Here is a 144,179-nt window from a genome sequence, read left to right as displayed (position 1 = left end):
ATAAAATAGAATGGTGGAGAATAGAATGCAATATAGTTTAAAAAAAGAATGTTCATCACAGAAAGTGGGAAAATGTGCTTTAATGAAAATTGTGTTTTATTTTTTAATTTCTGTGTATGTGTATGCATGTTTGGTTACAATGTAATATATTTCTTACAATAAGTCTCAGTAAAACCACTATGTTAAAAGATGGAAAAAAGAGTCCAAGGAGAAAAATGAGCTAGGAAAATGAATGCATATTTTGTAAAGGCCTCTGCCTTTGGAAAGATGGAAACATGTTGAAGGACAGACTAGCTCACTAACTAGAAGAGTGTTCACGAGAGGAGTGAGATAAGCCTGAAAAAGTAAGATGAGGTGAGAAAAGTGGTGAAGTACAGAGGACTTGAAATCCAAGCCAAAGATTTCAGGTTTTGTTCTCATGTAGAGGAGAGCCATTGAAGATTTTTGGACAGGGGAGTAACAGTGTCAGAGTTACGTACTAGGAAGATTAATCCATCAGTGATAGATTGCAGGAAGTAGGAATTAGACCTGGGCAAGAGACTAGTGGTGTATTATAATACTGACTGAACAAGAGTGATGTTTGTTATTTCAAAAATAAAACATAACTATATGAAAAATACTTTATACATTTGTAAACACTAACATAGGATAAAGCATCATTGCTATTATCCCAAATAGAGATTTGTTTTCTTATAAAGAAATTAAAGTTTAAAAAACCTTCCCCTTTAATTGTGTTCTTTCAAATAAAAAGAATAAAAATTACATGATAGTGACACTATTGCAACACCACATACAAACAGTATAAAAATTGGGAATTAATTTGTAGGCCTTTTTCTGTTTTCTTAATATTAGCATTAGGCTTTCTTTTTCCTAGGCATGCAAAAATTATAACTCAGAGATTTCCTTTGAAGTTACAGCACTCTCATGTTTAGTAAATTACCAATATAGGTAGAATTTATATTACTGATATGTCTAAGAATTACCATAACTCAAGAAAACCCTTGAAAAGGCCAGATTATGTCTATGCCTCATTGTATTTCAGGCCCTAGCATAGTGCCTGATGCATAATAGGTAAGGTTGCCATCTTTGACAAATAAAACTGCAGTATTCCTAGTAAAATTTGAATGTCAGACAAAAAATGCATTTTTTTGGTGCAAATATGTTTTATTTCAGATAAACAACAAATAATTTCTTAGTATGCATATGCCCCAAATATTGCATGGGACCTATTTACCCTAAAAAATTATTTATTATTTTTCTGAAATTCAGGTTTCACTGTGTCATATGTTTTATCTGACTACTCTAATACTAGGTGTCCAGTAATGTTAAATGAATGAGTGAATGCTTATATGTGTATGTGTTTTATTGTGAACAAATATATATAATATAAAATTTACCACTTTAGGCCAGGCGCAGTGGCTCATGTCTGTAATCCCAGCACTTTGGGAGGCTGAGGCAGGCAGATCACTTGAGGCCAGGAGTTCGAGACCAGCCTGGCCAACATGGCAAAACCCTGTGTCTCTTAAAAATACAAAAATTAGCCGGGTGTGGTGGTGTGTGCCTATAATCCCAGCTACTTGGGAGGCTGAGGCAGGAGAATCGCTTGAACCCTGGAGGCAGATGTTGCAGTGAGCCAAGATCTCACCACTGCACTCCAGCCTGGGTGACAGAGGGAAACTCTGTCTCAAACAAAAAAAAAAACAACAAAAAAAGAAAAAAACCACTTTATTCACTTTCCAGTGTACAATTCAATGGCATTTAGTACATTCACATTGTTGTGCAACCATTAGTGTGATCCCTCTCTGGACTTTTTCACCATCCCAAACTGAAACTCTGTACCCATTAAAAAACAGCTCCCCATTCCCTTTGGTCACCACTGTTCTACTTTGATAACCACTATTCTACTTTCTGTCTCTATGATTTTGCCTATTCTAAGTACCTCATATAAGTAGAATCATAGAATATTTGTCCTTTTATGTCTAAATTATTTCATTTGGCACAATGTTTTACCATTCATCCGTGTTTTATCATGTATCTGAATTTTACTCCTTTTTAAGGCTGAATATATGTGTTTTTGTTACAGCATCTTAGTAGAATGTGAGTATAAAGACGCCTCATAATCCTCACATAGTCTTTCAAGCTTTACCCCAATTCCAGCCCTTTGGGGGTTGGAGTTTTGATCCTTATTATTGCCCATTTACAGGCCAACAGCTTTCCACCCCCCTGTAAGGAGTATATAGGGGTCAGAGGGCAGCACTACCTGCAATAGAATCATTGAACAAACACATCCTCTTGTTCTGTCCCTGTGTGATGCTGCCTCTAGCTGTCACAGCTTCCTCATTTCCTAAACACAGGAGCTTATCAGCCCAGTCCTTGCAGAGCCAGCCACCGGAGTCCTCTGGCTTTGCCAAATTTCCTGAACTTCTAGAACACATTGTCTCAACATAGATCCTTCCAAAGCTTTCTTTGCAACTGCTGCCATGTACTGGGGTGATAGTCCATTACAACATATCCAGTAAACAATTGCAGTAAATATATGCTAAGATGAATTGAATTCTTTTGTATTATTTTGAAAAATGTATAGTCATTGACACATCACTGGCCATTTTGAAATCATGTTGGGTAACTGTACATTTAATTCCATGATAAGACTTTTAAAAATCTTTTGAAATATGTTTATATAACAATATTTTTATATAGCTGAGATTTGTTTGATTTTCAGCTCTTAAAGCAATTTTATGCCATTCTCCATATATATGAGATGGTTGCTAGGGAACTATTCAAGGTAAATATCAAGTAATTTGAGTTTGGGCTTCAAAGGGCAAAGATCTAAATTTGAGAGATCAGAGAAAGATAATAGTTTGTTTCTTTTTTTTTTCTTTTTCTTCCCCACTTGAAAATCCAGAGACACATACTAACGTCTCCTTTGTTCCTGTGCAAAATAAGTCAATTATGGCACCCTGTACCTTGCCTGTGATGACACTTGTCACATCTTATGGCGCTTGTTTAACAGTTTACTCCTCTGTGCTATGCTACATACTACATGAGGATTGTTTTGTGTTCCCTCTTGTTCCTTCCTCAATTCCATGTTACAAATCCAGGCCCATAGTAGGCTCTCAAGAAATATTTGCTGTTTAAGTGAATAAACGGGCTAGACGAATGTAATAGTTTATTTGATTTTTCCCAATTTTGCCTCTATTTCTCTTTCTTCTAGAAGTGACAGCTAGGTGTGCAGGTGATCTAATAATGGTGGTCATTTTGTGTAATTCATCCTGACCTCGCCCCAGCAATGATTAGCAAAAGAGTGAAAATATGATCCAAACTTGGGAAAATCAAAAGGAATTTTAGATTTTTTGCTTGTGGAAAAGGGAAAGCTTTCTTTGTCTGGGGTTGCTAAACTAAGGAATTATAAACCCAGAGCTTAGAGGGGCCACTCTGTGAATAAGGCCAACAGAAGAGAACAGAACTGACAGACTGAGGCCTCCTGACAAATTCTGAATTTCTGAATCCAACTCTGCCTGACCTTTTCTATCTTTGCGCATTTCAGTTTCATGAGTTATTGTATTCCCTCTCACTGTTTAAAAGAGTCTGAGTTTTCTGTTACTTGCAAATAAGAGTCTTGCCTGAAGTAGCAAGTTTTAAAGTAGATGGCTGATATGAAAAACAGTAGTAATTATAAGCAAAATTTCTCATTTTCAAAGTAATTTTAACTAACCCTCAAATTTTCCTCTGTGTGTGTGTGTGTGTGTGTGTGTGTGTGTGTGTGCGTGTGTGTGTTAACTGTATAGCAAACATTGTTGGTCTTCTCTCCAGAAAATGTTGCATGGCTTTACACTGTGAATTAGCCATGCATTTTTAGTAGGAGTAACCTTTTCATCTATTTCTGTTCAGGTAAGCACATGGAATCCTTTGGCTACAGTGATTACTTTGAGGATAGGCACATGACCTTAGTTGGTCCAATCAGAGCAAAAATCAGCATTTTATTTTAATGATTGTGGGAAGAAAAACTCTCTCCCGAATGATGTGGTGTGCAGATATATGGCCTGGAATTGCTGCAGCCATTTTGCTACTGACAGGTGAAGCCAGCTGGACCTCCTGGGTCGAGTGGGGACTTGGAGAATTTTTCTGTCTAGCTAGAGGATTATAAATGCACCAATCAGCCCTCTGTGTCTAGGTAAAGGATTGTAAATGCATCAATCAGCACTCTGTAAAAACACACCAATCAGCGCTCTGTGTCTAGCTAAAGGTTTGTAAATGCACCAATCAGCACTCTGTTAAAACTCACCAATCAGTGCTCTGTGTCTAGCTAAAGGATTGTAAACGCACCAGTCACTACTCTGTAAAAACGGACCAATCAGTGTTCTGTAAAATGGACCAATCAGCAGGATGTGGGCAGAGACAAATAAGGGAATAAAAGCTGGCCACCAGAGCCAGCAGCAGTCACACACTCAGGTCCCCTTCCATGCTGTGGAAGCTTTGTTCTTTGGCTCTTCACAGTAAATCTTGCTGCTGCTCACCCTTTGGGTCCGCACTACCTTTATGAGCTGTAACACTCACTGTGAAGGTGTGCAGCTTCACTCCTGAAGTCTGGGAGACCACAAACCCACTGCAAGGAATAAACTCCAGACACACCTGAACATCTGAAGGAACAAACTCCAGACACAATTTTTTTTTTTTTTTGAGACAGAGTCTGGCTCTGTCACCCACGCTGGGGTGCAGTGGCACAATCTCTGCTCACTGCAAGCTCTGCCTCCCGGGTTCACACCATTCTCCTGCCTCAGCCTCCTGAGTAGCTGGGACTGCAGGCGCCTGCCACCACGCCCAGCTAATTTTTTTTTTTTTTTTTTTTTTTTGTATTTTTAGTAGAGACGGGGTTTCACTGTGCTAGCCAGGATGGTCTCGATCTCCTGACCTTGTGATCCACCTGCCTCAGCCTCCCAAAGTGCTGGGATTACAGGCGTGACGGACACACCATCTTTAAGAGCTGTATCACTCACCACAAAGGTCCGCAGCTTCATTCTTGAAGTCAGCGAGACCAAGAACCCACCAGAAGGAACCAATTCCGGACACATTACCAGGAAGAAAATCAGTCTGAGGACCGTCAACACACACAGAAAGATGATGCTTTGAAGCTCAGAGAGAAACAGAGTCTAATTCCTAATCAATTCTACTCTACTTTCATGCATCGATATGTTGTTCTCTTTATTGTTGAAGCCAATTGAATTTAGTTTTCTGCTACTTGGGTTTGAAAGTGTTCTATTACAATGTTTTAATTAAATCTCCGGTCAACTAATAAGACAAGAAAAATTCACAGCAAAATGCCTTATTTTGCTAAAATATCTCTTTTTCAAAACCAAAGAGGCTAGCACAAGGTATGGCACATAGTAGGAGTCCAATAAATGTTGACTGAATTGGAACTAAATGTTTTAAACAATAGCTATTATTTTAAGAAGCTATGCCAGGCTGTGCTAAGGACATATACTTTCCTCATTAAATCTTCAAAGTTGTAGTTTATTATTAATCTTCATTTTATAGAGGAGAAGACTAAGGATTCAATAAATAATTAGTCAAAGGTTCTGATTTAAGAGCACTTACATTTAATTTTTAAACTATTACATGCCATTTATAAAAGGGTTTTATGTTCTGAAGCTTGGCTAAGTAATAACTAACTCACATTTGAACTATGAGAGCTTCGAAGGCCAAAAAGGGCAAATAAATTGACCAAGATTATGCATCATGTTTGACAAAGGGTCCAGATAATTTTACCAAGTAGGAGCTGCTTTCATTTCCCCAAAGTCTTGAGATCACTGAGGAGAAGGAAGTAAAGGGAAAGAATTTACTGTCAAGGAAGTCCCTTAATAAGGTGGTTGGGAAATTTTACTAATTAAATCCCTGTTGCTTTATTCTTGCTCCTCCCCACTGAAGATCCTGGAAAATCATAGAGAAGTAGTTGTGGGGTGATTAGGTGAAAGGAAAAGAGAGCTGGAATGGAAAATGGAATGGGAGGTGTATGAGCCAGTGTTAATAAAACAATAAATAATTAAGAAGACTTCATCTAACATGCAAGTGGAGAACCCTTTCAGGAGGCTCTTGCGATTATGGTGTGTTTTCTGCCAACTTGAATATGATGGATATAGGTTTTGGCTTTTATTCTAATTATATCTAACATTAGTTACTGACTTTCTTTTATGGTTTTACCCACTCTCCTGACACTCATTCCATTGGTTAGGAAAGTAGTAGTCAAAGTGCTAAACATCACTAGAGTATAGAAATAAATGTACTAACTGTGGTAGACAGAACAACAATACCCACTGCCTGTCCAAAGATGTCCCTGTCCTAATCTCTAGAAATTGTGAATATGTTACCTTACATAGCAAAAGGGACTTTGCACATTTTATTATGTTGAGGATCTTGAGATGAGAAGATTATCCTGGATTATGAAGATGAGCTTAATGTAATCACAAGAGTCTGTATAAGAGGAAGGCAGGGGTGTCAGCGAGATAAAGCAGGTGTGAAAGAAAGGAGAACTCGGAGTGAGGTGCTTTAAAGGTGTTGGAAGGAGCCACAAGCCAAAGAATGCAAGTAGAAATGCATTTCTAGCCTTTAGTAGCTACAAGAAGTAAGGAAATGGATTCTATGAAGGCTGCAGAGGAAACACAGCCCTTCCAACAGCTTGATTTTAGCCCTTCAAGACTAATTTTGGCCTTCTGACTTCCAGAACTATAAGATAATAAATTTAGGTTGTTTTTAAGCTACTAAATTTGTAATAAGCCCTTCAGTTTGTGGTAATTTGTTACAGTAGCAAGAGAAAACTAATACGCCAACTAATTTTAATGGATGCTGATCATAAACACTGGCACAGCAGTGATCGTATATACTGGCTGAATAAAGTACTGTCTGCAGGAAAACCAGTCCCTATTCCAGGGATGTGATTCAAGCCTGAGCCAATGAATATAACAAATTCCAATAGCTACAATGATTAGTTCAAAGATGGTTACATGATCCAAGCCATGCAATCAGAGTAAATCTCAAAACTTTTATAGAAGCTACTGAAAAAGAGACTACTTTTTGCCATTGGATGTGAAGTTGGAAGAATATAGGCCAGAATAATCTTCACACACTTAATGAAGGTCCTGTCTCAGAATAAGACTAACACAGAAGAATCAGAACTAAGAGTTAAAGAAGGAAAAGCAGATCTTTTTTTTTTTTTTTTTTTTTTTTGAGATGGAGTCACCCAGGCCGGAGTGCAGTGGCGTGATCTCGGCTCACTGCATGCTCCGCCTCCTGGGTTCCAGTAATTCTCCTGCCTCAGCCTCCCAAGTAGCTGGGACTACAGGCGCCCGCCACCTCGCCCGGCTAATTTTTTGTATTTTTAGTAGAGATGGGGTTTCACCATGTTAGCCAGGATGGTCTTGATCTCCTGACCTCGTGATCCGCCCTATCTTGGCCTCCCAAAGTGCTGGGATTACAGGCGTGAGCCACTGCGCCTGGTCGGAAAAGCAGATCTTAGTGTAACTGTTTAAAGTTGCTTTGCTCAAATTTTTCAATTGTGTTATATCAGTTATCTGTTGCTGTGTAAAAATAACATCAAAACTCGGTGGCTTAATTAGCATTTATTATTGCTCGTGAGTCTATGGGTCTGGGTGGTTCTGCTGATCTGGTCAGGCTGACTCCTTTCGATTAGGCTTGTATGTGGTCACCTGGGGACTGATTAGTGTAGGATGGCTTCATTTACATACCTGGTGGTTAGTTGCCTGTAGGGTGGAGCAAAGACAACCGGTCTTTTGTCATCTAGCAGACCAATGTATGTTTATTCACATGACAATTACAGTATGTATTGGATAGCAGAAATGTACAAGGACTCTTTACTCTTGTACAATGACAATTACTTCTGCCAAATTCTATTGGTCAGAGTAGTCACAAGGAAAACCCAGATTCAAATGCTACTGAAATAGACTGTCTTGATGGAAGGAGCTGCTAAGTCACCTTGGAAAGCATGCGAATACAGAGAGGGATGAAGAATTGGGGATAGTTTTAAAATCAATCTATCACATGGGCCTACAGTGAGTTCTATTCTTAGATGTCTCAATTATAAGAACCAATAAAGTCACTTTTTTATTGAGCTTAGTTTCTTATCTCCCATATCTACCAGAATTCTAACTAATGCAATGATTGACCTATGCAGCCAGATTTAGGGCTCCTAAAGGATGAGTTTCATGTGCACATATATGCCCCTCAAAGTTACTCTTGTTGGTGCTTGGAAATTTTACTATTTTAAACTACCGTAGTTGAGAAAATATCATATCAGGACTGCCCAATAGTAGCAACTAGCCACATGTGACTATTGAATACTGAAATGTGGCTAATTTGTACAACAAATTGGTAATAGTATTTAATTTTTCTTAATTCAAATGTAAATAGTCACATGTAGTATGTGAGCATGCTATAGGTTGAATATTTGTGTCTCCCACAAAATATACATGTTAAATGCTAACTCCCAATGTGATAGTATTTGGAGGTCAGGCCTTTGGAAGGTAATAGTGTTATGAGCTCCTTCACCTCTTCTGAAACGTAAGGACACAATGAGAAGACAGCCATCTATGAATCAGCAAACAGGTCCTCCAGACACCAGATCTGTTGGCACCTTGATCTTGAATTTCTCAGCCTCCAGAACTGTGAGAAATACATTTCTTTTATTTATAAGCCACCCAGTCTACAGTATTTTGTCATAGAAGCTCAAACAGACTAAGACAGAGCACTAGGGAAAACTGACAATATTGGAAAGTAGAAAATAAAAATCACCTGTAACTAGGATAACTATATTGTTTATTGTCCAAACTGATATACTTTTAAGAGTGAAAAGGGCACATTACTTTCAAGAGTGAAAAGGGCACTAATGACAATTACAATGGGACAATAGGTGGAAACAAAAACTGATCCAAACAAATCAGGGTATATGGTCACTGTATAATCCACAATGTGCCTTAATGTAAGCTAAGAGCATAAAATGAGACCAACATAATGTGGTCTGGGGACATATGCTCTCTGATGTCTGTCATACTATAGGGATAGATTTTGTAGTATGTAAAGAAGCAGATGGATGGTGTTGCTTTCAGTCAATTCTTCAAAAATAACTTTTCTCTGGCCAGAGCTTTGAAAGTCGTTGAGTAACAAATTGAAGATTGGCACATCAGGATGTATCTCTATTGAATATTGCAGATTAAAAACAGGCCCATGTGTTTTAACAGTCAGTCAAAGAGATGGTTGAATTTGCATCTTTGGAAGCTTACTTGGAAAGTCTAGCAGGGGAACGCAGCTGCTGGTATACCCTTGACCAAAGAATGGTCCTCCCTCTATGAGGGAGGTCATCCTCTTTGACTGAGCACAGGAAAGATGCACATGAAGGGGATACCCGCCTAGCCAGCCAGATCAGCCCAACCAGCCCAGGTAATCAGTGGGGTAACAGATGTCACAGCCAGAGTGTCGTCACATCCTGCATCTTTTATTAATAGAATTAGCAATGTCTTGCAAAAATAGTTACTATCATTTTAATTCTAGGAAAATAGGAAAAAGTAATCTCTCATTTATGTGAATGATAATCTGCTTACAAAATGAGAAGGTAGTTTAACTGTGACTTAATAATAACAGTGTTTTATTTGTTTCATTACAACATTATAAAAACAATTTTATTTGGAAAATAAAATAGATTTTAAAAGATTAAATGTAATCACTTTAATGTAACATTTCAACCAATATTAACTACTTCCTTTTCTTTCCCTTCTGAACCTGGGTCTTTATATTTAAATAAATATATTTATAGTTAAAGTTAAATATAAACTATTTGTATACTGGTGGACATTATATAGTTGATTCCACTTTTTATCCAAACTGATAATATCTGCCTTTCATTTGGACTGTTCACACTATTTATATATAATGTAAGTATTGCTATAATTGCATTTAAATCCCTCACCTGGCCGGGTGCAGTGGCTCAAGTCTGTAATCCCAGCACTTTGGGAGGCCAAGGCTGGCGGGTCAGGAGGTCAGGAGATCAAGACCATCCTGGCTAACACTGTGAAACCCCGTCTCCACTAAAAATAGAAACAAATTATCTAGGCGTGGTGACGGACGCCTGTAGTCCCAGCTACTTGGGAGGCTGAGGCAGGAGAATGGCGTGAACCCGGGAGGAGGAACTTGCAGTGAGCCAAGATCGCACCACTGCACTCCAGCCTGGGTGACAGAGCGAGATTCTGTCTGAAATAAATAAATAAATAAATAAATAAATAAATAAATCCCTCACCTTAGTTTTTTTCTTTTTTTTTCCTATTTATCTTATCTGCTTCTTCACCTTTTTTTTTTTCCTAAATTTTCTTGCCTTCTGTTGGATTGAGTATTTTTCTGAGAATATTGTAACTTCTTCTTTGGCTTTTGGCTATAATTCTTTATAGGTTTTTTAATATGCACCTTTGACTGATCATAATCTCACTGTAAATAATATTGCATCTCTTCATATATAATTTAAGAACCTTAGGCTGGGGGCAGTGGCTCATTCCTGTAATCCCAGCACTTTGAGAGGCCGAGGTGGGCAGATCACCTGAGGTCAGGAGTTCGAGACCAGCCTGGCCAGTAAGGTGAAACCTCCATCTCTACTAAAAATACAAAAATTAGCCGGGTGTTGTGGTGTGTGCCTGTAATCCCTGCTACTTGGGGGGCTAAGACAGGAGAATCCCTTGAACCTGGGAGGCGGACATTGTGCCACTGCACTCCAGCCTGGGTGACACAGAAAGACTCCATCTCAAAAAAAAAAAGGAACCTTACAACATTATCTTTTCATGGTCCCCTTCCACTCCATGTATTGCTGTCATACGTTTACTTTAACATTGACTAAATTTTTTCACTACACCATTTAAAAAAAAATTTTACTTGGAAAATAAAAGAGATGAAAATATTATATATCATTTATATATAGTATTTTAACCAATACTAGCTACTTTCTTCTGTTTCAACTCATAACAAATAGTTGTTTATTTTTGCTTTAAACAATCAATTATCTTTTGAAGAAATTTAAAAGTGAAAAAGATGTTTTTAAATATACCTTTAGGGCCAGGTGTAGTGGCTCACACCTGTAATCTCAGCACGTTGGGAGGACAAGTTGGGAGGACAAGGTGGGAGAACTGCTTGATGCCAGGAATTCAAGACCAGCCTGGGCAACAAAGCAAGACCCCATCTCTCCAAAAAAAGAAAGAAAGAAAAAGTGAAAATCAAAAAGTTAGCTGAATACAGTGGCACATGCCTGTAGTCCTAGCTACTCAATGGGCTGAGACGGAAGTTATTCCTTGAACCCAAGAATTTGAGGCTGCAGTGAGAGATGGCTGCATCACTGCACTCCAGCCTGGGTGAAAGAACAAGACCCAGTCTCTAAATGATAAAAATGAAAGTGAAAAAAATACATATGTACCTGTGTATTTACTTGTTCCAGCACTCTTCATTCCTTTAAGAAGATTCAGTTTCTCATCTAGTATAATTTTTCTTTTACCTGAAGAACATTTTTATTACAGTGCATATCTGCTGATAAATTTTTCCAGCTTGTATCTGGAAAAAAATACTTTTTTTTCTTCATTTTGGAGATATTTTCTCTGAATATAGAATTCTCATTTGACAGAATTTTATTTTATTTTATTGATTTTTTTGGAGACAAGGTGTCTTTCTTGGTCACTCAGGCTGGAGTACAGTGGCACAATCTCGCTCACCGCAACCTCTGCTTCCCTGGCTCAAGTGATCCTCCCACTTTTTGAAGAGGTGGGGTTTGGCCGTGTTGCTGAGGCTGGTCTGGAACTCCTGGGCTCAAGTGATTCACCCACCTCAGCCTCCCAAAGTGCTGGGTTTACAGAAGTGAGCCATACCCCCTGGCCCGACAGAATTTTTTTTCAGTATTTTAAAGATGTCATTGCATGTCTTCTGGATTATTATTATTTTTTTCTCCTGGTGAGAAGCCTGCGATCATTCTTATCTTTATTTCCTTTGGCTGCTTTTAAGATTTCCTCTTTATCACTGGTTTTCAACAATTTGATTATAATGTGGCTTCATGTGGTTTTCTTTGTGTTTATCAGGCTTAATGTTATTTGAGTTCTGGGATCTGGGTGTACTGTTTTCATCAAATTTGGAAAACTTATAGTCATTATTTTTTAAAATATGATTAGCCCTTTCTTCCAACTCCAGTATTTTAATTATACTGTTTAGACTGTTTAATATTTATCCCATGGGTCATTGAGGCTCTGTTCATTATTTTCAATTTTTTTTCTCATGTCAGTTTGCATAGTTTTACTGATTGCTCTCTCTAAGTCCATCGATCTTTACTTTTGCAGTTTCTAAACTCCACTAAGCTCATCCCAGCAAAATTTTCATATCAGATATTATCTTTCTCAGCTCTAGAAGTTTCATGTTATTTCTTTTAATATCTTAGTCATATATATTATGTAATAATGTTATATACAGTAATCTTTTTATATCTTTTATGTCTGTCCTTCTTATGTTTGTATTTTTATTTAAATCTTTGAGCATATTTATAATTTATTTATTTATTTATTTATTTATTTATTTATTTATTTTTGAGACGGAGTCTCGCTCTGTTGCCCAGGCTGAAGTGTAGTGGCGCAATCTCAGTTCACTACAAGCTCCGTCTCCCAGGTTCATGCCATTCTCCTGCCTCAGCCTCCCGAGTAGCTGGGACTACAGATGCACACTACCAAGTCTGGCTAATTTTTGTTGCATTTTTTAGTAGAGACAGGATTTCACCATGTTAGCCAGGATGGTCTCGATCTCCTGACCTCGTGATCCACCCACCTCAGCCTCCCAAAGTGCTGGGATTACAGGTGTGGGCCACCGCGCCCAGCCTATAATATCTATTTTATTTATTTTTATTTTTATTTTTATTTTTATTTTTATTTTTATTTTTGAGAGAGTCTTGCTTTGTTGTCCAGGCTGGAGTGCAGTGTCGTGATCTTTACTCACTGCAACCTCTACCTCCTGGGTTCAAGAGATTCTCCTGCCTCAGACTCCTAAGTAGTTGGACTACAGGTGTGCACCACCACTTCCAGCTAATTTTTGTATTTTTAGTGGAGACAGGGTTTCACCATGTTGGCCAGTCTGGTCTTGAACTCCTGACCTCAAGTGATCCACCCACCTTGGCCTCACAAAGTGCTGGGATTACAGGTGTTAGCCACCATGCTTGGCCTTATAATATCTGTTTTAAAGTATCTGCTAAAACCTATCATCTGTATAATTTCTGGACATATTCCTACTGATTGATACATCTCTTGCACATGAGTCTCATTTTCTGCTCATTTGCATGTCTTGTAATTTTGGGTTAAGTTCTGGACATTGCAAATGTTGTATGTGTGCATGTTTTTGTTTTTTAGAGTATTGCATTTTGTTTTGTAGACATCTAAGTTACTTTTGGATCAGTTTGATTCTTTCAAGATCTGTTTTGTAGCCTGGTCAGGATGGTAAGATTAGTCCTACCATGAAGCTATGACCTTTCTGGGGTCCCTGCTGAATTTCTAGGGAGTTCAACAAGGACTTTCTACTATGGCTTGCTGGAATTCAAATACCTCCCAACCCTGTGCGAGCAGTGGGATTTTCTCAGTTTACAGTTCCTCAATCATTCTTTAGCAGCCTTATGGAGTTTCACCCTATGCATATGCAGCTCATTATTCACCATCAGACTTAAAGGTAACCCTTTTAGCAGATTTCTGGAGCTCTTTCTGTGCTCTCTTTTCCTTTTAATTTTCAGTACTTCAAATTTCAGGTGACTTAGCCTCACCTAAATTTGATATTTGATATCAAGTCTTCTCTTCTTAACTGTCTCCTCACCTCACCAGAAAATGCCTTCAACACACAAAGCTAGAGAGAACATAGAGCTCATCTCATTTTTTTCCCTTCTCTTAGCCCTGCACTGCTTGTTGCCCAATGTATGAAAACAGTTTGATATGGTTTGGCTCTGTGTCTTCACCCAAATCTCATCTTGAATTGTAATCCCCATAATCCCCACGTGTCGAGGGATGTGGGAGGTGACTGAATCATGGGGGTGGTTTCCCCCATGATGTTCTCGTGGTAGGGAGTGAGTTCTAATGAGATCTGATGGTTTTATAAAGGGTTCTTCCCCTTTCACTCTCTCGTCTCTCTCCTGCCACCATGTGAAGAATGTCCTTGCTTCCCCTTTGCCTTCCACCATGATTGTAAGTTTCCTGAGGCCTCCCCAGCCATGTGGAACTGTAATTCAATTCAACCTCTTTCCTTTATAAATTACCCAGTCTCAGGTATTTCTTTATAGCAGGGTGAAAGCAGAATAACACACAATTTTTTTTTATATTTTCTCAAGTTTTCTGGGTTTTTTTATGTTAACGTTTAGAGGAGGATCCAATCCCAGCTACTTTCTGATGACTAAGGACAGATTAATTGCACATTAGAGCAACAATGTTGTTCATTAGAGTGTGGTCTAGATTCTTGTCTGGGGTCAACTTGTCTTGACTATTTACTGGTAAAGTTTCTGTTTCCCCCTGCATGCAGTGCTGCTGTGTTAGCTAGGAACCCAGATTCTACCACATGGAAGTGGATTCAGTTTGATCTACTCCTGAGAGTTGGAGATAGAGCATAGTGATTTTTGAAGAAAAAATACACAGCAGACTACTCCCTGTGCCTATTATGTTTTCTGTAGCTAAAGGGCCTTGTCCCCAGATGCCTAGACTGTGGTGAACCTTATACTACTAGAGACTCACTCAGGATTTTGGTCATTATTTCTTAACCCAGGTGGTATCAGTTTAATATTCTTTAAAGTATTTGTGAACATTTATGTATGGTATGCATGAAATATTTCACAATAAAAATTAAGAGTTTTGCTTACAGTAAAGTTGAAACTTTAGAATTATGAAGTTCACATTTTGTGTTTTAGCATTTGTGAGGTGAACATATTCCTGTGGACATATTGTGATCAGAAAACAGCAAGCAACCAAGCAAACAAACCAAGAAATAAAAACCTACTTGGCAATGTTCTATCAATCCTAAAAACAAGATGTCTGAGGAAAATTATTAATTGTTATGAGGAACCTGATTAACTATATTTCAGTATTGTAGTACTATTAAAAAGTTGGTCAATCCAGGTGAATAAAATGTAGTTTCTACCCTCAAGGACCTACAAGGTGTGTATGGTAGTAGAGTCAGGGGAATGGGGACAGATCATAGGCTTAAGGAGATAATTAAGAAATAACAAATAAGAATGGGTGATGGAGAGTCACAGGATATTATTAGAGCACAAAGGGAAAGATTTTTAGGTAGAAATGGCTCATTAACTGACTCTAATAAAGTAAACAAATTATTTAGGCAAAGGGCATGGGTGATGTGATGTGATGTAATGCAGTGTGGGAAAGTTGGGAAGGTCATAAACAGACATAAACAAGGGCAGTAAGACAAGAAATGGCATGGTGGGTGCAGAAACTATTGATGTTCTATTTGTCTGGGGCATAAAGTAAGAGACTGGGATTGCCTGGAAATGAGGCTCAACACTATAAGTAGTTTTCATACCATGTTAACAAGCTTGAACTTTACCTACCTTGAAGGGGAATCATTAAAGGACTTTAAGAAAATTGTACTCATAAACACATCCGTGTTTCACATACGGTGGAGTGTGGAGTTAATATGGACAAGAAGAGAGGTTAGAAGAGTCAAAAGATTATTATAGTAATTGAGTTCAGAGATGATGCCTGCCCCTAAACAAAGGTTAACGATAGAAGAGACGGAGTAATTGACGAATCAATGACACAGATGATATACCATCAAGGAACTAGAAGTGGTAGCCAGACTAGAGGAAAGGGGTTTGAATGGTTTATGTATATTATTTCATAGGAAAAGGTCTGCAAGTTAAGAGAGATTATACTTTATGGCTCTGGTTTTCTCAATGAAAGTAGTCTGAAAGTAAGTGGAGTATTTCATAAGATGTGTGCAGATTTAGAGTACTAGTTGAGGGAGAGGAGGCTAAGTACAAATCAAAGAATTGATGGGCGCTGAGGATCCAGCTGAGGTTGGAAAATATGACTTTATTGTGGCAGCATCTAAAAGACTAGGAGATTTCTCACTAGCAGCACTCAATTGTTAGGGTGTAGGGAAGAGGAGATTAAAGCCCTGATTGGGGGTTTTGTTGGACTAAGTTGAGAGGATAAAGTTTCAGAGTTTCTCTTAGTAGTAGTCAAAAGCTTTCTTTAGGTGAGCAAAACCTACTTTTTAAAATGTCTGTCCAGCACTCCTATGACAAGGAGGAAAATTGCATTTATCGGAGTTTCTCTTGGGAAGAACGATGTACACTATTATTTGAAAGAACTATTTCTAGAATAGTTCCCCAAAGGTATGTTGAAGCAATAAATAATATGAAATGATATGCATAGAGGGGGGATTTTGTTTTGATCAACAGAGAGAGGACACAGTACAAAAACAAGAAAAATGGAAGAAAGAGAAGAAGTTTGCAGAAGTCTGACTCCTGTACAATATAACTCCTCATCACCACCCCTAAGTATTTGGGCACATACTTATAAATACCTAATAGAAACTAATTTATCATGTAAACTAGACAAGAAACTAATGCAATGGATATTTCATTGCAAGGGATACAGTTGCAAAATACAGATACAGGAACTGGAGGCACAGTGGATCATGAGAATTTAACCTCTCAGGGGTGAACATTGATGATTCACATTGTTTACCTTCATTGGCAGGAAGGCTCGCACTACAGTATCTCAAGAACAAGATTCAAACTCTTCTCTCCATGTCCTCTGACTGCCTATATGCCTTATACATAGGAAGTCTTCAATAGATAAACTCTATTCTGAGGCATCCCCTCAAGGATGTATAAGAGGAAATGAAGAAAAAAGTGACTGGATTTCTGACCTTTCACTGCCTCTGAATAAACAACTCAAAGCACAGCTCAGTACTGTCATTTTCATATAACAAGGGCATGACATTTTCAAACATCAAAGAACTATGATAGCACATGAAAATTTTCTGAGCAAGACTGGGTAACCAAAAACATACGTGCATTCAGGACTTATTGTACCTTCCTGTGGCTGGGCTAAAAAGTAAAACCACTCTAAAAGCAACCATATACCAAAAGCCATAGGTATCTGTTCCTAAAGGTAAATGCTGGCTCCCAGGTTTCTTCTGGCTGATCCAAAAAAGACATTGTCTGGAAACAGCTTGTCAGGTTGGTCACTATAATGGCTAATGCTGGATTAATCAATAATCAGGTTAAATTTGTGCTTAGTAGGTCAGCAAAGCAGGGCTGCCACATTTTTTCCCCCAGTGAAATGCTTCCAAGTAATCACTATAGGAAAACGTATTGGGCAAGGTTCGGAATTCTTTTGATTTGGGATTATATTGGGAGCTGGAGAGGTAGAAACCATACTTTTATCAGTAATTATATCTTCAAAAATTACTCTGTGACTTCTGAAGATGGGTATTATTGGCAGACATATTGGTGTTGGTTCTTAAACAAAGAGATACCAAATAAATTGAGACAGTCACTGAAGGGGAAAAAGGAAAATGTCTAAGTTCATTTGATGAAGATGCAGACAGAAAATATTTTACAATATTGTCTTACACATTCAGCTATCAAGTCTTAAATAACTCAAACTCTTTAAGCTAACAATATGTTGACTAATAAAAATCCTTAGGGAACTGATTTAATGAATAGATAATAATTATTCATAAAATAATCATAATTAGCATATCAATTGTATGTAAATCTACTACTTCTGAAGTATTATACTTGAGGGTGTTGAAGGTGCTTAGAAACACTTTATAGTCTACATTATTTTAAACCTGCTTATAATTAAATTGTACTGTCTGTAAGCAAAGAATTATTTTTGGCAAAGAAAACTTTATTTAAGTCCAGTTCAACCTCAGATATCCTAAACAATCATGAAATCTGAATACTGCAGTTTTAAAAAAGATTTTATTGTAGCTTTTATATTTTCCTCCTCCTCTTCCTCCTTTTCTTCCTCTTCCTTCTTCCTTTAGTAATATAGGGAAGGAAATCCAGAAGATGTGCCTATATTTGACATGAGTAAAAAAGAGTCCAAAGATAATTTATAAAATTATAAATTATTAACAGTTTATCTTAAAATATACCATAATTGCTCATTTTGCATTCCAAAGCACATGTAACATCAAAGTGGTCAGGCTGGTATCTTCTATTTAGCTATAGCCATGTAACCAATGGGATAGTGTGTTGCTTACTACTGCCAAAACCCAACAAAACTTTTCTATTTTAATGGAAGAAATGAGAAAAGGATAGCTTTTGATGAGATGTAAATAAGCTGTGTCTCTGGTTACTATCAAAATGTATTAATCCATTATATTAACCAAGGTAAAGTTATTATAATATTATTAACATTAATATCAGTGGGAAAATATCCTATTGGCCTACTATTCAAGCTTTGAATCAAAGATAGTTTCCAGGCCATACTAAGCATCCTTAAAAAGTAACTAACAAATATCTTGGAACTTAAATATCCTCTATCCTGTCAATATTAAAGAGAAACTCTAAAACATTATACTGGTTTTTCCCTCCTCTTCTGAGATATCAAGAACCTCAAGTGGCCAATTGTTTTATGAAATAATCCTATAGCTTAAAAAAAGTTAAGATCTCATGTGCCTATTTTGAATCTCTACCTAAATATCTCATATACTGATGTATGTATACATGGTTGTCCTTCTGCTGCTTAAAATCTTCCAGCACCTACCTATTGCATTGCCTTTAGGATGCAATTTACATTTATTAGCATGGCATATACAGACATTTGAGGGACAGATTTCCTATTCATTGTCCAGTCCTTGCCAAAATTCTTTATGCCGTTATTATCTCTCTATCTATAGGCTCCAAGTATTGCATCCTCTCTCATGACTCCCTGTCTTTGCACACGCTGCTTTCTCTATTGGTAATGCCCTTCCCTGCTGTACCTACTGGCAACCTGACGCGTGAATCCACAATCACTGATAAAAGCTGATCACGTGTTCCCAACATTTTTCCAACTCACATTCTGAAAAAATTGCGCAGGGATTCTCTCCTTTGTGCTTCTCCTGGTTATACTGGGGCTATGCTGAATTATAATCATTGATTTTATTTTCTCTTTGCCAGAAGTTGCTTTACTTGAGGTTGAGGACTGTTGTTATCGTTTCATCTATATGACTGTAGGATATCACACAGGGATTGAGACACGGTGGATATTTATTTATTTATTTATTTTTGAGACAGAGTTTCGCTCTTGTTGCCCAGGCGGGAGTGCAATGGCAGGATCTTGGCTCACGGCAACCTCTGCCTCCCAGGTTCAAGCAATTCTCCTGCCTCAGGCTTCTGAGTAGCTGGGATTACAGGCATGCGCCACCACACCCTGCTAATTTTGTATTTTTAGTAGAGACGTGGTTTCTCCATATTCGTCAGGATGGTCTCAAACTCCTGACCTCAGGTGATCCACCCGCCTCGGCCTCCCAAAGTGCTGGGATTACAGGAGTGAGCCACTGTGACTGGCCCAGACATGGTAGATTTTTAATAAGTATATGTTAAATAACTTAATTTTAAAAAATTTTGAAGAACCACAGTTAATATATTTCCATATCTTTACCAGCCTGGATTATTATACCTGTAATCTCATACTGGCTTTGTTTTTTTTTTTAATCTTCCTTAAGTCTCTGCTTAAATGCCACCTTATCAGAATGGCCTTCTCTAAACTCCCCATTAAAAAAAAAAAAAATCACTCGATCCTCACTCTATTACCCTCTTTCTAGCCAGCCTTGCTATCTTTCTATATAACAGTTATCATATCCTGATATATATATATATATATATATTTTTTTTTTCTCCTTGTTTTTTTCTCTGGAAAGTAAGTTCCTTCAGAGCAGTCAGAGTATTTGGTTTCTTATCTGCTGTATCCCTAGTTCTTAAAATAGTGTTTGAAACACAGAAAGTATAAAATTCATTCATTTAACAAATATTTATCGGGAGTCCAGTATTGTTTTAAGTGCTTCTGATACATTGGTGAACAAAGCACTTTGCCTATGTAGTTTACATTGAGTTGCTGGAGTGGAGGAGTGAGGAGGGCAAAAGAAAGATAATAAAAAATAAATATAATAAACAAGGTAATCATGTATTATATTGGAAGACATATGGAAAAAATAAAGTGCAGTGAAGAGGATCAGGTGTACTAAGGAGTCAGATTACACTGTTAAATAGGGTGGTCAAATAAATATTTAGGAATAAATAATATTTATTGAATAAATAAGTATGTATTATATGAATGAATAAATATTTGTTTAATGAATGAATATGTCTCCTATTTGGTCAGCTATTTCATATATATATATATATTCCCTTATCTAGAACAATGCCTGGCACAAAATAAATAACCAATAAATAATTATGGAATGAATGAATTAATAGACTTCATTAAATTTTCAGTAGTAATCATCTCTGTATCCTCAGTGCAGTGGTTGAAATAAGTAATTAGACATTACAATAAGTAATTAGACATACAACATTTATATGTACGTAAAATAGCTGACCAAACAGAATATATACTCATACATACATACATAAACTTGAATTAGTTAAATAACTTTGGCTCACTAACAACAACAACATGAATGAAAATTTTGTGAATAGAAACTTACTTTTGTTTGAACTAGATATTTCAGCTAATGTAAAAATAATTTGGAAATCTATATTCTTAAATAAGGTAACCTGATCATAGGACATCTGTGTTGGAAATAAATTTGTACAATTCCTAGTGATGTCATTCCTTTCACTGAAAAAAAGCTGTGCTATGTTTCACTCAGATAGGGCTTTAGAGGAAGAGCCAAATCTCCTAAACTACCAATCTAGTGTTCTTTCCATTGTATCAGAGCAATTCAAATCCAAATTTTCATTTCTGAGTTGACCTACTAGCCTTGTATAAATTCAACATATGTTATGTCTCTAGGTAAAGTCAATTTGTTTTCTGTATTTCAGTCTCCTAAGCTATAAAAAAGGATAAGGAGGAAAAAATTTGCCATCTGCTTTGTGAGCATATCGCTAGAAATAATAATGTTGCTATGTGAACTTCTAACTCCCAACTTTAGCTCATTTATCTTGAATATCTAATTACTTGTTTCATATATTCAAAGATTTTTATTGGGCTGGTTCAGGCACTGTGCTAAGCACTGAGAATACAGAGATGATTACCACTGGATAATTTGTTTTTTTTTTTCCCAAGACGGAGTCTTGCTCTGTCACCCAGGCTGGAGTGCAGTGGCGCGATCTTGGCTCACTGTAAACTCTGCCTCCCAGATTCAAGCAATTCTCCTGCCTCAGCATCCTGAATAGCTGGGATTATAGGCGCATGCCACCATGCCCAGCTAATTTTTGTATTTTTAGTAGAGACGGGGTTTCACCATGTTGATCAGGCTGGTCTCGAACTCCTGACCTCGTGATCCACCCACCTTGGCCTCCCAAAGTGCTGGGATTACAGGCATGAGCCACCGTACCCGGCCACCACTGGATAATTTAACAAAGCCCACTTATTAATTCATTCCATAATTATTTATTGGCTATTTACTTTGTGCCAGAAATTGTTCTAGATATGGGAAGAGCAGCAAAAAACAGAATATGCAGTCACTGCTCTTACGTAGTATGCGTTTTAAGAGATGGGAGGTGAGACAAATAATAATCAACTAAGCATAGATAGACAATGTAATGTTAGGCTGATTATCCCTAAGAAGAAAACTAAAATACAGAAGGGGATAGTGATGGGATAGTTATGATTTTAAATATAACCATCAGGAAAGGCCTCTCTGAGGGGGTCACTTCTGAGCAATACTTAAATGAAATAAGAGAGAAAACTGCAAAGATGTGGGAGATGGGCATTCAAGGCAAAAAGTAGAGCCGGAGGCTGGTCTGTTTGACAGCATGTTCTAGATATAACAAGGTGGCCTGTATGAGCAGTGTGCTGGAGCCAGCTAGTACTGGCCCGTGAGGACTAATTATGTGCATCTCTTCCCAACTCTGTGTTTATCATATTTGTAGCTTGAAATTGGCCATAGTGGGAGTACTTACATTAAGCAAATCAGCAGAAACAACAAAGCAGTGCTTCTCTGCCAAAGAGCCGTTTCTTAAACTTTTGCCAGCACACCAGTGTTTTTGTTCCAGTGCACTGAAGAAGGGGAGATTAGTAAAGGCAAAATCATCTCGTTAGGATTTAGATCTGACTTCTGTGAGCCCAATTCACATGGTGGAGTCCTGGTCAAATGATTGTGCTTGTTTCCTTATAAATCCTTATAAACTCCCATACCCCAAAACTTGAAGTAAACTTGATAGTTACTGCTTTTCTTATTTGCAAACAATGTCAAAGAAAAAAGTCTTTCTTCCCTATCCTTGAACTTATGTGCCATTTCTACTTTTCAAAAATGTTTAGCCGCCTCCTTTGATCTGTAACTTTGGTTTTATCGTGTTCACAATACCACCATCTAAACCTGAAAGAACATAAAACAGCCTAGAGAAAGGCTAGGAATCAAAAATACTAATACCTCTCAAAGTGAGTAGGACATAATAATGGTTTCATAATACCCAAATAGAAAGATATAGTACTTTCGTGCAGCCCTAAAATACTCAGCATCGTAGAACTGCTATCGTAATTTTTTTAGAACTTCCTGTCAGCTATGAGTGTGATGGTAGTGATGGTAAAGCAAGTAATGCATTGCAAAAAATGTCATATGACATTGTTTTCTTTTTTTTTTTTGAGATGGAGTTTCGCTCTTGTTGCCCATGCTGGAGTGCAATGGTGCCATCTCAGCTCACCGCAACCTCCGCACCACCCCAGGTTCAAGCATTCTCCTGCCTCAGCCTCCCAAGTAGCTGGGACTACAGGTACACACCACCACGCCTGGCTAATTTTGTATTTTTAGTAGAGACGGGGTTTCTCCATGTTGGTCAGTCTGGTCTCAAACTCCCGACCTCAGGTGATCTGCCCGCCTTGGCCTCCCAAAGTGCTAGGATTACAGGTGTGAGCCACTGCACCTGGCTTCATTGTTTTCAATTAATTCACAGTGTATGCAATTACAATTAATGTGTAGAGAGAATCTTATTTTTACTTTTTTATATAAGTGATAGATTTCATTGATTAACTCAGATACTTAAATACAGATAAAAAGAGGTTAAAAGCAAAATAAAAGTTTTATTGGTTATGAATCTGGTTGCAAGTCATAGAAATAACTTGACTGGCTTAAAGAAAAGAGAGAGACACACACAGACAGAGACAGAGACAAAGAGAGAGAGAGACTCAAGGGAAAGATTAGCTTTGGATCTTAGGAAATACTGGAACTAGGAACTGGAAAGCCATTGTAGATATAGTCTCTGTCACTTAGTTTTGTTCTCTCTACATCAGCTTCATTCTTTTATCCCTTCTTTAGATCAGTTGTCTCTCCTCTTAGCCCACATTGTAGAAACTGGCTATCCACTATTTCTGAGTTGACATGTTACCTTTCTAATCAAAAAAGAGGGCCAACAGAGTCTTTTCTCTTATTTCTTAACTTCCGTGTGGAAGAATCTGACTGGCACACTTTGATAAGCAGCCCATTCCTGATCTAATCAGCTATGGCCTAAAAGACTGGGCTCACACAGAACAAATATGGCTGCTGAAAGCCCATCTGTTTGAAGAGGGTCAAGGAATTAGGAAAGAGATTCATACAGAAAAAGGATTTTTTTATGGGCTAAGCCGATACCTCGTAAGTGGCCACATCGAAATCTTTTTTTTTTTTTTTTTTTTTTGAGATGGATTCTCACTCCTCTGTCGCCCAGGCTGGAGTGCAGTGGCACTATCTTGGCTCACTGCAACCTCTGCCTCCCGGGTTCAAGTGATTCTCCTGCCTCAGCCTCCCGAGTAGCTGGGACTACAGGCGCCCGCCACCAGGCCCGGCTAATTTTTGTATCTTTAGTTGAGACGGGATTTTGCCATGTTGGCCAGGCTGGTCTCTAACTCATGAGCTTATGATCCGCCCGCCGCGGCCTCCCAAAGTGCTGGGATTACAGGCGTGAGCCACCGCACCCAGCCCAAAATCTTTCACAGTAAATTCTAGAGTAGAAACAGACTTTAAAAATCACCAAATCCAATCCACTGCCCAGTACAGTGATCTGTCCTGCCATCTCTCTAACAGATGCATTCAGCCTCTGCTTGAACACACATAATAGTAGAGAGCTGACTAAAGCATGAGGCAGCTCATTCCAGTATGAAGCAGTTTTATTGTTAGAAGGTTCATTCTTAAGCTGAGCTGAAATTTGCCTCTCTATAACTTTAATCCATTCTGCTTTGTAGAACAATAAAAACATGCCTAGTTCCTCTTTTTTGTATGTCAGCCCTTTATTTATTACAAGATAACATGTTCTTCACTAGTCTTCCCCATGGTAAACATCTCCAACTCCTTCAAACATTCTTTCTTGGACATGGATCCCCTATCCTTCACTATTTTAGCAGTCAGTTGGCTTTCATTTGTCTAAAAAAAAATTTGTTCTCTAAATGTATAAAGCAGTAAAGGAATACCTTGGCTCATATCAGAGTCAGTCTTCAGAAAGTGGATGATTCAGCAGCTCAGTTACTCATTCATCCTTCAACACATGTTTAGAGAGTGTCTACTATGTGCCAGGCATTTGTACTAGGCACTTGAGAGACATCAAGGACAAAACAAACTGTCGTTCTAGAACTTGTATTCCAGAGGAGGGAGACAGACAGTAAACAATAAATGTAAAACTAAATAAATTATATAGCATATTACCATATAATATATGCTTTGAAAAAAGAATAGAGCAAGAAAAGGGGGGTTAAGATTGTCAGGGAGGAATAGCAAGTGGCTGTATTAAATAGTGTGACCACGATATTTCTCATTGAGAAGGGAAGACTTGAATAAAGACCTATAAATGTGGGAGTTGTCTAGGCGAAGAGGGAAGCAGGGCAGTTTGAGGGAAGAGCAGAGAAAGAGCTTAAACAAAGGCTCTAAGGTAAGACAGTGTCAGGCATGCTTTAGGAATAGCAAAATAGGCCAGTGTATTGGTGAGCAATGAGTGAAGAGATGTTAGAGATGAGGTCATAGAGATGACGGGGCTTATAAACCTTTGTAAGGACCTTGGCTTTTGCTTAGAATGAAAGCAGGTTCCATATCTAGATTCTGAGCAGAGCAGTAACATGATTTTATAATTTTAAATGAATCTCCCTGGTTTTCTCCTATTAAGAATAGATTGTTGGGGCTGGGTGCGGTGGCTCACACCTGTAATCCCAGCACTTTGGGAGGTCGAGGCAGGCAGATTACCTGAGGTCAGAAGTTCGAGACCAGCCTGACCAGTATGGTGAAACCCTGTCTCTACTAAAAATACAAAAATTAGCCAGGCGTGGTTGTGTGTGCCTGTAGTCCCAGCTACTTGGGAGGCTGAGACAGGAGAATTGCTTGAACCCGGGTGGCAGAGGTTGCAGTGAGCTGAGATGGAGCCATTGTACTCCAGCCTGGGTGACAGAGTGAGACTCCATCTCAGGAGAAAAAAAAAAAAAAGAATAGATTGTTGGGACACGAGTTTCTTTCTCTTTCTGTAGGCTTTATGTTTAGGTAAGCAACTTTTGCGTTTTAGTGTGGCTGCCAACATTGATCAGAGCTATATGCTTCCATTGGATACATTTGTGTTCTCATCACACATACATTTCATGCTTGTTGACTCACCTTTGAACCAACTCCTGGATTCAAGGAAATGCTATGCTTTGATTGGTTTTAGTTCTGAATTACCTGAAACTATCACCAAGAAAGGAGAATGATTACTTTGATTGGTTTACCTCTGGAGCTGGGAAAGAGGGTCAAACCTACCCAACTTGCATGGCTACTCCACAACAAGAGCACAGAATGAACACTAAGCTACTGATCAGAATGCCCTCCCTAATCATCCTAGTATAAGGAGAATTGTTTTCTTCATATTTATTCTTACTCAACATAATTTGTGGGCAAAATTTAGTAGAACACGATGAGACTATGACAACCTTAACTGAATGCTTACTTCATTAACAAAACCTAAGATTGTAATTGCTTTGGGTCAATGCCTCATGATTTCTTTACAGGGACTGTTATCAAGCCACACATCTCCTTATATGGAAAGTATTTATGCAGCTTGCTTTTTTTTTTTAATACTGTGAATACGTACAATTTTTATTTGTCAATTAGAAGTAAAAACAAAAGACTAAAGCAATAGGGCCATTGTGTACATCAATGGACTTTCTAGTTGGCAAGTTCCCATTTAAGTTAAGTGAACAGGAGAATTTCTAAAAACCAGAATTAGGAATGGGTGTATAAATCCACAGTAGTATACTGTCCCTCTCTATAAGTTCATTCAATTTTTTAAAGAAAAATTAATCCTTTTTGTTGTTCAGAGCTGTAACATCCTTCTCTAACCACCTTTATAAAACAGTACCCTCACCCAGCGACGATTTCTTTAACCTGTTATATTTCCTTCATAACTCTTACCATCCTCAAAACCATTTAATTTGTCTACTTGCTCATAGTTTATCTCTTCCACTACAATGTAAGGTTCGTGAGAGAAGGGCTTTTTTACTTCTGGTTTACTGTTGTATCCTTAGTGCCTGGAACAGTATCTGGCGTACACTAAGTGCTCAGTAAGTACTGACTGAATTAATGAATTAATTATATAATGGATAAATGAATAGAAATGCTATGGCTAGACCACTACAATCTCAAGAAATAATTCATATACATTATAAAAATGGGAAATAACAAAAGTTGTTTGATGTTATAGAAAATTGAGCATACTTACTAGTTTGCAATTTTTTGTGTGTGTTGTTTTTGTTTTTAACTTTTAAGTTCAGGGTTACAAGTGCAGATTTGTTACATAGGTAAACTTGTATCATGGGGGTTTGTTGTATAGATTATGTCATTACCCAGGTATTAAGCTTGGTACCCATTAGTTATTTTTCCTGACCCTCTCCCTCCTCCTACCCTCCACTCTCCTAAAGGCCCTAGTGTGTGTTGTTCCTCTCTATGTGTTCATATTTTCATTATTTAGCTCCCACTTATAAGTGAGAACATGCAGTATTTGGTTTTCTGTTCCTATGTTAGTTTGCTAAGGATAATTTCCTCCCCCTGCAAAGGACGTGATCTCATTCTTTTTCATGGCTGTATAGTGTTCTACAGTATATATGTACCACATTGTCTTTATCCGGTCTATAGTTGATGGGCATTTAGGTTGACTCTATGTCTTTGCTTTTATGAAGAGAGTAGCTCGATTTTTTAACCTATGAGAGACTTTCCATTTATATTCATTTTATATTCCTTTCAATATCATTTGGAATGCTGATTCTATCTTCCCAATATAAGTTATTTGTCATTTGCAAATTTGGTAAACATACGTCACTGTAAATATTAAATAAGAACAAAATTATATTCCCTTCCCCTTCCTCAAAATGATACTTTATTTCTATAATTGAAAATGGGTATGGGGGTGAGGGGATCATAGTCTGAAGTGACAATCCTTGAACAGAGACATCTGTTACAAAACAATTAAGAGACAACCAAATTGGAACTATTTTCAGCTTCATTTCTTAGTTCTTCATTGCCACTGTAAAGAATTAAAACTACTTTGAAAACTTTAGAAATATTAAAAGATTTTGAAAAGGCTGATGGCTTTCATTTGTTGTAGTTCCTTTCTTTGTGACGTTTTCAAAGAATTTAGTTTTGAAGTGTTATTCATTCCAGGTATGAGCTTAAAACATGTATGTTGACTTAAACTACAGTTTTTTGTTTGTTTGTTTGTTTGTTTTTTCACTTTTGTTGCCCGGGCAGCTGGAGTGCAATGGCACAATCTTGGTTCACTGCAACCTTCACCTCCTGGGTTCAAGTGATTCTCCTGCCTCAGCCTCCCTAGTAGCTGGGATTACAGGTGCCCACCACCACACCCAGCTAATTTTTTGTATTTTTAGTAGAGACAGGGTTTCACTATGTTGGTCAGGCTGGTCTAGAACTCTTGACCTCAGGTGATCCACCTGCCTCAGCCATCCAAAGTGCAGGGATTACAGGCGTGAGCCACCGTGCCTGGCTCAACTACAGTATTTTTATTTGCAAATCACTTTCTTTGTTTTCATCTATGTGGCTGTTTGCATAAGGCCACATACATTATGATGTGGATTGTATAAGATTTTTGTATTTCATAGTTGATAATATTACAAAGCAAAATGATGTTGTTTCCTGGGTATTTAGCATTTTTTCCCATCTTTTACTTTTCTGTGTATTTTTCTTTACTTTTCTCATTTTCTCCCCTAGTTTAGGTCTTTATGTATGATCATTCTAAAAACTGCTGATCCACTCAAACTATTGTGTTCTCTTCCAAGAATAATCTTTATTATGTGCGCAATATAGGAAGGACAGCCAGCTATGCTGAGCTTTTTTCAGTAAACATGGAGATAAGCAGTCACTATTGCTGAATACAAAAGAGGCAATGTTTGTGCTAAAACGGTCCTTTGCTCACTGCCATCTAATTCCTTCTCTTTTTTAATGTAAAATTTATTTTTATCAAAGTAACACATGCCCATAGCTTAAAAAGTAAATAGTTTTGGAAGATTTACATGACATTTTTAAACCAAAAGTATCTGAGACAGGTTTCAATCAATTTAGAAGTTTATTTTGCCAAGGATAAGGACATGTCTATGACAGCCTCAGGAGGTTCTGAGAACATGTGCCCAATGTGGTCAGGCTACAGCTTGGTTTTATATGTTTTAGGGAGACATAAGATATCAATTAATACATGTTCTATCTGAAAAGGCAGGATAATTCAAAGCAGGGGCTTCCAGGTCATAGGTGGATTCAAAGATTTGGTGATTGGCAATTAGTTGAAAGAGTTTATCTAAAGACCTGGAATCAATAGAAGGGAGAGTCTGGTTTAAGATAAGGGCTTGTGGAAACCAGAGTTTTTATTATGCAGATGAAGCTTCCAGGTAGCAGGTTTCAGAGAGAATAGGTTGTGTTAAGATCTCTGTTTTGATGTTAATGCTGGTCAGCTCCTGGATTCTGAAGACAGGAGGGTATAGTGAGGCCACCCATTCCCATCAGGGCCTGAACACGTGTTTTGGCTTAACTTTGGAATGCCATTGGCCAAGAGGAGGAGTCCATTCAGTTGGAGGGGAGGGGCTTCAAATTTTATTTTTGGCTTACAACAAAAACAAAATTCAAAAGTATACTCTTCTTTTTATTTCTCATCCTGTGGTGCGATGCCCCAGAAGCATAAGAGATAGAAGAGTATACTTTTCAATTCTCCCTAATCATCCTGATATTTACCTCCATACTTCTGAAAAATATGTTCATGTGCCATTTTCTCACCTATTAATTCTAGACATATTCTGCTGACTTCCTACTTCTGAAGATGAGAGTTTATAACCCTACCACATACACATATGTGCACATCCGTATTTCTCTTCCTTCTCTGACAAAGTTGTTTCACAATCTTAATTTTATTAGTATTCAGTGCTTAATATTATTATGAAGATGTAATTACTTTTACAAACCAAGCCACAGAGTGTGCTATAATTATATTTCTTTACAACTTTTTCCTTATCCTGTAGTTAATTTAAAACATATTTCATGTGTTTTTGATTAATGCTTTCCCTAAGCTTACCAATAGCACCACAAACATGTACTAAACATATACAGACATATTATATTTTATCTATAAAAGTTCCATATTTTTCTCAGATACGTCTTTCCTTGAGCCTTCTGGTCTCATATTCCATTGTAACCATAGGACTGCTGCATAGCTATTGAAGCTTCTTTCACCAACATACAATTTTCTTCTCTTCTATAGTGGATCTCTGGTTTCCTGGGTTCAACATCTTCTTTCCTGGTGTATTAGCCTCATTAGGAAATACATCTTCCAGACAATTCCAAATTTAAAAAATCCATAGAAAACAAATTTTTGACATTTGGTGTATCTAGATTTATGTTTATTCCATTTTCATATGTTACTGATAGTTTGGAAAGGAATACTTTTTCTCAGTACTGCACTCAGAAGCTTTGTGCTAGTCTGCCTACAAGGGGTGTTGACAAGAGAAAAAAGTATCTTAGTACAGTTTCACCTTGAATTGCTTTAAAATGAGGCTGAGCATATTTGTTTTTACTTTCTTGTAATATGTCATAATCTATTCATATGCTTTACCAATTTTTCTATTTGTTGGCTTTTGATTTTGTATTTGTAGGAACTCCTTATGTATTAAAGAAATCAGTACGCTTCCCTTTTTAAATGGTAGGAATTGCTAATATTTTACACCAAGGCTCACGCTCATGTAGGCAACTTGACAGCCTCTTTTAAAATAAAAAATATACTGTATCTAGTAATTTTTATTTATAGTATTTATCTGGAAGACATATTCACACTTACAGGGAACATCTCAGAAACAAGGATATTCATTGCAGAATTGTGTGTAAATAGCAAGAATGGAGGCAATCTAAATGTTCCTCAATATGATCTAGATAAATAAATCATGATTTACTTATTCAGTGGAATATTATGCAGGTGTATGTAAAGAATGAGGCAGCTCTAAACATACTGATAAGGAAAGATCTCTAAGATGTAAATTTTTAAAGTTGAAAAAATGTTACAGAATAGTGTGCATAATAGTTACCACTTTTGAATCAAAAGAAAAACTATATATATATAATCAATATATGTCTTTGAACATCTCTGAAAAAATATGTAATTAACTGGTAAGATGGTTTGCCTCTGGAACATGGAACTCAGTAGCTGGAGAGCAGGAGTAAAAAGTATATGCTTTTTATCTTTATGACACCCCCTCCAAGTAGACATAGTATAAAGTTTACAAGTACAGTACTGAGAAAAAGCATTCCTTTCCAAACTATCAATAACATGTGAAAATAGAATAAACATATCTCTGAATACACAATATATAAAAAAAAAATGTTTCCTATGGATTTTTTTCTCTGGAACCTTCTGGAAGGTGTATTTCCCAATGAGGGAATATATCAGGAAAGAAGATATGGGATCTAGGAAACCAGAGATCCAATATAGGAGAGAATTACATATTGGTGAAAGAAGCCCCAAGCCAATAGCTATACAGCAGCTTTATTGATATATAATTTACATCCTCTGAAATTTATCAGTATTAAGTGTTTAATTCAATGAATTTTAATATATTTACAGAGTTGTACCATCATCACCACAATCTAGTTTTAAAACATTTCCATCATCCTGAAGCGAAATTTGTGCCCATTTACAGTTATTCCCCATTCCCACTCCCAGCTCTAGGTGACCACTTCACTTTCTATCTCTACATATTTGTTTTTTCTGGAAATGTTGTATGTGATTTCATGTCTTTTGAATTTGTTCTCCTCTATTTTGTGTTTTGATCACTTATTCAAAAGTAAAATACTATCTAATTGATCTTATTATGATTCCTTCTTCTCAAATGAAGAAACTACAGGATGAAAAATGTAAATGATGTCTTTGGTAGTATAAGCAGTCAAGAGGTGGGACTAAGAATAAAATCAGAACATTATGAACCAAATCCTACTTCCTATTTTTATTGCATAAATATTAGGCCTCATTTTGGCTTAGTATACACTGAAATTTAATCATTGTTCACATAAGTGTAAATCTCTGTAAAAGGTCAAAACATTTACCATTCAGATGGGAAAGAACAAATCAATATACTGCAAAAAGATATGGGTATGAAAATAATACTGTACAGGCACTTCACTTTTTATTGCCTTATTTTGTTAGGAATCCATAAACACTAATAGAATCTTGTCATATATTACAAAGGTTGGCCATCTGCTAATGTTGAGATTAATAATCTATCCCATGGTTAACTCATAAAATCATACAAATTTAGATTTGGATAGAGGTTTAGAAATTTATCTACGACATTTTCCCAGATTTATTCCTGTAGATACCAGCCAATCTAATTACTTCAGTGACACGTTTAACCTTTGTGAAAAATCTCTATATGGATTTATTTTTATGAATATTGTTGGCTGTTAAAATCTAAGCTACAAATTTGTGGCCTGTTCCTTCTCAAACGAATAATAGTAATAACAAAAATAATAAGCATGATGATAACACTCTTTGCTAAGTATTTACTGTAAGTAAGTAGTTACTGAGCTAGGGAGGTGCCTTAGATACGTTAAGGTATTTAATTCACAGTCATCTAGGATGAAGGCCCTATTTTTTTCTTTTTTTTTTTTCTTATGAGATGGAGCCTCTCTCTGTTGCCAGGCTGGAGTGCAGTGGCGCGATCTTGGCTAACTGCAACCTCCGACTCCCTGGTTCAAGCGATTCTCCTGCCTCAGCCTCCTGAGTAGCTGGGACTATAGGCATGTTTCACCACGCCCGGCTAATTTTTGTATATTCAGTAGAGGTGGGGTTTCAACATGTTGGCCAGGATGGTCTCAATCTCCTGACCTCGTGATCTGCCCGCCTCGGTCTCCCAAAGCGCTGGGATTACAGACCTAAGTCACCGTGCCAGGTCCAAAGGCCCTATTTTTAATTCTATATTCAGCAAAGGAAAGTTTCCTGGAGAGGTTAATGAACATGCCTAATGTCACACAGGTATTAAACGAAAGAGCTCAAATCTGAATCCAGGCTTTAATCAATATGCTTTTGTGTACACTGTTGCATTAGCCTCATTCCTGACTCATGCTATGCTTTGTCCTCTTGTTTTATTCTTATTTCACTTCATGTCTTAATCTAGTACTTTATGTGCCTTGACTTGTAAATTACCTTGCATTTTTCCAAGAAACTGTTAGCTTAAATAAGCAAGCAGATTAACTATTGTATGTTTGTGGTCTTGTACGGTATTAGGAAAAAAAAATAAAGAAAAATGTGTTTTTGTGAACACTGTAATTTCTTCTGCTGCCTAAGGACAAGCTTCCCTCCTCATAGAATGGTTTGTCTTTGCCAAGATAAAGTGAGAACCAATCAATCAATATCGATCGAGCGAATGTGGGGAATACCGAGAATTAATACCATAGTTCCCGCCCTTTGGTAGCTTGCACATTCAATTGTTGAGTGAAAACACATGTATGAAACCACAAATATGTGAAAAGTGATTATTAGTGGCACTAATAACAGATCCTTTATTTTAAGGTTTAAGGTGAAGTGGTTATTGTAGGAAATTTGATATGTGGTTTTTTTTTTTTTTTTTTTTTTTTGAGACAGAGTTTCGCTCTTGTTGCCCAGGCTGGAGTGCAATGGCGCGATCTTGACTCACTGCAACCTCGGCCTCCCAGGTTTAAGCGATTCTCCTGCCTCAGCCTCCCGAGTAGCTGGGATTACAGACATGCACCACCACCCCGGCTAATTTTGTATTTTTAGAAGAGACGGGGTTTCCCCATGTTGGTCAGGCTGGTCTTGAACTCCCGACCTCAGGTGATCTGCTTGCCTCGGCCTCCCAAAATGCTGGGATTACAGGCGTGAGCCACCGTGCCCGGCCTTTTTTTTTTTTTTTTAACGATTGACAATCCCATAGGCAAATCAAGAATTTGTAAAAATTTGGGTGCTTTGAAGAGTTCTATAGCAAAGTGTTTGGACAAGATGCTCTTTAAGGGTCTATCCAATTTAAAAGTAATATTATTTATGGCCGGGCACGGTGGCTCACGCCTGTAATCCCAGCACTTTGGGAGGCCGAGGAGGGCGGATCACCTGAGGTCAGGAGTTCGAGACCAACCTGACCAACATGGAGAAACCCTGTCTCTACTAAAAATACAAAGTTAGCTGGGCGTGGTGGCGCGTGCCTGTAATCCCAGCTACTCGGGAGGCTGAGGCAGGAGAATCGCTTGAACCAGGGAGGCCGAGGTTGCAGTGAGCCGAGATTGCGCCATTGCACTTCAGCCTGGGCAACAAGAGCGAGACTCGGTCTCAAAAAAAAAAAAATTCTAAAAATTATACACAATATCATTTAGTATATGAAATTCCAATTAGCAAAGGATAAGAGCTTTGCCTGAAGGAGATACAGAAAAACCCAGAGTGAGTATTGAGAGTAACTGGAGGGACACAGGGAGTATTTGTCATTTTTCAGAATTAGAAGTGCATTTGTGCTTGTGTGTGTTGGGGTGGAGGTGAAGGGTGCAGGAGAAGGATGGGTACTGGCAAAGTCGCTACTCACTGAGCAAATTTTCAAGCGGGTGCCTTTCCCAATTTTGTTGAGCCTCTGATAAAAACACGTTGAAGTAAAATGTCCACTATAGTATCAAGTAAAAATTGAGACCGTAAGATATAGCAAAGGGAGTCAATTTGCATAGCCCATTTTAATGCTTCTACTTTCTCTAACCAATCTGAAGACTCAGTTGTTCCCACTCCCATCTCCACTTTCCCTTTCATGCCTCCAAATGTTAAAACTCCAACTATTGTAGCATTTTAACACATGGCTCCATTTGTGTCTATTTCCACCTAGCGTATTGTGAATATTTTCTACAGGCGCACACTAATCACCAACTGAAGTGAGAATCACATTTTCCTCCACTTGGCTTGGTACTACAGGTCTTGAAGCAAAAGCCTGTATTTCAGTCTGAGGAGTTCTACTTGCTTGAGAAAGTACTGTTGTTACCAAGTGGTCTCGTTCAGTGGGGTAAAGATTTTTGTTTTAGAGGCTGGAGCCGGTCTGCAAATAAAAGATGGCTTAGGAGAAAAGCTATCCAATGTTTTTTCGTTGGCCCGCATAGGTTGACGGTAGCCAAGCTGGTATTTGGCTTGGAGTGAAAAGTGGAGGCTGCCTGGGGGCGTCCTGCAGTCAGGGCAGAGAGAGTGTGGAGAGCTGTTGGGAGGTGTCCCACCCACGCCCCCCCAAAGGAGGGGAAACCGGGACGCCGCGGTCTGCAGCAGAACGCCAGGTTCCAGAGGACGGCAGGAGGGCGGAGGGAGAAAGGCGCGCGGAGGCGCGGAGGAGGCGTCGGCTGCGGCGCCCACTCCCCCTAGTCCTAGCGCCCCGCCGCTCGCCTCCCGCTGCCGGGCGCCGGCGCGCTCGGCTCTTTCCGCCGCCGCTGCTGCCGCGCGGTGGCCCGTGCGCCTCGGCACCTTCGGCAATTTCCGTCGGGCCCCAGCCGCCATTTTCTCGCCGCTTGTGTGGCTCGCTGGCTGCGTGGCTCGGTTCTTGTGAGCGAAGCTTTGTCCGGTTCGGCAATGGACGGGTATGTAATCGGGCCGGCGAGAAGGTGTGTGTGAGAGAGGAGTTGGACCGTCCTTCGGCCCGGTCCCGGGCCGGGGAGAAACCCTCCCGCGGCCCCTCCCAGGGCTGGGCTGCCGTTACCCAACCCCCGCCCCATCGCACACACCCCTCCCTTTGCTTCCCCCGGCGAGCTTTGGTCGAGAAAATGAGAAGAAAGCGGGCTTGGAGGCTGGGGAGGCATTGGGGCGATGGCGGGGGTGAGGATCCCGGAGTGGGAGCGGGCACCGGCTTGGCGGCGGGGGATGGGGTGGAAACCCCATAACGTCTCGCCGGTCTGTCCCTGCCCCCTCTAGGAGCCATTTCGATCCGTACCCTGGGACCCGACCCTTGGGTTAGCGGTGCCTGTGAGAGCGAGTGGGATGGGCAGAGACAGGCCTTTGGATTGGGGGAGCCTCTAGGGGAAGAGGAGAGAGGCACCCCATGTGGACCCCAGCCATGAGCAACCTCTCCGGCCTCGCCCGGCCTTCCGTGGTCGGGAGAGATGCCGGTGGCGGGAGCTCCGGGGAAAGCCTAGTGGGAGCCGCTGGGGAAGGGGGGAGGGCGTGCGGCGGCGGGAGGAAGGGGGAGGGCAGATGTCATACTCCTTTGTTTTCATTTGAGTCTGGTAGTGGGGGCGGGAGGGAGGAAAAAATGCCTTTTTGTGGGGACTGAAAACATTCAAGGCTTGGCAAAAGGGCCCAGAAATTAAATCATCTAAAAAACGAAGTGTTTGAAGCCGACATCAGTCACATGGGCAAAGGCCAACAGCAATGGCAGAAACAAGAGCAGATAGTCAACAAAGGGCTATCTCTTTAGCTACTTTGGTCAGTTTCTGGAAAAACGACTATAAAAACCCAGAACCATGCTGCATCTTTGCGAACTTGAGTGAAGACGGAATGCTGAGTGAGGTGAGAGGCAAGACTGTGAAATGGTAGGGACCGATGTCTCATACGCTTCACACCTGAAAAGACTCAGTAATTTAACTCATTGTTAGAAAGGGGGCACGCTTAAGGTCAAAAATACAGCAGTATGCAGCTCTTTTGGGAGTGTAAACATAGTATCATTTAACAAGTACATTTATCAAAATCAGTGAGTATTTGAAGAATCAAAAATTTGGTTAAGCGCCTAGAGTTTGGTGTGTTTTAAAAGGTACTAAAAACAAGATTTTATAAAAGTTAACACAGTCTTACAGAATTCAAATCATCCTAGATGTTACCTAAAGATTATTTTCCAGATGAAACAGATCCAGAGAAGTTCAGTATTCCCCCCAGATCAACACGGAAATTGATGTCAAAACTTGCACTAGAATTCATGTTTCCTGATTCCTGGTTCCTGTGGAGACTACTAAAGAGTTTAAGCGTTAAATTATTAATCTCAGTATACTGGCATTGTAGAAATGGCATAGTGTTTTGGGTTTTGTTCTTTTTGGCTATTGAATGTGTTGTTAAAAAATACCACAAGTTGTCTCACATTTGAAAGTTACTTTTAGAAAACCAGGTTGGTAACAGTACAGGTAAGTCACTGATCATCTGTGGTATTTTTTTTCCCCATCTGTGTGTGAGTGGCTGGAAGATTTATGAATGATGGACTATCCTAAAAAGTTTTAGAGCCAAAGAGCGAGTGATTAGAAGAATAACAGGAAGTTGAAACTACTTATTTTTTCTTTGCAGAATCGTCACTGAGGTTGCAGTTGGCGTGAAGGTAGGAAAATACTATGTTTGAAACTGGGATTGTTGGATCTATTATCATAATTACTGGAAAATTTCAGCTTTTGCTTTTGAAAACTATAACGTAGCTAACAAAACCCAAGTGTAAAATGTTTCCTTTCATTTGTAAAGTTGGACCATATAAACAGTTTGTAATCACCATAAGTTTTTCTAGAACTGTCAGTCTGTAAGAATAACCTTTTAAAGTAAGTATGAATGATCAAGAAATTGAAAATGCTTTCACACATGGCTTCTTGTAATATAAAACGATACCCCAATTTTCTGAGGGGAAATAATGATTTTAAATGGATGGTAAGTGGTTTGACCTATATCTTATAATTTTGTTAATCTAAGTTTTTTGTTTTTTGTTACTTTTTGTCATGAAAATGAATATATTTTGGTTAATAATAAAGCACATTAGAAATGAATTATACTGATCCTTAAAAAGGAAGTTGTTGAGGCAGTTAGCTTCAAATTTGAATTAGAAGTTAAGAGCTGGTTTGTCTATTAAAGAAAGTCTTTATGGTAGAGATCCTTTGGAATCCTTCCTTTTTGGCTAAGAAAACTACTCATCGTTTAAACTTTAGTTCTAATGCTTAACATTTTCTTGAGTACTTGCAACTTTTAATGTCATGATGTATTGTAATTTTTTTTTTTTTTTTTTTTTTTTTTTTGAGACGGAGCCTCACTCTGTTGCCCAGGCTGGATGCAGTGGCACGATCTTGGCCCACTGCGACCTCTGCCTCCTGGGTTCAAGCAGTTCTCCTGCCTCAGCCTCCTGAGTAGCTGGGATTACAGGTGCGCACCACCACGCCCAGCTAATTTGTATTTTTAGTAGAAATGGCATTTCACCCTGTTGGTCAGGCTGGTCTCAAACTCCTGACCTCATGATCTGCCTGCCTCTTATGATCTGCCTGCCTTGACCTCCCAAAGTGCTGGGATTACAAGTGTGAGCCACCGTGCCCGGCCTGTATTGTCATTTTTCATTTGCAAGCCTCTCTGTCCTGAGAGGCTATCTGCTTAGTCCAGTGATGCTGACTGTTCAAACAGTTTTTCGAATTCTTAAAATTGTATCCATAATGGGGGGGAGGGGGAAGGGATAGCATTGGGAGATATAGGGGGGAGGGGGGAGGGATAGCTTTAGGAGATATACCTAATGCTAAATGACAAGTTAATGGGTGCAGCACACCAACATGGCACATGTATACATATGTAACAAACCTGCACGTTGTACTCATGTACCCTAAAACTTAAAGTATAATAATAATAATAATAATAATAATAATTGTATCCATAATGATGTGATGTTCTTTCAAATACTTTTGGGGATGGTACTGTGTTTTCTTGCTTATTTTCTGTCCTCTTACCTATAGTGAAATAGATATTTGCCCATTCTTTAGGCTTGTTTCTTGAGTTCATTTTGTACAGACTAAAGGAGGAATAATACGCTCTTTTTGGTGATAGTATTTTCCAAGTTGAGTTAGTCATGGGATTTAAAATCAGGAATAGCTAAAGAGTGCAAAATGGTAGATGTTGTAGGTTCCATCCAAACAGATTTCTGTAAATTTTGTAAAAGAATAAATGATACAAGTGTGAGTTGTCGACTGTTAGTGGAAAAGGAGAGGAGTTTGTAGACAAGGCTCAGAATGAGTAGACAGGAAAAAACTGAGGAGACTTGGAATAGGATGTCCAGGTGTAATGTATTGGTTACACCGGTTTTTTTTTTTTTTTTTTTTTTGAGACGGAGTCTCACTCTTAGCCCAGGTGGAGTGCAGTGGCAGGATCCTGGCTCACTACAAGCTCCGCCTTCCGGGTTCACTCCATTCTTCTGCCTCAGCCTCCCGAGTAGCTGGGACTACAGGCGCCCACCACCACGCCCGGCTAATTTTTTGTATTTTTAGTAGAGACCGGGTTTCACCGTGTTAGCCAGGATGGTCTTGATCTCCTGACCTTGTGGTTACACCAGTTTTTTGTTAGTTGTTTGAGGAGAACACTTTAGAAGATGATAAAAAAAATTGCAAATCGTTTTTAAAAATCCATTGTTTAATATAAAAGTCTGAATAATTAAAGTTAATTTAATTTTCTGGAATAATGGTTAAGAATTTTTGCTTTGGTGTCAGGCCTGTGTACAAGTAATTAAGTGTTCTTTAAAACTTAAAACATTTGTGAATTTGCTTTAAAGACACTGATGCATGTGCATATTTAAAAAAATTCAGGTCGGGCGCGGTGGGTCACGCCTGTAATCCCAGCACTTTGGGAGGCCGAGGCGGGCGGATCACGAGTTTAGGAGATTGAGACCATCCTGGCTAACACGGTGAAACCCTGTCTTTACTAAAAATACAAAAAATTAGCCGGGTGTGGTGACGGGTGCCTGTAGTCCCAGCTACTCGGGAGGCTGAGGCAGGAGAATGGCATGAACCTGCGAGGCAGAGGTTGCAGTAAGCGGAGATTGCACCACTGCACTCCAGCCTGGGCGACAGAGACAGACTCTATCTCAAAAAAAAAAAATAATAATAATTCAAACTGCTTCACAGCTTTTTTTGCTATTTCTTAGGTGTAGGTAATTGTGTTAAAATTTTGTGCCTTTTTTCTTGAAATTATTAATTTATATATTAGCACACATATAAACATCTTTATTTACGTGATTGAATTCAAACTTGTTTTGGCCCACATCTTGCCTTTTTTTTTTTTTTTTTTTGAGTCGGAGTCTCCCTCTGTCATCAGGCTGGAGTGCAGTGGCATGATCTCGGCTTACTGCAACCTCTGCCTCCTGGGTTCAGGCAATTCTCCTGCCTCAGCCTCCCTAGTAGCTGGGACTACAGGCACACGCCGCCATGCCAGACTAATTTTTTTTTTTTTTCGAGACGGAGTCTCGCCCGGTCTCCCAGGCTGGAGTGCAGTGGCGCGATCTCTGCTCACTGCAACCTCTACCTCCTGGGTTCACACCATTCTCCTGTCTCAGCCTCCCAAGTAGCTGGGACTACAGGCGCCTGCCACCACACCTGGCTTCTTTTTTGTATATTCAGTAGAGACAGAGTTTCACCATGTTAGCCAGGATAGTCTCGATCTCCTGACCTCGTGATCTGCCTGCCTCGGCCTCCCAAAGTGCTGGGATTACAAGCGTGAGCCACCGCGCCTAGCCAAAACGCCAGACTAATTTTTGTATTTTTAGTAGAGACAGGGTTTCACCATTTTGGCCAGGATGGTCTTGATCTCTTGACTCCATCATCCGCCCGCCTTGACTTCCCAAAGTGTTGGGATTACAGGCTTGAGCCACCGCGTCCGGCCCATATCTTGCCTTTAAAAAAAATAGCTTTATTGAGATATAATTTGACATAAAATAAACTACCCATATTAAATATACAATGTTTTATCTCATATATACCCTTGTGAAACCACCACAATCAAGATAATGAACATCTATCACTCCCTACAGTATCATCTTGCGCCTTTATAGTCCCTCCTTTCTGCTTTTCTTTCCCCAAGGAACCACTGATCTGCTTTCTGTCACTATAGATTAGTTCACACTTTTTAGAATTTTAGATAAATGTAATCATATGGTATGTACATTTTTGGTCTGGGTTAGTCCACTCAGAATAATTATTTTGAAATTCACCCATGTTGTGTTTCAATAGTCCATTCTCTTTTATTGCTTAGTAATAGTACACTTTATGGCTATACAGCAATTTGTTAATCCATTCAAGTCTTGAGGGACATTTGTATTGTTTTCCGTTTTGAGCTAATAAAAATATAGTTGTGAACATTACTGTACAAGTCTTTGTATGGACATATGCTTTCATTTCTCTTGGTGGGGCAGGCTATGATTGGAAAGTCTGGATCATGTGATAGGCATATGTTTAACTTTTTAAGGAACTGCAAACTTTTTAAAAGTAGTTGTACCATCTTACATTGCCATCAGCACGGTATGAAATTTCCAGTCCTTCCACATCCTCTTTAATGCCTGTTATCTTCTCTTTTTGATTATAGATATTGTAGTGTATATGAAGTGATATTTCACTGTGGATTTAATTTGCATTCCTCTAATATCTATGATGTTGGACATCTTTTCGTGTGCTTTTTGTCAGCTGTTATCTTTGGTGAAGTGTCTGTTTATATCTTTAGCCCAATTTTTTATTTGGTTATTTATTTTAAATTGAGTTTTGAGAGGTGTTCATTGTGGTTACAAGTCCTTTATCAGCTATATGGCCTGCAAATATTTTCTGCCACTCATCTTCTTATTCTCGCATTGTCTTTTGAAGAGCAACAGTTATTAATTCTGATGGACTCCAGTTTACCAATTTTTTCTTTTATGGATTGTAGTTTTGGGGTCTTGTCTGAGCCATTTTTGCCTGACTGTAAGCCATGAAGATTTTTTTCCTTCTGTTTGTTAATAATAATAATAATTTTTTTTTAGAGACAGGACCTGACTCTGTCACCCCAGCTGGAGTGCAGTGGTGCAATCGTAGCTCATGATAACCTTGAACTCCTGGACACAAGGGCTCCTGCTTCAGCCTCCCAAGTAGCTAGGACTATAGGCACACAGCACCATGCCCAGCTAATTTTTAAATTTTTTATAGACCCGGGGTCTCTCTGTTTTGCCCAGGCTGGTGTTGAACTCCTGGCCTCAAGTGATCCTTGTGCCTCAGCCTTCCAAAGTGTTGGGATTAAAGGCATGAGCCACTACACTTGGCCACCTTTGTTTTCTAATAGAAGTTTTATACTTTGGTTTAACATTTGGGTCTCTTTCATTTTGACTTAATATTTTGAATATGGTACAAAGTGTGGGTCAGAAGTATTTGGTTTTGCATGGGGATATCCAGTGTTTACAGCATCATTTGTTGAAAAGACTATCCTTTCTCCATTCACTTGGCTTTGCAGCTTCATGAAAAATCAGTTATCTCTGTATGTGTGATTTTATGTCTGTACTCTACTTTTTTGTATTGACCCATTTTCCTTTATCTAGATGCTGGAAACATACTGTCTTAATCATTGTAGCTTTATATTGAGTCTTGAAACCACTTACTTAGTCTTGGCCCTCCAACTCTGTTCTTTTTCAAAGTTGTTTTTAACTCTTCTGAGTCCTTTGTATTTTCATATGAGTCAGTTCTTACAAAAACTGCTTGGATTTTACTGGATTTGACTTGAATCTGTAGAGCAAATTTGGGGAAGATTGGCATCATGACTACAATTGATGTCTCTATTAGGTCTTTAATTTCTTTAAGCATTGTTTTTTTTTTCAGTGCACACGTTTTGTGCATTGTTTGATTAGATTTACCCATAAGTATTTTATGTATTTTGAAGTACTGTAAATGATATTTTAAAAACTTAATTTCCAATTGTTTGCTAGTGTATAGAAATGATTATGGCATATTGCTCATATGTTCTGAACCTTTGCTAAACTCATTTAGTAGATCTAATAGTTTTTTTTATATATTTCATCAGGTTTGCTTGAGAGGGAGTCTCAGTCACCCAGGCTGGAGTGCAGTGACGTGATCTTGGCTCACTGCAACCTGCACCTCCTGGGTCAAGCAATTCTCCTGCCTCAGCCTCATAAGTAGCTGGGACTGCAGGTGCACACCACCACGCCCAGCTAATTTTTGCATTTTCAGTTGAGGCAGGGTTTCACCATGTTGGCCAGGCTGGTCTGGAACTCCTGACCTCAAGTGATACACTTACCTAGGCCTCCCAAAGTGTTAAGATTACAGGCGTGAGCCACCACCCCCAGCCTATGCCATTAAATTTTCTACATAGACAATTTATACCCAATTGTTTTTAAATAGTTTTCTTCCTTTTCTATCTGGATGCCATTTTTTGTCTCCTTTTTTTGTCTATGGTATCCAGTACAATGTTTAATAGAAGTGTTGAGAGAATATCTTTTCCTTGCTCCTGATATTAGGGTGAGAACTCTAAAATTTCTTCCTTAACTGATACAGTTCACTAGTGAAGCCATGTGGGGCCAGATGTTTGTTTTGTCGGGAGGTTTTAAACTACATATTCAACTTATTTAATAGCTATAGGGCTATTCAGTTTGTTTAGTTCTTCTTGAGTGAACTTTGGTAATTTGTATCTTCTGTAGAACTAGTCCATTTCCTTTAAGTTGCTGAATGTATTTGTGTAGAGTTGTTCATGATACTACTATTTTTTTTTTTTTTTTTTTGAGACGGAGCGTCGCTCTGTCACCCGGGCTGGAGTGCAGTGGCACCATCTCGGCTCAGTGCAACCTCTACGTCCCGGGTTCACGCGGTTCTCCTGCCTCAGCATCCCAAGTAGCTGGGATCACAGGCACACACCACCACACCTGGCTAATTTTTTGTATTTTTAGTAGAGACGGGGTTTCACTATGTTGGCCAGGTTGGTCTCGAACTCCTGACTTGTGATCCGCCCGCCCTGCCTCACGAAGTGCTGGGATTACAGGCGTGAGCCACTGCGCCCAGCCATGATACTGCATTTTTACACTTTTGATATCTGTTGAATCCTTAGTGATGTCAGCTCTCTCATTCCCAATAGGGATAATTTGTGTCATCTTTTTTCCTTGTCTGTCTGGATTGAAGTTTATTGATTTTATTAATCTCCAAAATACCAGCTTTTGGTTTGAGTTTTCTCTGCTGTTTTTCTGTTTTCTATTTTATTGATTTCTGCTATTTTTATTTTGTTTTGCTTTGTGGTTAGTTTGATCTTCATTTTCTACTTAGTTAACATTGAAGTTAATGTCATTAACTTGGTACTTTTACTTATATAGGGATTTATTGCTGTATGTTTCCCTTTTAAGTACCGCTTTCACGGCATTCCTCAAATTTTGACACGTATATTTTTATTCACTTCAAAATACTTTTTTAAATATTTCTTTGACCCATGGGTTATTGGAAAGTATGTTATTTATGTTAATTTCCAAATATTTGGAGTTTTCCATATATCTTTCTGTTACGTATTCATAATTTTAGTTTTATTCTGGCCAGAGAACATATTTTCTAAGACTTGGATCTTTGTAAACATGGAGACTTGTTTTGTGGTCCAAATATATATGTTGTTAAGTATTCACTGAATACTCTGATGATTCTCTGCAGATTTGGAGAAATCTCTGTGCAGCTCTTTTCTCTGGTACTTTGACCTGTATGTAAACTCTAGTTACTTTGGTCTTCTCAGGCTCTTGGCTCTTTCACAATTAAAGTAGTCTTTGAGGCTCAGCCTGCTTTCCTCATAGCTGTGCTATGGCCTGGACACTCAAGGGAGTATAAGCTGAGGCAAACATGGACTCATTTGTTTTCTAACTTTCAGGGATTATTGTCCATCATTGCCTGATGTCCAGTGTCTTGAAAAGCAATTGTTCTGTATATTTGCTTGATTGTTTGGTGGTGTTTCGGCAAGGCAAATCTGGGTCATGTTATTCTGTCTTGACTGGAAGTAGAAGTCCACTGTTTTTTTTAATTACATAATATGGTCTCAGCAGTTGTAGATCTACCTCATTCTTTGTTAATGACAATGGAGGATACTCATGTGGCTGCACCACAGTGTAGTTACTGGACATACCACAATTTAGTTTCCTACATTGATGGACATTTAGGTTTGATTCCAGTTTGTTGTTATAACGTGTGGACATATTTAGAATAGAAGTAAAAATGCTGTGTCAAATGAAATTTATACTTAAAGAGTTACTGAAAACCACAATGCCAGAACACTCATTTGTTTTTCACAAGTGTGTATGGGAGTGCCTATTTTTCCATACCCTTGGCAATTCTAGGTTTTATCAAAATTTAAGAATACTAGCTTATTTTACACTAAAAATTATTTTGTAATTTATATTCTGAAATGGGTGAGGTTTTTCAAATTTGGCTATTTATATTTCATTTTCTGTGAACTGCCTGTTTGTGTACTGGACCTAGTTTAATGGTCATCTTTATCTTATCACAGTTCTTTGTGTAAAAAAATTGATTTCATATGCATTGTAGATATTTTTTCTTTGAGGTTTTTTTTTGCTTTTTTGATATTCTTTGTATAGTTTTAGGCATATATATATATATATTTGAATTAAGTGATTTCACTGTTTAAAGTCCATTTGATGTGTAAACATTTTTAGCCTCAGCTTCTTCACCTTTAAAATTAGGATTTTAATAGTTCCACAAACTAGGTCTAATGTTAATGTATTTACATTTAGAATATCCAAGTTTTTATGGCTTTAGGATACAAATGAAATCTCATTTTCCATTATTTTATAAATTTGCTGTATTCAGCTTTTCTTGATTTTAGACTTTTTTTTGTTAGCTCAGTGAGACTATTAAGAAAGAATATTTGTGAGTTTGTAATAGGAGATTTGTTGCATTTCTTTAAAATGGCTTTTTATATTCTTCGTAATTTGTAATATCAGGGCTGTCATTTCTGTACTCTTAACCATTTTGCCAATGTGAAATCCTTGCAAAGTAATCGGCCTATTACTTGGGAAGACAGAATTGTATGAAATGACTGTAGAATAATTCAGGATGGTCCCCAATACAGTAAAATGTTAACTTTTTAGATGTAGATTTTAAGTATGGTGAAATTTGTAGCAGTGTTCTTTAGTAAGTTAACTATTAATATATCAAGACCTATAACTGGACAACTAATAAATAACCTGTTTCTTAAAATGTTAGCTTTTTCTAAATATTCTGAAAGTACTGGTTGTAAATTGCTGAACTCACAATTTAAATTATGATATGACTATTGAATTCATCATCATTGGCTTGCATAGAAAATTACAATCAAATAATGCTAAATGTAACTTTTTTGGTAATAGTTGTGTGTAACTGGTTGTTCATTATAGATGTGTTATTCAAAACTTTGGGTTTTTAGGTTTTGACTTTCCTTAAAATACTTTCCTTAAATGCTACTTAATGCTTTCTCTAGGGTATTTTTATTAGAATTTCAATTAACAGATATTTTGATGTCTGCGAAATGACAGTACTATGTTAGAAATTGATGTATTGGCTCCTTGAGGGCAGTGACCCTATTTGTTATGTTTGTTCCTCAATCATTAATAGTACACATATTAAATAGTGCATATACACTTAATACTTAATAACTCTTAGAAGTGTCATAGGCTTTAATATGCTCATACTCTAATGAGCCATTTATCAATAAAAAGATAAATACCAAGACTATGTCTTTTAGGACTTTAGTTAGAGAAATAAGGACTCAAGGTTTTAATTAAGTGCTATATGGCTACAGTAGGAAAGATTGGTTTGGGTTGGTAGGCTCAGAATAGTGGTCTGTGACCTAGCTAGATTGGGAGATAGGAGAAAGAGTGGAGAGCAACAGGCGTTGAGAGAATGACGTAACCAAAGTTGTGTCTATAGGTTGGCATAAATTTACAGCCATTGATCAGTGAGTTGAATAGTTTGGCCTTTATGGCTAACAGCTTGTATATGGATATGAGAGAAAAGATAGAATGGCAGATAGGTTATATAGAAGACCTCAATTACAGGTAGTGAAATTTGTACTTCATCTGGTAGGCATTATTCTATATACCTGTAATTTTCCACATAAAAGTAGCTCATTATTCTGCTTTCTTTCTTTCTTTCTTTCTTTTTTTTTTTTTGCTATAGCAAATTTATTGTAACAACACAAAGTATTATCTTATAGTTTTGTAGGTGAGAAATCTGACACAGGTGGGCTAAAATCAAGGTGTTAGCAGGGCTGTGTTCCTTTTTGCAGGATCTGGGGGGAATTTGTTTCCTTGACATAACTCGGCTGTTAGCTTCATCTTCAAAGAAGGAATGGCAAAGAAGACTCTGTCTCACATCACATCACTCCGACACATTCTTGTGCCTCCGTTTCCCACTTACAGGGACCTTGTGATTACAATGGGCCCAACTACATAATAGAGGATAAATGTTTAAATTACAAATTAATGAAGTGGCAACTGAAACAAGTTTTAACCTATTCTCAAGAAAGGGCTTTGCTGGAATGGTGGCTCACACCTGTAATCCCAGAACTTAGGGAGGCTGAGGCAGGCAGATCACTTGAGCCCAGGAGTTTGAGACCAGCCTGGTCCTCATAGCAAGACCCCATCTCTACAAAAACTTTTAAAAATTAGATAGATCTGGTGGCATGGGCCTGTAGTCCCAGCTACTTGGGAGGCTGAGACAAGAGGATCACCTGAGCCCAGGCGGCAGTGAGCTATGATTTTATCACTACACTCCAGCCTGGGCGAGAGGAGATCCAGTCTCAAAAAAAAAGGAAAAGGGCTTTCCTGAGGGTCAAATGAAGTACAGTTGACCCTTGAACAACATGATTTTGAATTACACAGGTCCACTTATGCATAGATCCACTTATACAGAATTTTCTTCTCCTTCTTCCACCCAAGACAGAAAGACCAACTCGTCCTCTTCCTCCTTAGCCTACTTAGCGTGAAGACAGTCAGGATGAAGACCTTTATTATGACTGATCTCCAAAAAGATTGGCTTCAATATTTCATGGAGTGCTATGAATTAGAATCCTGAGTCTCTATATTGTTAATTATTTTAGTCTCTTGGTCTACGTGTGTTCCTAAACTGTAGTAGCTTTCTTAATTTAGTTCTAGGCATACTACATTAGGGGATAAGGTGGTTAAGTGATATTTTCACTTTAAAAGTAATAAGGTGTCACAGAAAGTTATCACGAGATTTTTTTGAGCAGTACTTCTTTTTTAAAACTATTATAATGAATTTTAGACACAATAGTATCATGAACCATTGTGTATCTATCATTCAGTCCCCAAAACCATTAGCAACCCATAGCTAAAATGATGATATCCACACTCTGCTTTTCCACTTCTGTTATTTTGAGATAAATTTCAGATATTCATATTGTTTTATCTGTAAAGGCTTCAGTGTATATCTTTAAAGAATAGGGACTCTCCTCTCTTTTCTTTTTAAAATATAATCAAAAGACTGTTAGGACACACACACAAAGTTACCTCATATTATAAAATGTCAAATTTGTATTAAAATTTCCAATTGTCTCATAAAAGTCATAGTATTTTTATAGGGTTTTTTTTTTTTTTAGTGGGGGAAGGAGTCACGATAAAATAAGATCAGCAAATTTAACAGGTTGTTATTACCTCTTAAATATCTTTTAATGTACAAGTTCTCCGTTCCTGTTTTTTGTTTTTTTTTTAAGTTGCATTTCATTTGTTGAAGAAAACTGGTTATTGGTCTTACACAGTTGCCTATAGACTACATTTACTGATTGCGTTATGATTTTGTAATTTAGTATGTTCTCCATATTTCCAGTAAATTGGTAGTTAGATCTAGAGACTTGCTCAGGGTCTCTATTTTTTTGGTAATATTTTTAAGTGGTGGGTTTTTATTTCTGTTAGACATGGTTTCTGACTTTTCGTGTATGTCATGTTTTTCCCAGGAACATTTCTTATACTTTACCTTGTTTGTGCTAGGCATAGTCTGTGCTCAATAATTGTCTCCTTTTTTTTTTTTTTTTTTTCCTGTTTTTTGAGAGACAGAGTCTTGCCCTGTTGCCCAGGCTGGAGTGCAGTTGCCCAATCTCAGCTCAGTGCAACCTCTGCCTCCCGGGTTCAAGTGATTCTCCTGCCTCAGCTTCCCAAGTAGCTGGAACTACAGGCGCCTGCCACTACACCTGGCTAATTTTTGTGTTTTTAGTAGGGATGGGGTTTCACCACGTTGGCCAGGCTGACTTCGAACTCCTGACCTCAAGTGATCTGCCCACCTTGGCTTCCCAAAGTGCTGGGATTATAGGCATGAGCCACTGTGCCTGGCCAATAAGTGTCTCTTAATCAGTATTCTTAAAGGATATCTAAAAAGAAATGTAACTTAAAATTCACATAATAGTAATACTATACAGTGTTAACATTTAATGTAAGTTGGAACTATTGATGGTGGACAAGAATGTTTTCTTGTCAAGAACATACGATTTAGAATGAAAAGATGAGGGTTTGACTTTTATAGCATTGAACAGGTTAACCTCTGAGCTTCAGTTTTATACATTTTTAAATGGTTTCAGTTGTACCTACTTCCAAAATTATTTTGAATGTTAGATGAGATGAGGAAAAGACTTATGCTGAAAGGATGAGAATGGTTGTTGTTGTAGTTCTTTAATCTGTAAATCTACATTTGGAAGGAACACTTTTATGGAAATCAAATACAGTAAATTAATTTCTAAGAGATCCTGGAGTTCAGGTTAAAAATAGCCTCAGACAGCACTAAATATCTTTATTAGTGAACAAAAAAATAAAAATAACTTAGAATTTAGCACAGAGAAGCAAAGAGATGAAAATAGGAGAAGGGTTAAAAATGTGTTGGAAAGGAAGAGAAGTTCTAACAAACATCTAATTAGAGTTCCAGAAATAAATTAAAGATTGCAGAAAGGCAAAATTTGAAATGCTAAAGGCTGATAATTTTTCAGAATTGGTGGGCTATATGAGTTCTTAGATTTAGGAGGCACAAGAAAACCTGGACACATAACAGTAAAAGAGCAGAGCACCAAAGACATAGAGATCTTTAAAGCAGCCAGAGAAAATCAGATTCCCTAAAGAATAAGAACTAGAAAGTCCCAATATGCTTCATCAGCATGGGCATCCAGAAGATAGTGGAATAATATTTTCAATGTGTTGAGTGAAAATAGCTGCCCACCTGTTATTTTATAGCCAGCCAAATTATCATATAAGGGGAAGAACAAAATAAAGACACTTTTTGAAACACGTCATTCTGCCTCCAAAAAAGCAATTTAGGAAATGTATCAACAGACCCACTGAAGGAATTTCTGGAGTTTGTACTTCAGGAAGAAAGCCAATGACACCAGAAAGGAAGTCTGATATAGAAGTGAGGCTAATCAAGAAATTGGTAGGTCTGTGAGTAAATCTAATTACTGACCATATAAGAATGTAATAGCAGTGATTGATAAGGGGTTTAAAAATAGAATTAAAAATATTAAATCATAACAATATGTGAGAGAGTGGTAGAGACACTGGAGTTTGAGTTCTGATGATCTAGTATTGATTGGAGCTGTGTTGTCAGTTACAGTAGCTACTAGTCATTTGTTACTGAGCACTTGACATGTATGTAGTTTAAGTTGATCTTCTACTTAATTGAAAAATACACACTTCTGAGCCTTAGTCTGGAAGAAGAATGTAAAATATCCCAAGTTTTCATATTGGTTACATGTACAGCTGATAATATTTTGGCATTTTGGGTTAAATGAAATACATTATGTGTGTTGCCTTTTCCTCTTTTTTCCTTTCCTTTTTTTAAGATAGGGTCTTGCTCTGTCCACCAGGCTGGAGTGCCGTGGCATGATCATGGCAGCCTCAACCTCCTGGGCTCCAGTGACCCTCCCACCTCAGCCTCCCAAGTAGCTGGGACTACAGTTGTGTGCCACCACACCTGGCTAATTTTTGAGTTTTTTTTTTTTGTAGAGACAGCGTCTCGCTATATCGCCTAGGCTGGTCTCAAATTCCTGGGCTCAAGTGATCCTTCTGCTTTAGCCTTGCAAAGTGCTGGGATTACAGGACTGAGTCTGGCCACCTTTTTCTTTCTTTCTTTCTTTCTTTTTTTTTTTTTTTTTAGACGGAGTCTCCCTTTGTTGCCCAGGCTGGAGTACAGTGGCTCTATCTCTGCTTCCTGGAAGCTCTGCCTCCTGGGTTCACGCCATTCTCCTGCCTCAGCCTCCCGAGTAGCTGGGACTACAGGCGCCTGCCACCACACCCGGCTAATTTTTTGTATTTTTAGTAGAGACGGGTTTTACCATGGTCTCGATCTCCTGACCTGATCTGCCCACCCCGGCCTCCCAAAGTGCTGGGATTACAGGCGTGAGCCACTGCGACCGGCCCACTTTTTCTTTTTACTTTTAAAAATGTGGCTAACAGAAATTTATGAGATTATATTTATGGTTCATACTACGTTTCTTTTGGACAGTGCCAGAGTGAATCAGATAAGCTTGCATTTTAAAATCCTAAGGGTAAATGCAATAGAGATAGAACGCAAATAATTGGGGAGGGGGGTTGACTGAAATTAAAGATGTATAATCCAAAAGAAGGCAAAAAAAAGGAAAGACACAAAGTGAGCTTATATGTTAATAGCGTGGAAAGGTTCTATGAAGGGTTGTTTAGAGCCTTTAAAGGTAGAATTTTCTTGTCTGGTTGCAGGAAAGAGTGGCATTGTTTTTGTTCACTTTTAAAGCTACAAAAACAAGTAATGATGAGGAAAATTGGGACATGTTGAGGAAGTAAGTAATTTTTTGGAATGTAGGTTGAGTTAGAGTAGCAGAAGACAAAATTTAAAAAGTAGTTTTTGACAGTAATATGGAGAGCTTTGAGTGCAAAGGATTTGCAGTGAGGACCTTTGAAAATTGAACCTGCTTTCTCCTATCAGTATTTATGTTTAAATAAACTTGATTCTTTGTGAGTATTGTTATATATGTTTTCATAACTACTGTTGTAGTAACGTTTCTTTTTTTTACTAGCTTGCTTTCATGCCACGCTGTTGATTAAATATTTATGGGCCATTTTAAGGCTTCTAATCTTCATTTGTGATGAACTTTTGAGGAAGAGTTAGGTTTTGTAAGTGTTGAACTCCAATAAACACAGTTCCACTTTCCTTAACTTCTCAGAAAGATACTTTGCTATTTGATACAGATAGTTGTCTAGGCAAGCTATTAGCAGGGTTTCAGGTAAGACATATGTGTTTGCTATTTGTTTTAAGCAAACTCTTCCCTCATTTATTCAAATTGTAGCAAACATCTACTACACCCATTTCCAGTTCTTTGTTTTAATAGTTCAACTATTATAAAAAGGAGTGGTATATATGTATAAACTCTTGCTTGGCTTTGGTTTGATTGAGTTAATAAGGTGAGTTTTTTTTGTTTGTTTGTTTTGAGATGGAGTCTCGCTCTGTTGCCCAGGCTGGAGTGCAGTGGTGGGATCTCGGCTCACTGCAGGCCATTCTCCTGCCTCAGCCTCCCGAGTAGCTGGGACTGCAGGTGCCTGCCACCACACCTGGCTAATTTTTTGTATTTTTAGTAGAGATGGGGTTTCACCGTGTTAGCCAGGATGGTCTCGATCTCCTGACCTCGTGATCCGCCCGCCTCGGAAATACTTTGCATTGTTGGATTGATTGGGTTTGAGCCCCTGTTGTACTTAAGTGATTATGAACAAGTCTTTTATAATCTGAATTTCCCTTTACTAGTTTGTAATATTGAGGATAATAATTCCTAACTTGCATGATTGTTGTGAAGATTAAATAAGACAATGATATTGGTAGGAGCTCTTTATAATCTTTCTCTCTTATGTACAATTCAAATATATGTCGGTTTAAATACCAAAATACCACTTTAAAAAATCTGGGCTGAAATGGACACTTCTAATGTAGGAGTAGTGCTTTAGAAAATAATGCTTTGTTTCGTATTCTTTTCCTAGTATTTTATGTCTAGTAACTCATAAGGAAAAAATGATCAGATAAGTATATTTTTTAGATGCTGATTACAGCATTATTTAAATAGTAGAAATAACAACTGTTCAGTGATAAGACAATGAATAAATTCTGTTCATAAACATTACAAATGTTTTTTAAATATTTTTCATATGTGTGAAAAGTAGGATTAAAAATAACTTTGACAAATGCATACAATTTATATGTGTCCCCAAAAGCTGGAGGGCAGTGTACCAAAATAGAGTAGTTTTCTCCAGGTTGATGGGATTAGTTTTTTGTAATTCTTTATATATTTTCTCTATATTCCACATTTTAAGTATTTTATGATAAAGTTATTAATATTGATAAAGTTATTAATATTGCTTAATTGATTAAACCCTGATATTTTCTTGTTTCTTTAAAAAACGTTGCATAACTTGATATAAATCTTTTTAATTGTACAAAAAACACATAAAATTTACTATCTTAACCATTTTTAAGTGTACACTTAAATTGTTTAATTATTCTTGTACGTACTTAATAATATTACATTGCAAAACCCATCTCCAGAACTTTTTGGAGAACTGAAACTCTATACTGATTTTAAAACTCCCTCTTTTGTCCTTCCGCTGGTAACCAGCATTCTATTTTCTGTGTCTATGAATTTGACTACTTTAAATACCTCACATAAGTGGAATTATACAGTATAGGTTAAGCATCCCTAATCTGAAAATCCAAAGTCTGAATGCTACAAAATCTGAAACTGGTGTGTTTTTTTTTTTGAGACGGAGTCTTACTCTGTCGCCCAGGCTGGAGTGCAGTGGCGCGATCTCTGCTCACTGCAAGCTCCACCACCCGGGTTCACGCCATCTTCCTGAGTAGCTGGGACTACAGGCGCCCGCCACCACGCCCGGCTAATTTTTTGTATATATATATATATTTTTTTTTTTAGTAGAGACGGGGTTTCACTGTAGCCAGGATGGACTCTATCTCCCGACCTCGTGATCCGCCTGCCTCGGCCTCCCAAAGTGCTGGGATTACAGGCCTGAGCCACCGCGCCCGGCCAATCTGAAACTTTTTGAGCACTTACTTGATGCTCAAAGGAAGTGCTTAGTGGAGCATTTTGGATTTTAGATTTTCAGATTAGGAATGCTCAGGTTGTGTTTGTCCTTTTGTGACTGGCTTATATTCACTTAATATAATGTCCTCAGGGTCCATCCATTTTGTAGCATGTGACAAGATTTCCTCCCTTTTTAAGGCTACATAGCATTCCATTGTGGTACACAAAAGTTCATTTGAAGCCCCCTGTGTCATAACTCAGACTTCCATAACAAAATACCATAGACTGAGTGACTTAAAAAACAGAAATTTATTTTCTCACAGTTCTGGAAACTGGGAAGTCCAAGATCAAGGTACCAGCAAGGCAACTTTCCTTCTGAGGCCACTTCTCTTGAAGTGAGGCCACCATTTTACTTTGTGTGCCTCACATGACCTTTTCTTTGTGAGCACACTTTGGGGGAGTGGGTGGCAGAAGCTCTCTGGTGTTTCTTCTCATAAAGGCATTAATTCCATCATGAAGGCCTTACTCTCATGATCTCATGAAATCCTCCAGTTAACTCCTAAAGGCCCTGTTTCAAAATTGCATCACATTTGGGGTTAGGACTTCAGCATGTGATTTTTGGGGAAACATAAGCATTCAGTTGATAATACCCTGCATATAGTTGACCCATACTTCTCCACTCCAGGTAATTACTATACTAAATTTGATGTTTACCATTCCCATAAATTTCTCATTTACTACATGTTTATGTATTTTTATCTTAAGCAATATATGGTTTTGCATGTTTAAACTATAGATGTACTATCATGCTGTATGTATTCTGTAATTTGCTTTTCTTGTTCAGTGTTATTTTTGTTTTTTAAGTTTATATATATATAATTTTCATTGCCATATATTATATGATATATGAATATATCATCTTGACAAATGAGTTAATATTTGACGAGATTGATTTGTCAAATATTTTAAATTTTTTTCCATCACAAACTGCTACTGTAAGCATTAATATGCATATTCTAACGTGTTAATATTAGAGTTTCTCATAGATTGTGTCTTTTCAAATCGATTGAATATTAACATATTGCTTTCATAGGTAATTATATTAATTATACTGTTAGCGCTGCATGTAGATTCTTGTTTCTGTACATTCTTTGAAAATCGGCATTGTTGGACTTTTTAATTTTGCTGATCAAATGTACATGGGAAGGATATCTTGTGGTTTTAATTTGCATTCCCTATTAATGCAAAAAAAAACCAACATTGATTCCTGGGAGTTTTTATATACTGTGCAGACTAATTGTTTTGTTATTTTTTTTGGTTGGTTTGTTTTGTTTTGTTTCGTTTTTGTTTTTGTTTTGAGAGACAGAGTCTCACTATGTCATCCAGGCTGGAGTGCAGTGGCTCGGTCACAGTCACTGCAGTCTTGACATCCCAGGCTCTAGCAATTCTCTCACCTTTGTTTCCTGAGTAGCTGGGACTACAGGAATACATCACTATGCCCAGCTAATTTTTCAATTTTTTTGTAGAGATGGAGTCTCACTGTATTACCCAGGTTTGTTGCGAACTCCCAGGCTCAAGCAGTTCTCCCGCATTGGCCTCCTAAAGTGCTGAGATTACAGGCGTGAGTCGCTGTGCCTGGCCTGTTTTGTTAGTTACATGTCCTACAGATAACTCTCTCCTCTCGCTGACCTGTTTTTTTTACACTGATGAATAGTTGTAAATTTTAATGGGACATTTATGTTTTTCTTTTAAAAAAACATTTAACCTAAGGCCTTACGTATAGGCTTGTGTATTTTATTTTGAAAGTTTTAAAATTTTGATTTTCACATTTATGGCGTTAATCTACCTGGAATTTATTCTTTGTGTAGCGTATGTTACAGGTTTAATTATTTTTTCTATATGGATAGCAAGTTTAGTATGTACTTGATTGAATAGCTCAGCTTTTCTCCAATGATCTGCTTTCCCAGCTCTTCAGGTTTCCGTATATTCACAGAACCATTTCTGTGCTATGTCTTGTAGCAGTACAACAGTGTCTTAATTACTTATGGCATCAGCATTAAGTTTTGGAATCTTGTACAGTGAGTGTCAAAACTTTGTTTTTCAAAATTGTCTTGGTGTTTTCTTCACTGCATTTATTTTAAGATCATTTGGCTAAGTTCTGTGAAGGCTCTTTGGGTCTTATTTATACTTGCCTTAAGTTTAGTAGTTAATTGGGAGAACATTATAGCTGCATTATCAAAATAAAATGGCAATTTTTTTTGAGCTGAAAGGCAGAGAACTATAACATTTCTTTGAAGAATTTTCCACTTTCTTCTTCATGGTATTTTCCCTAAGAGACATGCTTAATGCAGAAAATATGTTAAAAGGATTTTAAACAGCTTATATGTAAGGGATGAGGGAACAGGGATACTTGGACTAATATTTCAATATTTCTAAAATTATTGGTTTATTGAGTACGTTCCTAGAAAACTGTTTTATTGAAAGCTTCAAATTTCTCAGAATTGTATAGCATTTTTGAATTCTCTCTTTTGTTACTAATATCAAGCACCTGTGTTTTCTCCTATTTCTTGATTTGTCTTGTCACAGAATTTATTTTACTGGTCTTTTCAAAGAACCAACCTTTTTACTTGTTTTCTTTTTTGTTGGGGGCAGTGGAGGGATTCACTTTAATTTGATCCTGAACTCCTTTATTTTCTTGTTTTAAAATGCATTCAAGGTTAAAGGTAATCAGCTGATAGCTTTGGCCTTTTTTTTTTTTTTTTTTTTACTTTTAGAGTTCTCTTTTTATTGTAAACTTCATTATAAAGGTTTTAAGCTACACAAAAGTAGAGGGAATGGTATATAATACACTTTTTTTCTGTTGGATAATATTAATGCAAATCTCAGATCATTTCATATAATCTGCAGATATATCAGAATGTGTGTCTCTCTATTAAATGTGACATTGGTGCCATTATAAAGTTTAAAATAATTTCTTAATGTCATCTCATCTCCAGTATTCAGAATACTTTTTTTTCATTATTTTATTTTTCTTGCCTTTTCTCTTTTGTTGTTGTTAGATAAACTGAGTCATCTGTACAATTTCCACTTTCTGGCTGGGCATGGTGGCTCACGCCTGTAATCCCAGCACTTCGGGAGGCTGAGGCGGGCAGATCACGAGGTCAGGAGATCAAGACCATTTTGGCTAACACAGTGAAAACCTGTCTCTACTAAAAATACGAAAAAATTAGCCAGGCGTGGTGGGGGGCACCTGTAGTCCCAGCTACTCGGAAGGCTGAGGCAGGAGAATGGTGTGAACCCGGGAGGTGGAGCTTGCAGTGGCGCCACTGGACTCCAGCCTGGGTGACAGAGCAAGACTCCGTCTTAAAAAAAAAAAAATTCCACTTTCTAGATTCTGCTGATTGTACCGCTATGTTGTCATTTCATATGTTCTTCATGTAAATAAGTTTACCTGAAATACAGGGGGTTGATCAGACTCTGGTGTAATTTTTACCAAGAATATTTTGCAGATGTACTCTATGTAATTCCTGTTGTATGTCAGCTTGCTCCATCTATTACAGAGCGCATCATCCTTTCACCTAATAGATTTTAGTAGCTAATGATTGCATAATTTTATTAGGTATTGCAAAAGTGGCGCTATTCTTTTTTTCTGCGTATATTAGAATTCTTAAGAATTATATCCATCAACTGTTTGGTCATACGTAAGTACCCTTTTTATACGAAAAGCAGGAGAGAATTTGACTTCTTAAGTTTTCTGATGAGTTGTTACCCTAAAACCTCCAGTATAATCAATATGAGTTCCTTTTTGTTGCTGTTAGTATCATCGCAACAGCAAAGAGTTTAATAACATTTATTTTCTAGTGTATTGCAGTAATCATTCTTCTTTTTTTTAATTTCTAAGCTGTTTTATTAAATGAAAAGAGAACAATGCTAAGTAGCTTGTATGGTGTGTGTGTGTGTGTGTGGGTTTTTTTTTTTTTTTGTATGAATGTTAAAAACACGGTGGCTCAAGCCTGTAATCCCAGCATTTTGGGAGGCCAAGGTGGTTGGATCACAAGGTCAGGAGCTTGAGACCAGCCTGGCTCTACTAAAAATAAAATGTGGTGAGACCCCGTCTCTACTAAAAATACAAAAATTAGCCCTTTGTTGTTGCACGCGCCTATAGTCCCAGCTACTCGGGAGGCTGAGGCAGAAAAATTGCTTGAACCTGGGGAGGCTGAGGCAGAAAAATTACTTGAACCTGGGAGACAGAGGTTGCAGCGAGCCGAGATTGCGCCACTGCACTCCAGCCTGGGCAACAGACTGAGATTCCATCTCAAAAACAAAACCGTGTATATATGTAAGTTTGAGGAAAAGAGTTGTATGAAAATTCAGGATAATTAATAAAAGTAAACGAGAACTTCTTTATATATATATATATATTTTTAATTTTCTCAGTTAATGTTTGAATTTTTTTAACGTAGAAAATGTCAATGGGGTTATCTGGGGAGAAAGATTGTAGTCCATGAGTCCCCCTGTTGTATATATACCTGTATTAAAATATGCAATAAATGCTATTTTAAAAAATGTCTTATTACATAGAAAAGAAGACCAGAATACTAGCTCTCCACGTCTTATGTCTTGATCAGTGAAGATTAGCTAGCAAAACAACCATAACTTAGGGATAGCTTTATTTGTGGGAAGTGTCATTTAGTATGTCATGTATTAAAAATCATTTGTAGTCTTTCAGAGAGCATCTTATCTTTCTTGTAGGTGATAGTATTGGCTATCTATGTAGTGTCTTAAGTTCTTTAAATTATCCTTATTCTTACTTTTTGTGTACATTGTTTATAAAATAATGTGATCATCTTAATCTATCATTTTGATTATGGTTTGATCATTCTTTTACTATTTCCGCTTGTTAGTAAAGCCTTTATACTTATTAAATTATGATAAAAATGATTATTATAACATGCCTGGTTTTACGTAAATATCTTATTTAAACGTTCTGATTGTTATTCTTTCTTATTCAGGTTTCTTATTGTCATGTTTTATGTCTGTTTTCAGGTGTAATTGTCCTCTCACAAATGTATCCCATTTTGGGTGACAAAATACCTGATCACCTTATCCTTATAGTTTTCTCCCTAGAATCTTTTTTGTTATATTAATCAAAGTTTATTTGTGAGAATGTTATGAAATATAAGAAAATGAACATCATGAACCTACCACTCAAATAAAAAAACTTGAATGTTACCAATACTATTGTATATTCCATATGCAGCAATATTGCTTTTTTTTTTTTTTTTTTAGAGTCTTGCTCTGATACCCACGCTGGAGTGCAGTGGTGTCATCTTGGCTCACTGCAAGCTCCGCCTCCCTGGTTCACCCCATTCTCCTGCCTCAGCCTCCCGAGTAGCTGGGACTACAGGCACCCGCCACCACACCTGGCTAATTTTTTGAATTTTTAGTAGAGACGGGGTTTCACCCTGTTAGCCAGGATGGTTTTGATCTCATGACCTCGTGATCCGTCTGCCTCGGCCTCCCAAAGTGCTGGGATTATAGGTGTGAGCTACTGCGCCCAGCCCAATATTGCTTTTTAATCCCCCTTCTTACCCTGTCATGGGTAGGTGGCTGCCACAACTTTTGCCTTATTTTTTCAATATAGATTTTTCATGTAAATGACAAAAATATATTTAGTTTTTTTTTAGTTTATGGAAATGGTATGCCCATATAATGTTTTCCATGTCTTGTGTTTTAATTCAATAATGATTCTAATAAGCCGTATTTTTTGGATAGTTTTATAATACTCATTGCTGTGATATACTCTTTTGTGAAAATACCCATTTTATCTTTTATTGGACATTTGGGTTGATGGACATTTGAATATTTAAAGATTTTGACTTAGGCCGGGTGTGGTGGCTCAAGCTTGTAATCCCAGCACTTTGGGAGGCCAGGGCGGGCAGATCACAAGGTCAGGAGTTCGAGACCAGCCTGGCCAACATAGTGAAACCCCCATCTCTACTAAAAATACCATAATTAGCGGGGTATGGTGGTGGGTGCCTGTAGTCCCAGCTACTCAGGAGGCTGAGACAGGAGAATCGCTTGAACCCAGGAGGCGGAGGTTGCAGTGAGCTGAGACCGCGCCATTACACTCCAGCCTGTGTGACAGACTGAGACTCCATCTCAAAAACAAAACAAAAACAACAACAACAAAAAAAGATTTTGACTTTAAGAACAATACTGCTGTGAACTTCTTTGTACTTGTTTCCTGGTGCATTTATGCAAGCGTTTTTGAGAGGGTATATTTAAAGGTATAGGTATATATTACTAGTGTGTAAAATAAACTTTATGAGACAGTACTAGATTATTTTCCAGTGTATTGTTCCTATTTATGTTCTCACCAGTAGTGCGTAGGAGTTCTTGCTGTTTCAGATCCCCACCAGCACTTGGCTAGGTATTTAATTTCTTAATTTTTAACAATTTGGTGTGTAGTATATTCTCTGGTCTTCCTTTGTCTTTCCCTGATTATTAATGAGGTCTTACATCTTTTTTCCCCCCATATTTATGGCCATGGATGTTTCTCTTTTGTGAAATTCTATTAAATGCCTATTTGTGTTTTTTGCTTGATAAAATGTGAGCTTATTATTTAACTGATTTTGTAGTTTTAAAAAATTGCTGGGGGCGATGGCTTGCGTCTGTAATCTCAGCTTTTTGGGAGGCTGAAGGAGGAGGATTGCTTGTGGGGCCCAGGAGTTTGAGGCTGCAGTGAGCTATGATCGTTCCATTGCACTCTAGCTTGGTGACAGAGCAAGACTTTGTCTGAAAAAAAAAAAAAAAAAAAAAAAAAAAAGTGTGTGTTTTACAGTTACTGACTGTCTTTTGGTTATTTGTGTTGCTGGTGTCTTTTCCCAGTTTGTAGCTTGCCTTGTCACTTCTTTATGCTGTCTTGTCTGTCTCCCTCCCTCCCTCCCTCCCTCCCTCCCTTCCTTCCTTCCTACTTTACTTTAGATTCAGGGTTACATGTGCAGGTTTGTTACATGGGTATATGGCATGAAGCTGAGGTTTGCAATACAAGTGATCCTGTCAGCCAGAGAGTGAGCTCAGTACCCAACAGTTAGATTTACAATCCTTTCTCCCTCCCCCCACCACTAGTTCCCAGTGCATATTGTTGCGGATTAATACAGATTCTTAATGTATAGAGTTTTAATGTGGCCACAAATTCCCTTTGCATCTTAGATAAAAATAATTTATATGATCCCATTCTTTACACATTCCAAATTTTCCTTTGCTCTTTTGGACATCTTCCATGTTGATTGCTGGAAGTCTTGAAGGCAATCCCTAATAACAGTTTTTAGCTTTTCAACTGTTGCTGTGATACGGTTTCTTATAGAGATTTTTGTAGTAGAATTTATCAGTATTTTCTTTCATGTTCAGTTTTCTTGTGTCTTAATTTAAAAATCCTTACATACTCAGAGTTCATAAAGATACTATATTCTGAAATTTTAAAAAATTTTGCTTTTTATATTTATCAGAAAATTATTTTTGTGTATTGTATTTAGTAGGGATCTGGTTTCATTTTTTTGCCCGTATTAAGATAGTCAATTAAATTGAAATCTCTGTAATGACTTTTTCATATTACAGGTATATATATCGTAAGGCAAAGGCTGAAAAAACTATCATAACAAAATGCAGAATATGGTGGCATAAATAAAAGAGTATTTTTGTTTCTTTTTCTGTCATAGCAAAAGTCCTGTTGGTATAAGAAAGTGGTATCAGTCTGCTCCATAAGGTTATTCACTGGGCCAAGTTTCTTTCATATTGTTGCTTCACTGATCCCTAGGCTTTTGTTCTTGGCTATGTGGTCTGTTGATGTGTGATTGTGCTCTTCTCCTTGTTTAAAAAAAAAGTTTTCCCTGTATTTGTGTATTTCATTGTCTTTTTTAAAAAAAGTCAGCTTTTGATTTTACTGATCCTCTTCATTGTACCATTGTTTTCTCTATTTTTATTGGTTGCGTGAGTCAGGGCTTTTGCAAGTCTTTAATAGGTAGGTGGTATTCAGTCCACTTCTTCATCATCTTGGTGGCACCTCTGTTTAAGGAGACCAGGAATACTCACCTGGGTACGTACCTTTCTTCCTCTCTGATAATCTATTTTTCCTCAGGAACTTAATATTTGTGTCCTTGCCCTGTGTCTTTCTGTCATGGTTCCCTAGGCTGCCATCTCCACAGGAGAAAATGTTTGGTTAGTTCTCAGTCCCAAACCATAGCAGAGCCCAGAGACTCTTGTCACCCTCAGCCTTCAGTCCTTGGTTGCCTTCTTCGCAGACCTGGCAGCTCTTCCACCTGAAAGTGATACATGGTATTAATAGTTGGACTAGACTATTATGATAAACAGAGTATCTAATAACCATGAGAATAAAAAACAAGAAATTTGTAACATTGAAATGAGTGCTAAATGGCCTTTAATCTGTACTTGCTTTTGCACATTTTTTTTTTAAGTGGTTTCTTTCTCTGACGTGTAGAGTGTATCTTCCTATTTCTGAATTTTCTTGTTTCTATGGGATGTTAGTTTCTCTTGAAATGGTCATTGATATTACTCAGGAAGAAAAGTTTCTGTGGTCAGATTTAATAAGAGATATCTATGCTAGTCTTAACATTTAATTTCTTTTAGTTGAATCTAAAATTGATATCATTCTTAGATGAATTAAAAATTTTTTAAAGAGCATGTATTCTTTAGTATTTTGATTCTAAGTACCACTAATTTGATTTGTTTCAACAGTCATTAATGTGGGGCAGTCATCAATCACTACCTTTGATCATTTATTTCATATACATTGTAAGTTAAATGACCAGGCTGAAATAATTCAGATGAAATTATTCTGTCAGTTAATGTGGTAATGTTAACATTTATCAGTAGTGCTGAATCACTTCTTTTGGGCATAATAGTGGTAAGCTTTTTGCTCAATGCAAAGACAGGCATAATTGCTTTTTTTAAATAAAAATGTAATTTGTAAAAATACTCCAGTAATTTTTGTAAAATCTCAAAATTGCAAATAATTTGACGTTATTCTCAGTAATGAAGGCTGTTAAATCTCCTCTCTTAACGGCAGGTATGAAATCATTTGAGGAAGAAAAAAGTTCATAAATACAAACTTAAAAAAAAATGGAAAGACTTTTCCATGCAAAAAGATGCATTGCAGGAAGGAGGAAGAGTGTCCTTCATAGCACACCACAAGTCAGTATTAGAGGCTTGCTTTTCTACTTGAGTAGACCCAAGATTCCCCACCTATCGTCTTCCAAAGTTACTTGTGATCCACTGCAATCACAAGTTTTACAGTGTTATACTCTAGGTGTATGGAAGGATTTGAATTCACAAATAGTCAAACATCAGAAGAATAAGCTGATAATAATACATTTGAAAAGAGGTCAAGTATATTTTTGAAAACTAGGAGAGTTAAAGTGTTTTTGTGAACTAAGGAACAAATAAGGCATTGACAATATTTTACTTGATTAGGAATTTTGTTCAGGTGAGTAAAACTTTAAGCTTAAGTTTTGTTTTTGTTTGTTACTGTTAGAATATCTGATCTGGACTTCTGTGGATTTATGGAAGGGCTGGCTTTATTTCTCTATCCTGTGGGAGGGGCAAACTTTGATTTTGTATGCGGAGTAACTTGACCTTCAGTTTTTTTGGTCTGAGAACAAAGGCCAAAAAATATGTAACAGTTAATAACGTAATTCACTTACTTAGTCAATAAATATGTGGGGACATTGTACTTGGTTGACACTTGGGAATATTCTAGTGAGCACTACTGATGTGAGCCAGGCACTTTGCCTGGTAATCACTGTTCGTGTATAATTTAATCCTAAGGGCTGTGATGTAGATGTTATCCCTGTTTTACAAATAAAGAACTTCAGGCTTAGAATGATTAAGTACTGTTACCTAACTGATAAGTGGAAGCTGAGCTCCAGAGCACCCTTTCTTAATACAGTATTTTCTACTTGTCATGAAAACATGAAGAAAGCTAGGAAACATTTTCTGTGTTGATAATGAGCCAATAATGTGTATCAGTGGTTCTTAAACTTTAGCATGCATCAGAAACACTTGGGGATTTTTTTTTTTAAACCTGGGTTTTTAGATCCCACCCTCAGAGTTTCTTATTCAGTAGGTCTGGGATTGGACCTGAGAACATACACTGTCAGTAAGCTTCCAGGTCTAATCTTAGGATTAGGGACCACACTTTGAGAATCATTAGAGTATTCAATTAGATCTTAGGGACTACACTGTGAGAATCAGTAATGTATACAATTCTGCTCATCATGTTCTTATAAAACTATGCCATGCCAGATCTTCCATATCTTGATTAGAAATTGGTTAAGAAATTAGGCTTGGTGTAAATACAGTATCAATGTGGCTTGAAACTGGTTGTATTTTTCTGTTTTTTTTTTTCTTTGTGCATTTGATGCTAATAAGTAGAAAGCTCTTAAAATATTTAAGGGAGACAACCTATGGATATCTGTTTACTGTTCTCATATTTGTTGTAATACAGTTTATTCATTATGAGTTTAAATACAAATTAGTGTAAAGCTTATGGTTAATTTGGATTTTTTGGACTTTCTGAAATGCTTTGATAATTCATTGCCTCCTTTGCACATTTTTTTCATTTTGATGGTTGCATTTAACTTCTTTGTACTGATTTTTTAAATCAGCCAGTATTAATTTAACCTATTTTAAATACTAATATCCATGTATGTAAATATCCATAACTAAGGCAAAACAGTTGATTTTAGCTAGTTTAAATATTAGTCCATTCATATTTTTGTAAATACATAACATTTTCAAAATAGCTAAAATGTCACTGGCTGGTTTGAACAACTGTGCAGTTACCGAAGAGATGAATGTATAACCTTTTCTGTAAAGAATTTTAAGACATGACCTTATTTTTTTGCAGAAAGAAATCTCTTCATTCCAAAGATTTTGCCTTTGCTTTCAGTGTTCTAGCCACTGAAGTATATACCTGTTTAATTTTAATAATGATGATGATATTGATATCTAACTCACCAGAATGAAGTTCTAATTTTCTAAAGACCTGAATTATCTGGATGAATAAAGGACCATTGGGATGGAGGATTTATAGAACGTTTCTGAGAAAGTCTAGCTGTTGTGGCTTTGGTTTGTTTGTAAACAATTGAGATAGCTTTCCAAAGCTTTTGCTTATAGAATCTAATCACTTTTTCTATTTATTGTCTTTTGGGCTTAAAGAAGGGAAGGGAACACTGTTGCCTTTGTGAGAATGGGAGAGGGATAGATGGGAGAGTAGAAGGATGAAGTTAATTTTTTATTATAGGGATTAACATTTTTAACTATTCCCAATAGTGTAACATTTGACATTTAAGTGAAAGGCTTTTAGATTAATATTTTTAAATTTAAAGATGTCTTATGCTAATTTGTTTTTGTTTTCATAGAGAGGATCTGACGAACTACTCTCAGGCAGTGTTCTCAGTAGTCCGAACTCTAATATGAGCAGCATGGTAGTTACAGGTAAGTGTTACTCTCTTAGCAGTCTGTCATTTGCCATTTTAGGGGGCAGAATGTTAAAACTCAAATTTAACCCTGTTATACCAGGAAAGCCTTTCTTTTTAAATGCGTATTGAAACATTTTAGAGTAAATTTTACTAAAGTATATATGAGCCGAGTGAAAAAAAAAAAAACCTGAAGCTGGTAACTTTGGTGAACAAGTTACTCTTAAATTTGATTGCTTTTCATTTTTGAACCACAAATGTAATTCTGTCTCACATTATAGCCCCTTCATCTGCCCCTCTGGTATTTTTATTTTGTTTTTATTTTTTGTGTTTGTGTGTCATATAATATTTTTACTTTAAGTATTTATGCCACAAACCCTAAAACCCAAATTTTAAGTAAAAACCGAAGAATTCAGCTACATAGTTGTTTAAAACCATTGCAACCATAGTTGCTATGGTTTTAACTAATTTTTTGCTGAGACAGTATTTTAATTCTGAGTTGATCCTTTTATGTTGTCTGCCTGCATATTTAAGATGATTTGTTTTAATCTTCAAAGTTAGAGTTTAAAAAAATTGTATATGTCTGAAATAATGTTGTTTGTAGCATCTGTCAGTAAAACAATATAGACCAAATTTTAGACCTTAGTTTTATGGCTGATGGGCCAAATTTTTTTTTGTATTTTGTTTAGTTTTGCTTGAATTGACGTGTTCTCATCTGAATGGGCCAAATTTTGAATTTGACTATTATTATTATCAAATGAATTTACCTCACAACTCCACATTTTACATTATTTACCTGAAACCAAAGTTCCTTTTTCTGTATTTTAACTTTGAATTATTTGCTTGAAGAACAAATTATATTTGGCAATAAAAGGATCATGAAAGACTAGAAGACATTTTGATTTCCCTTAGGTAGCTGTGCTTAATGTATACATACATCTTGACACACACAAACACAAACACACATCTCTGACAATTCAGTTAACTAAAAATTATAAGGACTTAACAGATAATAGTCATGATGTGAAGATAAATTTGTCAACAGGTCATTATCATTGATTTTGCTATGTAATGATTACAAAGCAAAATCACTGGGCCTTGATTTTGATAGTCAAAGTACCATGTACACATAATTGAACAAATAGGCAGAAGTGTGTAACTCTGGTTTGTCGGTTTCTCTCTTTGTTTTTACAATGCATACTGTGATCGATAATGGGAAATTAATTTGGAATTAATTTCCAAATATTTAGGGCTAGTGACAGAGTAACTAGTAGCAGCCTTGGCCCCTTTTTCAGTCTCCCCCCAAAACCAAAAAGTATGTAACTGAATAAAATACGTGAAACAACTGTTGTTTGGAAGTGATGAGCAGACAGTATAAGATCATCCTTGAGAGAAGGGGTACACGTGAGGTAAGTATCATGAACACTCTGGCTTTCTGTCTTGGACTATTTTACTGCTCTAAACCACAGAGAAGTAGAGAGCCCAGAGTATACAGGTCTCACTGAGCTGAAGAGACCAAGAGTGGGTGTCAGGGCTGCCCAATCATTTGGAATTTATGGAGAAGTCCTGGAGAAAAGAGAGCTGTCTAGGGGTTTAGGAATAGAGCAGGGGGCAGAATTTAGTATGGTCATTTCACTTCATTCACAGTTTTGGATAATGACTGGGTTACATGTGTGCAGGTTGAGGCTTTGCCAGGTCTATCAGAAATTGTCTGCTCTGGGGCTAAATGGTGATTCCATAGGTTGCACGGTACTCTGAAACATTGGAGTTCTGAGAAGTCAGAATGCAGACATCTTGCAGGGTACTTCAAACACTCCATTTAGACTACAGAAAGCCTGGACCTGAATAGAAAGGATCACACCCTATAGGAAGTGCCATCTATAAGACTGAGATAAAAACCAGAAACCTAGCCCGATAGGAAGTGAAGGATTCACCAGTTAATCTAACCAGTAACTGATGAAGGATTAATCAGTAATTTAGTTGCCTTCCAAAACAAAACAACACCCCCAAGAAAGACATGATATAGTTGTCCTGCAACTATCTTCCATGATATCTAGTATACCATCAAAAATTACAAGTGATGTGCAGAAGCAGGAAAGTAACCCATGAAATATAAAGAACACATTTAATAGGAACAGATTCCAAAATGACCTAGAGTTAGAATTAGCAGACAAGGACAATAAGTATTTTAAGCTGTAAAGGAAAAGATTGAAATAATGAGTGATGGAGGAGTGTGTTGAAGAGATAAAAAACTATAAAGAAAGCATGTAGAAATATTCTAATTGAAAAATACAGTTTTTGAAATAGTTGGGACTAATTCACTGGTTGGAACTAATAGCAGATTGGAGACAATAGAAGAAATGTTAGTGAACTTGAATACTGTTGAATACAGTGATTAAATCTGTCAGGGAGGAGAAAGTATACCTAATGGACAATGAAGCAGTCTGACATGTAAGTTGAATTTCAGAGTGAGAATGTGGGGGAATAAAACATGTATCTGTTTGAGATAGTAATGACTGAGAACTTCTAAAATTTGAATAAAATATATCAACTTACATTCCTAAGAAGCTCAGGTAAACTCCTCATGTAGGCTAAATAAAAAGAACCACACTTAGACACATAGTAGTCAAAATATTGAAAACTAGAAATGAAGAGCAAAGCTAAACAGCTGCGAAAAAAACGTCTAACAGGAGACCAACACCTTGTATTAAAGGGGGGAAAAAAAGCGAATTTCTTTAGACTGAATGGCATAACTTGGCTCTACAGGGGATAAGAGGAGTACTGGGAATGGTTAATATGTGTATAAATTTTAAAAGGGCTCTCTCTTTTCCTATCAGTTTCTTTGAAAGCCTTTATGTAAACAACAACTTTGTATTATGGGGTTTATTATGTAAATGGATGTTTATATGACAGCAGTTAGTACAAAGTGAAGATAAATGGAATTCTTCAGTGGTAAGGTTCTTATATTTTACCTGAAGTGATACAGTGTTAACTCTAACATAAAAAGATTCCGTTAAGGTTGCATATCAAAATTCTAAGTGTAATCTCATTTAAAAAGATATAAAGAAGTATAACGAAAAGCCAATAGAGGAAAAATTGGAGCATTGACTACCAGTTTTCAAGAATTACTGCAAAGCTACGGTAATTAAAAATAGCATCATAATAACATAAAGATAAATAGGTCAGTGAGACAGAGCAGAGAGTTCAGAAGTTAACTCACACAATTATGGATAACTGATTTTTGACAAAGGTGCAAAGTCAATTCAGTGGAGAAAAAGTAGACTTCCAACAAAGGGTGCTATAGCAGTTGGAGCTATCCGTATGCAAAAAAATGATCTTGGATCTGTATCTCACACTGCATATGAAAATTAACTCCAAATGGATCATGGCCTAATGTAAAACCAAAAATTATAAAATCTCTAGAAAAAAATACAGAAAATCTTTGTGACTTTGGATTAAGCAGAAATGTATTTGATATGACCCTAAAAGCACAATCTATTAAAAAATGGAATTTGACATCAGAATTAAAATCTTCTGCCATTCAAAAGAAACTGCTAGGGAATGAAAAGACAAGCCATAAACTGGAAGAACATCATAACAAAGCATATAGCTGATAAAGGACTTCTATCCAGAATATTAAAAGATTCAGTATATGTAAAATCAGCAGTCAAGCAACAAACTACTCAATGAATTGGCCAAAATATTTGAACAGGTAGTACAGCACAAAAGATATACAGATGGTAAGTAAGCACGTGAAAAAGCTGGTCAGCATCATTAGTTATTAGGGAAATGAAAATTAAAACTACAGTGAGATAATATTACAAACCTATTAATAGTGACTAAAATTAAAAAGAGTGCCATCTTGGAAAGCATGAGTTGGGAAAAATGTGGAAGAATGTTAATATTCACAATACTGCTGATGGGAATGTAAAATCGTAGTACTTTGGAAAACAATCTGGTAGTTTCTCCATGATCCAGGTTATTTGTCTCCTAAGCATTTACCCAAGAGAAAAGAAGGCATCTATTCATTAAAAAACTCTCATGTTAATGTTCATAGCCATTTTATTTGTAATCACCAAAATGTGAAACAAACATTCATCAACAGATGAACTAATAAGTAGATTCCTGTTTTGGCATCATATGCTTTTCCATACAGTGGAATAAAACAGCCATGTAGAATGAGCTATTGATAGACAAAACAGCAATAATGAATCTCCAAACAATTATGTTATGTAAAAGATGGGAGAAAAAAAGACTACATCCTGTATGATTCCATTTATATAAAACTCTGGGAAATGCAAACTAATCTAAAGCAAATTCATGGTTCTTAGGAGTTTAAGAGTGGGAAAGGACAGGCAGGAGGGGTGGCAAAGGGACACAGGAAAACTCGGGGGTGATGGACATATAAATTATTGTGATGGTGGTTTTATGGATGTATGTAAATGTCAAAACTTGTCAAATTTTATAATTTAAATACATGTACACATCCTAGAATGGCCGAACTTCAGAACATTGATAACACCAAATGCTGGCAAGGATGTGGAGCAACAGGAACTCTCACTTACTGCTCAGTGGAATGCAGAGTGGTACAGCCACTTTGGAAGATAATTTGGCAATTTCTTAGAAAACTATACAGCCGGGCACAGTGGCTCACGCCTGTAATCCCAGCACTTTGGGAAGCCAAGGCAGGCGGATCACCTGAGGTCGGAAGTTCAAAACCAGCCTGGCCAACATGGAGAAACCCGATCTCTACTAAAAAATACAAAATTAGCCAGGCGTGGTGGTGCATGCCTGTAATCCCAGCCACTCAGGAGGCTGAAGCGGGAGAATTACTTGAACCCAGGAGGTGGAGGTTGCAGTGAGCCAGGATCACGCCATTTCACTCCAACCTGGGCAACAAGAGCGAGACTCCATCTCAAATATACTTTCATTGTATGATCCAGCAGTTGTGCTCACTGGTATTTGCCTAAAGGAGTTGAAAACTTAGTCTGCGCAGAAAGTAGCACATGGATGTTTATAGCACCTTTCTTTATAGTTGCCAGAACTTCATAGCAACCAAGAAGTCCTTTAGGAGGTGAATGGCCAAATAAACTGTGGTGTATATTCAGACAGTATAATGTTAATCAGCACTAAATGGAAATGAGCTATCAAGCCATGGAGAACCTTCAGTGTACATTACTAAATAAAAGAAGCCACTCTGAAAATTCTGCATACCATATGATTCCAACTATATGACATTCTGGAAAAAGCAAAATTATGGAGACAGTAAAAATCAGTGGTTGCTAGGGTTTAGGGGTTGAGGGAGGGATGAATTGGTGGCGTACAGAGGATTTTAGGGCACTGAAAATATTCTGCATGATACTATAATGATAGATACATGTCATACATTTTTCCAAACCCATAGAATGTAAGACACTTGGAGTGAACCTGGAGGTAACTACAGACTTTGAGTGATTATAATGTGTCAGTGTAGGTTCATCAGTTGTAACAATGTGCCATCTGGTGGGAGGTGTTGATAAAGGGGAGGCTATTTGGGGCAGGAGGCAGGGAAATCTCTCTGCTTTCCTCTCCATTTTGCTGTGTACCTAAACTTACTCTGAAAAATGTCATTGAAAATTTACTCATGCGCTTGCATTGCATTTCTTTTGGATATTACTGGTCTAAGTAGTCCAGTTAAAAGACAAAGATTGTCAGACTTGATTAAAAAGCAAGGCCTAACTACACTGTCAATACGAGGGTCAGGTAGAAATATCAAGATGCAGGTTGAAAGTAAAAAGATGGAAAATGATACTCTGTGCAAACAGTAAGCACAAGAAAGTTGATATGATTATATTACTAGACAGAGAAAAATTTAAGACAAATATTACCAGATATAAAAAAGCATATTTCACAATGTTGAAGGGTCAGTTTATCAGAAAACATTTCTTAATTTGTATGCCAATAATAACAACTTAAAGTATATTAAGAAAAACATCACAGAACTAAGTAGAGAAACAGAAATCCACAATCATAGCCTGGTTTTTTAAAACATAATTTATGGTAATTGATAGGATAGTACCGTCCTAGCCCCCAAATAAAAAGATACATAATTTGAAAAGTGCTATCATGTTGGCTTAACTAACATTTATAAAACTATACCCAGTAACTGTAAAATAACTTCAAGTGTACATAGAACATTCACAATGGTAGACCTTATATTGGATTATAAAATAACTCAATGAATTTCAAATGATTGACAGCTAATGTAGTATCTGACTGACTATAGTGGAATTAAATTAGAAATCAAAAATAGACATCTAGGAAAGTACCAAATATTAGAAATTATACAATCGTGAACAATACATGGATTATAGAAGTGTTACCACAAGGACATATTTTTGACTGAATGAAAATATATCAAAATTTGTTGGATACTACCCAAGGGTATGTATGGTGAAAAGTATGTCTTCAAATACCTATATTACAAAAAAAGGTTTAAAACTCCCAATTTAAGACTGACCAAGGAAAAAGACATAAATTACCAATACTGGAAATCAAGATCGAGATAATCACTTTCAGAGAAAGTGGATATATGCAGAGTATAATAGTATAACATAAATAATATAAAGTGGAGATAGCACTTTCAATAAAAGCAGAGATATATAGAATATAATAGGAAAATAAGTCAATATTACTAATGTTGTTAAGGCTAACAAATTCAGCAACTTAGATGAAAAGTTTCTTGACAAATGCAAAACTGACAAGTATATAGCTTAACAGCTATATACTACTGTATTATACAAATTGGAATTTATAATTAAAAAAATCTTTCCACAAAGATTACTCTAGTCATAGATGGTTTCACTATTGAATTTTATGAAATTTTAAAGGAATACTAGCTGTCTTTGAAAATGGAGGAGGGAATACTACCCTGTTCACTTTATGAAACCACTATAACTGACAGCAAAACCTGACAAGGGTAATATATCAAGATTTCAGACTAGTATTTCTCATTAACCTCAATGCATATATTCTTAAGAAAATGTTGGTAAATCACCTCTGGTAGAATATGAGAGACAATTCTGAGACTTATCATAAGCAGGATTGTAAGGTTTGTTTAACATTTGAAAATGAACTCAGTGTAATTTGTCACAATGATAGAATGAAGAAAGAAGAATTTCTCTCAGAAAACTAGGAAGAGAAGGAGCTTTTACAATGTAAATAAGGGGTATCTACTAAGAACCTACAACAAATTTCATACTTAATGGAGAAATATTGAATGTTTTCTTCTTAAAAACAGAAATGAAGCAAGGATGTCTGTTTTCTCAATTTTTCCCCTTAGCTTTCTGCTTACATTAAGGCAGGTGAAATAAAAGACATAAAGATTGTAAAGGAAGAAAGAAAACTGTCTTATTCACCATTCAACATGCTTTTTAAAGAAGACCTGAAGGACTCTACAACAGATTTGGTAGAACTAATAAGTGAATTTAGAATAATTATAGGATACAAGTTCTATGTACAGAAATAGTCTCCTTATACTTGCAGCAAATTCTTAGAAAATGAAATTTTAAAAAATCTGTTTATAAAAGTATCAGACAAAATATCAGGAAAAAAATTTGACAAAAGATATGTAAGACATCTACACCAATATGAAACACTGCTAAGAGAAGTTTTAAAAAGACTTACATGAAGATGTAGACCATGTTCATGAATTAGAAGGCTCAATATGTTAACATGCCAGTTCTCCCTAAATTGGGATGGCATTGAATCTATAAAGACTTATAAATTGAGAGTACATTCTAAAATTTATGTGGAAATAAAAAGGAGCTAGGACAATTAAAACCATTTTGAAAAAGTAAATTTTGCCACAGTTCTCAAGACTCAACTACAAACCTGTAGTTAATCCAAAACAGTTTACTACTAGCATAGTTAGTGACACAGAATAGCGTTCAGGGAATAACTCATGCATTAAAGTTGCCTTGATCACTCAGTGAAGAAAGAGAAGGGTGTGCTAGAACAGATGTGCTAGAACAGCTGAATATACATACAAAAAAGCAAAAGAAACTTAAACCCTACATCATTCTGTATAAAACAATGAGATTAATTATATAAAAACTAATATATAGAGTTTTTAGGAAAAAGCATAGGATATACTTGCAACTTTGGGATAAATGAAGATTTCTTAAAATAGAAAAATCTTAAAGGAATATATAAACTTGACTCCATCAAAATGGGAAATTTCTGCTTAATCAGAAGACATTGTTAAGACACTGAAAAGACAAGGCACAGACTTGGAGAATATAATATTTGTGTATCAATACATACATATGACTGTATTAGTCCATTTTCATGCTGCTGATAAAGACGTACCCGAGACTGGGCGGGCAATTTATGAAAGAAACCAGTTTAATGAATTTACAATTCTATGTGACTGGGGAAGCCTCATAATCATGGTGGAAGGCAAGGAGGAGCAAGTCACATCTTACGTAGATGGCAACAGGCAAAGAAAAGAGAGCTTGTGCAGGGAAACTCTCCCCTTTTTAAAACCGTGAGACTTACTTCACTGTCACGAGAACAGCATTGGAAAGACCTGCCCCCATGATTCAGTTAACTCCCACCAGGTCCCTCCCACAACACATGGGAATTCAAGAGGAGATGTGGGTGGGGACACAGCCAAACCATATCAATGACAAAGGACTTGTATCCCAAAGGACTTGTAAAAAAAAAAAAAAAACTCCTCCAATCAATAAATATGAGCAGGCCAATTTTTTTTTAAGTGGCAAAAGAAGTGACATTATAAGGATGGGTAACAAGCACATGAAAAGATAATGTTAGTCATCAGGTGATCACAAGTCAAAACCATTAGAGATAGAATTTACACCAACTAGAATGGCTAAAATTAAATAGATTGGCAACACCGAATGTTGATGAAGATGTGGAACTGTCTTTAATTACTGCTGAGTATATAACATAGTTGGGAAAATAGTTTGCTTTTTTTTTTTTTTTTTTTTGAGACAGAGTCTTGCTCTGTCACCAGGCTGGAATGCAGTGGCATGATCTCAGCTTACTGCAACCTCCGCCTCCTGGGTTCAAGTGATTCTCCTGCCTCAGCCTCCCGAGTAGCTGGAAGTACAGGTGCACGCCACCACACCCGGCTAATTTTTTGTATTTTTAGTAGAGACTGGGTTTCGCCATGTTGGCCAGGATGGTCTTGCTCTCTTGACGTTGTGATCCGCCCACGTCGGCCTCCCAGAGTGCTGGGATTACAGGCCTGAGCCACTGCGTCTGACCTAGTTTGCTATTTTCTTACGGAGTTAAACATTAACCTACTTTATGGTCCATAACTTCTACTTTTAGTTTTTTACCCAGTAAGAACCTGTTTGCTGTAAAACTTGTATGTGTATCAAAAACTTTACTGATAATGGTCCCAAACTTGAAATAACCCAAATGTTTATCAACAGGAAAATGGATAAATTGTGGTATAATCATATAGTATATTACTACTTACTAATAACAAAAGAATGGTTAGTAGTACATGCGAAAACATGGGTGAATAGTAAGCATTGTATGAAGCAAAAGAAACCAGACAGACCTGAAAGAGTACGTAGTGTGATTCCATTTCTTGAAAGTTTAAGAGCAGATCATTAATTTTTTGTTTAGAAACCAGAATGTTGGAGATTAACAGAAAGGGAAAACGGTGGCATTTTCTGGTGTGATGGAAACGTCCTATGTTAATAAACTAAGTTGCAAAACAAATCCAAAATTTGTTTGAAGCAGTAGATTATCTCTGAGAACTCTGAATTTCCAGTAGTTGTGTCATGCTGTAATGAGAAATATGAGATTGGGAATGACTAGGTGAGTCCATGTAGCAGGGGCCTAGATGTGGGATTTGGGGTGTGTGTGTGTGTGTGTGTGTGTGTGTGTGTGTATAGCTTGGACTTTAACAGATTTACATTTTAGAAAGAATTTTTGTTCCATTTGTATTTCACAGGTAGGATCAGTATTGTATAGAGGGGAGAATAATTTTAAAACATTACGGTAGTTCATTCCAAAGATACCAAGGTCCTGAATTTTAGGGTCTTGGAAGGATAATATGCAGGAAATGATAAAACGAGTTATCTGGAAGAAGACAAGTTTGGAATAATATTAAAGAGTTTTGTCTTAGAATCACTGGGTTGGTAGAAGATGATGCCATTAACAAAGGGGGGAAAGTAGGAAAAGGAGACTCGTTTTTGGTGGGAAAAAAGAATAATCTGCTACTGTTCTGTTTTTTTAACTGTGCTTTAGAGATGATATATAATGTACTTCATGACCAAGGAATCAATCTAATCTTTTTGTAATGATGGCATAAAATTCCTTTAAGCCTTGTTTTAATACAAGAAGTCAGTTTATTTAACCTCCATGTACAGAGGAAATACTGAGTTTTAAGATTTTTCTATTTTTTTTCTGACAAAGATGAAAGTCTGCATATATTCTAAGAGACACCAATTTGAATACTGTTGCTTATAAGAGCAAATAGCATAAAAGACCTTTAAAAATTGGTGATTATATTTGCCTGGAAAAATACTCCATGTAATTCAGATGACTCAAAAGGACGTTGGTAGACAATGTTACAAGGACACTTTTATGGTTATCAGATATAGTACAGGATTTCATTTTTATGTTCCAGCTTCCAGCTTTATCTAAAATATTTCTTGTAATAGATTTTACTGTAGAATTGTTTCCTAAGGCATCTGTCTCAACAGCCTTTCCCTTATCTGTGCAGACTTTTCTTTCTCTGTACTTGTTGAATAGGTGCTTTTTGTTGAAGAAAAAATTAATTTTACAGGTGAAAAAATTTCATGTTATTAGAAACTTAATCTCAGGTAAATAAATGTTTAATAAATTGATACAGTAAGGACATTTTCTAATGAATTGGTTCCTTCAAGAGATATTAAAGTGAAATATTTCAAAAATACAACTGTTCCTAAGTAGCATTAGAATTTGATTTTGTTAAATTTGTAACTATTTAGCAGTGACTGTGAGGCTTGACAATTCTAAGGTACAGTCTCTATAATTTTCTAGTGATTTCTTTGTAGCTACGGAACTGGAATATCCCTTTAGGTATACATATTTCTGCCAATGCTGATTGTTACTCTGTAATAGCAGGATTTTCTGAAAATTATTGCTAAACATGACATTTTGCTCTACCTGAAAGCAGTTAAACCATTCCATAGAGTCTGGAACATTTTACTTAGAACTCTTTTAAGATTTTCATTTTAACTTTTACAGACATATTTTTGAGGTGATGTCATTCTTTTTGCTATAATGTTTTGAAAGTATTCCAGTAGATTATTTCATAGTTTTACTATTTATAAAGGTTTTAACAACTCATCTTCTTGCATATAAAGGTAGTGAGAGCCTTATTTCATAGTGTTACTATTTATGAGGGTTTTAACAACTTATCTTCTTGTATATAAAGGTAGTGAGAGCCTTCTCTAGGTGCCTTCTGTGTTTTTCCAGCTCATGCCTAATATGCTTTTGACAAGTACGCCACACAACTACTTGGAAATACAAGAGTTAATAGTTACCTTTTACGGAAACCTAGTGAGGCTTTTTGTGTGGTGGCTGTTGCAGAAACAGCCAACAGAATAGCAGAAGTACCACCTATCTGCATCTACCTGCTTTTTTTCTCTTTAACTCTTCTTTGGAATTTGTTTCTCATACAGGAAAGAGTAGCAGCATTCATTTTTTTTTCCTAGCTTAGAGTCTTTTTATTTTGTTTTTTGTTTTTCTAAAGCTAGAAAACACTGCTTTGCCTTGAAGTCTAAAACTGCTTAGAATTAAAACTGCTTTGCCTCTCAGTTTCATATTTGATAAAGAGAGTTAGGAAAACTTTCATAAATGTGTGTCTCTGAAAGACTTGGAGAATGAAGATGTACCTAAGTTTTGTCACTGGTTTTCATTGGACAGAAGTATAAGGTTTTGCTGTGTTGTATTTTATATTTGTACACAGTTGAAAGTATAACGGTGAATGAGTAGGACTAAAATAATTTACAAATTATATGAGAAAGTAGGCCAGGTGCTGTGGCTCATGCCTGTATTTCAGCACTTTGGGAGGCTGAGGCAGGTGGATCACTTGAGGCCAGGAGTTCGAGACCAGCCTGGCCAACATGATGAAACCCCATCTCTACTGAAAATACAAAAATTAGCTGGGTGTGGTGGTGCACACCTGAATTCCCAGCTACATGGGAGGCTGTGGCACGAGAATCACTTAAACCTGGGAAGTGGAGGTTGTAGTCAACCAAGATCACGCCACTGCACTCCAGCCTGGCAATACAGCAAGACTCTGTCTCAGATAGATAGATAGATAGATAGATAGATAGATAGATAGATAGATAGATAGATACTGTGAAACCCAGTGCTAGAGTGTTTATATTTAATAAGTAAAGATAGGTAGAGTATCGGAACAAAAACAGCATGGGAAACTAACAGTTTTGGGGAATGAATGAGTAATCAGGATTCAAAGCAAGTATCAAATGAGTCAGGGGAAATTAGAAAAGTAGAAATTGAAGTTTTTAGGGGTGCTATTAGAGAAATTCAGTGAGGAAGAGAAGGTTCACAGTTCCTTGTTGACTGATGGATGTGGTGATTTAACAAATTACCCATGATCTTGCCGACACCCATTTATGTAAAAATTGCAGGTAAAAGCTAGTGGAGAACAAAGGTCAGTCAGCAGGAGAAAAGTGATGTACTGATCAGAGGTGAAGATGCTGGCTTTAGAATTGAGGTGAAAAACTGGTTTTGAGTTTAGAAGAGAAGTATTCAAGTAGAAACCATTTTAAAATTTTATTTGCTTTGAATCCGTGATTACATGAATATCTTCCCTAAGCAAGAGGCTTTGAAAGAGTTTAATATATGGAAAATGGTGTGCTTAAAGATTTTTACATTCATATACAATGAATACAATTTATATGCATAAATAAAAGCATTACCTCATGCCTTCTTAACTGAACATAAACATTTGAATTATTACTGGTTTTACACGCCCAAACAAAAGTTCTGGGTTTACTGGAGGAATGGAAGGGAAAGATCTCTTTCATTCCCCCAGTAAACCTTTCCCATTCAGGATCATGGGAAGATGCTGAAGAATTGTAGAACTGTAACACAGGCAGACCTAATGCTTCATAAGCTAATGTTTCCATTTTTGGACCCTTTTTCGGTGTTGCTGGAGTGTTTTTATATTTGAAAATAGGCTTTGTTATATTATTAAAGGAGCCCCCATTCCCAGTTTCACATTCTCATAGTATCATTTATTTAAAATGAAGACTTTTATAATATTTGGCACTAAGATATGAATACTTAGTAGTCACCCCATGGAAGCTATTAACTGAGGGAGTGTCAGGTAGTGTAAATGTTGATAGTTTACTACAGTAACTGGCTTGGTCTTTGGGAGAAGAGGACAGATCTTTTTTAGGCAACCTGTATGTAATGTAATGTTTGTTTCTGAGATCCTACTATGGTGTAGTTGTTGAAGAGCACAGACTATGGAATCATGCTCCCTGAGTTTAATCCTTTCTCTACTACTTCCTGTCTATACCACTTAGTAACTATCTAATCTTGGGCGTTTAACTAATTGTTACCTGTAAATGGGGTTGATAGGTCATAATGATAGCAATCTGAGAGTTGTAAATTGCCTGGCATGTAGTTAATTAGCAGTGAATATTAAATATTGATGCAAAATAAAATTACATCTTTTCTATATTTTTTCCAAGAAGTCAAGATCTTTGTCTTATCCTTTGATTCTCAGAAGTTTCCTACGTTCTTTCTGTGTTATTCAGCTATTTTACTTTTGCTTAATATCCACTATCCAGAAAACATCCAACACAAATCCAAAGTAAATTATTTAATTTCCTTAGTAATAGATTTAGGCAGGCTTTTGCCTTTTGGGAATTATTTTTGGAAAATCATTTGAAAGGGGAAGCCTTTTTTCTCCTTATGGGTACAGTGATAGGTAGTATCTTTATTGGTCTTTTTTTTTTCCTTGTCTTTCTCCCAGAAGGATAAGGACAGACCAAATTAGGAGAAACTGAAATTTGCTTTTTTGAGTATCCTGATACCATAACTATAACACATGGGGCTTTAGGTTGGATTGTGAAGTATTTGTTCTCGTTATTCAAACAAACTAATGAACAAGAACAAATTATCAAGTTTCTGTACTCAGATTGCTTTGTCAAAAAAAGGTCTTAGTCCTGTATCAGAATTATAAGTGTTCCTTGTTGACTGATGCCGGTTGTTGTGTGTGCCCATTATGTGTTTTAAAGCATATGTGTATTTTTTGGATTCTGTGCTTTAGCTTACATTTTCAATTAACGGGCCTAGAGATGATTTTGTTAGATAAGATACTACAAAATGCAAAGTTCAGCCTCTTCCTTTTGACAAATTCAGGTGCCCTGTGCGCACACAAATCTTTGTCAGTAGTGAAAGGACATGTGATAGCTTCCTGTAGTTTTTTCATATTTCTGGAGTGGTGAGGAGCTACCCAGACAAGATTTTCAGGGTAATATATTCAGAAGCCAGAGCTTACTCTTCTGTACAAAGACAACCTAAGGGGATTTTTAAATGCATTGGCTTGCCGTTCAAGTATATAAACCTAAGTGAAACTCCTAGAGTAAAATATGACTTAAGTATAGCTTGAGTCCATATATTATCTCTTAGAGATACCTTCTCTGATCATCCAATAAAGTCATTACTACTATCAATCTTCCAGTCCTAGACAAAGTAACTTTTAAGCACATCACTGTTTTACCTCACAGCACATACCGTAGAAAGTATCTGGTTCAGGTACTAGTTAGTCCAGCTCCCTACTATAAGGTATCAGGAATCATATAATCATCTTGTTCACTCTCTGTACCCTCAGAACGTAAAACATTGCTAGACACATCCCTGAATACCCAGTAAATGTTTAAGGAATTAATGAGTGAATTAATTTTGAAGATACTTTGGAGACCAAGATAATCTGACAGTCTTATAGATGTTGTTGAACATACACAAACACATTATATAGTTTATAGGTTGTGTTGAATGTTTTAGGAAATACCATAAATTACCTAAAGTTTTATACAAAATGGAGTATACATGTATATTTCTGAATGTGTCAAGATCCTTCATTTTAGCTAAGTCTCAGAAATATCCTTGAGATCCTAAAAGACTAAGAACCATTGATCTGGTGTAGTAGATATACTGCAAGTCCTTCAAACAACTGTATTTAAATATTACCTATTTTATAGGCATTTTGAATAATATTTTTATTTTTTGGTGAAGTTTTGGAATGAAGACAGTTAACTAATTTGTTGATTGAATTATGTTACTTTAAATCTCACGATAACAGAATAAGGTAACTAAGTTCATGAGTGATTTAGAGTATATTGATGTTAATAGTCACAAAATATTAGGTAGTTTAGACGGTAATAGTAATATATCAGGAGAGGCTCATTGTAGATAAGCCATAATATGGATTGACTGCATTATCATTTTTATAAACTTTACATTCTTTGATCCCACCTTCAAGTACATTTTTCAAATCAAACAATTTATAATTTCTCAGGTAAAATTATAATCTTCCTAATTTTGGTCAAACCAGTTTTTTCACTTTTTAAAAATGTTCATATTAGTTCATTATAAGATGATTAAATTACAAGATACAGTCATAAATCTTGGGGATAGTGATGAGGATACTCTCGGAGAAATGCATTGTTAGGTAATTTTGTCACTGCATAAATGTCATAGAGTACATTTGCACAAACCTGCTACACATGTAGGCTATATGGTATATGTAGCCTTTTGCTCCTAGGCAACAAACTTGACAGCATGTTACTGTTCTGAATACTGGAGGCAGTTGTAACACAGTAATAAGTATTGATGTATCTAAACAGAAAAGGTACAATAAAAATATGGTATTATAATCTTATGGGACCACCATTGTATATGTGGCCTGTCAATGACCAAAAGGTAGTTATGTGGCACATGACTGTGATTGTATTCTTTAGTCATTGGACAGTTTCTTTATGAGATTACATTTTAATGTTGCTTATTAATAATTACTCTTTATAATACTGTTAAGAAACATTAACAGCAATCTTAAATAGTTGATAATTTCATTTAATAATAATAGGTGGATATGATTTTATTCCTTTGAAAGGCTGGCATTTGAATTTTCAAGAATTATTTAAGTATTCTCAGCTATGTTTTTAAGTTCTTTTTGGAAATTTGTAGTTTTTTTACACAAATAGGAAAATTCATACATTCTTTTATTGTTGATATATAAGGACTGTTTTTTAATGTCTTTCAGCCAATGGTAATGATAGTAAAAAATTTAAAGGAGAAGATAAAATGGATGGTGCTCCTTCTCGTGTACTTCATATTCGAAAATTACCTGGGGAAGTAACAGAAACTGAAGTTATTGCTTTAGGCTTACCTTTTGGTAAGGTGACCAACATCCTTATGCTGAAAGGAAAAAATCAGGTACACTTCTTTCAGGGTTTATGAAATGTTAAACCCCAAACTATCCAGCAGGTGTGAATTAATTGTAAAAGGGAGAAAATAGTAGGTTATTTTTCTTAAAGAACAGAAGTCTTATTCTCACTTTTTCGAGTAGATGTCTGTGGGAAACTAATGCTAGGTAGCCAAAGTGAATGAATCACTATAGTTTTTAAACTTTGTCTTTTGAATTGACTTTAGGGCTCTAATTGAATAATTGTTATGAAATTGTGGAAAATACAAATGAAGTATTTCTTTTACTGTGGCTCTGTTCTTTGATATCAGAAATCAGTAGGGGTACTAGTCGCATCTTTCCTTAAGCTTTATGAGAATATGAAATTTTATTTAAAAATGTTAAATGATACCATTTAGAAGAGTTTATGAAATTTAACACTCCCTTTTATATACTTGAGGTTAATCTGACATTTAATTTGTAATTTTGTTCTTTGTCTCTATATAATTATACTGCTTTTAAAATGACTTGGAAATCTTACATTCTCTAGGGTAGAAGTGGTAAAATTCTGATGCTAGAAAATGTTTACATTTTCTCTAGCATTTGTTGCAAGAATAGATTTGTGGGTGTGAAAAATCATAGGTGGAAGGCAGAAGCAGCGTGTACTCGGTTTTCTTCTGAGGTTAGCTTTAACTGTATACCTAAACTTCAACAAGAGATTTCTAATTCTACTTATTAGAACATTTAAAAGTAACCTGAAGGATTGTATTCTAGATAATTGATTAAAATCATCTGAATAGATTGCTTAGATATTAATTTTATTTGAATTTATAGTATTAAAAATTGTGCTACTTAAATTTTCAGGCATTTTTGGAACTAGCAACCGAGGAAGCAGCTATTACTATGGTTAATTACTATTCTGCTGTGACACCTCATCTTCGTAACCAACCAATATATATCCAGTACTCGAATCACAAAGAACTGAAGACAGATAATACATTAAACCAAGTAAGTATGTGTAGGTACATAAATAAAATGGCCTAGAACATATTATGAATCTCATAAACATTAATAGGAAGGAAATGTTTACCTGTTCGGATGTTCCTTATAGGCATTTTCTTGTTATTTTTAAGGTATTTTCATGCAGAATGTTTCTAAGTATTAAATACTATGTCATTTTGAATTCCTTTAACCCCCTGGTCAAATGTTCTTTTTCTTGTTGCAAGTTAAAATTTTTGTGTAGAAACTTATCGGGTAGGATTTATTATTAGCATAAACTGTTTATACAACTCTCCTGCTTAGAATTTAAGGTAAGAAGTTCAGTGCCTTTGGTTATTTGATTTTTTTTTATAGGTCTTAATTTCTTACGGAAAATTTTTTTTTGAAGATGTGTTAATGGTTTTCCTGGAAAAGAAATCTTAAGGATGAAGAATATGTGAATGTATTGATGTTTTAAAAATGTAATATAGAAGATATTGTTTAAAATTAATGTATTCAAAAATAGCATTAGAATGTTTTCTGACCTACATTATAAGACTGCTGTAATGATCTAAAACTTTAGCTGTTTTAATATAGTTTTAAAACTAATGATATCTTTCTCTGTCAGTAAAATACAAACTTTTTCTTAATAAAAATGTAATGGAAAACTGTGCCTCATAGATTTTTGTCACTTTACAAAGTGACAAAATCATTTTGTTAGTTTATGGAAAATAAGCTTGTAAAACTTTTTACCTAAAAGATAGGACTGAAATTTCAGCTGTTTTTTTAATTTGATGATGAGTTTTTAATTTCTTTTGAAAAAGAATGTATGCTTCTAATAATTTATCAAGAGGAAGAATACCAAAAGAAAATATCTGCTCTTCTTTCTTTTTACTTAGATTTTTTTGCATTTTTAACTTATTTTTAACAAATAATTGTTTATACTTATGGTGTACAATGTGATGTTTTAATACATATATATTATGGAATGATCAAATCTGGCTGGTTAACATATTCATCTCTTCCAGTACTTACAATTTCTTTATGGTAAGAACATTTAAAATTCCTTTAGCTATTTTGAAGTATACAGTGGAATGTGGAAAAACTGTTTTTCCTCTGCTCACACCACAACAATCAACACAGAAGGCTTCTGTGGCCTCAAATGTGGGGGAATTTTTTTCCACGCCAAGCAAGCAGTCAGGTCTGCAGTGTTCTCCAACTTAGCTCAGTTTCAATACTGTCTGCCGGGAGATAGCATCAGATCCCACAGGTTGAGGGCTCAGTCCCACAAGATCTCCTGAGACACCAGCAAGTCAGGCCTCTGGAACTTCTGATTGACCAGCTTCAAGTTGGGGTTCCCACAACCCCCTTTTTGGATTTCATTAATTTGCTAGAGCAGCACACAGAACTCAAGGAAACATTTACTGAGATTTACTAGTTTATTATATAGGATATTAAAAAGGATCATAAGCCTCTAATCATGCCTTGATCTTTCAGGTGACCAGTCCCCATCTTAAAGTGGGGCTGCCAGCCATCAGTCAACTCATTAGCATACAAAATATATCATTTTGGAGATTTATTAGGAATTTAGAGTTGTATGCCAGGAAATGGGGTTGAGGACCAAATGTCTATTTTACAATGTCACAATACAATATTATGCATTACAGTAGTTGCCATGCTGTGCGGTAGATCACCAGAACCTATTCTTCCTGTCTGAAACTTTGTACTTTGACCATCATCACCCCTTCCCTGTTCACTCCTCCCTCCCCCAGCCTCTGGTGACTATTTTTCTACTCTCTACTAATGTGAGTTCAGCTTTTTTAGATTACATATGTAAGTGAGATAATGTGGTATTTGTCTTTCTTTGTTTGACTTATTCACTTAGCACACACAGTGTCCTCTTAAAATGACATTTAATATCCCATTTCTAGTTCGTTATTATTTAAGTAATTTGCAAGTACATTCTCATTTTAAAAGATTAAATGAAAGGAACATGTAAAGAATAAAGTTGGGGGCTGGGCTTAGGGGCTTATACTGGTAATCCCAGCACTTTGGGAGGCTGAGGCGGGTGGATTACCTGAGGTCAGGAGTTCAAGACCCGCCTGACCAACATGGTGAAACCCTGAGTCTACTAAAAATACAAAAAAAAAAAAAAAAAATTAGCCAGGCATGGTGCCAGGTGCCTGTAATCCCAGCTACTCAGAGGCTGAGGCAAGAGAGAATTGCTTGAACCCGGGGGGGTGGAGCTTGCAGTGATCCCAGATGTGTCACTGCACTCCAGCCTGGGTGACAGAGCGAGACTCTTAATCTCAAAAAAAAAAAAAAAAAAAAAAAGAATAAAGCTGAGGCCTACACATGGATGGATGTGGAGGGAGGGGCACTTAGGATGACTAGTGGAAGCCCCATTGAGAGGGGATATTTGAATAACGAACTTCAAAGTGGTTAGGGAATAAGCCACTTATTCCAGACAGAAGGAATAATCAATGCAAAGTTCCTTCTGTTGAAAAAAATGCTTTTATAATTTTATTTTTCATTTTCTAAAGCCCTTCAGTCTCCTTTGGTCATCTTTTTTTTGTAGTTGGTTATGCCTTAAGACAACAGTACTTTGAGGATACTAGTTACAGTATTTAAAAAATACGTCACTATATGCTGAGTTATTTTTTCAGTGTTAGCATTTATGTTTATCTTGTTCTCATTCTCTTCATCCCCCCTTTGTTGTCTTTTCGTGTTTCAGAATGGACAATTAGATTTTGTTAAAGTTGTATGCTTTCCTCTAGGATAAAGTAATGAAGAGTGTCTACTAAGCTGTTACCCCCATTCCCCCCAAATACCAAAGAGGCTCTTATTCTGGGTCAACAAAACTCCCTTTAGAATTTCTGGTACCAGGCTGGGCGTGGTGGCTCACACTTGTAATCCCAGCACTTTGGGAGGCTGAGGTGGGCGGATCACGAGGTCAGGAGATCGAGACCATGGTGAAACCCCGTCTTTACTAAAAATACGAAAATTAGCTGGGCGTGGTGGTGGGCGCCTGTAGTCCCAGCTACTCGGGAGGCTGAGGCAGAAGAATGGTGCAGACCCAGGAGGCAGAGCTTGCAGTGAGCCGAGATCGCGCCACTGCACTTCAGCCTGGGCGACAGAACGAGACTCTGTCTCAAAAAAAAAAAAAAAAAAAAAAAAAAGAATTCCTGGTACCAAAGCAGGTACCAAAGCAGGGCACTTTGGCTCATGCCTGTAATCCCAGCACTTTGAGAAGCTGAGGTAAATTCAGGGCAGCAGTGAACTGGTCACACCACTGCACTCCAGCCTCAGCAACAAAGCGAGACACAGTCTCTTAAAAAAAAAAAAAGGAAGAAATTCTGGTTCCTTTAAGGGAGATTTGTTGTTGTTTTCTTCTTTTAATGGTGAGGGTACAAGTTGTTCACAGGAGGGAGAAGAGAAATTTAGCTCTTTTGTTAATGAACTAGACTTTCTGTTCGTCTGTTTTTCACCCACTCCCTCCTCCTGTGAACCTGCCAATTTCTGATTTGGTTCCTGTGGCTGCTACCAGTATAACACCTGTTTGCTCTGTGTTCACTGTGTCTCCAGTCCATTTAGTTCCATTCATTTTCTGTGTTCCAGGAATTTGATAAAATTATTCTCAGCTAATGATAACCTTCCCTCCCTTCAGTGTTTGTTTATTTTATATTCATTCACTTCTAGGCATTTTAATAGAGTTTCATAATAGAAGACATGCAAATGAGTATGCATTAACCATGAATTCTTCCACATCCCTTCATGAAATCACCAGGTCCTATTAGTTCACACTTTTTAATTATCTGCCTGGTTTTCTCCATCTTTCCTGCTACTTGTATTGCTCAAACACACTCACCTGTTGGCTATATTACTACGACAGTTCTCTTTATAAACTACTTTCTTTTTCTTTTCCCTTCTGGAATTTTTTTCTCGCTAGTACAGCCAGTACGTATCTTTCTCAAATGCACATATCTAAGTTACTCCCATGCAGTAGGTCCTGTTCATGCTCAGGCTAAAGGCCCTTTCTGAGCTTACTACTTTTTGTCTTGTCTTATGACTACTCCCACCCTATTTGCTTATGCTTCTGTCCCAAAAGTAATGGTGCATCCTGTAACCTGGCATGTTTTCTCTTGATGTCAGTCGTTTGCTGCCATTATGTCACTGCTCTCATGCATGGAATATTGTGGGTTGGCCTGCCTTTTGCACCACCCTTCCTCCACCTCACACTTCACATGGCCAGTGTTAAATATCTTGAGGTCTCCCTTTAGCTATTTCTTCTCCTAAAAGCTATCCCCTGATAAGCAAAGAGTAGATTAGGTTTGGATTGAGAGTGTTAACTCCGAATGAGATACTGCTATGCACATAACCAGAGTGGCTAAAATTAAAAGGATAGGTAATAAAATACTGGTGACAACCATTTTTGAAAACTCGAAATATCTACTAAAGTTGAGCATATAGCTATTCTTTGACGTAGTAAACTCGCTCCTAGTTAACATACCTGAGAACATGTACATAGGTATGTTAAAAGATATGTACAAGAAAGTTCATGGAACACTGTATGTAATAGCCCAAAAAAACTATAAATCATCCAAATGTTCAACAGCAGCAGAATATGTTGTGGTGTATTCATTTAGTGGAATATTGTATAGTAATAAAAATGAACAAGCTACTGCTGCCTGCAAAACATGGGTAGTGTACATCATAATTATTGGAAGAAGCCAAACCAAAGTAGAATACATCTGATATGATTCCATTTATGTAACTTGGAGGAAGCGTGAGTATGGCTTCTAGAGTGTTGATAATATGCTGTTTTTTATCTGGGTAATTATTTCACAGAGATGTCCAATTTGTGGTATTTTATGGAGCTTTATACTTAGGTTTTGTGTCCTTTTGTGTGTGTGTGTAATATTTTGATAAGAAGTTTTATTAAAATCTAGGTTTGCAAGCCAACACTGCTCCATGAATTATAAGAAAAAATATATGAAGTCATTACAAATGAAATCATAAAGCAATGTATGAAGTAATTTGTTACTGATGTGAGAGAACATGATTGTTAAGCCATAAAAGGAAGATAGAGAACAATGAATAGTATTAAAAGTATGAATAGTATTGAATAAAAATATGAATAGTATTGAAAAAAATACGGACTAAGTATAATATTTATATATGCTTGTAGATGTAGCTAGTATCTCTGGAAGGATATCAAAGATAATGCTGTGAGGGGTTGGTAGGGGAAAATAGACTGGGTGACAGAGTTGCAGGGGAATTTTTAATCTTTAATACCACTTTTATACCATGATCATGGATTCCTATTTTAGAAAACATTTTATTATTTGAAGCAGATGTTAGTGTTTTTCTAAGTTGTGGTAGTCTATGCTTGTTATTATAGATAAATACAGTAAGAACATGTTCACTAATGAAGAAGATAATATTGCAATGAGCTACTTAAAATATTTAAATATATTTAAACGTTTGAATAGATACTGCTCTATAAATCTAATTTTACCAATTTACAATTATTTTTTCAATAATAGTATCAAGATGTCTACTAAAATAATCTATCACATTTCAAAATGTTGAGTTTTAATTAGTAAGTCATTTTGGCTAATACATAAATTTATAGATAAAATTAAGTAGCATTTAAATGATAGTTTAGATATATATCTGGACTCTCAAGCCGTGTGATCTGTGGTTATATAATATTTTAGTAAAATGACTTTTCTTGTTTATTCTCCTGAGTGTCCTAATTCTTTTATATTCTCTTTCATTAACCTGTTGATATAGATTTTTCAAACTGTAAACCTATGTATAGGTATTTGTGGTATTTGTCATTGTTATATTTTAGAACTATTTGCCTTTGTATGTTTTTTGACCACAGATAAGGTAGAAAGAAATTATTTCCTTATCATAGACTGTCATAATAATAACAGGAAAGGGATAATAGTAATAAAAAAGGCAGTCTTTTGGAGCATTTAACATAATATTTGATTGACAGATTTCCTACAAATACTGTGTTTATTCAATTTTATGGGTATATTTTTTCGCATTTTAAAATCTCAGAAATTTGATGTGTCCTGCAATAGTCTATCTTCCATAGTTCAATTGGCAACATCTTATTAGTCATACATAAAACAATAGTGCATTTTATAATTAATGGTGTATTTGATACCATAAAATGTATGGGAAATATTCTTCATATTATATCTTGAAGTTTACCTGAGAATTTTGTGGTTTTGGACTAGACTACACGTTGGTTTCTATTCTAAAAATTTTGGTGTCAGAAGTTAAGTGTAGTATGAAAAATGTATTTTCTGAATGTTCCTATTTTAAGATTGTATTAGAAATAATAAGCTTTATGGGAGTTCTTTTGGATAATTCAGTAACCCCCTTGTTGAGATTTACAATGTACCTGTTTTATGGAGTGATTAATGTTAAAGTTTTATTGTTCTCTAAATTTCTGTTTAAAACATTTTCTGATGGTACATGTGTTTCTAAAACTACATCATGTTCTTTTGAGAATAAATTACATATCATACCTTTGCTTGTTCAACATTGATCCCAAAGCCTGGATAATTTTTTTGAATGAAATACTAGTAGAATATTTGATTTATTAAACAGGTAGTACCTGGCTCATGGCAGGTGCTTAAAAATATTTGTTGAGTGGCCATTTAATTTTGTTTAATCTGTGTAAGTTCTAGGAACAAAGTGAACTAGTAGTATAACAGGTAGCAAAGTATGTGACAATAATGGGTATGTTTCTAAACTACATAATCTTAATTTCCAGCGTGCTCAAGCAGTTCTTCAAGCTGTGACAGCTGTCCAGACAGCAAATACTCCTCTTAGTGGCACCACAGTTAGCGAGAGTGCAGTGACTCCAGCCCAGAGTCCAGTACTTAGAATAATTATTGACAACATGTACTACCCTGTAACACTTGATGTTCTTCACCAAGTAAGTTTAATCTGCATAATTACCTATAAATTAGAGAAATAATAATATAGTAAATAAGTAATGTTTTGATTTTAATGTTTTAACAGATATTTTCTAAGTTTGGTGCTGTATTGAAGATAATCACATTTACAAAAAATAACCAGTTTCAAGCTTTGCTCCAGTATGGTGATCCAGTAAATGCTCAACAAGCAAAACTAGTAAGTCTTTCTTTTGAGATGGTGATTTTTTTTTATTGAAATGTATATGTAGAAAAATATATATATATGTATGTATACTTAATGATATCTTGTAGCATTACAGATAGTAGAAATTGATGGCATTAATATTAAGAAACCTTAATATTTGTCATAAAAGAGAAATTTATTTTTAGGAAAATCATAGTTGTAGTTAACCATAATGTGGGTTTCTATTATTTTACTTTTTTTTTTTTTAATTTAAGGACAAAAGTTTGTACTCTTAAGAAAAAAGCAGGACTATATTGTGAATGTGCACCAGCATAAGATTTGAAGTGGCTTTTGCTGGGAATTTCAAAGTAATTAGTTTTCAAAAGAGTTTGGCTGAAATATACAGATGTGGCTCAAATGCTATGATAGGCTCTCAGTTTATTTAAAACTATATATTCTCTTTAATGTCTTTTTTTTTTTAAAGGTTTTATGAATAGGTTTCTAGTCACTTTTTATTCATATCATTTATCTTTTTTGTCATTGTTACATATGGAGGATGTAAGGTCATTGAGAGATGTAAAATTTCCCGTCAAGGCTGCCACTGAAAACTGCATACCACATCTTTGCTTCCAAGTACCTTAATCTTCTGTTTGTATATCTTAAATCTACTTTTGCTCTGTCTCTTTAACTTTTTGTGCCATAGTATCTCATTATTATTACTATTCCATTATTAAGCCATTAAAAATTCATTATTAAGCCATTATTATGAAACCATTTAATAAGCTTACATTTATCTTAACTGGTTTTCTTCCTTTCATTCATTCTTTTACTTTCAGATTAATTATTGTCACTAATACTTAAATGCTTCCTCCAGATCAAGATTACTTCTGTGGAGCCCAGACCATTTTTTACAATTGTTTCATTGCATTTCCATCCACACAACCTCATTTTGGGAGCAAAATTAGTTGTAGGTAGCAGAAAGGCTATACAAGTAATAATAGCATAATTGTAATAGTTTACCAAGTGCTGTAGTCTCATTTTTTCTGACCACTACTCTATATTGTCAACAAAACAGGGTTTTCCCCTGCGTTACAAGAGGATGCTAAGATTTAAAGAGGTGAATTACTTACAGTGAACACCACCTATAAGGTAGACATTTTTTCAGTCTTAGCCTTTCTCTCCAGTATGCTGCTTCTCACTGGTTCTCGGGTATAATCTAATCTTACTGTGCTTTCCGCTTCAGGCATAGGTTAATAATTAGAATTCTTTTTTTTTTTTCCAAAAAATGATTATCCTCCTTTCACATGCCCTGGCTACCAAAATCAATGTGGTATGAGGTTTTATGAATAGGAGACAATCTAGAAGTCATGGTTTCTGTGACATTTTTCACAACTTCAAACATTTAAATATAGTCTACATTTTTCTTGGTGTGGAATATTTTCCTTGCTCTTCTGACCCCAAAGAAAAGTATTTGTTAGAGGACCAATTAAATGAAATTTGAGTGGGGATTATACTGTGTTTGAGCTATAATTCTTATGGGGAAAATTGTTTATATGTGTATCTTGTCTGAAGTAATACATAGTTACATTAAATCTCATAAAAGTACCTCAATTGTGTCAACTGTTTGAAATTTTTGTTTAATCTTCTGTGAACAGATGCTAAGCATCCAACTATGATATTGATGTTTGTGCACAGGTATGCACTCAGGTCTTCTTGACAAAGATCTAAAGTTATAATTCTAAGAGAGTAGATAATTGTTTTACTAAGTACTTATTCTGGTATCAGAACTCACACTTCACTTATTACAGAAGGAAAAAGAAATTTGTTTCCTAAACTTGCTTTGCCCCATTACCTTGTAATCTAGACCCTTTGGTAAAATTTGCATTTTTGATAACTACAGTAATGTTCATTTTACTTGCCTGCATCTGGGCTCTACTTAGAGAATATCACACAATATTACATAATCTGACAATTGGTACCGGTTTAAATCCATCAACATCAACTACAAATAAGCCCTCTACTCTACTTTAAAAATCTCTTCCCATTTATTCAGTCAACAGTTTTTCTGTTTTTCACAATGCCTATGTCAGATAGAAATTTTCCCTTCTACCATGTCTCTTCTCACTCTCACTTGCTTGAAGAGGAAAATCACATGGAAGCTTCATCAGCTTTTCTTGCAAAATCTGCTAATACTCACACTTGTCTTTCTCTTTTAATAAAAGGCATAGATGTTTAGTTATCTAAGACCAATAAACACCAAAGCCTATCGTCTTCTGCCTCTCAAGAGACTGCACTATCTGTCGTCCCCTTTCTCATTTATTTCTCTCTATATTGGCCACTTTGCACCAGTTTCAAGCATTCTCAGCTTCTTTCATTTTAAATGAATTTACCTTCAACTTTCAATCCATCCATCTATAACTCTACATACTTTCTATCACCCTGCCTCCCCTCTCCCTTTTCACTCATAACCAGACTTCTTAAATAGGCTATCTTTGTTGTTTATTATCTCCTCATTTCTCTACTTACTATTATTTGGTTTTAGCACTGTTGACCCAAATTGCTCTTCCTCAGCGTCACCAGTGATTAGTAGAGTAGCTAAATGCTAGTGATATGATTTAGTCCTTGTCTTACTTAATACCTAGATAATATTTGGCACTGTGCACCATTGTCTTAAAATTCTCTTTCTTCCTGGTCTCTGATACTTCTCACCTGGATTTATCCTACCTCTCTATTTCTTCCTTGTCTTGTAACTCCCCTTCTACCTGGGAGGCCTCACCTGCTGTCACAGCTCCATTAAACCTCTGTGATTCAGACAGAGTTCACATCACATTTTCTAGCTCAGACCTCTCCTAAGAGACCCACACTAAGAACCTGGTGGACTAATGAATATCTTCAAACAGTGTGTTCAATCTAGCTCCTGTTTTTGGTGTCCGCTGTGTTAGTAAAGTGCAAGATACCAACTTCAGTCTCATTAACAAGCCAGTAAACATGGTATTTTTCCCCTTCCTTCCAACCTGTCATCAGATATTATTGATTATACCTCCTAAATTTTTGTTGAATCTGGCCTTTTTTCTCCAACTCTTGCTACCACTGCAGTCTAAGCCAGTGTTATTCAAGATGCTGATCTCTCAAGGTAGTAGTGTGTGTCAAACTGAAATCAGCATACTTCTAGCAACAGTATGCTTAATGTCAATATTGGCATAAATTTTGACACAGACTTCTTATATTCATGCAGAGTAGCCTGGGCTTCTGGACCGTCAATCATAATTTAAGTAGCATTGATGTAGTAATAATTCTCTTTCATATCTCCACTTCCTTGGCCTTCTGACTGAACTCACCATTTTGACATCTTCCCCTACCTCCATTATTTTTCCACAGAGTACTAAGAATCATCTCAACGTCAAGTCATATTGCTTCTAATCACAATACCCTTTAGTGACTTTTTTGTCCTTGCAATAAAGTCCACAGTCCTTATCATGGCTTATAAGACTCTAAATCAGTCCTCAGCTTGCCTCTCCATTCTCCTCTCATGCCTTTTTAGCTATATTGGACTTCTTTAAATAGCTTGCATATACTGTATTTTCTCTGATGTCTCGATCTTACAGATTGCTGTTCCATTTGCTAATACTATTTTTTCTCTTCATCTCTTTATGCCCAAGTTCTGCTTCTCTTTGTCTTTCAAGTATCAGTTTAGAAGCCTCTTCCTGAGATAAGTCTTCTGTAACATTTCAACTAGATTAGATCCCTTCCTTTCTTAGTTCTCAGTATCACACATAAAATTTATAATTTGTTAAATGTGTATATTTTCTGTCGGACTGTAAGTTCTGAGTACCATGTCTGCTTTGCTTTCTGCTGTATTTATTAAACATTGACATTCAGGGTGAAAATCAGAAGTCATAGTAACAATCTTAATTATCAATAAAAAGTATTTTATGCGATCCTCATATTTATTAAAGAAAACACCTTAATACCTTTCAGAAAATCTTGTTTATGTATTGGAAAGTAGTGTATTAGGCAAAGATGCGTCTTCTCTTGGCTTTCTAATTCAGCTTTTATAATGTTGAGGAATATAATTACTTGATGCATAAAAATATCAATCTTTTTAATAGTATAATAAGACATATAATGTAATCTCCTTTTCACCTGGGATTTAAAAATTGTTTTTACATAGTCCTTACATTATAACACACATAAGTAGGAAATGGTTCTTTTTGGTTTTTGTTATTAGAAACAGCTTTTCAGAAACATGTCTTTATTAGGAATATCTTTAGTTGACACTGGACAGTATATTGTGTCTTCTGGAAGTCCTGTTTATATGATCATTTTATTTTAACATATAAGTGGGTTGTTTCTTATTCTTTATTTCTTCCAGGAGATTCCATTTCATCACTAACTGATAATAAAAATAAATATGAGATAAAACATTTGCAGCAGTAAGATTATGTCATTCATTTCCTTCTCACAGAGTACACATTGCTTTATGCAGATTCTTTGAGAGACCTAATGGAATTATCCTTTCCTAATTTCTTGGGCAAAGATTCTCCTTGACATCTGCTTAATTTACAATCTGTATATTTTACATTCATATTAATGGAGAATTTATGATGAAATCAGTGGTTGTAGGATGCTTTAGGAAAATCCTGCATAATCTACCAGGGTGGGGTTATTTGATATTGGTAAATAATTAGTCTGAAGTATTACATTAGTATTATAAGCTTAATTTTGTGTTGTTGATTTTGATAATTTTTCATGACTTGCCAAATATTAAAAAGTAGATATTTAAAGAATTTGGAAGTTAAGGTTTCTCTCAGTGTGTGTTAAATCTGATCCCCAACAATCTCTTCAAAAAAGTAAGTTATAAATAGTAAACAATGAGAAAAATGGAAATAGTTTTATTTTGGCTTTTCATGTTTTCAGTCCATATGCAGTGTTTCATTGTGCTGCTTTAATTATGCTTTCTGTGCCTAATATCTTTCCTGTGTTTTGATTTCCATGTTTTAGCCATAAACTTTAAATTTACATGAAAACTTTTTTTTCTGATTGTTTTTGCTTACTGTCTAAACCTTCACTGTGAGTAGGCACATTTGGAAGGTCTTTCTGCAAATTATCTTGAGCTTTTAATGTCAGAAATCTTTGCTCCAACAAGATCACCACATTCCTGATTGCTGAACCACAGGACTGGTTTGTGTGCTACTACTATTTCTTGGGATTTTGCAAATACATGAGCTTGAAGTGAGCTTGCATATATTTTTTAAATTTGATTTTACTCCCTTTCTTATTTGTGGTCACCTCCTTTAACCAACTATTTAAAATACCTGGATTTTTGCTCTCATACACCCTCAGCTCCTATTTCTTTCCTCTTTTGCCAACAGATCATTAATTTACATCTTGTTTGCTTATTTCTCTAGCTCTTGTACCTTAGGTATACTTCTGCATCTTCCACCTACATGAAGTTTTTGTTTTTGTTTTTAATGTTCAGAGGGAAAATTTCAAAGGGTCCTGGAGGGCTTTCTAACAATTGGCATATTCATTGTTAGATAATTTGGCAGTCGGACCTCAGTATTGCTGGGAAAGAATCCAACTCCTAAAAAACTTAGTGTATGTTTAGTAATTTTGTATCAGCACTTTTAGCATTAACCTAGATACTGTGACTCAAACCCAGCTCTTTCTCATAAGGTATCATTTTCTCTTTGATAACATTGAAGTAGTCACCTAAGAGTGAATTTTGCTACTTATCTTTTGATATTTATCTATTGTGTAGAAACATCAGTTCTATTACTTATCTCACATTTTCCCTATAGGAATGCTACATTAGTAAATGAATACCTATCTTCAGTGCTTTCTTCACCTTTACACCAGGGTATTCAATTAATAGTTATGTTATTCTGGCTGATAAAGTTGATTGATACATGGCTTCCACTTCTATGTGATGATAGGTACCTTGCCTAACCCAAATGTAATTCAAATCCTGATGTGTATGAACTCTCTTTCAGTTTTTACCAGTGCTGTATTGAAGTGGATGAATCTGTGTTGAATTATTTTCTAGGTTAGTTTTTAGCTAGGTAGATTAGTCCATAAAAAAATTCGTATATTAAGAGAAAAGGTTTTATATTCCCAGAGGTGAGAATATTTGAATTAAAAGCTTTATATACTTAAGCAACTGTAGAGGTTTACTTTTTCCATAACACGACATGTTTATTCTTCTAATGAAAAGTTAACAGTATGTTCACCTGTTCTCTAGTTTGTTTCCAGCTTATATCCAGCTGAACTAGAAATGGTGATTATATAGGAGCAGAAAAAGTACAAGATAATCATAGCGGTAACATAGTCCTTTATAATTCATGATGTATTTTCACATATGTTGTCTTTAATTTACTCCTCTTAATAACCCTGTGAAGAAGCATGACAGCCATTGTCATCATTCCTGTTTTCCCGATTAAGAAATTGAGATTCAGAGAGGTCAAATAACTTGCTTAAGATGACCTAAAAGAGTCTAGGCTTTTAATTAATCCTAGACCTGGCACTCGTCAGTTTCAGAACTTTTCGGGAATGACATTGGATTTGCTAATTTCATCAAGATAATCTGATTGGGGGTGAACATTTCAGGTTAAGGAAATGTTTTTTTAAAAGAAAAAAACTAGTTTTTTTCTTTTTTGCCTCATTTTATGGGAATTGCTATTATGTGTTAGGATAATTTGGTTTGAAGCAACTTTGTACAATGTGGCATCAAATAGCAGTTACCTTCTAAAACTGTACTGAATCATATAAGTACTGCCATCCAGCAATAAATGTATGTATAATAAAATTAACCTTATTGAGCAGAGTAGTGTGGTACTACTTTGGTAGGACTTGCTGTTTGTGATCCTTATTAGTTTTTTTAAAACTAACCTATTTGCAATTTTTAAAAATTAAAAGTATTAGCATGGATGCTTAGCTGGTTGTATTTTAGGTTGAAGTAGCATTTTCTATTTAAGGAAGATAATATTTGGGGGAAACTAATACATGGACAGCTGGAACAGCAAAATTTGATATATGAAATTTGAATCCTTTTCCTGGTAGCTTTTAAGTTCGAGTTTTTGTTGTTGAGTTTTATTACTAAAATTATACTTTCACTAATTTTTATTTTTTGTTTAAGATTGCTGATATGCTTTATTCACTTTTACAGGCCCTAGATGGTCAGAATATTTATAATGCCTGCTGTACCCTAAGGATTGATTTTTCCAAACTTGTGAATTTGAATGTAAAATACAACAATGATAAAAGTAGGGATTATACTCGACCTGATCTTCCATCTGGGGATGGACAACCTGCATTGGACCCAGCTATTGCTGCAGCATTTGCCAAGGAGACATCCCTCTTAGGTATGATTTTTATTGTCTTAACCACTTTTCTCCCATTTTGCCAAATGGAAAAGTACCAGTAAGTATAATGAATCCCCCCATTTTGGACCTTACCAAATTGTGTTAGGTTTCGTGAGTTTTCTTTTTCTCAAGTGAGAAGGCATATGAATACTGTTAAGAAAAACCCAAAGTATTCTTTATAAGTCTAATTAAAATTATATGTTAGTTTTGTTCCTTTTAATACCTTCAGCTTCTCTTCCATGCCACTCTCCCAGAACAAAAGAAGAAAAGCTCTAATGAAGAAATACTGTTGAATTCTTAATGCCATATTTACACTTTAAACTTGATGTCACTATGCCTGAGTCTAGGCCTAAAGTTCTTGTGCGTGTTTTTCAGTGCTGATCTGATTGTTTTAATTTAGCATTGCATGGAAACAGTGAAATGTTAAGAGACAAAACATACATAATGGGTGGAGACATATGGGATTTTTTTTGAAGCATATTGTAGTGGCCTTTTAAAAAAACAATTTAAACTAGAAGAAATTTTCTGTAAAATTAATTTTGCTATTTCTTTGCATTTTGTCTTAATCATTTATATTTTACTTTGTACCACAATGGACTTGAGCCACCTAATAAAAATACAGTGCAAACATATGCAACTTATAGTTGATAGAGTGAAATCAAGATGAAGAAAAAAATAAAGGAAAATCTTACTTTGTAAGTAAAATGTGCAAAGTGATTTATAAGTTAAGATGGAATTTTAGAGTTTCCTTTTATTTGATGTATTTCTTGATTTCTAGTATTGGTAAGATTATCTTTAAGTCATGATTTTTATGTATATGGAACTCAAAATTGATAGTTGACAAACTAGCTTTTACAATTTAGTTTATGTCTGTCATTTCAAAAAGAAAAAATAGTATAATTAAGTAGTTATTGGAAATATTTACTTCCCAATATATAACAGTCATGCCATCAGTTTGTGAATATGAAATCTGTAAGTGGTATATATGTAGAGAGAGATACTCTAAGGCAGTTGGTATTTGATTCTGGTAACTAATCAGAATTAACTACCTGTTAATTCTGGCAGCTGCAAACAAATCTGACCCTTTATTCGAATTTTCTGGTATATCCTAGCAGAAGTCATAGTGTTTATTATGACTGTAGTAGATGCTTTAGGTCACTTACACTCTTTCCTGACAGAATCTCTACCTCTGTGTGTGTCTAGCTTAATTCGTAATTCAAGTTAATAAGATTGAGTATTTCACAGTGTGCAGTTTTTAAAGGCAAAGTCAGGAATGAAAGAGTGAAACATGGTTTTTGCTTATAATTATTACTATAGATTATTAAACTCTTTACTGATAGACATTGTTTTAGAAAGAATCAAAATTTATTGAGTAGCTTCTAGGTCATATTCATTCAGCTAGGCACTTGGCAGATACATTACTTTGTTAAAATAGATGATCTCATCAAGATTTTACATATAGTTTCTAAGAAGTTGAAAAATTCACATGCAACTCATCAAAGAAACAATTTAAAGATAAAATACCAAGAAACTCCAGCTAAAGATAAAATACCAAGAAACTCCAGCTAGTATTAACAATGGACTACAATAATCACTTCTTTGGACCCTACTGAGGTGTGTGTATTTGCCCATCTGGATATACTTAGATGTGCTTGGATCCTGGGTGGGAGGCTTGGTTAGAAGTCACCTGGATTCTTCTAGGGAATTTATCACCATTTTTCTTGTGATCTTATGACCTTGCTGAAACTTTTAAAACAATAATAAAGTCATTTTTTTTCTCTTTGAGATGGAATCTCACTCTGTCGCCCGTGTCAGAGTGTGGTGGCGCAGTCTCGGCTCACTGCAACTTCCGCCTCCCGGGTTCAAGCGATTCTCCCGCCTCAGCCTCCTGAGCATCTGGGACTACAGGCGTGTACCACCACTCCTGGCTAACTTTTGTCTTTTTTCGTAGAGATGAGATTTCACCATGTTGGCCAGGATGGTCTGGAACTCCTGATCTCAGGTGATCTGCCCGCCTCAGCCTCCCAAAGTGCTGAGATTACAGGTGTGAGCCACCATGCCTGGCCGCTTTTTTTCATTTTTTGAGCGTACATTTTTACATTAAAGGCGTGTAAATTAAGTTGCTCCCTTCGCCAAAAAATTGTCTAGTGTCTTTTTCCACTTCTGTGTTGAATTTTTTAGTATAACGCATTTTTGTTTCTTCATCTCTGCCTCATAAGAAAAAGGAAAAAGTGTTTAGCCTTTCCTAAGTGACTTCTTTTTTTTATCTGTTTTAATGTTTTTGCATCTTGTTATAACTGGGCTTTTTAACTATACTCAAAAATAGGTTAAAAGTAGGTGAGTTAAAGGTTTTAAAAATCAGATAATGGACCCTGGTTTTGATAATTCACAAGAGATAACCATTTATTTTCATATTTTTTATGTAAATACATGTTTCTTTACAAAATTAAAATTGCTCTGTATTTGCATATTTGCATTATGTTTTATTGTAATTGACATTTTACTTAGAATTTGTTTTAAAAGATAGCTTTAATACCTGCGTAGCATGTTCATGGGTATGCCATACCTTTGAAAGTGGACATGTAGGCTATTCCATACTTTTTATTAAAACACCCTTGTACTTTTTTGCCTCTCAAATTATTTTCTTAGACTAGATTCCTAGAATTAGAATTATTGGGTCAAAGAAAATGTTAAAGCGTATTTACTTTATTTGCAAATTTCTTCATCTAAAGGTGATATTAACTTAAACTAACATTAATTATATATGAGGCTGGGTGTCCTACTTTTTCCCCTGCCAGCATACTATTTTTTAATTTCACAAGATTAATTTGATAGGCAAATGTCTGTTATTTTAATTTCTGTTAAGATTTAGTTTACAATCTTTAAATGTTTATTTGATAGTCACAATTCGCTAAATTGCTTGCCTGCATTCTTTCTGTTAGGATGTATGGTAATTCTTATAAAATGCATAGTAAGGATATTAATATGCATATTTTGGATGAGCCAAGCCTTCAGCTTTATTCACTTATGTTAGGTCAGTTTTTGGAAAAGTATTTTTCAATAATCTATCTTTTTAAATAATTGATCTCAATCCCAAAGTATTCATTTGTAGGACATGAAGACACAATTTTCTTCTTCATACGTTTGGTGAATATTTTGATCTCAGTTTCCACTTTTCTTTTTGCTTTTTAAACATTGTTTACGGTGATATCCAATATTGCATGAGTGAGGTCATGCCTTTTAGAATAATAACTGAATCTTTCTTCTAATTATTTAATCAGATGACTTCAGCAAACTAATATTGGTGGGATTAACTTCCTGCTCAGTCTTCCAGTAACAGTACTTGTTCAAAATGAAATAATTGATAGAGTATTTATTTCAAAAATTTTGTAAGAACACAAATATAAGGTGATACTCTTTTGCTAAAATTTGTGGGGGGCTTCACTTTACCTTGTATGATTTTTATATTAGATCTAGCTACTTGACTGAATTTAATTACTTTAGAATCAGTACTATAAATTTTAATTGATTTATTTTACACAGTAATTTTTTAAGACTAACATTTATGTCTGGCTTTTCTGTTTCCTTTAATGCTAGGTATCACAGTGTCTCAGAAAATGTAATTTGTTCAAAGAAAGGAGACTGAGTGCTTTGTAATGAGTTTAAAATCTGACATCTAAAATACATAATCACAAATGTGGCCAACTATTAGTCATTCACATATTCTGTTTCAAAGAACACAGTGATCAAAAATCCTTCAGATTATAAATTGAGACATCATTATAATGGATCATTTTATCATGTTAAGAGGTGTAGTTAATTTATTAAGGGGTAGATCACTTTTAGAAAAATTGCTGGAAGTAATTTTTCATGATCATGTTATCTACATTCTAAAAATTAGGAGAGAGAGTGTGTACAAAGAGTATTTATTTTAGAGCTTTCCTTGTATTTCAAATTGAATAACAGGCATTCTCATCATAAAGTTTTTAAAAGAAAGGCAAAGCAGACTTTCTGTAGGAAATCACTGACGTTAAAATAGTTATAATTGTGAACAGATACAACATTTATTCATGAAGGTAAACATGTAGGTCTTATAGAACATTGTTTCTCAAAATTTTGCTGCACGTTGAAGTCACCAGATTCTACCCCAGGCTGAGAATAGTTAAAGAGTGGGTCACAGGCATTCCTGTGTTTTTAGGATCTCAAGATGGTTTTACTATGTAGCAAGAGTTGAGAATTACTGCTACAGAAAAGAGCTTGTAACTTAATGTCATTTAAATCTATTTTGGTACAGTTCTGCTGGCACAATTTTAATTAGCTGTTAAACTGAATTTATAATTTTCTATATGTTTGTGATACATAAAACTAACTGCAAAACTTACTTTGATTTTCTTTCTTTGTTACATTTGTATGGGTTATTCATTTGGTAATATTTATTAATTTATTATTAGAGATTTCAGCTATATGCTAATATAATGAATCCCATACACCTGTCATCTTGGTTCAATAGCGCTGACACTTAGTTTTATCTATTCAGTTTTTCTTTTGTGTTCTAAAGCAAATCCTTGACATTGTGACATGTCTTCTCAAATATTACCATAGTATCTCTAAAATAATTACATTTTCTTACCAAACCGTAATATGATTATTACACTTACCAGAATTGACAATGATTTCTTAATGTCCTCAAATACCCAGCTTACATTAAAATTTCCCCAATTATTTTGAAAATGCTTTTAAAGTTTGATTTGTTCAGAACAAGGTCCTATGGAGGGCCGCACATAGTATTTGGTTGTTATATCTCATTAGTCTGTTTCAGTCTGTAATAGTCCTCTCCCTCTCTCTACTCCCAGTCTCTCGTTCATTTACTTATGAAGTGATGTTTCCTTTTAGAAAGTTTCACAGATTAGACTAGTCTGGCTGTTTCTTTAGAGTGTCATGTTAACTTGTTCCTCTATCTGCTGCGTTTCTTATATAAACTTAAAGTTAGTTCCAAAGGCTTGATAAGATTTAGAGCCTTTCTTTTTTTTTTTGAAGTGTTTCTTGTGCTTCCTATTGTGTCTCAGTAGGAGACATCTAATATCTGGTTGCCCCACTTTTAGTGATTTTAATGATGCTTTAGGACTGATTGTGGATTTGGGTGTTGACATTCTGATCCTTTCGTTACTTTTTTTTCTAATGATTTTAGTATCCAATAATGGTTGCTGCCTTAATTAATTTCACTAGTGGGTTGCAAATATTGCTTTTTCTCCCCTAATTCACATATTCCTTCTCTACATTAATTAGCTGAAAATCTTTATAAAGTAGAATTTTCCTTCATCAACTAGAATTATCAACCTTGTAATTCAATTTGTGCAGGACAATTAGTTAAATTCTTGCATTTGTTTGCTAATTTTAAGTTGGTGCCCAGCTTTTGTTTTCAGGTAAGTACTTAAACCAGCTTATGAACAGGTACAGTATAGATTCTTCCCACTGTCTGCTTTAAACTTTTGAAACTGTCAGTTGTTTGCAGGTTCTGGTAGCCCAGAGTGGTTTGAAATGGTGACCTTAGCCCAGATGTATGTAATTATTTAATTTGGCCTTGACCAGTGGCCCAAAAAAGGAAGGGGGTGGGGTGGATAAAGGACTAAACAAAATTAATTAAAATTTAGAAATTTTTCTCTCAGAAGGAATTCATGCCCATAAAACAAAGACCAGGATACATTCATATTTTCTCGGTAAATACCAATAGATTATAAGTCACTTTTCTCGTATACATAATTGTGAAAAAAAAACCATCCAGGTATGCGTGTTATTTATTCATTGAGAGGATATACATCTCTCAGGTGTTTTTTGTCGTATGTGTACTTTTGTGTAGCCTGCCTGTTTATTCTTTTTGAATAGGATGATATGTACAATTAAAAAAAAATCTTTTGTGAAATGTGGTTTTCTTAAATACATTATTGCATTTCATACACAGTGATGAAGGGAAAAACTACAAAGCTAGACAGATTGTAAATTAGTATTGCAGTAGTGAGGTAATAGAGCAATACCCAAATGTTTTCTTAAAATATATGTAGGTGATGCCTGTGTTCTTTACTTTTGTGTGTGTGTATGTGTTTTTAAACAAGATTCATTGTAGTCTTTTAGATATAATTTAATAAATTTAGGCTGTTCAGGGTTTCAGTATCCTACAAAGAAGAATGCTGCTTCTAAGTTTTTGGGTTTCTTGAACCAGAACTTAGAAAGAACAAAAATATGGCATGATATTTTCATGGTTTAGTAAGGCTACTTTTAGTTAATTATTGTGATGTAGGCCATTAAGTAGACTTTTCTAAAACGAAACCCCAGAGGAGAGGGGTTTTGAAGATACATATATACTGGTTTCTAATAACTAATCTTTTTGGATCATTGGTATTGGTAGAAGGGATTCGCTATGTTTTCTGCCACCATTGGATCTCTGTATAAAGTTTGGCTCCACTATCAAAATGCTTAGATAGATCCCTTTGCAATAGTTGCCACCCTAGGAATAGCTCAAAAATTATTAACTTAATACTGGTTACTTAGATTCCACCTCTGTTGCTTGGAGTTGTGTTTTTTTTTTTTTTTTTTTTTTTTTTTTTTTTTTGAGATAGAGTCTGGCTCTGTCACCCAGGCTGGAGTGCAGTGGCATGCAATCTCGGCTCACTGCAAGCTCTGCCTCCTGGGTTCACGCCATTCTCCTGCCTCAGCCTCCCAAGTAGCTGGGACTACAGGCGCCCGCCACCACGCCCAGCTAATTTCTTCGTATTTTTTTAGTAGAGATGGGGTTTTACTGTGTTAGCCAGGATGGTCTTGATCTCCTGACCTCCTGATCCTCCTGCCTCGGCCTCCCAAAGTGCTGGGATTATGGGCATGAGCCACCGTGCCTAGCCTGCTTAGAGTTTTTTATGTAATTATTTTGTGATGCAAACATTTAAAATACTGTAGCTTAGAATGAAATTGTCTCAATCCTAGGAGCCAAAAGTTTGATGAATATGAATACTAATATTAACCATTTTTGTGTTCTGTGTCAGGCACTGTTCTTAGCCCTTTACAAGTAAGTTAATACATCATCTCTAAATGTAGTTACCATTATCGATCCCATTTTATAGATTTGGAAAGTAGGGTACAAAGAACAGTTTGCTCAGATTCCTTTAACTTTTGAGTGGCCGAGCCCTAGCACTGAAAGCCAGGTAGTCTGGTTCCAAAGTCCGTACTCCTAACTAATAAATAGTGGAATAAAATTAGATTAGCTTGACATTTTAGCCTGTCGTCTTCTCACCTGTAGAATAGTTATCAAGAATAGTAATATACATATAGTAAAAATTTAAGTCCCATCATTTTAGCTTGCTTTTTTTTTTTACATACTAAGATTTTTTTGTTACCAAGTCCATTAAGTATTTAGCCTGATTATCTTATTGATTAAAATACCAAAAATGTGTATTGTTCATGCATTGATTCAAAATTGGGTACAAAACAGGAGTAGATATGTAACATGCAAATAATAAATTGAACTTATATTTTTATCTTTTTGACAACACGTTAAAATTTATGTCAATCTTATTTTTTCAAAATCCTTTTCTATATTTTATTAAGACTAATTATAGCAAATAATAGCCATAAAATTAAACCAAAAAACTCATCTACTGCAGACATATTTGAAAGCTATCCCCCAAGAAAGACCAAAGTAATCACACATACCTAAACATGCTAGTATTTCCCAGAAATATTAAAAATACATAGATTTTGAAGCACATTGCTGAATGCCATAGTAACACCAAACTAAAAAATACATGTAAATTAAAAATTAATATTTTATTTTCAACATAAGTCAGAAATACTTGGTTAGAGGTCACATGATAATACCTGTCCTAACTGTCCCATAACTTCGGCTTTCTCATTTCATGTGTTTTAATATCTAAGAAGTAAAAAATAGTTGGAGCATGTCTCTGTATATGTGCAATTTTAAATTATGTTGACTTCTTTGGATTATTGAACTGTCCTCTGCTTTGCTGTAGCTGAATTTTTAAAATGTTAATTTTGAAGTCTTAAAATGTGTCTTTTGGAAAAAACATTGGAAGAGCTAAAGTAGATAGAGTTGTTCATTTAAATTGTTTATTTTTTATTTTATTTTATTTTTTTAGTTGGAGTACTGGCTCTGTTGCCTGGGCTGGAGTGCAGTGGCGCGATCTCTGCTCACTGCAAGCTCCGCCTCCCGGGTTCACGCCATTCTGCCGCCTCAGCCTCCTGAGTAGCTGGGGCTACAGGCGCCCTCCACCACACCCGGCTAATTTTTTTTGTAGTTTTAGTAGAGACGGGCTTTCACCGTGTTAGCCAGGATGGTCTCAATCTCCTGACCTCGTGATCTGCCCACCTTGGTCTCCCAAAGTGCTGGGATTACAGTCATGAGCCACCGTGCCTGGCCTCATTTAAAATTTTTTAACACTGGGTAAAATTTTTATTTTTGAGTCACAAATTAATTTGAAGCTGTGTCTTTTAGAGAGCTTATTCAACTCTTAATTCCATTATAAATAATATTTGAATGAATGTGTTTTACATCTGGAATGATTTTTATCATCTGAGTAAAGGAAATATGTTTGATGGTAGTTGGGAACTTTGAAGGTATTACGGGCTACAGATGAGAAAAAAATGTTACTACGTCATTTCGTGTTTACATACTGACCAGCATTTTCAATGAAATAAGCTTATTACTATAGGACTATAAAATGTTTTTCAAAGGTTTAACTGTCCAGGGCAGATACTTAAGACTATCTGATCATCCATTAAAAACTTCTCACATAGTCTTGCTTAAATGGATCCATTATGTTTACCCATTATATTGTTCTCAGCTGTAGTTTTAAGAAATTTATTTCATTTGTTAATACTTACTTTCCATTACCTTCCCCTTTTCTGTGACAATCTGTTGATACTTGAAGACCTCTCTTGTATTCATCTTAGGGTTAATATTTTTAAGGCCAAACAGCCTAAATTCTATGGTAATCAACTCCAGCCTTGCGTAATGAAATCTTCTGCATAAAGATAGGTTTAAATCAAATCAGATTGCAGATTTTATTGAAGAAATTGTGTTTTTAAGAGTTGACAAATATATATTGTATGGCTAAAACAAAGAAAATACTCCTGTTGCTTCTGCATTTAGTAGAAGAAAAACTATATATGTTTGTGACCAAAGTATAAAATATGATTCTTTCCAGGGAGGTAAAGGTTATGCAGAAGATTTTCACTAGCAGCTCTAAAAGGCTACCGTCAAATAATTGCCATGAACATTTCATAGCCCTAGAAGGATGTTGGCTCATTTCAGTGTCATCCTGGTTTATTCTTTATTGTATTATTCAGCAGTCATTTTAACACTATGCTAGACACTTTAGGGATTCAGAAGAGTAACAGGGTTTCTGTTCTCATGAAGCTTATCAGAGACAGAAAACATACGAGTTAGATCTAATTGGAGGCAAACTGAAATATATAGTGGAGTTAGTGTGGTTATCAGCACACAAATGAGTGATCCATCAACAAAAGGAGAAATTGGGAGGGTTTTATGGGCCAAAAACAGCATGATTAAATGTGATAGAGTATATGTCATGTTTTAGGAGTGATGAACATTCAGTTATGTGTGACGAATAGGATAATTGAAAAAATATGAAAGGCTATGATGCCAGAAAGTATTATGGGACAAGATCTTAAAACCAGTGTTACCCAGGGAGTATGAATTTTATATGGGAATTCTTAAACTCCTTTATGACTGGAAGATGAGCATCAGAGTGTCTGCGACCATTTGATGATATTATATACCAAGTTTTAGATGTTTGGCTTTTTTCAGGTTATCAAAGCGGGGGATGAGTTAAGAACCATTGCTGTGAAGGATTCATCAACTATTTTTAGGCAGTTGGGTAAAAATGACCAATTTAGTTTTAAGAAACTGACTGTGGCTCCAGAGTATGTTGGAGAAGTGAAAATGGAGACTAGAAATAACAGGTGGGAGACTATTAGTCTAATTAAGATGTAATTATAAATCTAAGCTAGGAACGTAAAATGAGAATGCAAACTAAGAAATATGGGGAAAATTATATGGAAAAGTAATAGGACTTGGCATCTTATTGATGTGATTGATTATGAGAAAAATGAAGCATGTGGAGGAGTCCACTGGACAGTAGGAAATTCAGCCTAAGACTTGGGTAAGAGTTCTGTGGAGTTGTGAATTCAGAGGCCAGAGATGTGATATTTAAAATTTTGGTTTAAGATTTCCCAGGTATAAGAAAGCAAGAGGATTAAAGCATTGTAATTAAACTTTAAGCAGTGCATATTTATGTTATAGATAAGATAAACAAGAAATTTAGGGATCAAATAAATAGGATTAAAATTAGTAGTGATCATTCAGTACAGTAGTTACGTACTGTTATTCACAAGAGTATATAAATCAAATTACAAGGAATTAAGGATATAAACGTGATAAGAAAGTATGCACTGTACTCTTTGCGGAAGTTTGCCATAGAAAGGAAGAAGAAATAGGATGGTAGATCAGAAGTAAAGCAGGACCCAGTGGGGGGAGTGTTTGCTGTGAGGCAGTATGTATAATCATTTAAAACATGGGTTTGGAGTCCTCTCAGGTTCCATGTTTGTAATGGACATAATGATAATAATCCCTTTCATTTAAGGCTGTTGTGAGGATTAAATGTGTTAATGTGCAAATAACTTTACACAGTGCCTGGTATATAATAAATGCTTGCTACCTATTAACTAGTATTTGTTTCTAAGGCTAGTTTAAGTCCTAGAATTGATTGCAAGGATTAGATCAGGAGTATAGTGGACATGTTGGGATTTAAATATTTAAATATAGAGATGCTTTTTAGGACCATTGTTAGAACCAGAAGAGATTTTTTATCAAGTTCACACAGAAATGTAGGTGCATTGGCTGGGCATGGTGGCTCACACCTGCAATCCCAGCACTTGGGAAGGCTGAGGCAGAAGAACTGCTTGAGGCCAACATTTTGAGACCAGCCTGGGCAACATATTAAGACCCCGTCTCCACCAAAAAAAAAAAAAAAAGAAGTAGGTGCAGAGCTGGAAGCAGAACCGAAATCATCAGTGTTACAGTCATTATTCTTTCCTGTCACCATTATATGTCTTTATGAAGCAAGGGAGAAAGAAGAACAGATGAAAGAAGTGAGGATTTTGAAGTTGGTTGAAAGATTTGATTGAATTCTGATCTAAAAATTATAAGGCACTTGTTTAACAAGTTGAAAGTAGGAAAGTAGACTTAAGACTCTACTAGATTTGGGGAAACTCTCAAAAATGGACTGGAAATTCAGCTAAAAGTGGATAACAAAATATTTCTAGAATTAGCATTTGTGGGGTGTGTGTGTTTTCACTCTAGTATTTGTCAAGCTCAGATGAAAGCATAGACAGAATGTAAGACTGGATTTATCTAAGTCTGGAATTGTGTAACATTAAAGGAATAGTAGCAAATGAGCAGAGTGTTGGCTCAAGCCTAAGCTTGAGCCTAAGCTTGACTCTATGGTAAAGTCAAGTCAAGGGAGAATAGAAAGGGGGTCACCATAAAGGTCAAAAGTGGGTTTAGTGGTTGTGTGGGAATAGGCGGATCAAGAAAAGAATGAAGTTAGGAAAGGAGATATAAGTGTTGAATGACCATTACAAAAAGAGACAGAGGAAAGAAAAATGAAGATGTATCAAAAGAAGTTGCTAATATGGATGGCAAAGTAGATGTTTTTAAGAAATCATGAGACCAGAGTCTTGGAAAAGTCATAGGATGATGCAGGGAATGGAGAAGAGGGAAATAAAGCCAGGTGCTGAAGTCTTTATCTAATGGGAGGAGATGTTCCAGTAATCCAATGGCTATTTTGATGGGAAAGAGTGTGGTATGATTGGGTGGCATTGACATCGGAAGCCATCCTCGTTGATGGTGGTGGAACAGCAGTTTGAAAGTAACATTGTGCGGTGAGGTAGAGTGGCGCATGATGCATCCTTATTCTTCCTTTGGAGAAAAGTTGAGGGAGACCAAAAATGACTTTTTGAGGGGATTGTAGAAGTTTCATTAGAAGAAAAGTAAGTTTTTAATTAAAAAGTTAATCTGAGGAACAGGTAGAATAAAAGTGTAGTTGTTAGTGGTAGAAGAGAATGGATTCCATAGGGCAAAATAAGAACTCAAGGGAAGGTTGGTGGAAGAGGAAGAGGATTGAATTGTTTCAAGAAAGAATAGCAGTTGTCATCCTTATGAAAAGTAAAATTTTTATTTTCAAATCAGGAAATAAAACGTAAAATGTGCCTTCCAGACCCCTTGGTGGTATACATGGGAGATTGGTTCTAGGACACACACAGTCCCATCCCCCACCCTCTGACCCCATACACCCCCTGGATACTCAAATCCACTGGTGCTCAAGTTCCTTGTATAAAATGGTATAGTGTTTGCATATGACCTATACACAACCTCTTATGTATACTTTAAATCATCTCTAGATTACTTATATTACCCAGTACAATATAAATGTTATGTAAATGGTTGTTATACTGTATTGTTTAGGGAATAATGACAAGAACAACTTTCTATACATTTGCAGTACACCATTGTTTTCCCCCCAAATATTTTTGATCCAAGGTTGGTTGAATCGGAACCCAGAGATACAGAGGGCTGACTATACTTTAAGAATTAGAATTAGCTGGGTGTGGTGGTGGGTGCCTGTAGTCCCAGCTACTCGGGAGGCTGACGCAGGAGAAAGGCGTGAACCCGGGAGGTGGAGCTTGCAGTGAGCCGAGATCGTGCCACTGCACTCCAGCCTGGGCGACAGAGCGAGACTCTGTCTCTAAAAAAAAAAAAAAAAAAAAAAAAAGAATTAGAAGGGGCTGTCAGGCGTGGTGGCTCATGCCTATAATCCCAGTCATGCCTGTAATCCCAGCACTTTGGGAGGCTAAGGTGGGCATATCACTTGAGGTCATGAGTTCAAAACCAGCCTGGCCAACATGGTGAAACACTGTCTCTACTAAAAATACAAATATTAGCCAGGTGTGGTGGTGGGCGCCTGTAATCTTAGCTACTCAGGAGGCTGAGTCAGGAGAATTGCTTGAACCCAGGAGGTGGAGGTTGCAGTGAGCTGAGATCATGCCATTGCACTCCAGCCTGTGTGACAGAGTGAAACTCCATCTCAAAAATACAAAAATAATTAGGGCTTTAGAGTCCCACCACTAATGCTCTTCTGTTTAGTAGTACACAAGACGAATAACTACGAGATGTTATGAACAGGGAAAAGAAGTAAGACCAAAAGAAATCATAAATTACTTTGGATGGAACTTTTAGAATGGCAGATGGAGGGATAAATTTGACATTGTTCAAAATCATAGAGTAAACTCTCTAAAGTAAGGGGAACCTAAGGAGACAAGATGATTAAATGTAATAGGAGATACTGGAACAACAAAAAAGGGACATTAGATGCAATTTGAGGAAATCTGATAAAGAATCGACTTTTGTTAATTTATCGATATTGGTTGATTAATTGCAAGAACTAATAAATTGTAATACCATACTAATGTATGATGCTAATAATGGGGGAACTGCGGTTTCCAGGTTATATAAGAACTCTGTAATGTCTTAAATTTGTTTGTAAATCTAAACCTTTTAAAATAGCTAAAAATTATAGATACAATTTCTAAATGATTTAATTAACAAAACCAGTTTAATTCTTCAGTTGAAATGAGCAAGATTAGGGATACCTGTGTGTTTCAGTGTAATATCTGAAAGGAAAAGAATAGATACATAATTTATATCACTTCTCTCTGGACTTAGGGTCTCTTGTCATATACATGACTGGGCATCCATCAGCTTCAGTGGAGGAAAGGTTAGGAATAATAGTGTCAGAACTAACATGAGAATTTTAGGAGATTACTGAGTCACTCAAAATGTCTGGGTGACCCAGCTGATGAGGGCCATTTCACATGAAAAAGATTCCTGCAACATCTTCTTTTCTTTAGCACATGATCGTTTATGAAGCTCTTTTACATTGTTTTATCTTTATAGCAATCCTCAGAATAGATCAAGCTTTTTTTTTTTTTTTTTTTTTTTTTTTTTGAGATGGAGTCTCGCTCTGTCGCCCAGGCTGGAGTGCAATGGCGCGATCTCGGCTCACTGCAAACTCCGCCTCCCGGGTTCGTGCCATTCTTCTGCCTCAGCCTCCTGAGTAGCTGGGACTACAGGCGCCTGCCACCACGCCCAGCTAATTTTTTTGTATGTTTAGTAGAGACGGGGTTTCATAGTGTTAGCCAGGATGGTCTCGATCTCCTGACCTTGTGATAGATCAAGTATTTTTATCCCTCCTCATCAACATGTGTAAACAGTTTTTCCCCCACATATCTGCTGCCTTAGCTAAAGATGCAAATCATTAAAGTTGAAATTATAATTTATGTAGCTAAAAGTAATCTGTTAGAGCCAGTGTATACAATATGTGTAATATGCTTTCTATAACTTTCTCAAAGGGCCCGTGGTAAGTTTATTGTTTTCTTATTTAGCTGGGAGTTAAGAACAGAACTGTTTTCTAGAATGTATTAATTATATAAATAGTGCATCATGAAATATTTTGTAGGTGTTTATATTTTTATTGCAGCAGACAGCATTTAGATTAAACCTAAAAATACCTGATTGACAAAGTAGTTTTTCAGACAAAAGTATATTGAGGGAAATTGGAGAATCTTCAGAGGCTTTAAAAGTCCAGGAAAATCTTAGACTAAATCACTCCAGTGATTTAGAACTGTGTAAAGATAGCCTAAGTAGTTTTTCTAAGTTATCAGCCGCGGGAAGGAAATAATGAAAGAGAAATACATACGAGTGGCATTAAGGACAGGTGGTGGCTTCTTTTACCTATTAAAGCATTCTTACACCATACTGTGAACTGTGTAAAAGGAAGGATCATTGGACATAATAGATTATCTGACAAGGTGGCCCGGAATGGTGGAAGTAAATCGACAAGTGAGGACACTGAATTAGCATTCAGACAGTGGGGACCTCACACCTTGTATTCTCTTTTTTGGTAAGATTTTTATTACCTCCTTAGAAAGAGGTAAATTCATCTATTTTGAGCCCAAATTTTTCTGTCTAGAAGATTGGTAGTCTTATTTTTACTAAAGTACAAGATTATTTAGTAAAAGGTAGCATTCTCTGGCTTTTTTTTTTTTTTTTTAATGTTTCAGATCTGTCACACTAAAAAGGGCTTTAGGCCAGGTGTTGTGGCTCACACCTGTAATCCCAGCACTTTGAGAGGTCAAGGTGGGAGGATTGCTTGAGGCCAGGAGTTTGAGACCAGCCTGAGCAACATAGTGAGATCTCAGTCTCTACTAAAAATAAAATAAATTAGCCATGCCTGGTGGCATGTGCCTGTAGTCCCAGCTACTTAGTAGGCTGAGGTGGGAGGATTGCCTGAGCCCAGAAGATAGAAACAGCAGTGAGCCATGATCATGCCACTGCACTCTAGCCTGGGTGACAGAGCAAACCTTGTCTCAAAAAATAAAGGGTGGGGAAGCTTTAGCCTAGACTTTTAATTCTCAATTACCATTATAAATTTATTTTAATTATTAACTAATTACTTTAATTCTCAATTACTATTTTTCCATGAAAAGGCTTGATGTTCTAAACAGTATTATACCACCAAGTTATCTCTACTGGAAAACCCAGATTTCAAGAAAAAAAAAATGTATTTTGAAAACAATTATGTCTTAAATATTTAAAATTCTTTTAAACATGTTTTTAACCATCTTTAAATTTTTTTGGTAAGTGATTTTCATTAGATTGTTAAAATGTATAGTGGCACGGTAGGGTTGTATCTCAAGATATGAAGCAGTTTTTCATAAAAATAAAGTATTAACCTTAGGCTGGTATGTTTAGATCAATACTGTATTTAAATAGATTGATAATTTTTTATATATTTTATGAATTTATACTTTTTCCTGAGATTTCAAGAGGGAAAAATGAGTAGGAGATGACTGAGAGCTTAAAGTTTGGGAGTGTCAATTAACTCAGCATTCTTTTAAAAAATATGTGTCATATATTACAGCATTTTCTTTTATTTGAAGTGAGTAAATGTATCTTTTTAAATTCCTTAGTAATTTTTGAGCACTCCATATGTATAAAGCATGTGAATATTTGGTAGCATTTTACAAATGTCCAGAGATTTGCAAGAGTTCCTGAGATCTTCATAGGGGGCCCACAAAGTTTAGTATTACTTTTCACGGTAATACTAAAGTGTATTTTGCCTCTTTTTACTTTTTCTCTTAATAGCATACAGCGGTAACTGAAGGCTAATAGTATGTGTGTTTATGTGCTTTAAAAAGTTCGTGGTTTTGGCCAAGCGCAGTGGCTCAGACCTGTAATCCCAGCACTTTGGGAGGCTGAGGCAGGTGGATCACCTGAGGTCAGGAGTTCAAGACCAAAACCAGCCTGGCCAACGTGGTGAAACCCCATCTCTACTAAAAATACAAAAATTAGCCAGGCATGGTAGTGGGTGCCTGTAGTCTCAGCTACTCGAGATGCTGAGGCAGGAGAATCACTTGAAGCTGGGAGGTGGAGGTTGCAGTGAGCCAAAATCTCGCCATTACACTCCAGCCTGGGGGACAAGAGCAAGACTCCATCTCAAAAAAAAAAAAAAAAAAAAAAGTTATTGGTTTTAATTTCGGAAATGACAACCATTAATAGAACCCACATTAACAAAAACTCCTTGTGATTCTCCATAGTTTTAAGACTATAAAGGGACCAAAAAGTTTGAGAACTTTTTCACTGTGGGATACAAAGTTTAAGACAATTATAGTTAAATAAGCAGGAGAAACAGAGTATTTTAATGAACAGTAGATGGTTATAAGAGTCAAGAGATGTACAGAGAAAATGCTAGTGATTGGAGTTTTTAGATTATTTTAATTTTGGTAACTAATTATAATTCCTCAGTTAAGATTTTTTGGCTTAGTGGGCCCTTAGAATTACTTCTTCCTGTTAGAATTAAAAGTGAAACCAGAAATTAAAGTGATTTAATTTTTTTATTGTGGCAAAGATCTAGTCCAAGTATCTTTGATGGACTTTTTGAAAACAGACTTTTTATTGTTAAAAAGGGAATTTGAGGCTTGGTACCGAACTTCTTCTGCATGCCATATTGAAGTTGGTGGTTTTTTGTTTGTTTGCCATCAGTGGGATCTCATACAGACTATGGAATTTAATAGAATTTTTAAGATACTGTTTTTCCTAAAAGGTAGCTAACTAAAGGCAGGAAAATAGAATGATGTAACAATATAATGACTACATCTGGAGTTTCTGCTACTAATAAATAATTGTATTGTCAACTTTAGTCGAATATTCTGTGCATTCAGTCAGAGCTATCTGAAAATACTGACGAATACTATTACAATATGGGGAGGTCACTTCTCAAGACTGCAAGAAAAAAAATTGTTGTGTGTAGGAATGCTTGCCTAGGAATTAGGAATGTATACTTGACAACAAGTGAACGTATCCATTGAATGTTAAATGAGAACAACTTATGGGGAGGATAGTGAGAGGTATAGTATTTAACATGGAAAAGTTAGTAATATAGTAGAATATTTGGTTGAAAAGATCCACATTGGTGTATTCAAAGACACACTGAAGACTATTGTGCATTAGTAAGTATTAAACATGAGAATTCTTAATTTTAAAATTGGACCCTAATTTCTGAGATTTACTTTAAGAATAAAAGGGGATGAAACGAGGTTGGCCATGAGTTGATCATTGTTAAAGTTGGGTGATGGCTACATAGAGATGCATTATTTTAGTCACTTTTACTTTTGTATATGTTGGAAATCTTCCAAAACAAAATGTATAGCCATAAAAAAAAGGGAGCAAAGTAAGAAAAAAAGGAGAGCCTAAAAAAAAAGGTACAGGCAAAAAGCTGTGAAAAGAAACTCATCAAGAGCAAGAGTATTAAATGAGAAACATATGCCACTGACAGAGTTCTCAGAAGAGATAAAGGCTGAATTAAAAAGAGATGGAGGGGAAAGTTTTATAAGTCAAAAACTTAGGTTAAGGATTGTGAATATTAAAGAGCACTTCAGACTGCCAATGAAAGGTCATAGTAGTTTCTATAAAGTAAAAAGATCAAAAACTTGACTTAAAAGAGTAAGATCTCTAAAACCAAAGGTAACAGCAGATTCTTACGAAATGCACCAGAAAGCTGGAAAGAAAGAAGAAATAAAATGTGAACTTATAGAACAAGAGTGGTAAGGGCCTGTTCTACCCAGGTATGTTATGAAATCAAATTCATTTAGTTTGGGTGTTTGTTCCTTTATGTTGGGAAGATAAAAAAGAACATATAATTCGTTTCTTGAGTGAACCAGTATTTATGAGAAATAAGCTGGGTGTGTAAGAATTTAAGGGATGAAAGTATTCCAAGTTGATTGGTAATTGAAAAGTAGATGAACGGTGCTAACACAAAAGGGAATTCTGTCTAGAATAAATGAAAATATGGTGACTTAAAGATAGTAGGACAGCAATAAGACTGGAAATTAGAACAATAAAATAAGAAGGAAATGATAACATAGATTGGGAAAGGATAGGAAAATACTGAAACAAAATCTGTGTTGTATAGTGATGGTTTCTTGTTCTTTCAACCAGGAGAGTGTTGTGTTGAAGGAACTTGTATTCATTTTAATTACTTGAGTGTATAATTAAGAAGGCAAGCACATTTTGCTAAGATTTTCTTTATTTGCATGAATTAAATAATGATGTTCAGAGTGATTTGTCTCTAGGAGCTGAAAGACTACTACCTTTGTTTCATAAGCTGTAATTATTTGATTTCAAGTGTGAGTTTATGAAGAAGATAGCACTTGCGGAAAAAAATGAATTACCATTATGTCGAAAGTGATACTTTTTTACATTTGGCCTTTTACTGTAAATCGTGGAAGTGAATTTTCCAAGCCTGTGACTTGGAATTATATTCTTCATGCTTTGTTTGCTTTTCCAGAGGAAATAGAGTATTATATATTTGATATTTTAACATAATACAGGTATGTACTTTAGTTCAAATAATTGTTTTGTTGGAATCAATTATTTTTCTTTACACATCAGCAAACAATTTTTCTAAACACTATAAAAATTAACTTTCAGGAACCATTTGGAATGGTCAGCCGTAAGCCATGCAGCCATCGTGCTTAAATTGGTTTTTGTAAACGACTTGTGTGTGTTTCGTAAAATATGCTTTATTTTAAAATTAGGGCTTCCTGTTGCAGCTGTTCCAGGAGCTCTGAGTCCTTTGGCCATTCCAAATGCTGCTGCAGCAGCTGCTGCAGCTGCTGCTGGCCGAGTGGGTATGCCTGGAGTCTCAGCTGGTGGCAATACAGTCCTGTTGGTTAGCAATTTAAATGAAGAGGTTAGTAAAATAATCTCTAATGTTTATTCTTTAACTCCATTTCATTTGTGAAAGTTTTTCATGTTTATTTCATTTTGCACTTGCCTTTCTTTTTATGTACATTCATTAGTCAAAGTATTTTCTGTATGTTTCTACTTCTGAATAAAATCTACGTATGGTTTAGGTAATACTTTATTTCCTTAAACAGTCATGTCTCTTTATATCTATATCTATATATGTATATTTTTTAACCTAACCTATTTTTCCTAAGAAAAATATGGTGAAGTACTGTAGTTTGGCTTATCTTTTTGTTGTTCTCAAAGGCAAATGTGATCTAATTTGCAAATTTAACTGTAAAACAATTTTGCTCTTTGCCTTTTCTAATTATTTGCTTGTTCATTTCATGCTTATATGTCATTGCATTTTTTTTAAATCTTATTTTATGTGAACTACTCTAATACATTTTTCTTTGAAGGTTCTTCCAAAGATCTTGACGAGGCACTCTTCCCGTCTTTCTTAGTAATTTTTTCTTTGCAGTTATTAGTCATTGTCTTCTAAAAATATTTTTTAACTTTATTCCCCCACCCCTTCCTTCCTTACCACCCCCCCCCCCACCCAGTTAAATAAAATTTATTGCTAAGTTATTTTCTTTAGTTGTACATTTTATGTCTGGTATATTTTATTTTGAATGCTATGAAAGCTGGTATGAAATGTGGGAAGCTCAGTGTATCAGTTTATGATGTCTAATTTGAATATTTGTTTCATTTTTAATTGGCCTCTGTTAATATGAACATTAGCTTATTTTATCCATTTAATACTATTATCATTCACAGTTCTGCATGCTAAAATGTTTGAATCAGAGTGCCTTTGTTTTTATTTTAAGACTTTTGCCTGCATTTCATAACCAGCCATGCTTATGCAGTTAAAGTTCAAAGTTTAAAATTCCTATGCATGCTTTCCTTCCCCATGTTGAGATGAAATGCTGTAATTTACTCTTTGATATAGATGTACTTTACCCATATTTGTCTTGGATGACTACATTTTACTCAGTTTTTCTTGTACAGTACATAAACCAACCATTTTCTGACCAAATTCCTGCATTTCCTATGTACTGACCTATATTTTATTTTGTTTTTGTTCCCCAATTCCTTATTTTTTTCTTCTGCATTGCTGTTTCCCTTCCCCATTTCATCCTTTTCCCTGTGTGTTCACCTTCCCTTTCCTTGTCTTTTCCCAAATGCCCATTCCCTTCCCTGTCTTATCCTTTATTTTCCTTGTCCTTGTCTTCATTCCCTGTCTCCATTCCCTATGTTCATGCTTCTGTGCTTGAACAAATGTTCCTCGGACCAACTTGCCCCAATTAACCGCCTTGAACCATGATCCATGACCACCTCACCATTCTGCGGGAACCACCCTTCGTTATGGATGATCTGTTCATCTCCGCTCTTCCTCGACTCTTCTCTCTTCTTGTCTTACGCTGCTTGCTCTTCTCTCCTTCTAAAGATGGTTACGCCCCAAAGTCTGTTTACCCTCTTCGGTATGTTATTGTTAGCACTATACTTTTATTATTGATTTGATTTTTGTTTCACCTTAATTCTTATTTGTAGCTAGCACTTTGGCTTAAAGTTGAATAGTAAATCTTTTGCTATTTTTCTTTGCTATTTAAAACTCTCCATAGACACAAAATTTGTTTTAATGCATGCTAATTTATTTTGCATGGTCTTTAATTTAATATCATTCACATAGCTTTGAGGGTTTATCAAAAATTATTCTTTTCAAAATTCACTGTTCAAAATCTTGATCTTCTTTATTCATTTGTGAGAATGATGAGATTGAGTGATCATGTTGATGTCTGAATGTTTCATTGATATGTCAGAAAGATAATCTTTAGGTGACTTCCACATAAAATTAATTCCATTTTTGGATTACCTCTCTGTGGCTCCAAAAAAGGTGTTTATGGAGATGTGCAGCGTGTGAAGATTTTGTACAATAAGAAAGACAGCGCTCTAATACAGATGGCTGACGGAAACCAATCACAACTTGGTAAGATTAAACTATGTTTTATCTATACATCTTCACTTCTGCTTTCAAATGCATAATGTGAATCTGCGAATAAAAATAAACTCCTTTACATCAGTAAGAAATTATTTTAATGGCCAGGGCTCAAAATGTCATTTTAATGTGAATAGTTGTATGTGACGAACATATTTGTATTTTTCTGCTATCCTCCTACTGTTTTTCAAATGCACTCATAATAGGAAGAGATTTTAGCTTCAAAATTGTAATAATAGTTTCACATGAGAATTATATCATTTATATTGAAGATTCATAGTGATTTTTATTCTAGCTACTCCTTGTTAATAGAGGCTAACTGTTCATACAGTCCATAGAATCCTTCTTAATGCCATGTTATTTTAATTCTTCTAAAGTCTTGCGATACCAGGTTCTTAGAAGATGAAAAGCTTGTGCTAAAAACACTGTTGTTAATCCCTTTGGGAATCTTAAAAGGCACTTTAGTCAGGTTACACTTTATATCATTACTTAAATAAGTAATTGATTATTTTAATTAAACTTATGTTGTTTGACTTCATACATACTTGAATACATAAATCTAGAACACACCTGCACATTCACACCAGTGATTGACTGTAAATGCCAGGATGTTCTTACATTTCTGTTCATTGAGATTCAGGGATAATGGTGCCTCAGACTGATTGTATTCACATTGTTAATTTGTAAATTTGCCATTTTTGATGTAAGGACGAGTGTATTTTTGCTCAGAGATGAACAACTTGCTATACTAGACCAATTTTGGCCTTTGACATCACATAGAAAATTTTGAATTTCAAACACATAATAGGTTTGAATTTTAGTGTTTCTTGGCAATAGTCTTAGCAACTCAGATGAGGTATAAAACTATCCATCTGGCTGTCCATTTTTAAAATGGTGGTATGTGTTTTAAAGAGATATGAAAGTGCTGATTATGTCAAGATACTTAGTACATATTTTCCTCTTTCTCTGTGTGCACTTCTGTACTCTGGTTGGAATAGTCATTGCTGTTGTTTTCATATATGTTGTAAGTAGCACTTAACAGTACTTCATAATAGGAGTATTCTCAAATATGTCATTTTTTTCCCTAATTGTTTGAGGTATGGGTGGCATTGTGTCATTTAAATAAGGGATGCATAGTCTTTATGGTTGGTAATTACCTGTGGTAGAATTACCTCAGATCTTCCAGATAGTTTTTGTTTTATGTAAAGACTGTTTTATGTAATATTTTAATTTTTTGCCATACTTGTAGTCTGCTTGGGCTGCTGTAACCAAAATACCATAGACTGAGTAGATGAAACAACAAAAATGTATTTCTTCAAAGTTTTGAGAAATAAAACTTTGGGGTCTAGAAGTCCCAGATGAAACTGCTAGCAGATTGTTTCTGGTGAGGTCTCTCTTGGCTTGCAGCCAACCATCTTCCCCATGTGTCCTCATGTGGCCTTTCCACTGTGCAAGCACGTTAAGAGTCTCTTCCCCTTGTAAGGCTCCTAGTCCTGTTGAATCAGGGCTTTACCCTTAATGACCACATTTAACCTTAATTACCTCCTTAAAGGTCCTGTTTTTAAGTACAGTTACATTGGGGGTTAGGACTTCAACATATAAATTTGGGGAGGACACAATTCAGTTAATAGTACTTAAATTTGTAAATCATTTATCCCAAATTTTATAAGATATTGTCACTAAAGTTTTGACTTGCTAGTAGGGCTTATAATTTTTGGACTATCTGTAGTGGTAAATAATTCATCATTTCTCATTGCTGCTAGGTAGATTTTGCTTTCTTGAACTGTGTGACCATAAAAGTATGTACTGACACCATCATTTCCTTTAAAACACACACACACAAACACACACACACACACACTCCCACACAAAACTCTATGGTGTACTATTTAGTATGGTGTACTAAAAAGATTATCAAACTTGGTATTTAAAAAGTTAGCTATATACTTTTTACAAGAGACATGTAAAGCAGAAGAATATGAAAGATTGAAAGGAAAAGGATGTAAAGAGATACTAATATACTGGACAGATAGTAAGCAAGACAAAACTTAAATACCTTTATTAAGACAGAATTGATAAAGGATTTAGTTCACTAGAAAGATATAACAGTTTATGTATATGTGTGCCTAGTGAAATAGCCTCAAAATATATAAATAATAAGTAGATAAAACTACAGGTAGACTTGAGCAAATCTATTATAGTGGTGGATTTCAATTCACTTTTCTGAATTACATGTCAAACTGACCAAAAAAAGACAAAATCAACAAAGATACAAATGATACAATACAATTACCTTAACAGAATTATGTGTCTAAGTTATGCATCCAACACAGTTTTTAAACGCATATGGAACATTTTTGAAAAATCAGTCACATACTAAACCATAAAGCAAGCTTCAGCTAATTTCAAAGAGTATCATACAGACCTCATTCTCCATTGCACAAGTAAGTTAGAATTAATAACAAAAAGATGCATATAAAATCTGTATCCTGAGATTTAAAAATAAGTCTCAGTATTGCATGAGTCAGAAGTTTGTTTGTTTGTTTGTTTTTGAGCCAGTGTCTTGCTCTGTCCCCCAGGGTGGAGTGCAGTGGTGCTATTGTGGCTCACTGCAGCCTCGACCTCCCAGGCTTAAGCAGTCCTTGCACTTAAGCCTCCGAAGTAGCTAGGACTAAAAGCATGCACCACCTGCCCGGCTAATTTATTATTATTATTATTTTTTGTAGAGATGAGTTCTCACTGTGTTGCCCAGACAGAAGTTATTTTAATGGGAATATAAAATACTTAAAATTAAGCGATAAAGTACTACATACAAATTAGATATATGTGGTACAGTGAAAGAGAAGTCTTGACGGGAAGTTTTAACTTTAAGAATAACAGTGTTACCCCCAGGGAAGGAGATATTAAAGACAAGACTGGAAATCAATGGTATAAAAGACAGTTGAGAGAAAAAAACATGCCACAAGTTGGATTCTTTGAAAAGACTAAAAAAATAGACAAACATCTAAAGATTGATTAAAAAATGAGAGTGGTAACACAAAAAAATTTTTTTGAATTATAAAGGGGAGAAGCATTGATAAAGCTCCAGTTTCCACATCATATAAACACCACTATGTCTGTAAATTTCTTGAGGTCTTTTAAAATTTTTATTATTCGTTAATAATCTCTTTCATAGATGGATTAAGGGAAAGGTAAAAAATTATATTAAATCAAAAATGTCATTTCAATTGTGAAACATTGACTTTTTCCTTCTTTATTATTGCCTTGTCGATTTATGCCACATTTCTTGGAATAGGAGACTTCAAGTGTAAGATTCACATTGTTTAAAATTTTATTCATTTAAAATTAGTAATTCAGGTAATTTCCTTCTGCTCTGTTTACTCCTTGTGTACTTTCAGTTTTTGACAAAGCTTTTGTTTTCTTTTTTACTTAAAAATTTTGGTATTCTAATTATCATCCCCCTTCCCCTTTAGATCACTTCAGATCCTATTGTCGGCAATCAGCTGGCTAGAACTCTCTTGTTACCTGGCTACTTCCTGAGGTAGCTGTTTGGTTATTTAGCTTTATTTTAATCCCATTCCTCTATCACTCATCTGTTCTGTATGCAATTACTATGCCTGGGACTTATTTTCTTATTCTTTCCCTCCATTATCTCAAAGCTCTGCTGTTTGTGCTGTCTTTTTATTTAGACAGCTTTTTTTCTGACAACCTGAAGTCTACTTATTTATATCACTTAATTTCTCAAACTCACACTTAATAACACATTTTGTCTGAGGTAGTTTATCTAAACAAAAGTTTGTTCACTTAAAATAGTTATAGAACTTTAAAATTTTATAATTCAGTGGGTTTTATTGTAAAAGGATTTTATGTACTGTCACTGTAGATAATTGGTTTTACAGGTGTAAGCGTAAATTTGCAAGTATATGAAATTAAGTATGTGAAATGCAGTGTGAGAAACAAATGAGAAAATTCAGACTTGTGAGAAGATTGTTTTGTTTTTTTTCTGTGCTTAGCCTTCGTGAAAAATCTGAGAAAACTTAAAATATATAACACTGGAGTGACAATCAGGAAGAGTGGACTCTTTTTTTTTAATTTTTTAAAACAAATTAGGGAAGTAAGTTCAATGGCTAGTGGTTATCATAATAAGAAAAATTTAAGGAAGTTATAGGTAAAATAAGAATTTTACTTTTGTTTCTTTTCTGAATGGTACCTCATATTTTGACAGCATTATCCTTTTCAGATCTGTTTTATATTTAATTGGTTTATTATACATGTAAGTATGATTAGATACATGGATTTAACCAGTTCTTTGTATCTTCTGTGTCAAAATGTATACTGTAGTAGTATACTGTTTATATTAGAAACTCTTTGAAAGTGGATGTTCTATTCTTAATTTCCTGATCTTCCACATTGTCTTTATCTGTAACTCTACTGTTTTTTGTTTGTTTTTGTTTTTGTTTTGAGACAGAGTCTCGCTCTGTCACCCAGGCTGGAGTGCACTGTGGCACCATCTCAGCTCACTGTAACCTCCGCCTCCTGGGTACAAGCAATTCTGCCTCAGCCTCCTGAGTAACTGGGACCACAGGCACGAGCCACCACGCCCAGCTAATTTTTGTATTTTTAGTAGAGATGGGGTGTCACCATATTGGCCAGGCTGGTCTCGAACTCCTAGACCTTGTGATCCGCCCACCTCAGCCTCCCAAAGTGTTGGGATTACAGGCGTGAGCCAACGCGCCCGGCATCTACTGTTAATACTTTAATGTTTTTATCTAGTTGATTGTAGTCATTTAGACCTTCAGTTTAGCCAAAGTGCATGACATATTAGAAATGGTCTTTTTTAGTTATTTTGACTGGTGAATAAAACATATAACTTTCTAGCATCAGACCAGTTCATTTAGTTTAAAAATGATCCAGCAGCTATGTCAAGAAATAGTCATGTAATGTTCTGTTTTCACACACTGCACTATGTTCTGGGGTAGAGACAAAGGTTTGGATTTTGGAATATTTGCATTATACCAATTGAGCTTCCCAAATCTGAAATGTTCCAATGAGCATTTCCCTTGAGCATCATGTTGGCCCTCAGTTTTGGATTTTGGAACATTTCAGATTTCAGATTTCTGCATTAAGGATACTCAACCTGTACAGACTGGGAAAGGTATAAGCCATGTTAAAGAATGAGTTTCAACTTTGTCCTTAAGGGTTTTAAGCAGGTATTGACGTGATCAGATTTGTAATTTATGAAGGTCATGAAGCTGCTGTATAGAAAATGGATTGGAAAAAAATATCCAACAGGAAGACAAATATGAGACTGAGTTATCCAGATAAAAAATAATGTCAGCGAGAAGTAGAGAAACAGATCATGAATTTGAGGGACAATTAGGAGGAAGGCTATCACAATATTTAGCAATTAGGATGTGTAACAGAAGGGAGAAAAAGAGCTAGGGATGCTTATTAAGTTTCTTTCTTGTGTAGCTCACTATACGATTTGTTAGCAGGATTGTTGAGGAAGATAGATATTCATAATCTGGATTTTCATTCTATGAAAGTAGCTGGCTTTTTTGCCAGAATGCCTTGTCTAGTTCAAATGAAAATGTACTTAAGTCTTATCACCAGTGGCCAGGGTAAATTGGTGATTTATTTTAAAATCATAAGAAAATTCAGATTTTTAAACTGTTACGTTAAAAGAATTATGTTTGTTTTGAGCTTTGTTATTGTTTGTTAATAGACATGCTTTCTTTTTATAGCCATGAATCATCTTAATGGACAGAAAATGTATGGAAAAATTATTCGTGTTACTCTGTCTAAACATCAGACTGTACAGCTACCTCGAGAGGGACTTGATGATCAAGGGCTAACAAAAGATTTTGGTAATTCCCCATTGCATCGTTTTAAGAAACCTGGATCCAAAAATTTTCAAAACATTTTTCCTCCTTCTGCCACCCTTCACCTATCTAATATCCCGTAAGTATATAAGCTAGAGTGTATTGAGATACATTCTATTTTGATAAAATATGAAATTTATTATTAATCTTCACTTTTTCTTCCCATTCAATTTTCCTAGTCCATCAGTAGCAGAAGAGGATCTACGAACACTGTTCGCTAACACTGGGGGCACTGTGAAAGCATTTAAGTTTTTTCAGTAAGCAAGCTTCCTTATCTTTAAATTAGTGACCTGATAAAATTTTTCTTTAAGTAGTTTTTGTTCTTTTCGTTTATAGAAATTTTTGATTCCGGAATGGCCAAAATTCAAGTATTTAATAAGCCCTTTCTAATTTGTATGAAGTATCTAATTTTATAATTTTGTTTCAGAAGAGATCACAAAATGGCTCTTCTTCAGATGGCAACAGTGGAAGAAGCTATTCAGGCCTTGATTGATCTTCATAATTATAACCTTGGAGAAAACCATCATCTGAGAGTGTCTTTCTCCAAGTCAACAATTTAAAAATGGGAAGATGAAGATTGGGGGTGAATCACATTGTTCAATGTCATCACCTATTTGACTGTTCAGAAAAGTGGGGACCAGAGTTTGATTTTTTTTGTTTTTGTTTTTTTGGGGTTTCTTTTTTTTTCCATGCTGTTATCATTCCTTGGTTATAAAATGAAATGGCATATGTAAAGGCAGAGTTGTTAACTGCTATATTTCATCTGTTCTATAGGGAAGCCATTTTGTCTGTTTAAAATTTCAGTTTAATTTTGCTTTTTTTTTTTTTTTTTCCTTTCAACTTAGTTGACATATGTGCCTTAAAAAGGAAAACTAGTGTTGCTATTGTGCATTTACTAGAAAAAAGGAATTGGTTGTTTAGGGCACACTGTTATATGGGAATTAAAATATGTTTAGGCAGGGGTGTGTAAAAAGGTTAAGTTTTTGTTTCTCCTGCTTGGAACTTATTTTGAATTACTGGCTTGTCACCTTTTTTTCTATTTAATCAAATAAGATACATGATATTGAAAGAATAAAGCAGCATTTTTAGTTTTTACTACCTTAGGCTTTATTGCTTTGAAAACAACATTGGCCTTTTGTATCTCACAATTCTGGTCTAGATTCAGTTATGAATGTAGGCATTAGTTAAAATTAACAAGATGCAGAGTATTAATTTCTTAAGACAACAAAGTGATTTCTGTAAGTTTGAGCCCTATGTGGAAAGCATTGTGGAATCTTAACCTTTTTGTACACACTCTTGTGGGACGTATCATATAAATGTCAGCACTAAGTAATGTCTTGTTTGTGGCTGAATATTTTTCGTAGATGTTTTTGAAGTTGACATGACTTACATGCATTTAAATATATATTGCCATCCTTAGTTTGTAATTAAGATTTGGAATATGGTTGTGGATTTCTGAGCATGTGCAGACTGGTCTAGCTAGTTCAGGAACTGGTGCATGTATTTTTCAAAGATAAAGAAAGTGTACTGCGAAAATATGCAGGAAGATTAATTTTGTGGCAGTTTTCTAAAACTGACAACCAGGTGGGACCAAAGTTTATGTGCCTTTAGTCTTAATTTACCTTGCATTGTAATATTCAGTTTTAATAAATCTTCAAAATATTTTGTATTTAGGAATAGATCTGACTTTAATAAAAACATGGCTCAGAATCTACAGGTCAAATTAATTTGAACAGTTCTTGTCAATCCGAATTGTTGATTCTGTTTAAATGACCAATACTTTTTGAAATTGATGTACTTAGTTTCAAGATTCATAGATTCTGTTATCTATGTAGACAGAATGGTCATGTATATTTTCTATTAGTTGAGTTTTTACATCTTTAGAAATGTAAAATTCAGTATAGTTTGAAAGCGGCACAATTAAAAATTAATTTTCTAACAAAGTTGGGAGGTTTGATGGTTGTTTAATTTCATTTTGTGTGTACTCTGCTTACCCCTGTAGCATGCTCAATAAACACTTCTGTAGCTCTATATTCACCTTTTCTGTCTTTCTCTGCTGCCTTTTCTCTCTCCTCTTCTTTGTTTTCACTCCACTGTGCTTCTGAATTCATGTTTATTCTCTGCCAGGGTGGGAAAGGAGTAATAATATTACAATTCTATGGCTTTATACCATAAATAAATCTAGATGCTGTGAAAATATACCAGCTGGTTTTTTTTAATTTAAAAGATGGTAACTGCTTTTCAGGAGGACACATATTAAACATTTCCCACCCTGTTATAATCTACTGCTTTAAAGACATAACTTTTATTGTAGCTTGTTAATTCTATCTCTTTTGTTCTTGTTGTTTTTTTTTTTCCAGTAGATTTATGCACTAATAGATCTTTTGGATTTGCCATGCTCTCTTGCTGCAGTTTCATCTTTCATCTTTTGTGTCTGCTAAAGATTTCTTACTAATCTTAGACTACCTTGTGAGTTAACAAAAAGAACTTGATATTACTGGGAAGAAAGAGCAGCATATCTGCATATCAGCATATCTGCTTTTGCCTTGGGTGGGAAGAATGATATACATTCAAGTATTTAAAAACTTAGAGTAATTTGCATTTAACAACTGAGGATGTTACTACTGTAACTTGTAAGCAGTTACAATTAGGGTGCTATTTATATTCAAAATATTTTGGTCAGTTTTTCTAAACAGATATATTGGTATCAAATAACTTTGGAGTTAACACATGTTTCTTAGGTTTGTTCTGTTATAAAATATCCCACACTTATGCAAAACTTATACATAGGATAATAAAAAGTAAATGAAGGAACATAAAATATGTTTTACTATACTTAATGTAGTAATTCAGTTACCTCCAAGAAAGAAGAATATAATAAGTAAAATAATTTTGTTTACACTAGTGTCACTGTTGTCATCTGAAGAAAAACCATTAGAGTCAACAGTCTGGGATGATTTGGAAGCTAGGTGATCTGTGTTTTTTTCTTAAAATAACGTCGTAGCACAGAGGAACTCTAGCAGCATCAGATAAGTCTAAAGTCTAAAAAACCAATACCAGGGTTAGTGAATAGTAATTGAACAAAGCTTCTCAAGGTGAAGTTTTTCTCAGTAATTAGTGGTGGCTATAATATTTGAAAGTAGGTTCTGTCACCTTTTCAGGTGCTCATTGTGGGTGGGATTGCCTTGGGAAGGAGAAACTAAGTCCTGAGCTGTGTGTGTGGACTTAGTTTGTGCCAGTTGCTAAGCTGGTGGGAGTTCCCAGTCTCCCTAGTGGGAGATAACCAGAAACCAGCTCTTCCTGCCTAAGGACTACAGCAGATTCTATACTGTCTTACAGTATGCCCTAATACGGCCTTCCTTCCAAAGCACCAAGTCACTAAAGGGGGATTTTGACATTGTAGAATATTTTTAATTCAGTACATCAAATTAACCCAGGCCTTGGCATATAGTGAATTGCTTATTAAAAGTTAGGTAAAAATAAAAACAGCTTTGTCGTATATTAGTACTCTATGACTCTTAGAGTGAACTAGCTAACAAGTATTCTTAGGACTTAGCTGCTTTGTTAATAGAGGTCTTAACTTGAATATTTAGAAATAATCAGAAAAATTATTTTTTGGTATTAAAGAAGATGTATTTTGGAAATGGGTTTTAAAGTACCTACTTAAGGAAGAGATATCTACAGTTCATATTTAATGTTAGCATTTGAAAGCAATGAAGAAAATTTTTCCTTAACCAGGAAGTGTAATGAATCATTATATTAGAGATTAAATTAACACTTTGGAAGCATTTTAGCTCCTAGAGTTAAGGTTAGTATAGTGAAATTATGGTGATTAGCTTAATTCATTCATGTACATCTATTTGTATCACCATATAATTACTAGGGAAAGGACAAATCACTTTTCAAAGCCTCAATGTTATTTGTAAAATGGAGGCAATAAGTTCTGCTCTGCTCCCCTCACAGGATTATTATAGAGGCTCAAATAGGATAAGTGAAGGAATGCTATGCAATTAGTTAACTAATGCCAGTTCCCAGACTGCCAGATTTGCCCACAGTAAACTTCATTATCCACAATACATGTTACCCTAATACGTCTTTTTGCTACAAAGAAATACTAATGTTTTAAAATTATTTACTAGTTTCATAAAGCAGAAAGATGTAAAATGCAGTTATAGAGAGCATCCCAAGCCAGATGAAAAGAAACCATGGATTTAGCTTTATATTTTCTGTTTGAACTTGATAGCCCAATCATAAAATGCACATATTTAATTATAGACTGCACTTAAGATTTCATATGTATAAAAAAGTTGCTGTGAAACAGGTAATTTTAACACTCAGGAATTTCAAGGCTAAGGAAGAAAGACATATTCTCATGAGCAGCTCTGAACTTCAAACAGGATTTTCTGGCTGCCTTAATATATTAAAATGGAGCCTAAATCTGAAAACGTTTTTTTCATTCAGGAGAAAGTACAGAATTCAGTGAAGTTGAGTATACTAGGAAACCTGATGGCAAGAATTCAGCAGAAAGTCTTAATTTTGAACCGTAATATTCATTGATTATGCAAAACCTTAGTTTTATAGTTATTCTTTGTTATTTTGAATAGCTTCCCTTTAAATTTTCTAGTTTCGGATTTTGCAAATAAAAGTGTACATGTTAAAGTTATAGAGTATTAGATTATTCACATTAAGAACTGTTCAAATACGCGGAAAAATAAAACCGTAATGAACACCTATGCACTTCACTCAACTATATCACTACCTAACATTTTCCATATTTTAAACGTAATTATATATTAGTTGAAAGAAAACATTACAGAATGAACTGAAATCCCGTATGAACCTCTTTCTGATCTTAGTTCAAACCTTATTCTTTCCCAAGAGGTAATTGTTACCTTCAATTTAGTATTTTATTATTCAGTGGTTGCTTTTCAAGAGGAATTTGTCCTATATTCTGTAGGCTAAATTTCTTGTTTTGCCTAGTTATAAAAATGGCAAATAATATGATATTGGGTGTTTAAATAGTACAATATTGTTCAAAACACACTTTATAATTTTTAACAGACTGTTTGGACATTGATAATTCCCTTATCAAATCTCATGACATTTAACCAATTTTTAACAAGGATTTTAAATTGTGTTTAAGAAATAAGTCATTTGGGCCGCAGGTTTCTCTGAAGGATGTAAACAAGGAGCTATATCATTGGTATTTTAGACGCTGAATTATGTGTAAGGTCCTTAAATACAAACATACCCTTTGTAGCTTCACAGAGCCACCCGTTTTGCACTTCTCTACCTTTTCTTCCTCCCTCTTTTGCTCCCATTTCAATGGACAGAAAGACTATGTGGCATCTCTGTTTTCATTCACTTGGTTTATTGTCTTGGTATGTTGTATAGGTTTTTGAATCAGAAAATTTTAACATTTTTAGATACAAAAAATAGAAGAATATTTAACCCTTGTCAGCTTCAGTTAGCAACTTAGATCTTCCTCGTTTCCTCCACCCAATTCTCATCTCCTTTATTAATGCAAATCCCAGATATATTTTATCAAGAAATTTTGTAGCATATGTTTGTGTTGTTTTATTCGTAGTCATAGTTGCTTTCTCTAATATCTAGACTAGCCTAGCTGGTCAATACTACTTTTCTTCAAATCCTAGAACCTCCCTATTAAAAATATAGTCACCAGACCAGTGGCAAATTAGTATCACCTAGGAGTTGATTAGAAACTCAGTCTATGAGCCTACTGAATCTACATTTTGACAAGATTGGCAGGTGATGCATTTGGACATAAGTTGGAGAAGCACTCTTAATAGAATGCATTTTTTCAGTTCTATAAAAATCAGCTTCAAAGTTTTTTCCTGAGTGTGGAAATTATTTCATTAGTAATTTTAAGTTATGCAGATATAGTTAATATCAAGAAATAATTGAACTGAAAAGGAACCCGGATATCTAGTTTTAACCAGCTGTTTTAAAGATAAACAGTTCTAGAGACCAAATGAATAGTTTAGCAACATATTTATTGTAACTTACCTGTAGTTAGAATCCAAGTCCCTGGCTTTCCAATCCAGTCTTCAATGTATAATACTGATCAAAAGAAATACAGGCCTGCTATTATTCATAAATTTAAACTATTATGTACAAGTTGATAGCTTATAATAGAAATCAGTATGATTAGTGTTAAAAGTCAAATTTAGTCTGACAGGGAAGGAATGTCCATGTGAACTGATTTTTTTAATAGAATGCAAATTAATACTCAATTCCTGATTTGTTTATTACATTTTGTGGTTTAATAAAATGATACTCGGGTCATTTTCATAAAGAGCTTTTCTATTAATGCTTCCTCAGTCACATTCTCTATTCCTATTGCATAGCACAGTCTTAACAGTTGAAATGCCTAAGCCTTACTGAATGATGACTGATATTCTCTCTGAGAGTTAGAGCTGTACTATAAATATACATTACCTGTGCAAAGTATGCCTTCAGGGGCTATTCCCCATAACCTTAGCAAAATTTTAAAATATTCTTATGGCTAGCAATCTTATCTATTGTCATGTCTTACTATTTCCTGCTTACCACCCCCATTTCTCTCTCAACCTTGTTGCTGCATTAGCTGTCCATCACTTAACACTGTTTATTTCTCTGTTTTTCTTCCATCATTCTCTTCTTTGCAACTAAATGATTTAGACTTTTTATAACCATAATCAACCAGTTAGATTCTTTTTATTTGTGGTTATTGAGTTGATAAATGATAGTGCATTTTATGTAATATTCAGGTGTTATGCTATTTTTATCTGGTTCACTTTAAAACCTCCCTGCCCCCCACTCCCTTTTTTTGTGGGTTTTTTTTTTTTTTATTATTATTATTTTCCAGTTTTGTTTTGTTTTGCTTTTTAACTTCTGAGATTGCAGTGGTTCCAGATGGTTGAAATCACTAGTAGTGATTTACATGAAGCATTCATGTATTTATTACTGGTATATTCAACTATAGTGGAGGGAAATTGGTCGAAGAATTACGGTTAAAGAGCTCCTTTAAAAAGGAGATTTGTAGAATTCTAAAATGTGATTCCGATTCATATAGTCATGATTCTTAGAAATTAGCTACAGGAAGAGATAGAAACATTGCTATAGTTGTCTTTGCCCTAAGTTTGGAGTTTTATAGTGTAATATATATATAATAGCTCTAATTATAAATACACTTTTACTCTGGAAAAAGCATAGACATTGACATAAGAGACATTTAAAAACCATTATTTTCTCATCTGTAAAATGGAGAGAATTACTTCATATGTTCACTTATAAGGATTATGTGAAATACTGTTCCATTCCATTAGTAGTTTTTCTTTTCCTCTAATTGGGGGTGGGGGCAGTTTTTGGCATTCTATTTATGGAAGGTGTTTTTTTCCCTAAGATCATTTTGACGTCTCAGAAGACATTTGCTATGTACGTTGGACATTTGCTATGTACATTGTAGAGAATACAAAGATAAACAGAACCACAGTACAGCTCGTTCTATTAGACATTGAAAATGCATATTCTAGCATATTTAATATATTAGGGAACAATTTAAGCATAATGTGAATTTCATGTTTACTGAAGATTTCATCCTGAGAAACAAATGAAAGCAGAAAATTACAACCAGCTGAACCAGCTGTGTAAGAAATATATATATGGTGTGCACACATGTACATACCTCAGACATCTATTAGCATTCTCAGTTTTCCACAAGTTAAAAGCCACGCTTATCCATATCTGGTGCTAATAACTTCCTATCCAATTTCAGATAGCTGTTTTCAACACATCTGACACCTTTTTTTCAAGCAAACTTCAGGTCTTTTTCAAGATAAAGTCATTTATAGTAGTGTCTATATATTTCTTAACCATTTAACATGTAAACTGTGCTGCCTTTTAAGAAATTAATTCTATCCTTTTTAGTGTCACAGTTGAAGATTTTGAGTGTTGTGCCCTAACCTTATCATTTTCCTCATAAGTCCTGTGGTTTTTATTGTATGATTTTGCATAGTGTGGCAATTCTTGGAAATGCTTATGTTGTGTTATAGTATAACTGACTTACTACTTTCAAATAGCTTCTAGTCTGATTCACGTTATGACAGTATACAGTATAGCAAAATAAGGACATCAGGGAACAGGAGGCTGAGCATATCACCATTTACCAATGGTGGCTTGAGCAAGGCACTTCATTTATCGAAGTCCATTTTCTCATCTGTACAATGGAGGTGATGATAGTACATGTCTTTTCTGTCTTGTGTTATTTGTAGTTCAAGTAAGATATGAAATATGGTGTAGAAATATAGGGTTGGGAATATCTAGTGGTACAAAAATCAACTTTTGGCCCAATTTTTAGGTGAGATAATTATGAGACATTTTTCGACCTCAAAGTCTTTGTTCTTTTCTCTCTACACCATTGTGAATAACACAGTGTATATATGAGATTAATTTATTACCTCGACTTTCCATTTTTGTTTTGTAAAGTAGTAGTTTAATTTTTTATATCTATTTATAAAGTTAACTGCAGGAGTGTACCTGCAGTTAACTTTATACAGTTAAGAAGAGGTTGGTTTCAGTTTTAAAGATTGTATGTCAGTGTAAAACATCCATTATTATGCTTTCAAGTAAAATAGCTCCTAAAAATATGGATTACTATCAACTTTCAAGGAAAATAGCTCCTAAAAATATGGATTACTACCAACTTTCAAGGAAAATAGCTCCTAGAAATATGGATTACTAGCCACATAAGGTGCTAACATTTACTTTTTTTATTATTATTATTATTTTAGACAGAGTCTTGCTCTGTCACCCAGGCTGGAGTGCAGTGGTATTATCTCGGCTCACTGCAACCTCCACCTCTCGGGTTCAAGCAATTCTCCTGCCTCAGCCTTCCGAGTAGCTGGAATTACAGGCACCCACCACCACACCCAGCTAATTTTTGTATTTTTAGTAGAGACAGGGTTTTACCATGTGACCAGGCTGGTTTCGAACTCCTGACCTCAAATGATCCACCTGCCTCAGCCTCCCAAACTACTGGGATTACAGGTGTGAGCCACCGCTCCCAGCCTATTTGCTAATATTTAACCTCTTGAGAGTCTTTAATTCTTTTTTTCAACAAGTGTTCATTACCTGCTATGTGCCAGCTTAGATGCTTTGGATGAAATACAGGTTGGTGCGAAAGTAATTGCGATTTTTGCCGTTAAAATTAGAAAAACCACAATTACTTTTGCACCAACCTAAATAACTAAAACACAATTTCTTCCTATCATGGGGCTTTCAGTTCAGTATGAGATAAGTAAAGAATTATATGGGTTGATAAATTTTCTGGAGGAACTATTGGGTGTTATTACAGTGTGCTCAATCTTTAGCAGTTAGGAAAGGATTCTTGAAGGTAGTTGTATTACCTGGGTTGGAGGTAAGTGTTGGGGACACAAGTGTTAGAAACAGAACAGTTTGTTTAAAAGTTGGGGACAAAAAAGGACCAGAATCAAGATTACGGCACCCTGGAGAAAGTTAAGCATGGCTCGGTCATAAATTAGGAGACAAGGAACAAATAGAGAAATACGTTTGGATAGAATAGTCAGATTATAGGCTGTGCTAAGTTGTTTGGGCTCCACTAGGGTTTCTAAATGCAGTTATTGGTAAAATGGACTTAGGAGAAGGGACAGGGTTGACATGACAAATCTAGTGAATTTATGTTCATTAAAATATCCCTTTTGAATTGATTTAGTTTTTGTATGTTTCTTTTTTATAATTCCAAAAAATCATACAAATAAGTTAAACTTATCCATCTAAAAGCTGCACACAAAACTTGATGTTAGATTCTTTTAAAATTACAAAATTAAGACTTCCAAAAGAATCTTGTTGAATAAGAGTAAAAGAAAGACCCTTACTCAGTAAAGCTGCGTTATACTTTGGCAGTTTGAACCCATGGCCATGCCTCTCTGTGTGATAAGGATTTGGCAAAACCATGGAAGAAACATACATGTTTTTGAATTGTCTTTCCATGGTAACTTAAAACATTTTTTCATGAAACATGGATATATATCATTAGAAAACTGCAAAACATAAAGCTTGTAAGTTATAAGACAAGATTTATCTCTTTTTTTTTTTTTTTTTTTTCTGAGAGAGAATCTTGCTCTGTTGCCCAGGCCGGAGTGCAACAGTGTGATCTCTGCTGACTGCACCCTCCGCCTCCCAGGTTCAAGCAATTCTCCTGCCTCAGCCTCCTGAGTAGCTGGGACTACAGGCGTGTGCCGCCAAGCCCAGCTAATTTTTTTGTATCTTTAGTAGAGACGGTTTCACCATGTTGGCCAGGCTGGTCTCGAACTCCTGACCTCAAGTGATCTACCTGCCTCAGCCTTCTAAAGTGTTGGGATTACAGGCATGAGCCATGGCACCCGGCCAAGATGAAATTTCAAGGCCATTTTAGCCACTATGCTTTTAAGACTACTTAAAGCTGTGCTTTCAGGTCTACCCAGGAATACTTGTTCACTCTATACTATTGCTGCTGCTGTTCTGGCTTGAGAATTTTGAGAATCACTAAGATACAATTTTAAGTTTTGACATGTAAATTATTTGGTTGAGTAGAAAGAATTAATGTAGATAAGCAAAAACCCCTTTATAAAAAATGCTTACCCTTTAAAAAATGTTGAATCCTCACAGTACGATTAAATACTACTTGTAAAAGTGTCTGTTAACCATAATATATTTTTTAGATAATTTGAGTAGAATTATACGTGCAGTATATTCTTGAGTTTGTGACCAACAAAGAAACAGATTAATGATTGAAAATTCACCATACATTACTACCTATGTCTCTCCACCTGCTATCTACTTCAATTTTTTTTATATATAAAAGTCATTAAAGTCATTTGTAATTGAGTTTGTTTTTTTTTCTTGAGACAGGGTCTCACTCTGTCACCCAGGCTGGAGTGCAAATGGCATGATCACAGCTCACTGCAGCCTCAACCTCCCAGGTTCGATAGATCCTCCCACCTCAGTCCCCCACAGGCATGCATCACCATGCCTGACTAGTTTTTGTGTTTTTTTGTAGAGACAAGGTTTTGCCATGTTGCCCAGACTGGTCTCAAACTTGGGCCAAAGCCATCCGCCTGCCTCGGCTTCCCAAAGTGCTGGGATTACATGTGTGAGCCACCACACCCAGTCATGAGAATTATTTTAAATCAGGTAAACAAAATGTCTGTGGGAATATTGAGCTTTATGATAGATACCTAAGTTTTCCCAAAAATAATTGTGTTAGCGTTTCACTGAATCACTATACTTAACCTAGAAATCTAGGTTACCAATAACATAGTCTCTTTCAGGTTTTTTTCTTTTCCTGTGTCTTTCTTTTTACTAAAATCATTCATAACTGGGATGACTTACGGAGTTGATACCTTAGGTCAAATCCCAATTTAGAAACTCCCAAAAGCCTGTCAAATTTTGACACATACTTTAAATGAACTGTTATTGAGTAGATATAATTTAGTTGTAATAGTTTAATAGTGTTTGACCTATCCAAACAGATAAAAGAACTCATTTTATTCAATCTATATTTAATATATTTATTGCATAAATCTCAGACCCTCTTCATCTAGCACATGGCCCTAATAAATGAAAAATAAGTGGCAAAATCAGTCCAAATTTTGTTTTCACTTATCTATTTTCACTAAATTATGTATCTAAACACAATATACACAAGTACTAATCTGCCAGTAACAAGGTTTTCCTTTTTTTTTAAGAATAGCTAGGATTTTGTTTTCTGCTGGGGTTGGAAAGCTGAAGTATGTGGTTCCTTGTAGAATTGTTAAGGCAAACTATAGGAAGCAATTGAGATTATAAAACAAGACACACAAGAACATAGCAACATTATTTAACATGTAAGAAGATTATGTAAGAAGAAAGAACACAAACATGGTTACGTATGTCCTTTTCCATCTGCGCTACTCTCAACAATCAACTTCATGCATTGGGATCTGGAATCATGGTGAATTTTTCTCTTTTCAGCTTCCTTTTAAAAAAAAAGTATTTCCTAAGAAGCCAATAACAGCTATTTGACAATTCGCTGAAAATTTGAGGTTCAGTATAAAAAACTAAATTTATACTGTTTTCATTTGCTGTGATGAAGACATGACAAAATCAGAATGGTGTTCCTGCCCATGGACTTAATCTAGCTTAGTTAGATTTGCAGTGCAAGAAGAGGACATACGCCTTTAATTTGTATATACAACCAACACTAAAAGTAAACCATCCATCTGGTAGTCCTTCAGTGAAAAAAGAGGATGGAGCAAAGAATGTTTTTTGAATTTTATCCTTCTTGGTTCTGGCCCCTTATCTAGCTGTCTTATTTCTGACACAATTTTATATTAACATTTCTTCTGTCTTTTAGATGTAAGTCTTACACATTTTTATCATAAGATCTAAATGCATTTTTGCACTAAAGAGCCAGAACTTTCAGCTGTCCCCCATCTTTGTCCTGAAGTACCAGCACTGGAACATCTGTTTTCGTTTTTCAGATTAGGGCTTAGTAAAGCTTCAGGAAATGACACTCCTGTTGGAGCAGTGGCAGCAGGAAAACAAATCTGATGTCCAGTAGGTCTGGATTTAAAGGTGTGGTCTTGTAATAAGTAATAGCTAGAGCTTAGAGAATATTTTCTAGCCACATTCACTATGCCGAACTCTGTATGCATTTGCTGATTTAATTCCTGTGGCAAATATTACTTCCATATTAGAGAAAACAGGTTCAGTAGGTGTTAACTACCAAGGTCATATAGCAGATGGTAAAGCCTGAACCTGTATTTTAAACTCTGATTCTCCCGCTGTCATCCCAGGCCACAAGCTTTTAGTGATAACACTTTATCATAAGCCTCCATAAATATGCAGAATTTTCATTTGACACATTTATTTATCCTGTCTCATTGCCCTGCCTACTTAAGGCTCAGGTAGGGACAAACAAACACAAAGCTGGGCTCACTTTCCAGTGGAGGTGAGCCAGTTGCAGAGACCAGGTGATAGCATTCTTTGCTTTTTACTCTTCAAGTTGGGTAGGTACACCAGAATCTCGACTCTGCCTAAAAGGAATGTATGTGTGTTCATATATGTGTGTGTGTGTGTATGTATGTATAAAATAGTTATAGTCTGCTTCAGCCATACTAGCTGCTTTCTAACAACATATACACATTTTTTGTTTTTGGAGTTAGGTTTTTGTGTTTCTCTCTCCCCTCAGCTTGCATGCTTCTAGCTCTCTGATCTCCACATATCTTTCCAGAGCCATTAAATTTCCCCTCCTCTGTAGAGCCCTCTCTGATGTCTAGAGACTACATGGCTTTCTGTACTATTTGGCTGATCACATTATTCATTCAAAACAGACTTTATTAATGACTTCTGATTACCAGGAATGCATTTGTAATTAGGGCCTGAATTTATGATTCTCTTTTTTGTGGCCCTTGGACCAGTATCAACATTACTTGAGAACTTAGTATAAATGCATATTCTCAAGACTCACCCTAGATCTACTGAAATACAAATCAGGAGGGGTGGGGCTCAGCAATTTGTTTTTTTAACAAGCCTTGCAGATGACTCTGATGGACACCAAAGGTTGAGAATCATTGGCTTATACAACAAGGCCACTGATTTTCCAACACTTACTACCTGTGCTGGCTGTGAGGCTCTGATCACCTAGTATGTCTGTTACTTACCCCAGTGTAGTGAAGCCTCAGTCCACTCTGAGTTTTGCAATATGCTCACCTCCATTTCCACTCGGAACCTATTTGTACTAACTTCAACGTCTACAGACCTCTGATTTCTCAAGGCGTCAGCCTACACTGGCTTATAAAACAGGCCTTCAGTGACCAGTTTCTTTCAACTTTCAACACTACCTTTGGTTTTAGCACATTAATAATAGCTACTATTTAAGAATTGCAGCTGGGCGCGGTGGCTCACTCCTGTAATCCCAGCACTTTTGGAGGCCGAGACGGGCGGATCACGAGGTCAGGAGATCGAGACCATCCTGGCTAACAAGGTGAAACCTTGTCTCTACTAAAAAATACAAAGAAATTAGCTGGGAGTGGTGGCGGGCACCTGTAGGAGGCTGAGGCAGGAGAATAGCGTGAACCCAGGAGGTGGAGCTTGCAGTGAGCCAAGATCGCGCCACTGCACTCCAGTCTGGGTGACAGAGCGAGACTCCGTCTCAAAAAAAAAAAAAAAAAAATTGCTTTTGGCAAGCTCTACATAAAGTACTTTATACGGTTTCCAAAGTCACAGAGTCTGTACGTGGTAAAGCTGTAATTCTAACAGGAATTCTTTAGAGCCTGCACTCATCTGCCGCACTTCGCTCTTTCTAACACTTGAGTCAGCCAAGCGCACTCAGATCACTGCCCACAATGTCCGTTCCTCAAATCATTTCTCATCTTCCACCTCACACTCACCCATATACTTTTCTGTGCTTTTTTTTTTTCTGAACCAACTTCACCACTGCTACTATCTCCTTGACCTTTTTAGTGGGCCTGTGGAACGCTGTTCCTCATGCCATGGTAAACAAAACGTATCCTTAATGTTCATAAAATGTGTCTTCCTTGGTCTTGTCTTAACCAATACTAACCTAGTTCTGCCCATTTTGTGTGCATCCCACAGGATCAGAAAGTAGTGCATATTCTTTTCTCTCAATGGCTGCTTCTCGTCATATTCTACTTTCAAGTAAAAATTCTTGCTTCAATGAAACATTTACATCTGACCATGCTCTCTTCTACCCATTTTCATCTTTACAACCCAGCAACCTCCTGTTCACTCCACATTCATTGAAAACTTTTGCACCTAGCCTTTTGTCCATTATCATCCAAGTCCTTATGTCCTGATTATTCTGATTTCCTGTTTATCACTTAAACATATTTTTATGGAATATGTTTTCTTTAGAGTTCCTTGTTCACCTAAACTCCAGGGACCCAGACTTCCACCACACTTGAGTCGTGTGTGGTCATGATGTTTTCCAGAACTGGTTTACCTCTGAAAACTTGAAGATTAACAAACATCTTGGGGATTTTTGTCTTTCTTTTCATTGTTGTATCCCCAGTACCTAAAACAGTACTTGGGACATAGGAAGTGCTTAGTAAATAACCGATTGGATCCATGAATTACAGCTTTCAATTTTTCAATTCCAGCATGTCTGATTTTTGAAAACATAGTCTGTATTCCTTGATTCCTCCCAGTTCTTCTACATAGTCTGGAACCAATGACAGGTTATCTGAACCATTCACTAAGATCTTCATTATCCTTATACTTGTCTGCTTATGCCACACCTGCCCCACAAATCCCAACCCAGATCAGTATCAAACTCTATATTCTTTGTATTGCTAGGTACAGTTGAACAAAATCTTACATCCTTGCAGATTAGCTCAACTCATCTGAGTCTGTAGCAACATCATTTAAACATTTGAAGGATCAGGTTCAATTCTCTTTTCTTATCCCCTTTAGCTTATATATACATTTTCCCAGCTTTACCACGAGCAAATACTTATGGATTACTGAACATGACATTTTGTACATGTTTGTCCTTCTGCTGGAATGTCCTCCCCCTTTCCCAGCTTGCTGATGTATATGTACTCCTAAGACTGAATTATTTTATGTGAGTCCTTCCTGATTTCTCAGCCTAGCCTTGGTAATTTGTACTCTGCTAACAAACTCTGTTTATTTGTATCACTGTACTTTCCAAATTCATTCGAGTAAAAATTACAAAAATGATCTATAGTCTAGCAAAGAAAACATAAGCCATACCAATATATATAACCATGGTAGTATGATTTATGTTTATAAATATATAATATGTATGTATATAAATATATATAGATATATATTTATATAAATTGTGCCATGAGAGCACATGGGAAGGATAATGCTACAGAGGAAGTGACATTCCATTAGGGTACTGAAGGTTAGGTAACCATTTGCCAGAGGAGAAAAGGATAACGTGCACATCTTGGTTAGATACAGTAAAAAATATGTGCAGTGTAGTGGAAAGACATATTACGTTTAGTTCATATGAATAGTTCAATATTGATGGCAGGTGGGAAGTGGCAAGAAATAAAAGTGGGAAAGCTGATAGGTCTCATTTCTATAGATAGAAATAGTCAATATTTAAGCAAGAGCTTTGTCTCATCAGATTTGTGTTAGAAAGGGAACTGGTAGGAATGATGAGGATGAATTACAGTGAAGAGAGCCTGCAGTAATTGAGATCAGTCTGAGAAACTCTTGAAGTAGTGCAGGCCAAAGATAATGCTATCAGCTCGGGCAGTGGGAATGGAGAGAATTTGAGAAATTCTTTATAGATGGGTTGAAGGATTGACTAAATGAGAAAATGTGAAGGAGAAAGAAGAGCTGGTGACCAGAAGGTTAAGCTATTATTTTTTAAGGAAAAAATTAGAAAAAGTAGTTCTTGTAGTATAGTCTGAGTGTGAAAGCTAGTGATTTTCACATTAGTTTAAAGAACTATTGAAACATCTATTGGATTATAAAAGCATAATATGAATCACAGAGAATAGGTGAGAGTGAAGATAATATTTAGAGAGTCTTTGGCCATACCATGTAGATAATAGTTTAAGCAGTGGGAGTGAATAAGATAAGACTATCTCTAGAGAGTGGGTAGATATTTATATTTTTATCTGTTTCATGTTCTATCAGTTATCTCTGTCCAAGTAGACTGTGTGCACCTTGAGGGCTGAGACTGAGTCAAATTTTGTATGCCTCTAAAAGTGCAGCAGCAGAAAATGATACTTTCAACATGAATGAATATTTGCTTAAGAAGTTTTTTTCCCTCTTTGCTCCTTTATGTTTAAAGCACTTTTCTTTCTTTGCTTATGTACTCTTTGTTCAATTCAGAACAGAGAGTAATTTAGACAGTAATTTCTGGCAAGGTGCAGAATATAATGAAATTCCACCACAGGGAAAAATTTGAATGCTCTGTGGAACCTACTCTGGGCAGAGTTTCTTTTCACCTTAGAGATTTTTCAAGAACATTTAAAAAGTCATTTTTTTTTTTTTTGTAAAGTGATGATGATGTAACTTCTATTGTTATGCTTTGAAGCTAAAATATATGCTAATTGGAATGGATACAGTATATAAATAGGGTACTGCGTGGTTTTCACCAAATGTATGAAAAGGGGCTTAGACTATCACTGCTTATTCTATAATGATATAAATTACTTACAGATATGCTGTCATAGAAAAATTGCACAATTCTACATCTATACATCTATACTCTATGTCAATAGGCTGACTCTATGCTTGTAGATACATGTTACAATTTTATTCCTTTATATTTGGCATTTTTTCCTTCATATTTTCCTCTAACTGGCTTAGGTGAGGTGGGTTTTTCTTTTCCCCCTTCTTTTCTTTTTTTCCCTACACTCTTTTTGTTCCATTAAAATCTAAGAGTTAAATAAGCAATTTTCTAAGGTGTCCTTGTCAGGCAACATTATGGAAATTATTTGAATATCATTGCTAAGCCAGGTGAGCCTTTAAAAATGTAAATAATTTGCAATACCATGAATCTAGCTGATGAAGAGCAACCTTAATGCAGATTGATTTATTAGAATCTTATCCTGATTAGTAATTGCTTCAAAATCTCTTTTCTATGGTTCAGTTTATCATTTTATTCCCAGATCTTAATATATACCTGTATAACTATCAAATTTGTAATAAGCATTTTACATCATTAGTTACCCCATACTTTTCCAGCCAGAGAGGGCCAATAACTGTACAGTTTTTACATCGATTGACTGCTCACACTTAGTACATCGTTGGTATTATTAATGATCTGATTCATAAATATTTGAAAGCTTTGCATTGGTTCTACTCAGCACTGTTTTCCTCATGGTATTCTATTTTAAAATATATAGTATAGCCACAAAACAACATTCAGGTCACTGACTTTCAGGCTTGCATTCATTCTTTAATATTACTTTAAAAGGTATAATCATGACCTTGAAGCATATTGAACTTGAGCTTTGCCTGAAATTCACAAACATGATTATAATTTCAAGAAACACTGTCTTAAAGTTGCCTTATTCCTGTAATTAAGCTGCTAGAAATTTCATTTATTCTCAAGTTAAATCTCAGGAAACCTATTTTATCATAGGAAATCAGTCAGTGCTAAAACACTGCTTTGATTCTATAGTTCAAACTTATTCATGTACCTCCTGAGAAAATCCTTTCAGTCAATCACAGAAATTTTATTGCCTATTATATTTATTTTTTAATATACATTTAAATTTAGCATTCTCTGAGGGTAAGTACCCTGTGTGTTGCTACTTTTATCGTGTGCGTGTCTTCTTTTATTTAACTATAGATACATCGCGAAGTTTGCCATATTCTACACGTCACAGACTTTGGTTGTATAGTGCTAGTAGGATTTAAGGACAATACATGTTAACTCAAAAATCTGTGGTTATGGCTGATTGGTAGTTATCTATTTAATGGTTAAGAGATATACTATGTGCTATACAAGAATGTTTTGCACTTTGGAATTAACATGACGTTATTTTGGCAGTTATGATTATCATAAGAACCATGATTTACTGATGACAAGTTTAATACTTGCTATGTTCCTGAAAATGTTAGGACAGATCATTTATTAAAATGAGAACAAATGCATATCTCTTTTAAAATGTTCACTTGTAGCTCAAAATCTTATGCATTGAATGTCCCAAAAATATCCTTTCATGAAAACAAAAGGCATTAATTTTTATCAATTTCTCAAAATGTGACTACTTGTCTTTAAAAATGCGTAGTTATATAAACAATTTTTGTGCTAGTATCTATTACTTTAAAAGTAACTTATTCTTAAATTGAGGTAACATATTTCAAAAATCAGGAGATAATATACACCACAGTATTGCAGATAAAATATGATTTCTCTTTGTGTATTCATTTAAAAATTGTTTTTGTACCTAGAAGTATGTATAAGTTTATTTGTTCAATGCTATACCTTTTCTTCTGAAGTGCAGGCTAGTTTCATTCCATTTACGTTTTATTTAGTAAGAGTTTGTGAGGCCTAAATAGACTACTTATTTGAAATAATAGAGTACTAGAGTATAAAATGAACATGTCATTTCCGAAGTCAATAGGGAAGAAATGACAAACTGAAAGGATCCTAGCTAGAGTGAAAAATTAAGCATCTTTTTCCCCCAGATAGTTGTATTAAACTGTTTTCCTTTCAGTTGATTACATAAGATACAGTTCAAAGATGCTACACTGGAACTTAAAAGTAAATAAGCACTTCTTAAATAAAAAGTATTTATCTATTTATTTTGTTGATAAGGAAGCCTATTTGTGCAACCTAAAGACTGTGTCACCTCTGATCCATTATATTTATTTAGTACAATTGTATTTTTTCATCTATAAAATGTCCATTTTATCATGAAAAATGTTTTGTTGTAAAGTCAAAACTTAATACATAAGGGAACACATTTAAAAGTAGTTTAGGAGAATGAGCCAGTATTGAGAATGATTTAAATCTGACCTTGAATAAATCATTGAACTATTTAATGGATAAATTTTCTCATGAATAGATTGATTATATTTAATTGATAGTTTTAGAGAAACTAAAATATCTTTCTACATAGAAAAAAAATCTTTTCTTTTCTTTCTTTTTTTTTTTTTTTTTTTTGAGACGGAGTTTTGCTCTTGTTGCCCAGGCTGGAGTGCAATGGCACGATCTCGGCTCACTGCAACCTCCGCCTCCCAGGTTCAAGCAATTCTCAAGTGCTGGGATTACAGGCGTGAGCCACCGCACCCAGCCAAAAAAAAATCTTTTCATCTATCTTTCCATTTCTGTAGGAAATGCTACACATTTTTTAAAGAATGCTGACAACAAATAATGTTTTTAATTATAAAATAAGTGGAAATTTTATCTCTGATGGAAGAAAAGAATCACAGGATAGTTGAAAAAAATCATACTGTGATGTAGTTGAAAAGAGCTAGGCTCCTAAGTAGTATCTAGTCTTAACTAGTTTAAGGACCCTGAATAGTGCCTGTGTCCTGA

The 144,179-nt window shown here is 35.8% G+C and overlaps 1 protein-coding gene across 5 annotated transcripts; it reads left to right on the top strand.

Annotated features, from left to right (window-relative positions):
- The first annotated feature begins 34,940 nt into the window (after positions 1 to 34,940).
- Positions 34,941 to 126,084, top strand: PTBP2 (polypyrimidine tract binding protein 2). Of its 5 annotated transcripts, none has more exons than XM_001157727.8 (14): positions 34,941 to 35,247; positions 36,935 to 36,965; positions 64,861 to 64,936; positions 81,227 to 81,399; positions 82,232 to 82,375; positions 89,142 to 89,306; positions 89,393 to 89,503; positions 96,636 to 96,831; positions 116,089 to 116,228; positions 117,711 to 117,744; positions 118,158 to 118,250; positions 124,004 to 124,220; positions 124,321 to 124,398; positions 124,572 to 126,084. In XM_001157727.8, exons 1-14 carry the CDS (start codon positions 35,240 to 35,242, stop codon positions 124,699 to 124,701), a joined length of 1,596 nt encoding a protein of 531 aa, XP_001157727.2. In that variant the 5' UTR covers positions 34,941 to 35,239; the 3' UTR covers positions 124,702 to 126,084. The 5 variants fall into 5 exon arrangements, with proteins under 5 accessions (XP_001157727.2, XP_009424240.1, XP_009424237.1 ...); XM_009425965.5 differs by having other exon boundaries at positions 124,569 to 126,084; XM_009425962.5 differs by having other exon boundaries at positions 116,074 to 116,228.
- The last annotated feature ends 18,095 nt before the right edge of the window (positions 126,085 to 144,179 follow it).

The sequence above is a fragment of the Pan troglodytes genome, chromosome 1 (genome assembly GCF_028858775.2).
Source record: "Pan troglodytes isolate AG18354 chromosome 1, NHGRI_mPanTro3-v2.0_pri, whole genome shotgun sequence".
NCBI lineage: Eukaryota > Metazoa > Chordata > Mammalia > Primates > Hominidae > Pan > Pan troglodytes.
Note: the sequence above shows the minus strand (reverse complement) of the source record. Positions and strands in the feature narration are given on the sequence as shown.

What these genes read in the sequence shown, in the direction of transcription:
- PTBP2 (XM_016922982.4), top strand. Translation starts at nt 63,057, where the DNA reads ATGCGGAGTAACTTGACCTTCAGTTTTTTTGGTCTGAGAACAAAGGCC. An exon ending in TGCTGAAAGGAAAAAATCAG is followed by an intron (nt 81,400 to 82,231) that starts GTACACTTCTTT and finishes TTAAATTTTCAG; the next exon opens with GCATTTTTGGAACTAGCAAC. An exon ending in ATGCTCAACAAGCAAAACTA is followed by an intron (nt 89,504 to 96,635) that starts GTAAGTCTTTCT and finishes TCACTTTTACAG; the next exon opens with GCCCTAGATGGTCAGAATAT.